The 142,605-nt window shown below is 45.6% G+C and overlaps 6 protein-coding genes and 1 long non-coding RNA gene across 11 annotated transcripts; 2 read left to right on the top strand and 5 right to left on the bottom strand.

The window, feature by feature from the left end:
* The first annotated feature begins 238 nt into the window (after nt 1–238).
* Nucleotides 239–16,757, top strand: EXOC3L1 (exocyst complex component 3 like 1). 3 transcript variants are annotated; one of them, XM_082229305.1, is made up of 13 exons: nt 239–407; nt 3,127–3,287; nt 4,635–4,854; nt 5,400–6,078; nt 6,729–6,846; nt 8,818–8,943; nt 9,081–9,181; nt 10,601–10,711; nt 10,828–10,972; nt 11,890–12,015; nt 12,637–12,792; nt 14,493–14,617; nt 15,193–16,757. In XM_082229305.1, exons 1-13 carry the CDS (start codon nt 365–367, stop codon nt 15,377–15,379), a joined length of 2,298 nt encoding a protein of 765 aa, XP_082085431.1. In that variant the 5' UTR covers nt 239–364; the 3' UTR covers nt 15,380–16,757. The 3 variants fall into 3 exon arrangements, with proteins under 3 accessions (XP_082085431.1, XP_082085433.1, XP_082085432.1); XM_082229307.1 differs by having other exon boundaries at nt 15,336–16,757; XM_082229306.1 differs by having other exon boundaries at nt 394–407; nt 3,030–3,287.
* A 7,758-nt stretch (nt 16,758–24,515) lies between these two features.
* On the bottom strand, nt 24,516–27,239 carry LOC309535871 (leukotriene B4 receptor 1-like). Its single transcript, XM_082229383.1, has one exon. It carries the CDS (start codon nt 27,227–27,229, stop codon nt 26,255–26,257), a length of 975 nt encoding a protein of 324 aa, XP_082085509.1. The 5' UTR covers nt 27,230–27,239; the 3' UTR covers nt 24,516–26,254.
* Nucleotides 27,240–27,809: 570 nt separating this feature from the next.
* LOC309535870 (leukotriene B4 receptor 1-like) lies at nt 27,810–29,086 on the bottom strand (the record flags this gene model as incomplete). The annotated part of the gene is made up of 1 exon (XM_082229382.1): nt 27,810–29,086. The coding sequence occupies exon 1, from the start codon at nt 28,806–28,808 to the stop codon at nt 27,810–27,812; it is 999 nt and encodes a 332-aa protein (XP_082085508.1). The 5' UTR covers nt 28,809–29,086.
* A 7,927-nt stretch (nt 29,087–37,013) lies between these two features.
* On the bottom strand, nt 37,014–71,313 carry PSKH1 (protein serine kinase H1). 2 transcript variants are annotated; one of them, XM_082229362.1, is made up of 3 exons: nt 71,201–71,313; nt 65,110–66,128; nt 37,014–38,487 (listed from the first exon to the last, which is right to left on the bottom strand). In XM_082229362.1, exons 2-3 carry the CDS (start codon nt 66,028–66,030, stop codon nt 38,170–38,172), a joined length of 1,239 nt encoding a protein of 412 aa, XP_082085488.1. In that variant the 5' UTR covers nt 66,031–66,128; nt 71,201–71,313; the 3' UTR covers nt 37,014–38,169. The 2 variants fall into 2 exon arrangements, with proteins under 2 accessions (XP_082085488.1, XP_082085489.1); XM_082229363.1 differs by lacking the exon at nt 71,201–71,313 and adding an exon at nt 70,722–71,073.
* Nucleotides 71,314–88,715: 17,402 nt separating this feature from the next.
* NRN1L (neuritin 1 like) lies at nt 88,716–103,035 on the bottom strand. The gene is made up of 3 exons (XM_082229410.1): nt 102,954–103,035; nt 92,053–92,224; nt 88,716–90,547 (listed from the first exon to the last, which is right to left on the bottom strand). The coding sequence occupies exons 1-3, from the start codon at nt 103,006–103,008 to the stop codon at nt 90,262–90,264; spliced, it is 513 nt and encodes a 170-aa protein (XP_082085536.1). The 5' UTR covers nt 103,009–103,035; the 3' UTR covers nt 88,716–90,261.
* Nucleotides 103,036–103,161: 126 nt separating this feature from the next.
* On the top strand, nt 103,162–107,962 carry LOC309535907. The gene is made up of 2 exons (XR_014221427.1): nt 103,162–103,316; nt 107,741–107,962. It is a non-coding gene; the product is annotated as an uncharacterized lncRNA (long non-coding RNA).
* A 735-nt stretch (nt 107,963–108,697) lies between these two features.
* Nucleotides 108,698–140,607, bottom strand: EDC4 (enhancer of mRNA decapping 4). 2 transcript variants are annotated; one of them, XM_082229281.1, is made up of 29 exons: nt 140,439–140,607; nt 135,423–135,579; nt 134,792–134,903; nt 133,696–133,795; nt 133,342–133,531; nt 132,406–132,553; nt 131,905–132,009; nt 130,417–130,526; nt 129,964–130,047; nt 128,458–128,553; nt 127,969–128,071; nt 127,401–127,581; nt 126,079–126,148; nt 125,347–125,438; nt 124,523–124,719; nt 123,746–123,834; nt 122,789–122,942; nt 121,476–121,939; nt 119,672–119,770; nt 119,035–119,187; nt 118,300–118,336; nt 117,271–117,451; nt 115,646–115,801; nt 115,009–115,124; nt 114,596–114,761; nt 112,974–113,160; nt 112,333–112,552; nt 110,000–110,163; nt 108,698–109,541 (listed from the first exon to the last, which is right to left on the bottom strand). In XM_082229281.1, the coding sequence occupies exons 1-29, from the start codon at nt 140,512–140,514 to the stop codon at nt 109,349–109,351; spliced, it is 4,200 nt and encodes a 1,399-aa protein (XP_082085407.1). In that variant the 5' UTR covers nt 140,515–140,607; the 3' UTR covers nt 108,698–109,348. The 2 variants fall into 2 exon arrangements, with proteins under 2 accessions (XP_082085407.1, XP_082085406.1); XM_082229280.1 differs by having other exon boundaries at nt 126,079–126,151; nt 140,439–140,606.
* Between the last annotated feature and the right edge of the window lie 1,998 nt (nt 140,608–142,605).

The following is a 142,605-nucleotide window of genomic DNA, read 5'->3' on the forward strand; positions in this document are numbered from 1 at the left end:
TGCCTGTCTGCACCTATCGCTGATCTCCCTGCCTTCTGCCTTACTAGTCCCAAACACCAGTTAGCTACCGCTGAAGGCAGAGGGACATTCAGGAATCCTGGTGACCACAACCCAGGCATGCATATATACAGTACCAGAGTTGTTCTGTGCTGCTTAATCTGCATTCCCTAAGAATTAAACTTTCGAGTGCATTTTCTGTTTCCTCCGCCCTCCTGTTCCTACATCCTGAGTGTATCTGCAGTGTTACAGAACAAGCCCCTGAGGAGCTGGAAGTAGTATCACTGACGGAAACTGCTATTGCTGGCTCTGCTTCCTCTGCTCAGCCCAGCCCTAAGCTCTGGACCTGTGCACTGCAGCTGAATCTATGGGCATGTCTGCAGAGGAGGACGATTCCACCAGATCCAAAGGTAACGGGAAATGCAGCTACAGGATCCCAGTGACCGTACCATTCAGTGGGGTGGGGTGAGGCATATGGGGCCCTTCCTAGATGGGCTTTGGGTAAAGCAAGTCTCCTAGCTGTGTTGATTTCTTTCTTTCTCCCTACTTGAGAAAGAACTCCCTGTTCTTGCAATTGATGAGGAAAAAAATACTGTACCTGACATCTCAGCACACGTACAATGAATGAGGTTATGATTTTAAAGTGCTTTCCTTAAGGAGGAAGGTGCCAGACAATTTTAGCCTAACCATCAGTATATGGGTTCCAGGCACCTTCCACTTTAAGAAAAGCACTTAAACTTTATCCACCTGGGCTGTGAGATGTCACAGATACTTTTTCCTAGATAATATTGCATTCCTAGATAATATTGCAGGAAGGGAGAGGTCTAAGAGAGAGACTTACATGTCATAGTAACTGTCCTTTTTGGAAATAAATGGGCTAGAAAAATCAGAGCCAGAGATTGGTTTGTCTGTCCTCACTGGGAGCAATACCATAGATGCTTTAAAACTTTACTGTGTGGTGCTCTGATAGAGGACACTTTTAAATAAAGGACTGGCCCCTGGCAGCCCTTCGAGTAGAGAAGTGTCCTCTGAAAAGTGTATGCTGCTATGTCGAGTGCTGTCTGTCTAGAGTCAACGTGGAGCAGTGGTTAGAGTGTCAGAGTAGGCTCTTGGGGGGCCAGCGTTCAAATCCCACTCAACCATGATGTTTACTGGGTAACCTTGGACCAATCACTGGCTCTCAGCCTAATCAACCTCACAGGGTTATTGTTGGCATTACATGTGGGGTGTGGAAGAACCATGTATGTCAGCTTGAGCTCCTTGGAGAAAAAGGTAGGATATAAACGAAATAAATAAAGTAGTGCAGGATTAGACAACATGGTGCCTCTAGATGTTGTTGGACTCCAACTCCCATCAGCCACAAGCCAGCATGGGCAATAGTCAAGGATAATAGGAGTTGTAGTCCAACAATATCTGGAGGGGACACAGTGGGCTACTTCTGGTCTGTAGGCCTCTTATCACAAGGTGAAGCCTGGTGTTACAACACCTTCATGCTTTGGATGGAGAGGAGTGGCAATCTTGGGTTTCTTTATATCAGCGTTCCAGACATTTTGGATTGCAACTCCCAGTGGAGCCACCCAGCACAACTAATGGGCAGTGTATTTCAAAACATCTGGAGGGCATCATATTGGGGAAGGTTGATCCTACATGGTACAGATTTTCCCAGTCATTTGAATTCACCCTTTATTTATTTCTTTAATGAGTTTCAAACCACTTCCAAACTAAAGTTTCCAAAGCAGTGTACAACAGAAATACGTGGTACCTCGGTTTAAGAACAGCCGTTTACGAACTATTTGGTTTACGAACTCCGCAAAACCAGAAGTAGTGTCCCGGTTTGCGAACTTTACCTCAGTCTAGGAACGGAAGCCAAATGGTAGAAGGGCACCGGCGGCAGGAGGCCTCATTAGGGAAAGCGCTTCAGTTTAAGAACGAGCTTCTGGAATAGATTAAGTTCATAAACCGAGGTACCACTGTATGTAACATTTAAAAAAGCAAATCTTAAATGTCTTAAATTACAAGATGCCATTAAAAAATGGCTGAGTCACTCCTGAGTATAAAACGGCTGAGTCACTCCTCAGGGTAAGTCCTCTTTGAAAGCTTTCAATAGCTGCCTAAAAGCCCAAGTGCTTGTCTAATTTCACCAGGGAGCAGATTCCATAGAGCTGAAGCCACAACAACACTCAAGTCCTGGGTTTTAGTTGACCTCATGCATACATCTGCAGCATGCAGAACTCTTAACAATGCCCCCCCCCCGAGGAACACAATTGCAGTGGAGGCTGGTTCATTAGGGCAAATGGGGCACTGCCCCACCAAGTTAGATCTCCCCGCAGCCACCTGCCAACTCCTTACTAATAACCAGTTCAAGGGGTGGCCCTGGCTATTGGAACTCGGGGAATTGCAGGACTGTGAGGGCAATAGAGCGTTCCTAACAACTCTCAGCACCCTTAACAAACTACAGCTCCCAGAATTTTTGGGGGGAAGCTGTGGCTGTTTATAGTGGAATAATCCATTTGCCTTTGCAAAATTTCCTATCTTCCAGCCTCCACTGCAAAGCTGCTGGATGATCCCTCAGGTAACCTGACCCCAAATTGTACAGGGCTTTGAATGCTAAAAGCAAAAGCTTGAACTAACTCTGGTAGCATGCTAGCAGCCTCATAATTGCCCTTATGCCTATTATAAATAGAACAGCTATTCTTTAGTAGAGGGAACAAAATAAAAAAAAATTCCTTCCAGTAGCACCTTGGAGACCAACTAAATTTGTTACTGGTATGAGCTTTCGTGTGCATGCACACTTCTTCAGATACAGTAGAGGGAATTAGTTATCAGACTCCAGACGCCCTTCTAACGCCCCCTCTCCTGCCTTGTCTCTTGTCTCTGAAGCCAGACGTCTGACAATACAAGTGTGCCTCCTTTCCCAGGTCATTGTGTCTCCAAGCCCCAGAAGCTTCCCCTCCACCAATATTCCACCTCTCCCCATAGGCTATCTAGATCGTGGGTAGGCGGTCACATCCTGTTTCCTTCCTGCATTCCAGGGAAGCAGCTGGGGATGGAAGAGCAATTCCTGTCTTGCAAAGACTTACAGCTGTATGTGTGGTTTTTCTTCTGCTCCCTCTTCCTTCTCTGTTTTAGACCAGGAATGGCCAGAAGTGGAGAAGGCTGAAAAATTAGCCAGAGGAGCTGCCTTAAAATGGGCATCTGGGGTCTTTTACCGACCTGACAAATTGGAGGGCCTTGAGGAGTATCGGATCCGAGAGATACAACGCAACAGTTCCATCCAATCCCGCATAAAGGTTGGTAGTTGCAGCGTTGGAACCAGTGCTGGCCGGTGCCCATTGGGATTGGGAGGGCGGAAGTCAGGGAACCCAACATGAAGTGGAGCCAAACGCCAATGACAAGCAGACACAACTGATTCTAGCTTTGTCTCCATCCTCCTCCCTGCTGAGTTCTGCAGTGGCCACACTGAGTAAGGAAGAGGAAGGGGACAGGCAATGCCACCTCCTGAACCCATTGTAAGTATGGAGGCAGGCAGTTGGGGGATGGGTGACAGCAGACTGAGGCTGGTGGGGCAGTGCCCCACTTGCCCTAATGTACCAGCCTCCACTGACTGTTCCCTGAACACCTGGGTTGGCTCTTCCAGCTTTTGGATGGCTATTGGATGGGTTCACCAGAAGGGTCATGTGACCAAAGGCAGCTGCACCTTCTCCCTACCCCTATCACTTGCGGCATGCTCAAAGCGGGCAAGGGCTGTTGTTGTTTATAAAAAAGAGAACCAGCAGAATCAGGGAGTTTCAGGGCTTGATGCTGAGTTATGGGCCTTGGCAAGTGCCCATCAGTAGCAATCCCAGATGCCAGGCCTTGGCTATGCCTAGGTTTATTTATAAACCACCCAATAACAAAGGTTCTAGGGACGCGGGTGGTGCTGTGGTCTAAACCACTGAGCCTCTTGGGCTTGCCGATCGTAAGGTCTGTGGTTTGAATTCCCACGACAGGATGAGCTCCTGTTGCTCTGTCCCAGGATAAAACTAGGCTAACACTAGCAGCCTTGAATAACCTTGGCAAAAAAGGATTTAAATCCAAAATCACCCAACACCAATGCCAGTGGGGTCCCAAAGGTCCAAGTTGAGAGGTGTGGCTTTATGACAACTGATATACTAATGATGCCTGGCACACCTACAGAGGCAAGTGATACCACATCCAGGACAACACAACAGAAAAGGCCCTATATTGGGTCATTGTCTGTTGGGCATTGCCCAAAACTTTATTTATCAGGTTGGCATATACAAGGAGAGCCACTCTTTCAAGTATTAATGCAGCTTGATCCTGAAATCTCACTGGTTTAAGCAGCCTTGATTATGAATTTAATAGAACAAGGGTTTGGAGATCCAGATATGAGCTTTTCACATAGGAAGCCGCATTATACTGAGTCAGAGCTAGCTAGCACAGTATTGTCTACACTGACTGGCAGCGGCTCTCCAGGTTTCAAGTAGGGCTCCATCCCAGCCTTAGTTGGAGATGCTGGGGATTGAATTTAGGACTTTCGGCATGGAAAGCAGATGTTTTATCACTGAGCCAAGACCCTTTGTCCTGCCTGTGAAGTCTCTGTGTCCTCTTTGCCACTTGATTCTCTCTGTCCCTAGTCAACTGTGCAGTCCTACCTAGAGGGCGTGAGCACAGGCCTGGAGCAGTTGCACTCAGCCACTGCAGATGTTCAACATGTGCGGCAAGCATTGAGAAACATATGCCAGTCCTTGGCATCCAGCACCGACTCTTTTCAGAGCCTGCAGCGACTACGGGAGGTGGCAGTGGAACATGCCCAGCTGGGTTCAGTTGCCCAGACATTGCCCCAACTTTTCTCAGGTGAGCCTCAGTTTGTACATGTGTCATTTATTATTATATCCCCTTGTAACCAGAGTGGGTTACAAAAACCACACTATTAGAATGAGTGCAATGAACAACTAAAATTATGAAATTAAACTGCAAAACAATCATATCAGAATAACAAAACACCAGCCCAGAGCACTCAGCCAAGGGCTTGGGTAAAGAGGCTATTCAAAACCTCAAATACCTAAATGCCATTGCATCCTGAAAACTGCATGCATGCAATTCCAAAATACATGGAACAACCTTCTAAATATCTGCAAGCAACGCGCCTACCTTTCAGCTGAGACATTTCCCTCTCTGGCTTGATCGTCTTGCAGCAGATAATCTTGTAGAGGAGCTGCATACTTTGTACAGCACCCCGTTCCCCCTCATCTGCCCAGCCACTGAGTGCCCTTGGACAGAGGGTTCCACACCCCTGCTCTAACCACTGCTCTAACCACACTGGATATCATTCCTCTTTCTTCCCCAGGTTATGCTTTTGAAGCCCTGAACTTCTTCTCCCTTTCTTCTTTCCCACACAGTACACAAACTCCTTTCTGAGACCTTTGACCTCCTGCAGAGTCACCACCTGCTGGAAGCCCACGCAGTATTCATGGACCTAGAGAGTTTACGGGACAACATCCTGTTCCAGCTGCATCACCACAACCTGCTCAGCTCCTCGCACCTGGCCAGTGTAGAGTCCTACTTCAGGGGCCTCCTGGAACTGAACGATTCCCTTGCCCAGCACCTGTGGCACATTGTGGCCCACAGCACAAGACTGGTGTCTGAGGACCCCTCCCTCTTTGTCTCCACGCTACGTATTATTGAGCGTGAGGAGAGCATTGATGCTGCCCTGCTGCTGAGATCTCAGCTTCCTTCTGGCTTCCTCCCGCCAGGGCGCCCCAAGTGCTGGAGGCAGAAGTTCTTCCAGGTTATACAGGACACCATAGTCGCTTCCCACTTCCAGGCCATGCCAAGCAATGCCCAAGGCCAGCACCTTGCTCAGCATTTGGCGTCCTTGCAGAACAGCATCCTGGCTGAACTGTGTGTTGTGAAAGACCTGATGGCCCAGTGCTGCCCACCTCACTACAATATCGTCGCAGCCTTTGCTGCCATGTATCATCAAGGCCTTGCCAAACACCTCCATCACATCCTCACTCGGGAGCTGGAGAAGCAGGAGGTCTTTACTCTTCTCCAGTGGGCACTCCATGTCTACCCAAGGTCAGTGCTCCTAATGGCAGGTGTTGGGGTTCATAGGAGAAGTGAGGGGTCATTATTATTTTTTAGAAAAAGAAGTGCTGGGGCTTACATTTGCCTACCGCCCATAACTCTGACTTGGAATCCCAAACACCATCCATCTGAAGCCCTCGTAGGCCACTTTAACAGTCATGGCTCCCCCCAAAGAATTCTGGGAACTGTCGTTTGTGAAAGGTCTACTGCAGTGGTGGCCAAACTTGGCCCTCCAGCGGTTTTTGGGCTACAACTCCCATAATCCCTAGCTAACAGGACCAGTGGTCAGGGATGATGGGAATTGTAGTCCCAAAACAGCTGGAGGGCCAAGTTTGGCCACCACTGGTCTACTGAGAACTCTCACCACAAAGTAGAGTTCCCAGGATGCTTTGGGGAAGCTGTGACTGTTAAAGTGGTAGGATAATGCTTTAAACAGGTGGGTGTTTATCCAATCATGTTCTCTGTTGTACCAGCAGGCAACTGTTGGGTGGAATTTGCAAAGAAGCAGATTTGGCAGTGGGCTGCATTTCCCTGTACAAGAATACTAGAAATACGCACATATAATCCTGCTTCAGGTGTACTGACAGTGGACAGTTGAACTTAGGTACCTTTTGCTCCTGACCCTTCTTGTTGTTCCACAGCTCAGAAATGATGACCCACCCAAGCCTTCTACCTGAAGTGGACATCACAGTCTTGGGTCCTCTGCTTCCTGTGGATACAGTAGACTATTTGGAGGAGACCTATGTGGGGAAAGTACAGGTGAGTCGTGGAGACCATGGGGAACAAAATGATCGTGGATACTGAAGCACTCATATATTTAGATTTGCTTGTTGGCCTAGAAACTTGGGTGCTGGAGAGTGTTAATGGGAAGTTCTCCAAATATTCAGGCAGAGATCTTTTCTCACCAGTGAATGTGGAAATATTCCATCTGAAAGTCTAGAGAGCTGCTGTGGGCTGGATGGACCACTACTGAGCTAGAGGAACCAATTGTTTAACTCGGTATCCAGCATATTCCTGTGAATAAGGGACAAATGGCATATTACTGGATACCATGCTATGCTATACACAAAGTTGTGTAAAGCGTCCTTGTCGTCTCCTCTTTCTGAAGAAAAGCACCTTCAGGAGATGCCCATTTTGAACAGATAGGGGGTAGATGAGGCAGTGGTGCTTCACCCTTTTCCCACCACCCATTTTCCTGGTCCAGATTGTCTCCCCAACTGATTTGGCCCTGCCCAGGGTTCCAAACTCAGGCAACCACACACTTTGGGACTCTGAGGGTCAAGAGGGCGATTTGGAGCAGATGGGGAAATGGCTGGTGAAGAAAGGGCTAAGCATTCCTCCTCCGTCTGCTACGTCTCTGTTCAAAATAGGTCTCTACCCCAAACTGCTTTTATTCAGAACAGCCTTCAGCCAAAACGTGTTACTTCTGTGCAGTTTGCCTCTTAAGCCCCTCTAGTCTTTGGAGTTTTCATCGGGCACTTCCAGATCACCTGTTTTTTGAGCATTCATCCTGATTTGTTTGCTGGGGAGCTTAGAAGGCGTTGGCTATTTAACAAACATTCATCCTGATTTGGGAGACAGCTTTGCTGCATGAGATCGAATCCCATCCAAAAATAGCACAGAAAGTGCTACCTTTCAGGGAAACAGGTTTGTTGTGCAAGACCTCCTAATCAACTATAATTGAGCAAACCTGAATCTGCTGGCCTGTGGCTGAATTCCACCTGAAAATAGTGACAGTCTGGAAGCATCCATTGTTTCACAGCAGTGGAGAGAAATAGGGATAGAAATAGGAGGTGGCAGGTTTTCAGGGAGACCAGAGGTGGAGGTAGAACACATACTGCAGGTCATATCCACACAGAGCTATATTTCCCAGCACCCTTAACAAACTGTAGCTCTCTGAATTCTTCGGGGGAAGCAATGTGCATTAAATGTACTGTGAATGTGTGGTGTGGATCTGAGCCGTATGTACTGTATGTCAGCTGCCCCACTAAAGAGATGTTTCTCATCCGCAGGAGAAAGGAGCTAGGCAAATGAATATGAACACTGCTGGGGTTGTGAGTGGCTTGTGTGCAGTGGAGGGTCCCTAAAGGTAAAGGTAAAGGGACACCTGACCATTAGCTTCAGTCGTGACCGACTCTGGGGTTGTGCGCTCATCTCACTTTATTGGCCGAGGGAGCTGGCGTTTGTCTGCAGACAGCTTCCGGGTTATGTGGCCAGCATGACTAAGCCGCTTCTGGCGAACCAGAGCAGTGCACGGAAATGCCATTTACCTTCCCGCCGGAGCGGTACCTATTTATCTAATTGCACTTGACATGCTTTTGAACTGCTAGGTTGGCAGAAGAGGGTCCCTGATCTTCACTTAAAAAGAGAATAGTTACTCAGGTCTGAGAGCCAAATTTGTCCACCCCACCCCGCCCAGGCCTCTCTATCTGGCTCTGGGAACTTTCCCCAGGCTATACCCATGAGTTCTTTTTCTTGGCTGGAATGTGTCGTTGAATTCAGAACATGCTTCCTGTTTGTCTGGATGGAAGATAGAGAGCTGCATGTGGAGAAATTAGCCCATATGCAAAGGTGACATTCACATTTGTTGCTCCGCCTGCTTTTGTCTCCAGCCACACCCACCATAGGCACATGGCCCTCAGAAGGTTGTCCAGACAAAAATGCGGCCCTCGAGGTGAATAAGGTTCCCCAACCTCTGTTGCCATAAACCATCTCTGCTTGTTCTTCTAGGCCAGCTTTGCTCAGTGGATGCAGAAGACGATGGAGATGGAGTTTAAAGAGTGGTTCAGTGAAGAGGAGCCTGAATCAGACTATCAAGGCTGCTTCCAGACCAGTCTTCCCATGATTGTCATGAAGGTCAGAGAAGAAGGCAATGCACTGCGGGGAAGCCTACCTGATTCCTATACAGCGTGTCCTATTGGCTGCGGAAGCAAAGCCATGTGTTTGATCCCTACTCATCCAATCACATTCCTCTCTTTCTTTGCCTGCCCCAGATGCTGGATGAAAATATCCGAGTGGCATCCCTCATCTCAGATACTCTGCAGCAGAAGTTGTGCAACATGGCCCTGGAGGAGCTTGAGGTCTTTCTGGGCAGGTCAGTTCTCTCTCCATGCTGCTGATGCAGAGTAGGGACTGAGAGGCAAGAAAAGGATGCTCATCACAGCACAGCTCAGTGGGGAAACCACCATAACTCAGCAGTAAATCACCTGCTTTGCATGCCAAAGGTCCCAAGTAGGGCATCTGCAGGTAGGACTGGGAGAGACTGCTGTCTTAAACCCTTGAGAATTGCTGCCCATCAGTGATGACAATACATTGATGGACCAATGATCTGACTCAGTATAAGGCAGCTTCCCATGTCCCTAACATTAATTCACCAGCAGTAGGACCTTCAGGCCCAGCCCAATGAGACATCTTGGGTTCTTACTTGAGTTTGGTTATCATTCCTGCTAAGGATCCCTGCTCCTTTCCCCTTTCTTTCACTGGAGACTGTGGAGGTTCATTTCCCTAATCCTGCTCCAACTGAGGCACCTTTTTCTTTACAGAAAACCTTTAGTGAGCTTGAAATGAGGTATGTTATTTCTGTGCCATAAGAACACACCTGAAGGATCAGACCAAAGGCCTGTCTAGTCCAGTATCTTGCTTCCCATACGTAGCTCTGTGGGAATCCTGCAAACAGGACATGAGTGCAATAGCTCTCTCTCTCCCTCTGCTCTTCCCCAGAAGAGGCATTACTTCCAGATCTGTCAATATTATGCAAAAAGAATTTAAGCCCATACCAGAAATGAAGGTGGATTAAAGCTCTCTGTTGACCTAGCACAACAAATCCAGTTTAAAACAAAATCCTTTTTGCAGTTAGGAAAGTGATAGAGGAATGCACTAAAAAGTGTAGGATGGGCAAGTGACTAATAGAAAGAGGTAAAATCAACTCGCAAGCAAATCCGGATGAATCCTCATTGTTGTATAATCACCCCACAAACAAATCAGAAAAAAAGCTCAGTAAAGACCAGATGTGGTCTAACCTCCTCATAAGCTCAGTAAACCAGTTGTCTGCCTCTGATCCTGGAGGCAGTATTTAACAATAGTGGTTAGTAGCCATTGTCCCTTCATGAATTTGTCTAATTCTTCTAAAGCCATCAGAGGGCGCTTCAAGATTACACATTCATTCATCCCAATCTGTAGTTTGTTAAAGACACATTTTCCTTACTGATCTATGATTCCTGTGAAGAGGCACTGACTGTTAAGCCATGCTGAAAATTGTAGCTCTGTGAGGGGAAAAACAGTTTCCTAACAACTCTCAGCACCCTTAACAAACTACAATTCTCAGGATTCTGTGGGAGAAACCGCTGTTAAAGTGGCAAAAGTGCTTTAAATGTATACCGAAGATGGGGCATAGGTCTGCTTATTCTTCATCATATGTGGAACTCTGCACTGTTTCACTCTCAAGACACATGGGATGGGGGGGGGTTGGCTACCGGTGTGCAAGATGCCATGACAACTGCTGTGCTCTCTGCAGCCTGTATGAAGACCTGGTGGGATTTGGCAAGGAGCATCAACGAGAACCTGCAACCTCCAAGTGCTATGTGCCTTACTTACTATCAACCCTCAACAACTGCCAGGCTCTCAGGTATTCCCAACTCCTGTGATTGATTCCTTCCACATGCCTGCTGTATCTGGGCTTCTCTTGCTAGCAGGCTACATGCAAGCCCGCTTCCCAGCTATTCCTCTTCCCTCCACTGGCAGCACCTCCATTGCAGCCTTGTGTGAAGGCAGATCAACATCCTCAGAGGCCAGCAAGATGATGTCATCAACCCTTCACGTTGCCCTGGAGAAAGCCCAGAAGAAGGCATGCCAGCTGCTGCTGGAGGAGATGCTGAAAGATCTGCAGGTACCCATTGTTATTAAGAAAGCCTATGGTAGAGGTGGGGACTCGCAGCCCTAGGGGCCAAATGTGGCCCTGCAGGCCTCTCTGTCTGGCCCTTGGAACTCTCCCAAGGCCATGTCCCTTGCTGACCCTGTTTCACACCCACACACAAGTTTTTCCCAGGCTAGAATATACCCCTGAACTTCAACAATGCTTCCTGCTTGCCTGGATGAAAGATAAGAGAGTGTTGTGTGAGATTGTGAAAACTAACCTACTGTGTGAAGGTAAAGTTAACATGCATTGCTCTGCCCACTTTTGCCTCTGGCCCTGCCCACCAGTGGCATGTGGCCCTCAAAAGCTTGCCCAGAAGGGAATGTGGCCCTCGGACTGAAAAAGGTTCCCCGCCTCTGAAACATAGTAAACGGATTAGAGATTCCCACTTACAACTGCCCTAATACCACCATGAGCACAAATAATGATGAATGCAGTTTTTTAAAAAGATGTCTGGAGGGGTCCTGAGTGCCTGTGCTTGCAAGCAAGCACAAAGAAGCTTGTGGAGCCCTAGTTTGCAGCAGCCAAGCTCCTGATGAGGGTGAATTGGTGGAAGCCAGGCTAACTATCAGCTCTGCCTTCACAACTATAGATATTCTGCTCAAAGGAGATACACCAGAGCTTGACCCTGCAAGAGGCAACCCAAAACATACTTCCTTGAGTGGGTCTTTTAAAGGCAACGTAACATGTAGTACTTGCAGAGGAGTTCTATGCCATTTTGTAGGTTTGCCTGTATTTTTTGTTGCTGTAAGCCACTCTGGACTTCCTTCTGGAAGGTGGTGTGTGTGTGTGTGTGTGTGTGTGAGAGAGAGAGAGAGAGAGAGAGAGAGAGAGAGAGAGAGAGAGAGACCTTTTTAAAACAACTTGGTACGTTCCTTGTTCTGTCCCAGTCTCCGTTTGCTCAGATGCCCTCCCGTCAATGGCTGTCTGGTGAACCCCAAGTGCTGAGCAGCATATGCGAGGTGGTAGAAAAGCACATGAAATTCTTCTGCAGAACTCACAGGCCAATCAGCACGGTAAGATCCCTCCATAGCTGGGGGCTGACAGCGGTGGGAAGATCTGTGCACTGCTGGTTGGCTAGCTTCAGGGAGGGTGGTCTACCATTTGAGTATTGCCTCTAGATTCTAGAAGTGGGGGATCTGCAGCCTGAGGTTTACATGTGGCCTTTGGGCTTTGGATTTCAAGTGGGTGAGGGGGGCCTGGCAAGAAAGGGGAGGGAGCCAAGACTGATGGAATGACAGAAAGCGAGGGTAAGCTCTTTGGAGACTTAGTAGAAAGAGAAAGAAAATGGGGTGGAAGAAAGAGACGGGGGGAGAGGGGAGAGAGAGAGAGAGAAAGAAAGAGAGAGTGTGTGTGTCAAAGGGAGGTCCTTCCCACTTTTTGCTCTGGCCATGCCCATTGCCAGCTTCAGCGCCACCCATCACCAGCAAGATGGGGACAAACCTAGAATTAGTTATCTCTGCCTGCCATTGGCTCTGGCTCCCCCTACTGTTGACCTCCCTGCCTTCTGCCCTACCAGGCCCAGTGGGCACCAGCCACCGCTGCAGGAAACACACACACTGCATTTCAGCCTTTTGTCTCAGTGCAGCTCCCATTAACTAGAATGACCATGGCAATTTCCCCCCCTTGATGTCCAGCACCTCCTGTCAGAGACTGAGCGCTTGGTCATGAGCCAGTACGTGAGGGCTCTCTTGCAGAAAAGGCTAGTCTGCCGGAACGCTGAGGAGAGAAGCCGGATGGCCAGGCAGATGGTGCAAGATGCCTCTCAGCTGACGGAGCTCTTTTGCAGCCTGGTGAGAGAAAGGAACAGCTAACAGCTATCATGTTTTGCCAAACACATTCCAAGGATGGGGCTGGCAGCTGCTGGTGATCACAGAGGAAAGGGAGATTGACTTTGCTCACCAAGCTGAATACAGAGTTGTGTGCGTGGCCAGCAAAGATCAAATATGCATCCATAGATCATTCTATTTCCAGATTGTGTCAGTTTTGCATGTGTTCATTCATAAGTTAGTTATTTCCTATTTCCACATCCACCAGCTATTTGTTTCATTTTAAACTGGGGGGAATTCACATTTTTTATATGCAGTTTAACCCGAAGTAATATTTTTGAGCCATGAACTATATTGCAAAATTTTAAGATATTCAACAACTGAAGGATAACTGCATTCTAGTTCCTGTATTAGTCTGGGAAGTAAGAATGGAATAAATTCACTTAAAATGTGAACTGAGCAAAATTTTCAACATCCCTAGCATCTAGTTGCATGACTTCCGGCTTCCAAAGAAACCTGTGCAGGTTTCTACTAGGGCCGAACTATTGGGAGATAATAATAATCAACTTTGATTGGATAGCAAGTCTGGCCGATAATACCAGCTAGAGTTGCTGCTTACTCCTGAGGTGTCTTTGCATTTCAGTACCCGCATGAAAATGTCACATCAGGCAATCATCCTTTTGGTCAGGAGGTGGCAAGCCAAGCCAGCTTGGTGCAGCAAGGTGGGTTGGGGTTGGGGAATACACAACTGTGCAGAACACCTGGTCATGAGGCTGGCTCTGCCAACAGCTGCTGGTTGTTACCTAGTTGAACTTCGTTCAAGGATGCTGTGGAAGGTAGTCTAGCAATGACTGGGCTGCTCTCTGCTTTAATGTCTATGGTACAGTATCAGGTAGGTAGCTATGTTGGCAGTAGAAATAAGAATAAAATAAAAATAAAAAATTGTCTAGTAGCACCTTAAAAGGTAAAGGTAAAGGTACCCCTGCCCGAGCGGGCCAGTCTTGACAGACTCTGGGGTTTGTGCGCCCATCTCACATCTATAGGCCGGGGGCCAGCGCTGTCCGGAGACACTTCCGGGTCACGTGGCCAGCGTGACAAAGCTGCATCTGGCGAGCCAGCGCAGCACACGGAACGCTGTTTACCTTCCCGCTGGTAAGCGGTCCCTATTTATCTACTTGCACCCGGGGGTGCTTTCGAACTGCTAGGTTGGCAGGCGCTGGGACCGAACGACGGGAGCGCACCCCGCCGCGGGGATTCGAACCACCGACCTTTCGATCGGCAAGCCCTAGGCGCTGAGGCTTTTACCCACAGCGCCACCTGCGTCCCATAGTAGCACCTTATAGACCAACTAAGTTTGTTCTGGTATAAGCTTTTGTGTGCAGGTATCTGAAGAAGTGAGTATGCACACAAAAGGTTATACCAGAACAAACTTAGTTGGTCTATAAGGTGCTACTAGACAATTTTTTATTTATTTTTATTATGGCACAGTATGATACGGTATTCTTTATCTATTGAACTTGTATACCATGTTATATTTATTTTAAAAAATCTCCAAGAGGTTTACCCATCTCAACAAAAATCAATGTATAAAAATGCAAAACCCACATGCAGTATAACTGCAACTGCTAACAGTAGTAATAGTAACTCATCTTGCAGCCTCCACATCGGTCCGTCCGCTCTGTCCTCCTGGTATGATATAGTTTGTCTCCTGCTTCCTTTCCCAGGGCCTGGAGGAGAATGAACAGACTCTCAGAGTGATTGCTGACCTGCAGGAGCTCGTCAGTCTCAAGGACCCCTCCATGCTGAGCCTGGAAGTACTGGGATTTGTGACAAAATATCCTGATATCAGGTAGGGCACTCAATGCAAATACACTTTCCCCTCTTCCAGCACTGCTTCCCCCAGCACTGGATTTGCATTTTGCCCCTAAACAGGAAGCACGGGAAATACAACACAGAGAGTATCATTGTTCTTTTCCAGCACTGTGAGAGCTGGAATTCCTTTGCTTGGAGATTTCAGGTCTTGGATCTGAGGCCTTAGGCATCCCTTCCATTCTCCAAATTCAAGGCCAAAAACATTTTCTGGCAGTCGCCCCAGCAATGATGCAAGGGTAATATATCTCCAACCTGCAGGCTAATCTTGGCCTGCCACGGGGTTCACGTTGGCCCACAAGGCCATTTCCACCAAAGCAATCTTCCTTCAGCACTGGCATCAGGTACCTTTCCTCCAGTGTACCTGAGAACAGCAGCCTAGCTAAGGGATTGGAGGGTAGGCCACATTGGAGAACATACAGCTCTGTTCTCCAACTCTCCACTCCATCTGCTTGTGGAGTGGCTGCCTCACTCTTTCTAAAGGTAGGGCCAGTCCTGGTTGGCAGCAGGAGGCCAGGGGAGAGGTAACACGTTTTGTGCCTGTTGTTTCACCAGCGAAGACCACGTTTCCATGCTCCTCCACTTGCGTGGCGACATCTCTAAAGAAATCCACAACAACGTGCTGGAGATCATGGTGCAGAATCCTCAAGTACTGCCTGAGAACTATCGCCCAGTTTTTAGCAACATTTTTGTTCCAGCTCCGGAGCCACCCTTCTGCCTTGGGAAGTCCAAATGTGCCTGATACATCCACAGATGCTGCTAGGCTGCTCATCTCTACATCTGCATTGCTGACTTTGCCAGGATGGTAGCTGGTGACCTCTGGCAAGATGGAACTTTAGGGGGGATTAAGCCTGTTGTTGATGTTGTTGTTGTTTTTTTTACATTCCAGTGATCCAAAACACATGGTGCCATTTTGTGGAGGCGGGGCAGTGGGAGCAGGGGCAGGGCTAAATTTAGTCAGTTTTGTGTGCTCTCTCCCAGATTCGCAGCCAGGCACAACCACATGCAGTCTCCTTATCATGTGTGAGGAACCTATGGCCCTCCAGATGTTGCTGAACTACAATTTCCATCATCCCTAGCCATTGGCCATGTTTGCTATGACAGTTGGGAGTTCAGCAGCATCTGCAGGGCCAAAGGCTCTCCACACCTGCTCTATATTCTATGCAAGATTATACACAGGAATGGTTGTCTATTATGCACCAGTTGCACTAGTTTTCTGTGGGTTGTGTGGTTTTGGGTGTTAATATATGCTCAGATCACATCCACGCCCAAACCCGCTTATGAATTCTACACAGTATATGAGTGCAACACTTGTGCAGACCAACTAGTACACTGAAGCCCGTATCTTGTAGCGTTTAGAAAAGATGAATATGATTGCCAAATGGCACCAAAGCCAGTTCCAGCCTGTACTCCCAAAAGAGCACTGCTTATTGCATTGTCATTACAAATTTTGCAGACAGGGTAATGTGCTATTATCCTAGAACTATGCAAATCATGGGGCACAATCATGGAGCACAAGAACAACATATTTATCAATTAATACTTAAGAATTGAATATGCTTGCTAGATAATGTTTTCTAGATAAATAGCATTCAGTTTTTCTTTTCTAATTTAAAGGCATGTAGCCCTTATGGGGAACACGGCACTTAGGGAAGACAGGCTTATCCTTTCTTTTTCTTCCCAGTGCAATGGGAACCAACCACTCCAGCATATCTTGGGCCCTAAACTCCTGGCCAATCAGGAACGGAAGAGATAAGCTGCTATCTCTTTGCATGTTAGGTTCGCTGTGGGAATTTCGGGGGGTGAGGGAGGGATTTGAATCAGTTCACATTTAAAGGTGAATCTACCTAATTCGCCCCTTCGCTATCAATATGGGAACCAAAACACAACCATTCATCAAAATTAGCACTTCTCTGAATCTTGCACTGCATTTCTCCAGCCAAGTAATGTGTCAAAAATGCATATACTGAGGTAAAGTGTGCATAAATAAATACATATGCTGGTGAAAATAACATACCAAAGTGCAATATATTAGCGGAAATTGCTTTGCAAAAATGTGTGTATTTGGCAAAACTTCATGCAAGAGAAATTCACACTAAAATGCTGGTGAATTTTCATGAGAACCTGGACAGCTGAACTTAAGCCTGGAATGCAAAACCGTGGAAAACCAAAATTAACAGATTCACCCATCTCTAGTCCCCTGCAAGGATAGAGATAGAGTCTTTCTTCAAATAGAAGATTGTTCTCTGTAAGGTAGTATACATGGTTACCCAACCCAACCCTGGTGTAAGGGCTGGTTGCATGGTGGGGTAAGTGTGGATGCAAAACAATTCATTTCAAAATCTGTTGAGTACGCATCTAGAAATCATTTCTGCTGTCCTTGCAGGGAAAAACAGAAGTTCTTTCCCCCACCACAAGCCACACATTTTCAAAACTACAACAGGAAGTGATGTTCTTTCCCCTCCCTTAACAGGTATAAAACATAAACTCACATTTCTTTTCTCAAAAACACACTTTCTCATGGGGCCTTTTTCAAGCAAAGGGTTTCATCAGCTACCTGCTCACAGCACCTGCTCTTCAGGGATTTACCACTACCAGATTCATGAGCAATAATAAGAAATAAAGGTTTGCCTCTGAGCATCTACAGAGTGCATTTCCCTTAACCCCAGCTAACCACAATTGCCTGCCATGTTCCATGTGCACCATGTGAACGGCACAGAACAATGCCACTCCAAAAACAATAGAATGCAGCAAAATGAAAGCCCCATCCTTGGTCGACCCCTTTCTCCTTTCACCACTGGTATATGACCAGTATGGTGAGGGCTCTGGAAACCAAATCCTCTAAGAAATGTTTGAAGGAGATAAGTGTGTTTAGATTGGAGAATAAAAGATGACAGGGTGACATGATAGTTGTCTTCAAATTCCTGAAGGGCTGTCAAGAAGAAAATAGAGCTGATGTGTTGCTTTAAGTTATAGTCACACCATCCATTTAAAGTTCCCATATACACACATGACTTCTCCCCCAAAAATTGGGGACCTGTAGTTTGTTAAGGGTCTCCTCACAACTCCCAGCACCCTTAAATAGTTCCCATGTGGGTGCTAAGGATTGTTAAGAGGCCTACTATTCCTGTCACAAAGCTACAATTCTCAGAGTTCCCTAAGAAAAAGTATTGTTCAACCACTGTGGAAACAGTAGCTCTGTGAGGAGAATAGGGCTCTCCTAACAACTTTCAGCAGCTTTAACAAATCACAGTTCCCAGGATTCTTTGGGGGATGACATGACTTTTAAAAAGTGGCATAATGCCACTTCAAATGTATTGCACATATGGTGCCTAAATCTGGAATTACAAATGCTACATTGCACCAGTAGTATCCTTAGCAGATTTATCATCCACAAATAACTTGGCAAAATTGGCCTTTTGTAGTCCCCCATGGAAGTGCCACATAGCACTTCAGAGAGCAGCTTAAAAAGGCTACGGTCCCTTGAATGTCTGTTATAAGCATACTGATTTCTAATAAAGCCTTTGGATTCTCTTTCTAGAAAACATCGCATATTCATATTGGAGACTTTTTCAACCAGAAATGTTTCTTATGTTATGTCATTTAATAACCTGTTATATTTTTAATAAGATTTTTTTTATCATACACAATACATAGTTTTATTTACACTGGATGGATGCAAAAGGAACAAACCCAAGTCCCAAAAGAGAAAAAAGAAAATGGTATAACTGTCTCAAGAAATGTGATTCAAATGATGTTATTTCTTCATATCCAGTGAGGATCATCTTCTTATGTTTTAATTCTTTTTCAATATATTGAAAGATATGTCTAGCTTTCAATAAGTTTACTGTTGACTTTTATCTCCTATGTTCCCTTAAAGTGAGTTAACATCTGTTTATGCATTCTTAGTATGATGTTGTTCAATTAAAAGTTCTGAGCGGATTAGATAGTGCAAGGTGGCTAACAAAAAAATTGATTTAAAGCTTGGTCTCTGGCTGACAAAGCCTGCTTTTGAGAGCACCTGTCCTCTGGAACATACCTGGCAGCAGAATAAATATCAAACTCTGGTCTGGAACTTCAGAAATAATCCTGCCAAAAAGTTATTCCCCCAAATGGGCTTGGTGGCAGTTGCCCCCTCATGACAACTACTGTTTTCTTCTTCCAGGAATGTAGCACTGCCAGGCTTAAGAGAAGTTATAAGAAAGAAAAGTTTGCCTCTGAACATGCACAGAGTTTACTTCACTGAATACCAAGCAACCACAAGCACTAGTTATTCCCACCTTCATTTTATATGCTGTATGCAAATGATGAGAGTTCATGCACAAGGCAATGCTGCTTCATGTTTCATCTTGGGTGACTTCATGCCTACATTCAACAGGAGTTTCCCCAGCTGGGATGTTCCACCTGCAAACATAATGCCACACAACAAAGACTGGGTCCATTTATTTTATTTCACGATATTTTAAAGGCACTTTTCTGGAGAAGCCTATTGAAAGCGGTTTATAACATTTAAAAGCCTCACAATGAGTGAACAATAAATAGACTATTTATAAGCAAGCCTGCAAGAAGCCACCCAGAGTGACTGGGGCAACCCAGGCTGAGGGGCGGGGTATTAACAACAACAACATCTTAGACCAGTGCTATCTCAAAGTGGTGGTCCACAGACTGGTGCCATCCATAAGCCATTGCTAGTCCATGCTGAACTCCACCACAGCCCAGATTGGGTGGGACACTTCAGAGATCAAATGTACTGATGCCTGGCACATTGGGTGGGCAGGAATTGCTGGATGACTACATCAGGTAGTTTAATAAGTCCTACTCTCAACAATAATACATCAAACCAACGTCATACCTGTAAGGCTAATATCAAAACAAGGGCTTTTAATATCTTATATTCATATTATCTTAGATATCTTATAAAATACAGTATTATATTATACCAGGTTCCATCCCCCACCCACCTGCTCTTTTAGTAGTAGTAATAATAATCAGTGCTTTTATTTTTAAAAAATGTTTAGGGGTACTCTCATTTTCCTACTCATATTGAAATACTGCCCTTTGATGAGGCCAAACTTAGATTCACAAAATGTTTAGGGGTATGCGTACCCCTGCGTGTGTCTCCCCTGAAAAAAGCACTGGTAATAATAATAATAATAATAATAATAATAATAATAATAATAATAATAATTTATTTATACCCCACCCATCTGGCTGGGTTTCCCCAGACACTCTGGGCGGCTCCCAACAGAATATTAAAAATACAATAAAACATCAAACATTAAAAACTTCCCTAAACAGATGTCTTCTAAAAGTCAGATAGTTGTTTGTTTCCTTAACATCTGATGGGAGGGCGTTTCACAGGGCAGGTGCCACTACCGAGAAGGCCCTCTGCCTTGTACTCTGTAACCTCACTTCTTGCAGGGAGGGAATCGCCAGAAGGCCCTCGGCACTGGACGTCAGTGTCCAGGCTGAATGATGGGAGTGGAGACGCTCCTTCAAGTATATTGGGCCAAGACAGTTTAGCTTCAGATATACCGTTGTCACTGGAAATGAATACCAGAACCGTTGGAAACTAGAGGCTTCCATTTTTCTGTTTAGCATCAGTAGGACTTTGACAAAAGGGCTGCTGCATTCACCTTCTGCCCTCGGTACCCAAGTGCCAAGCAGGAGGGAGTAAAGGAAAGACACCTCAGGCCTGCTAAGGCACATTGCTCTTAACAGATGCATATTCTGAGGAGGGCTGGAAGGGACTGGGACAAAATGAATATTTTACAGACTTTAATAAGAAGCAGGTAACAGACTGGGGGCAGGCAGGAGTGTTTATGGGCTGCAGTAGACAGGCGGAGTTTTCCACATGGGATAGTTGTGAGCAAACCAGAAATGTGGTTGCTATGGACATAGAAACTTGACAGGTCCAAGACAAGACCCTGAGGGAATCTTTCCCTGCTGCTACTACTCCTATTACCCCCAGAGCTGTTGAAATCCATGATCATGTGCTTACATGGATGAAACTCAGTTCAAACCAAGAAGTTTTTGTTATGAATCTGCCCTACCTCTTGGTGGTTGTAGTGTTAGCAGATGTTTCATCAGTGTCTTCATGCAGCTTGAAAAATAACTTGGCAAAACTGGTCCCCTGTAGCTCCCCACGGAAACTCTGTGCAGCAAAGGCATACAGGATGGGGTTGACAGTGCTGCTTAAAAAGGCTACAGCCCAGTGAATGTTTGAGATAACCTTATCGGCATGATCCAGAGTTTTTGCCACACCTGGGAAGGTGCTTTGCAGCAACAGTGCACAGACTGTGAGGAGACTGAAGATGTGGTAAGGGAGCCAGCACACAAAGAAGCCCCCAACCACAGCAATAATCAGCTTCTTGGTCTTCATCTTCTGATGGAATTTCAGAGTCCCAACCTTCCTTGCCACGCAGGAATAGCAGATGGCAATCACAGCAAAGGGGATCACAAAGCTGAACAAAGTCTCCACCACATTATCCACAATCTGCTGCCATTGGGCCTCATACACGTCATCTGAGCAATCTCCTTCCACATTCTGGCTCGATGTGAATATCAGAGTTGGAGATGCAAAGGCAACTGCTAACAACCAAACTGCCACTAATGTTATGTATACCACATGCGGTCTCTGCCACCTTTTGGAAGCAACTGGAAGAACCACCACAGCAAAGCGATGCAGGCTCATCAGGGTGATTAAAAAGATACTGGCGTACATAGTTAAATAGTTAAAGTACACAAGGAGCTTGCAAGAAGCCTCTCCCAAGTTCCAGCTGGTCGCAAAGTCATAAATCCAAAATGGCACTGTGAGCAATGCCATTAAGTCAGCCATGGCTAAGTTCAGGATGAGTGCAATGGTGAATGATCTCCGGGGAAACTTGGTTAGGATGATCCAGAGCACAAAGCTATTCCCAGGTATGCCAGTCAGGAAGCAAGCACTAAGAATCAGGTTTGGAAGCAAAGTGTGCTGCACCCACAAAGTGTCCATCCCTGTGTTGTTCAATCCAGTCTCTGTAGAACTATTGAGAGCCATTGTGGATCTCATTCGGGGATTAGCAGTTGCAAAGAGTGAGTGAGCACCATCTTATATAGAGGTTCATGGTAAATGCAGAGGAAATGGCCGTGGGTGATGCAGTAACACAGCTTCTCAAGAAATTCATGCAATCCATCATATCCTTCAGCTTTCACCTTCTGGCTCTATGTGAATATCAGAGTTGGAATGCAAAGACAATCACCACAAATCCTGAATTCTTATGATGTTGAACTTCACTTTCATACACAAATTCCCATGCCTATTAACCTAGTTATTTAAATAATGATTAGTTACTGCCTTTGATAGCTTTATCCTCTGCAAATCTATCTAATTTCCTTTTAAAGCCTTCCAAGCTAATGGCCATCACCACATTCAGTGGTAGTGAAATCAGACAAAAGGAAGTACTTCTTTCACACGTCACATAATTAAACTCTTCCTACACAAATCCAGAGTGGAGTTTCTAAGGCGGTTGGATGGCATCTTGTATGCCTCCTTCCGGCAACTCCTGCTGCCAACTTACTGATGCCAAATGTCTTGTCTTGCTTTCCTTTCCTCTATACCACATCAGTGGGGTCAAGAGCAGGGTGGTTCTTGTTGTCTGGGCAGCCCAGGACCTCCATACACACTGCCCAGGCTTGCATCCCATAGACTCCACTCCCAAAGACCCACTCCTCCATCTCTTGAAGACCAACTGGTCCTGGAAGGGATGAGTAAATATCCTGAGTTCCTATTACTTCATGCAAAGATCAGCATACTAATCATGTGTTACCAGCAAAGTTCAATTATCAATTCCTGTAAGAAAGCTTCAGACTCTGTACAATAAAATCTTATTCTAGGAGTAAATTCATGATTCAGAAACATACAGAAAGCCAGTCAGTCATTTCTAACTTGGGCTATGTCCCTTCAACTTCAAACTTGTCAGAGTAAACGAAATGATAAATAGGCAGGAACTTGCATGTAACAAACAATGGTTCGAAGTCATAATGGTATTACAACATTCACTTACTCATAGTTAACACTGAACAGTTTGTCATGTTCAGATGGCATGACAAGTCGAGAGCAGAAGCAATGGAGGAGGGAAGGGGGGAAAGAAACCACATAACCTCACTACTTTGTTCCTATAACTGTGGTTTAATGTTCCTAGAACATTAAACCACAGTTGAAGGTTCTGTTTGGCTGAGGCCACTCTCTTCTTACCTAACACAGATGAAGTGAGAGGGCCCTATTTAAGCAAACATGTGCTCAGGAACCAAAGCAACCTAATTTTACCCAGGTAGAGCTTAGAGTCATGCTCTCCTCATTGTCGGAAGGCTGCAACAGCCAGTCACATAAAGTTTGTTTCCAGTCTCTGAACTTGAGGCTATTTGCTTCATTTCCAGATATGTCTATAATGTTCTTAAAAAGCAAGTCTGCAGGAAATTTATTAGGTATTTTTATGTGCATTTCTCCCAATAAACAAACTTATATACAGTTGTGCCAAGTACCGGTATTTGCATTTTTGCAAGTTATTTTGTCCTAATAGAACACATTTTTGTATCTTGTTTTGACCAATATACACATTTTTGTATGCATTCTGGAGTTGCAAAATTGCATTGCAAAATATGGAGAAGTGTGACATCTGAAAGAGATCTGTTTTAGTTTGTATAGGTTTTAGAAGTGCAAATTTTGTAGGTTTGAATTATGAATTGAACTAATTTCTTCCCTGGGCTGACCCTGAGGTGAGGAAATGTCAAAAGTGTAAACACTTTGGTGACACTGGAAATTCCTTAACTCCTTGGTTCAGGATTTGCTGTGCAAATCCGAAACCTAGTTTTGTTTTATTTTCAGAAGGAGGGATAGGAAACAAAACAACTCATTCCAAATTGTTAACTACAAATATCATACACAACTGGAAGTCTTCCCTCATTCATTCACACACACAAACACACACACACACACACACACACACAAGGCAACCACCCTGATTCCATGTCTGAAAATGTAAGAGGAAATTATGCTCTTTCGCCAGCTTCAACAAAAACAGGAACTTGCATTTCCAAAAATTGCCACACAAACCACACTTCCTCACAGTGCCTTTTAGGGCCAAAGTGTTCCCTTAATTATCTCCATGCGGTCCCTTCTCTTCAGGGATTTAGCACTACCAGCCTCATGAAAAATGATAAGGAAAAGTGCCCCCAAGTGCAGCATGCACAGATAACAGCTTCCTTGAATAGGAGTTGTGGGGGTTTCAGGTATGGGGAAACAAAGCAGGTAAAGCACATTGGGTGAAGACATCCCATTTACTTTCTGGTGGGTACAGAAAGTACAAATGCAACTTGAAACACAGCGGGGGGGGGGGGGAATGCCCTTGCTGCACTTTAAGGCACTAATGTGTACATAGCCCTAATCTGGGGTAGCAAAGAAATGTCAGATCTTCAAGTATTTTAAGACGGCTAGTATGTCCCTGGTAGGTAGTGCTTTTCTTCTAAAAAAAAAAAAGTGCCAGTACTGTGTACCCTTGAGAACCTTCAGGGGGGGGGGAGCACTGCTGGTAGGTCTTTTCCATGCTAAATATACCACGTTCCTTCAACTTTTACTTAAACAACCTGTTTCCTGTCTCATGGATAATCTGCACTGCCCTCCTCTAAACCTATTCTGTTTTTTAAATAAATACTTCTTAAAGCATCCAAAACTAGACATAGTATTCCAGGTAGGGCCCAGCTAGTGCAAATTAAAGTGGAATTTACCTGAACATGGCATCATATCATCTCAGCTGCTATCATCATCATCATCATAATTTATATACCACCCTATACCCAGAGGTCTACCCAAGATGAGAAAATAAGTTGTCAGCCATTCCCATGTGTCATCATTGTTTATTTGTATGCTGTTTTTTCATCATAGATCATGCTCAAAGTAGCTTACAATTTCAAAAAGTTTACATAATTCACGAGCATTTACAAGACAGAACAACATGTAAATAGTTATATAGGCTAATGAAAACATCTCTTATTAATAAATATACAATAAGATGAAACAATCCACTGATAATTTTTAATGAGGACTAATAACACCCAAAATAATACATCTTCAAAATTAAATCTTGACCCTAGCAACAATCACCAAGCAATAATACCCCATCTTGAGCACTTTCGGCAGCAGCAGAAGCCGTTGATGCTCAGGGGTCACATAGTTAGTTAGTTATAAACTAGGTGTCTCATGCTGCCCTCCCTGTACCATGTATTTGTGTATCTATGTGACATATAGATAGATAGACACAAACTGCAAACATTTTAACACCAACCATTTAACTTCTGAATGATAACTTTATCATGCATTAGTTCCCATTCCATCCCCACCCCCTGCTGGGGCATTCAAATTCTTGTTGCAATCAACAATGATAAATTAGCACAATAACCAGAAAGTTGATGTTTGTCTTTTCACAGTTTGAAAATAAATTTTAAAAACTAAAAAAAAATATATGAATTAACTCAACATAAGTATTGTAAAAGTATTGCTGCTTATTGCTCTTGTTCAAAATACTTTCAAAGTTTGGGCTTTAGCAAAGGAATGCTGGGATAGTGGGATAGCCAAAACAGATTCCCACCAGACACAATAATATTTCAAGGTGATATCTCTGGTCAGCAATTTCAGTTCTGCAGCAATTTCTACAGGTAGAAGTTTGACTTGATTATTGTAAGCACTGGAAAACTTCGGGAAAGAACCTGCCACGAGCATCTTCTATCTTGGGTACCCAAGTAGCCAGCAGAACTAGGCATGGGGGATAAATTCAATTCATTCACATTTGAAGATGAACCTACCTAATTTGAATTTTTCTAAAAAGATACATGAAGTGAAACACAGCCATTTAAATCTGCACTTCTTCCAGTTTTGCAATGCAGTTCTCCAGCCACGTAATAGGTACAAAATGCAAGTGCTAGATGAAAATGTGCATATCATTGCTTATATTCATGAAAATAAAACACCAGTCTGCATTTATTGGTGAAAATAGCTTTGCAAAAATGTGTATATTAGGTTAAAATGCATACAAAACTGTAGTTACTAAGAGAAATCCATGCTAAAATGCTGATGAATATTCATGAGGACTTAAAAAAAATTAACTGATATGGAAATGTGAAGAACTGAACTTAAGATTGAAAAAATGGGAAAGTTGGAGAAACTGAAATTGATAGATTTGTCCATCCCTAAGAAGGACTGAGTAGAGGTAGCACATCTTAATGCAGCCAGGGCTCACGGTTCTTTCATGGAGATATTGTGAGGTGTCCTGCGCAAAGCAAAAATGTAAGCAGGTAATAGCCTGGATACAGGTAGGAAAGTTTTTTTGATAGAATAGACGTCAAGAGTTCTCCACATTCCAAAGTTGCTAATGAACCACAGATAAGGTTGTTGCTGCACACAAAAACTCTCTGGGTCTCCCTCAGATTGCCAGGTGCCACAACAGCATTGTGTTGGTCTCACATCCGTTATTTTACCCCAGCAACCTCTGAGGTTCTTCCTTTGTTTATTAATATATACAGAAAATGCTCGTATCAGAGGAGGAATATTTTAGTCTAAAGTTACCCCCTTACTCCCCTGGAGTTACAGAGCCTGCACTGAAGCAGTACCTTCTCTAGTAAGTTTCTGCTCTGTGTCTTCCTGCATTTTGGCAAATAACTTGGCAAAATTGGTCTCTCGTAGTCCCCCACGGAAGCTCCGGGCAGCAAAAGCGTAGAGGATGGGGTTCAGGCAGCTGCTTAAAAAGCATACAGACCCATGAAGGTTGTTTAGCGCTTCAGTTGTCTCTAGCAAGGCCTTTGCCTTCTCTGGTTGAGAATATTTCAGCAACAATGCAGAGATTATGACGAGATTTAAGATGTGGTAAGGCAGCCAGCACACAAAGAAGGCGCCCACCACAGCTGCAACCAGCTTCCCAGTTTTCATTTCCTTGCAGCGTCTCAGTGTCCGAATCCTTCTCATCATGCAGGAGTAGCAGATGGAGAGAATAGAAAACGGGATCACGAAGGCAAACAAGATCTCCAGAACATTGACTGCAAGGCGGTGCTCATCCGAGAAATACATGTCATCCGTACACTCTCCAACCTTGTTCTTGGTTGATGCAGATATCAAAGTTGGGCATGCAAAGACACCTGCCAGCAACCAAACTGCCAGCAACATCCTGCACACCACATGTGGCCTCCGCCACATTTGGGAGGCGAACGGAAAGACCACAACAGCAAAGCGGTGCAGGCTCATCAGGGTGATGAAGAAGATGCTGGCATACACAGTTAAATAGACGAGGTAGATGAGAAGTCTGCACATGACATTTCCAAAGACCCAGCTGTTGAGAAAATAGTAGATCCAGAATGGTGCTGTCAACATGACCATTAAGTCAGCCAAGGCCAAGTTCAAGATGACATTAATGGTGAAGGAGCGCTGGGGGAACTTGGTAAGAACCGTCCAGACCACAAGACCATTCCCAGGCATGCCAACCAGGAAGCAAGCCCCAAGGAAGAGGCTTGGAAGCAAGCTGGCCTTCACCCATGACACCTCTGTCACCGTGTTGTTCCCATACATTATTGTAATATTGGGGGGAGCCAATGCAGAGCTCAGCCTTTGCAAATAGGTGTCAGAAAATGAGTGAAACTACAACACCAGTGCAGAAAGGAAATGACTGGGGCTGATGCACATGATGTAGGTACATTACCACATTTTCTCAAAATGTTGGTAAAAGCCAAACATTGCTTTTGAAGGGGGGCTTCCCCTTTCTGTTCTTGTACTCAAACTAGGACTACTCAACTGGTTTGCAACATATGTTTATGCTAAGTACGGAAGCTCTGTCATTGCAACCTACATGCTCCCGGAATATGTTTACCTGGGTACAAGGAGGAAAGTTGCTTGGCTAGGATAGACATAAAGAGTTCTCCACATTAGAAAGTAGCTAATGAATCACAGATAAGGTTGTTGCTGCACACAAAAACTCTCTGGGTCTCCCTCAGATTGCCAGGTGCCACAATAGCATTGCCTTGGTCTTATATCCATTTATTTTACCCCAGCAACCTCTGAGGTTCTTCCTTTGTTTATTAATATATACAGAAAATGCTCATATCAGAGGAGGAATATTTTATTCTAAAGTTACTCCCTTACTCCCCTGGAGTTACAGAGCCTGCGCTGAAGCAGTAATGTCCTTAGTAGATTTCTCCTCCGTGTCTTCATGCATTTTGCCAAATAACTTGGCAAAATTGGTCTCTCGTAGTCCCCCACGGAAGCTCCGGGCAGCAAAAGCATAGAGGATGGGGTTCAGGCAGCTGCTTAAAAAAGCTACAGACCCATGAAGGTTTGTTAGAGCTTCAGCTGTCTCTAGCAAGGCCTTTGCCTTCTCCGGTTGAGAATATTTCAGCAACAATGCAGAGATTATGATGAGATTTAAGATGTGGTAAGGAAGACAGCACACAAAGAAGGCACCCACCACAGCTGCAACCAGCTTCCCAGTTTTCATTTCCTTGCAGCGTCTCAGTGTCCGAATCCTTCTCATCATGCAGGTGTAGCAGATGGAGAGAATAGAAAACGGGATCACGAAGGCAAATAAGGTCTCCAGAATGTTGACCACAAGGCGATGCTCATCTGAGAAATATATTTCATCCGTACACTCTCCAACCTTGTTCAGGCTTGATGCAGATATCAAAGTTGGGCATGCAAAGACACCTGCCAGCAACCAAACTGCCAGCAAAGTCCTGCACACCACATGTGGCCTCCGCCACATTTGGGAGGTGAACGGAAAGACCACAACAGCAAAGCGGTGCAGGCTCATCAGGGTGATGAAGAAGATGCTGGCATACACAGTTAAGTAGACGAGGTAGAGGAGAAGTCTGCACATGACATCTCCAAAGACCCAGCTGTTGAGAAAATAGTAGATCCAGAATGGTGCTGTCAACATGACCATTAAGTCAGCCAAGGCCATGTTAAAGATGAGCATAATGGTGAAGGAGCGCTGGGGGAACTTGGTAAGAACCGTCCAGACTACAAGACCATTCCCAGGCATGCCAACCAGGAAGCAAGCCCCGAGGAAGAGGCTTGGAAGCAAGCTGGCCTTCACCCATGACACCTCTGCCACCGCGTTGCTCAAGTGTGTGTCTGTGATGTTGAGAAAAGCCATCCTGTGCCTCCTGCAGAGCTCAGCCTTTGCAAATAGGTGTCAGAGAACGAGTGTAAGTAGAGCTCTAGTGCAAAGGGGAAATGACTGAAACTGATGCAGTTTGGACATAAATTACCACATTTTCAAAAATGGTAAGAACCCAACATTTCTTTTGAGGTGGCTTCCTCTTTTCTCTCTCTTTTGCTCAATCTAGGACTTCCCAACTGTTTTGCAATAGACAAATATGGAAAAACTCTGTTATTCCAAGTCACACGCCAACAGAGAATGCATGCCTATCACACTCAATTGCTAAAGTGTTGAGAAGGAACTACAGTATGCTTTGATGTCCTGGCCGTGGTCACACTGCACTATTACATGCAATGGCTTTTTTGGGTGAAAAGAGCTGCTTTGGAGTGACACCTTTGGCTACACCTTCACCTTACATTTAAAACAGTGATATATCACTTAACAGCCATGGCTCTCAGCAAAAACTCCTGGGAACTGTCATTTGTTAAGGGTACTGACTTGTTCGAAGAACCCTTTCTTTTCACTTAACTGCAGTCTTAAAAGTGTTTCAATAATCAATCTCTCTTCCCAGTGCTTGCAAACTCTCACCACTGGGACACGTGTGGAGCACAGAACACCATGTTTCTTCAGATAGTTCTATAGCTGAGCCATTAAGCACGGGAATTAAAAACCACACACCTAATTCTGAATGTTGTGTTTCCCATTCATAAAGAGACAGAAGGGGAGTGAAAGGCGGGATATCAAATCCAAACTCTTCTTCTTCTTCTTCTTCTTCTGAGAAATAGATACTGTTGGAGGCTTTGTGGGTCCTGGTGAGGAAGCGTTTTGGTCCAGCACCTGCACTTAACACAAGGCTAAATTGGGCCTTCTGCTATTATCAGCTCAAGGACACACAGAGGAGTGCAGCTGCCAATAAGCTGCTTAGTGCAGATGAGGAGCCCATATAGAATGAGGGGTACCAGGAGATCTGATGTTCCCTTGGGGCACGAACTGAAATGGCTTTCCTGTGGACAGCTGCTGCCTACCTAGACCTGCTTGGCACTATCTGTGGTGAGTAAGGCCAGTGTATCACCAAATCAGGTCTGTGCCACCTGTGGTTTTTGCTTCCTTCCTCTCCTTGGGTAGTGACTGATGGAGACAAGATAAGCAGCTGCAGTCAGGTCACAGTTGCAAGAGAAAGGTGCCTGAGGGAGCTTGTATTGGAGCAGAGCCAGTGGAATGGCCCTGCTTCCAGGGGTGCCAACATGAATAAAATGGAGGGGGGGAGTGGTGAGCCCCGCCCTACATAAGAGTGGATGGCACTCTTTGTGTTTTTCTTGTAGAATTCAGCAGGCAGGAGAATATGGACAAAGCCAGTGAGTTGTCTCTGCTTGCCATTAGCTCTGGCTCCACCTACGGTTGAGTCTTCCTGCTCTCCACCCTATCAGTCTGAATGGGCACCAGGCACCACTTTGCCTAACCTTTCCCTACCTGAGGTTGACTTGTTTCAGTAGCAAGTGGCTCAGCTGCCAATCTACAGCAGGTGGATCTACCCCTGGTGATAGTAAGCTAGTGCCAGCAATACTGGGGCAACCGTATCGCCACATCTATTATCTATATTCTGCAGGGACTGGCGCTTCCTCCTGCCAGGTAAGAGTGCTAACTCAAAGAGAGTCAGAGATACTAAGGAAGCACTATGCTGAAAGTGTCTTTCTCCAAAAGCATGTGTTAAGCATTTTTTTCAGATGAAGCACCCATCCATGTAGCTTAGCTTCTCACACAACACAGCACCTACAAAGATCCTAATTGCCTCCATGTGCAGATACGGAATACAACAGTCTGAACTCTGGTGGCATAGATTCACATGAAAATGTGATGAGGACACAATAAATCTTGGATGACAACATTTATTTTCTCAGGCATAACTTCTCACACTTTCAGTTTGTGGCTATGTATTGGAACTCAACTGAGGAGTGGTAAGCTCATGTGATTTCTGCTGGATTGAACCAAGGTTCCATTTTCAACAATGAGTTAGGTAGATGCCGCTGGGAAGCTGAACAATTTAATATATAATAATAGTAATAATAATAATAACTCTCCAGTCTTTCATTGCCAGTAAAAATACCTTTGAAATACACACCATGCAAACCACTTTGCTCCGGTCTCCATCCGGGGGGGGGGGCACATACAGTACTCCATCCTGTGCTCAGCAAGTAATTGATATCCCAAGAGAAATATCAAACAGATGCAGGTGGAAGAAAAGCAGAGGAAAGATTAGGAACGTTTGCTATCCTGAGAGGGCTCCCTTCATAAAGCATGCCTGAGCATCCACTAAAATGCACATAAAGGAACCAATATGAGGACATTGACAATGTATTCAATAAAGCAGTCACCACACCACATCCCCCAAATGAAATACACTGACCACTAAGTGACGATCAACACTTTACTGAATAAACAGAATACTTTTACAAATTTAAAAACAGACGGAATACACAAAATAAATAATTCTATACACTAATTTCAACATTACAGGTTAATTGCCATGTATCAAATCACACTCTAAAAAAGGAGAGATTCCATAGTGTAAAAAATAAAAGAGGCACCTAAGGCAAAAATCACAGACATGAATACTTGAGACAAAAAGTAAAATCTCACTGTCCCATTGAGAACAGGGAGAGAGAGATTAGGAACAATCTTTTTTGGCAACTTGAGTGTGATGAGCAGGGGGTGGGGGAGAACGTCTGAAAATTGAAAGCGAGTTCCTTAAGACCTGTAGTGGAGGACTTCCGAGAAGCACTGCAGGGTCAAAAGTGAACCATTCACAGGACAGGGGAGAAGATAAGGGCAGGTGGAGGCCAAGAGGTGGCGCGCCCCCAGTCCAAATGCCACAGCCAGAGACAGTGTGTCTTACACAGTGCAGTCCTGTGCATGTCTACTCAGAAATAAGTCCCACTGAGTTCAATGGTGCTGACTCCCAGGTAAGTGGCTATAGAACTGCAGCCTTGTTTATTTAAAACAGTGGTTTTCAAAGTGTACTCCAAGAACCCAGAGGTTCTTTGAATACTTATTAGTGAGAAAAATCAGTAGCGGCAAACAAGCTTTCCCAATAGGCAGCTTGCCCATCACTACCAATCTTTCCCAGCAATGCATAGCCAGTAGTAGATGTGTTGTGTTCTAAGGCATTCTACTTTAGTACAGGTCAAATGGCAACACCCAACAAGGCCTAACCAGCAGCCATTGCTCAGGGCATGCCCTACAAACCCCAGAATCCTCTGCAGTGTGCTGGGGTTCTCTGATGGGCAAGCAGGGAAGGGTTCCTTTGCAGACGAGTTGGGCTCGAATGCACACTGCAAGTGGAAAGCTTGAAATCCACAACTTTATAAACAACCTTTCATTACATGCCACAGAGGCAGACGAGCAAAGATGAAGCAGAAGAGAAGACCGAGTGATGGAAAAGAAGAGACAAATGGATTTTTCAACACAGGGGCTGCCCAACCAGAAAGCAGGGCACCTGGTTATTTCGGATAGCCACCCTCAATTAATGCACTTCACATTCTTTGCTATGTCTCTGTTAGTGGGGGAGAAATGCTACAGCTGAGATCCACAGAACAGTGTCAGGCTAGAAAGTGCCCAGTGGGAGAGTTTTTTATTTTATTGCTCCTCCCTTTGAACCGGAGGCCCTTGTGTCATAGCAGACTCCCAAGCTCAAAAACTGTCTGTAGCAGAGCATGGGGGAAAGGGGGAAACAGAAGTACGACAAACACAAACATGGAAGACTAGTTGATGTGCATTACTAATTGTGCAGTTCTTTGGATCTTGACTCAGGGCTGCAAATGAACCCTGGATTTCTGAGGGCACAGACTGATTGCTTTAGATAAGGCACTGGTTGGCAAATGCAGCATGAAAATTGCATAAGGCATGCAGAACAGGCAACTTTTCAAAAGGTATGGAAAATCTGCATAGGCAGAATGATACAACCAAGCCACCCTCCTTTCTTCCTTCCTTCCTCTCTCCACACACACCTTTTTCTAGTGCTCCCCGCGGGCATTTGCTACCGACAGATTTTTCAGAGGACCATCTCAGCTGTCTCATTCATATTTGGATTAAACAACATGGTTGACAAACACGTTTCACTCAACTGCAATGAAAACAATCCCATACTTTTGGTGTTAGTGTCAGAGAAGTATGCAGCCTCAGCCAGGGCATCCCAGGCCACTGCTTGGCCACCAAACCAGAGACTCATGTAATGGCAGGTTCAGCTGTCTGTCTGGTTAGCCGAGGGCCAAAATACACATTATGGCAGCTAAAAAGTGCCATGTTGCCTTCACTATCTCCCTCACATGCCATCACATCAGGGACTTCCCCACCAGACTTCTTTCCTTATAAGGTAGCAATTAGATGAGGACAAAGGACAGCTCATGCAGAAGTCTGTGCTTCAGTCACAGTATATTTCAGTAGCAGTGGCATCTGCACTCTAAGAAAGGGACCATATAACTCTTCAACAGATGAATAAAGTAATCAGCACATCAGAAATAAAGACCAAGGGAGCTTCCAGATGGGGGTTTAAAACTGCTCCACAGCATCAGAGAAGAAAGGAGGGTGTGGAATGGGGGGGGGAGACATTTATTCCTGCAGATTGTGCTACCTGTAGCAACTCTATTATTATTTCATAAAATTTATAAATCACTCAATTGTAGGGGGGGGAACCTCAAAGTGGCTGCATTACACATGTTGCTGTCTCCCCAACTTGGTATCAGCACAGGGTTGACATATCTTCCATCTGGCTTACCAGTTTCAGGCATGCTCCATGGCCAGGACCAGTGGGGTTTTTTTGGGGGGGGATGTAGGAGTATGCATACCCCTAAACATTTTGTGAATCTAACGGGAGAAGAAAATAAAAAAAATGAAAATTTTAGTTTCTTCTCTAGCACGGTGAATTGTCAGTTCTGTTGCTACCTCCGATGGCGGCCTCATTTCCTGTCATGGTGTTTCCTGAGTCTCAGACAGAATGAGAGTACCCCCAATCATTTTTTTTCAGAAAAAAAAGCACTGGCTAGGACCCAAAATGACCATGCAATGAATTATCGTGCGAACTTTGGGAGGCTCTCCTTTATGACTGAAGACCTCTGTGCTGGCTCAACAAGCTACTCCCCAAAATTCTTGGGGATAGTCTTCAATGCTGTACAAGGAGTGGAGGACACAGGAAAAGTTGAAGAGGGAGGGAACACCATCTGACATGCATGTGGAAATGGTTTTGTAAGCCTAAGGACCTCTTGAATCCCACTCATGTAGGAGCATACATGAGTCCAGAAAAAGAAAAGGAAAAAACTCCATTTGGAAGCATTCCAGTGCACCTCAAAACAGAAGCACCGCAGCTTAGAAGGACCAAGCCAAAAGGTTCCCTTGGAAGACCCAGCTCTTCCAGATTGTTACAGCTGGCCATCAGAGTTTGCTTAGTAAGGCTATGAGGGCAAGGAAGCCTCTATCCACTGTGAGTGTGGGCTTGGTCCCATAGGGAGTGGGGGACTTCAAAGAACTAGGCATTAATGATTGGGGCACTGCCTTTATAGCAACAGAAACTAACTTTCCCAAAATAAAAAAAATTCCTTCCAGTAGCACCTTAAAGACCAACTAAGTTAGTTCTTGGTATGAGCTTTCGTGTGCATGCACACTTCTTCAGATACCAAGTGTGCATGCACACGAAAGCTCATACCAAGAACTAACTTAGTTGGTCTTTAAGGTGCTACTGGAAGGAATTTTTTTTTATTTTGACTATGGCAGACCAACATGGCTACCTATCTGTAACTTTCCCAACACTAAGATGAGACATAGCAGATGCTAGCCTGTCCCCTTTCTGATTAAACTACCCCAAGGCCCTTTGTCCCAGCAGAATACACCTCCTTATCCCTGCTGGCTGGTGTTAAGGCACAATTACACTTCAAGGTACTATCCAAAGGGGCAAGGGGAATTTTGGAAACCAGTAGGAGGAAGTCATCATGAAGAATCTGCTGATACAGAAGGGGAACTCCTGTACACGGAGCACTTGGAAACCAGTAGGAGGAAGTAATCATGAAGAATCTCCAGGCTCATTTCAAATGGCACAACCCAGTTAGAAGCTGCCTCTTGTCCATGATACCCCTATCCCCATTCCCAGTTATGTCTCTGGGGTGAGTCCTCTCTTATCAACAAAAACGTAACATAATCTGAAGCTGGCATTCTCTGAAGTGGCAATCATTGACCTTATCCCATTCCACAGTGGATAGGTGGATTTTGCACCACTAGATCCGAGATGCTGTATGGGTTGGTTTGTTTTTTACACAGTATTGCTAAGTTCCAATATATTTACAATATTTACTGTTCCAACAGGGAGGGAAGGGGTGGTATAAGATAGAGACCAACGTCAACACCTAGAGACAATTCAGTACCCAAGTGTTGCCATCTTGTTGCTTTTTGTTTTTAAGCAAATGCACACAATGAATCCGGTTCACTGGCATGAACTCTGAGCAGAAGCAAAAGCATGGACTAGGAGTTCTGCAATCCAGGACGGAACAACAGGGAGGTCATGTTGTCATTTTCTTTTGACCTACAAACTTAATAATTCCTTAACACAGAAATTTCTCACTGCCAGGGCTGTTGAACATAGGCACCTCACATTTGGCAATTTCCCCATCACGTAACAGAAATAACTGTGGGGGAAGGTGTGAGTGAGTCTAAAGGAATAACCCTCTATGAAATTGGTGTCCTATCCAGAATAGACGACTGGAAGTAAAGAGACAAGGCAGAGACCTTTACCACTACCACCCATGCTGGGGTGTCTCCTGAAGCAGTCACATGCACACCACAAAAGTCAATGGAAAGACCAGTGTGCCACCAGTAGTGGGCAATACTCACTGGTGACACATAAATAGCAGGTGCATCTCCAACTGCAAAGTAACCTAAGTGAAACCACTGTATGAGATAAAGCCAAGCATCAATAGGAGCCTGGTTACTGACAGAGAGAGTATGTTGGACCACTAGATGTCACCCTGGGCTGAGAAACTGGTTCTGCATAATGTACCTCTAGAACTACTGCAGGAACACATGGACATGAATCAATCCCACTGTAGTGGATTAAAGCTTCTTAAGCACACAAGCTGTGTGTTACATTACTTTTCCTATGTAATGCTGATGTCTCAACAAGGTGAGGACAAGGCAGACTCACATCCTTACTAATGAGCGATTCAACATCACAGCTACTGTAGCACCATCACTCCCTCCCTCTCTGTCATGGGGAAATGCACACTTGGGAGCACCCAAGGGCTACCCCACTGCAATGGTATCACTCCCAGACACTTCGTACACCTTTACTCTTAACACCTCCACTGAGTCACTGTTCATTGGGACAGGAAGTGCCTTTGTAGACGTCAATAAAATTTAACTGCCCAAAATGATATGGCCACCTGCCTACCATGACTGACGCAATGTCCTTAAGCTGATGTCTGACAATGTATCCTGACACATTAACCAGCACAAGAGAGTTGCTCTCAGAAACAGGATGTGCCACCAGAGGCTGGAAGTAGCTGGTTTCTGTGAAACAGAGCAGCTGATGTGAGGGCACAATGCCAATCATGAACAGGACAGAGAAATATTGATTTAAGGTTGGAAACTCCAATAGCTGCCCTTTTTTCTTGACCTTATCTACTGGGGTGAATGAAAGGGCAGAATAACAAGACTTGCTCCTAGATCCCAAATAAATTTATCCCACCCCCAGGCCATCCTATTATTTCAGGACTCTGGTACCTCATTACATCATTTTGCTGCACTTTTAGATAAAAGTCTAACTGGAGACAGAAAATCCCTACAGAAACATGTTGTCTCTCTGCTCAGACTGGCTACTGACTCTGGCAATTTGCTGCTGTAATAAGCACCAAGCTTGCTGTCTAGATTTTTTTCATATTACTTAATTCAGGAGGCAGCTCTGGTGTGAGCACCTGATTTGCTCCCTGGCTCTTTATTTGCAGCACACTAAAACCAAGGGAAAGTGGGTTAATCCGGGGGGGGGGGCATGCAGCGTAGATTATCTTTGGGTCCCTTTAAGCTATGTGATTTTATGATTCTAAGCTGAATTGCCTGCACCCCAGTGTGCCAGCTGTAGAGGCAAGCACAGCAGTTGTTTGAACCCACTCAAGCCTTTAATGAGAGAAACAGGCTTTTGATGTCACCCCTGTGATGAGAGACCCCCCCCCCCGGTGTGTGTACAGGAGGTCAGAAGAGGGAAGAAAGCTGTCTGATGTCTCCTCAGTCACTTGCAATGTTGCAGTACTGAGTCACACATCTGAGCACTGATTGAGTCAGAATGATGACCGGGTTTCCTATAATTCATTCCAGCGTTAAGTGGAAAGATACAACAGAGAGCAAGATAAGGCTCAAAAAAAGTGGGAGGAAAAGCCATTCCCCAGCCAACAAAATGAGTGTAGTTAAGGCACAACCATTTCTCCGGCCTTCAACACACAGGACAGTGAGAGGAGCAGCACTAATTCTGATTTCCTCCAACAAGTATCAAAGGAGAATTTGGTCCCCATTTCACAGCTGTATGGATGGAAAGCAGCCATTTAAGTGTAAAACCAAGTGAAAACTGAAACTGTGAAAGTGCATAGCCCAAGATTCAAAGTTCCACACATGCACTGGGACTTATAGGCTCCCCTTCCCCCTCTCTTGGGTGCAGAAAACCCCCAACTGATGTCACAAAAACTTCTGGGGCAATGTCTGATGCAGTGCAAAAGGCTGCAGCCAGAAGAGGAACTCAGTAATCTCCTTCTGCACCTGTGGACCCATGGGGTTCCATGATCCTGATTTTAACCAACAGCCTAAGTCAGCAATAGCCAATGTGGTGCCTTTCAGTTATTGCTGGACTCCAACTCCCATAAGCCCCAGTCAGCATGGCCAGTCAACAGAGATGACGAGCTGTAGTACAACGCTTGGGTGGTACCATGTTAGCTACCCTGGCCTAAATCATCCCCTCCCAGACCCTGTAGCAACAGAGGCTGGCTAGATAAAACTTGGGAGTCAATAAATAGGAGTAGCAAAGATTCTTGGCTAGGGAAGGACTCTTCTGCGTGGCTCCAGTATTTCAGGCAACTAACTGTAGACTTTTTTTCCAGGGCTGGGCCAAGAAGCAGGATTTTCTAATCCCTTGACCCTACACAGGTGAGATGTGCTCCCAGGGGCAGCAGCATCCCTAAAGCTGCATCTCCCAAGGCAGGAAGATGGACATAGGAAGTTGGGCTTTGAGAGAAGAGGGCTGGAGCTTGGGGCCCCCTCACTTAGTGAACACAGTGCAGAACATGTCCCAATGACAAAGAAAGAACAAGCCAGGCAGCCTCCTGCTGAATTGTCAGCCATTGTACTGCTGCTGGTAGCGCAAGTTCAGCTCTCGCAGTTCCCGCTCCCGTACCCGCCGGGACTTATTGGATTTAGTGGAGCGGCTGGAGCGGGTGGACTGGGCTGACTTGGTGCTTTGGCAACGAGATGATGCCCTCTTGAGGAGGTTCTGAGATATGGAGCGGTGCAGGTTCTTCATGGAAGAAGAGGCAGCCATGCTGACCACCCAGGGGTGCTTTAAGGCTTGAAGAGCTGTCATCCGGTCACTAGGATCCACTGTGAGCAGACGGTCAATGAAATCCTTAGCAAGATTGGACACGCTGGGCCATGGCTGAAATGATAAAGAAACAGGGGGTGGGGAGAGAGGAAAGCATTAATTCTAATGTTGGTAACAAACAGACCATCCCACATTGGAGTAAGAGTGTCAATGTGCAAGCAGTCTTGTTTTAAATAAGTGTGCATTCCTACCACACTTGCTCTGGCAAGTGGAAGGAACCACATCACTTGCCTTGCCCTTGTTATTCCTTCACCCAGAGCAGTGTAAGAAGCCACAGATGCTGATGTACATTGGCAGGTACATGGCTGGAGACTAATGGATTTCAGGGCAGCAGAACTACAGGGGCAGCAAACGTATGATTAATGAGCAACCATACTGCTACATCTCTTAATTAAGTTTTGTGTGAAAAGTCAAAAGGCATTTAGTAATACTTGGGTTTTCAGTATTTGCACGCTGACAGAACTTCAGAAAAGTTCTAAACATGCTAAATCAATAGTGTCAGTGCTGCTACCAGGTCCCAGCTCACATAGGACCACGCCACACAGCGTCCACTTTAAAAGAGTCTTTATTGAGTTACAGGTTTCATTTCCGAACTGCAGCGTGCAGCTCTACACCTTCTGCTCTAGGTCGGCGAAGACCCGTCTGAGTCCCCGCCTCTTGCACACCAGCTTAATACCCTAGCCTTGCTCCACCTCCTTCGCCTCTCCCTACGTCTCTGGGTCCTTCTGCCCCCCTGGGCCTCCTCCCTTCTACTCTCCTCTGACGCTGACCCCCCTGATCCTTCTGCCTCCTTGCGGCGGGCTTTAGGACCTGGCTCACTCTCCGGGCTGCTTACTGCTCCAGCTTCCGCTGCATTTGAACTTGGCGCGCGCGCCCAACTCTCTACTTTCCTCTTAACCGTTGCCTCGCTCTCTGAGGAGGGCGTGACCACCCCTGACTCGTGCCCTCCCTCCTGCTGACAGCCTCCGGAACCCGATGCCTGGCTACCTTCCTCCCTGCTGCTCTCAGTCTTGAGCGTGGGTCCCGACTTCCAGCTGCTGCCGCCCTCAGTTATGAGCGTGGGTCCCGACTTCCAGCTGCTGCTCTCTGAATCTCCTCTGTTCCCTTCCTCCTGGGGTGTCCCCCCGGATCCCCCCCTTGCTCTGCTCACTGGGGCTCCCTTTTGGGAGTCCTCTGACTCACTGCTTAGGCTTGGAGATCTCGGGTCGTCATCATCACTCATTCTCCCTTCGGCTTCCTCCCCCTCGCTCTCTGTTTCCACCCTTCTCTGCGTCTCTGCTTCTGAACCCCTGACATCCATCCCCCCCTCGAAGCCCCCCCTTCCCCCCTCCCCGCTGTCAGGTGTGGGTGCTGGGCGCTCCATCATCATGGGAGGGAATGCTGGATACAGGTCGCTCCCCGTGGGTGGCCGCCAACTGAAGACCTCCGAGTCTTCCCCCTCGCGGTCGTCGACGTTGACTTGTTGCTCTTCCATCTCTGTACCGCCGTGCTCGAACCCGAGGTCCTCCCCGAACACGTCCATGTCAGTCTCTGCGTCGGTCGCTCGACCTGGCATCTCCAGCCACTTCCTGCGCCATCGCTCCTCTGGTCGATCGTCCCACCAATACGAGTTGCCTGATGCCGAACCTGCCGGTGAACCTTCTGGGGAACGGGTGCTCCGTGCGGGTTCCCCTTCTGAGTCGAATCCATGGAACGTGCTGGAAGAAAGTGTGGGTGTGAACAACCAGTCGTCGAAGAAGCTCGCTGGCATGGGTTTGTGTGGGAAGAGGGCATGAAACTCGTCCTTGAGCAGGGGTTCCTCCAAAGCGTAGTCTGGTACCCAGCTATTGGCGCTGGCCCGGGTGCCCTCTCTGGCTAAGAGGTATTCGACTCCCTCTTCCCCCCATCTGGAGTCCAAAATCTCCGTGACCTCGTTGATGTGGTCCTGGTGCTTCACCTCCCGCGTCTCCGTCCGTTCCCGGAGCGGACTTGGCGCCGTCCCTGGCTCCTGGAACCTGTGAGGTGCCTTGTAGGGAGTGAGCACCGACCTGTGGAACACCGGATGCATTCTGGAACCCTCCGGCAGCGCCAGTCGGAAGGCTACCGGGTTGATCTGCGCTTCGACTTGGTACGGACCGATCTGCTTGTGCCCCAACTTCTTCTTGGCAAGCGACCTGGTCGGCACTGCGTGGGCTGCCAACCAGACCCAGTCTCCCACTTGGATCACTTCGCCAACCCGCCTGTGCTTGTCAGCTTGCACCTTGTAGGCGTGCTTAGCTAGCTCCAGCTGCCGTCTGAGTTGATCGTGGACCGCCTGCAGCTCTGACGCGAACGCGTCCGCCGTCTGTGGTTCTCCTTCCCCCACTCTCTCCAGTCCCGGGAAGGTTCTGGGATTCCTCCCATTGTTGGCAAAGAACGGCGTCACTCCTGTGGACACGTGCTTCGTGTTGTTGTAAGCGAACTCGGCTAGCGGCAGGTAATCCACCCACGTCGCAGGCTGTTGATTGGCATAGCATCTCAGGTACTGCTGCATGATGGCATTGACCCTCTCTGCTTGCCCGTTGGTCTGCGGGTGTCTTGCTGATGCCAGATTGACCTTGACATTTAGAAAACCCATCAGCTTCTGCCAGAAAGACGAGATGAACTGGCGTCCGCGGTCGGACAGGATAGACCGTGGCAGGCCATGCACTTTGAACACGTGATCTATGAACAGTTTGGCGGTTTGTTCCGCCGTGGCCACCTTCGCACACGGAATGAAATGTGCCATCTTGGTGAACAAGTCCACCACCACTAGCACAGCTGTCTTGCCTCTCGAGTTGGGTAAATCCGTCACAAAGTCCAGGGCCACCCTCTCCCACGGTTCAAACGGTGTTTGCAGCGGTTCTAACAGTCCCGCCGGTGGTCTGTGTACCGGCTTGGCCCTCTGGCAGGTGTCGCACCTCGCGACGTAGTCCGCGACCTCTCCTCTCAGCCTGGACCACCAGAAGTCTCTCGCGACTAATTCCATCGTTTTCTCTGTGCCAAAGTGACCGGCCGTGGGTGCGTCGTGCAACTGTTGCAGTACCTTGGCGCGAAGGTCGTCTCCTGGTACATAGACAGCCCCTTTGCGTAGGAGCAAGCCGTCCCGCACCTGGAACTCGTCCGTGGTAGCCGTGCCTCTGAGCAGTTCCGCCATCTTGTCTTGCGCGAATGAGTCGTCCCGCAATGCACGTCGCACCGCATCCAGGTCTACTGTAGCTGAGGCACACGCCCACGCCGTCGGTGCGAAGATGTGCATGGCCGCCGCTGGCGTCACCTCTTCTAGGTATTGCGGTTTTCGGGACAGTGCATCCGCCATGATGTTGGTGTCGCCTGGGACGTACTCTATTCGGAAATTGAAGTCAGCAAAGAACTCCGCCCAACGTATCTGCCTCTGGTTCAGGAACTGAGCCGTGCGCCAGTGCTCCAGATTCTTGTGGTCCGTGCAGACCTGCACCGTGTGCTTGGCGCCGATTAGGAAGTGCCTCCACGCCTTGAAAGCTGCATGAATGGCCAGCAACTCCCTGTCCCAGATGGTGTAGTTCTGCTCCGACTTGCTGAGCTTTCTGGAGTAGAACGCTCCCGGCCGCCACACCCCCTGCGGGTCTCGCTGCATCAGGACAGCTCCCACGGCTCTGTCTGACGCGTCTGTCTCTACCCTCAACGGTTTACTGGGGTCGATATGCAGCAGTTGCTTCTCCGATGCGAAGAGATGCTTGAGCGCTTGAAAGGACTGTTCCGCCTGCTCCGTCCAGATGAATTTCTTTTTTTTGGAGCTGAGCGTGTCCGTAATTGCTGCCGTCTGCATCGCGAACCCCTTGATAAACTTGCGATAGAAGTTGGCGAAGCCGACAAACCGCTGGACCTCCTTCCGGTTGCGCGGGCTTTTCCAATCCAATACCGCACGAACCTTGGTGCTGTCCATGGCTATCCCCTTGTCCGACAACTTGTATCCCAGGAAATCCACCTCCGTCGTGTCGAACTGGCACTTCTCCAGCTTGGCGTACAGTCTATGTTGTTGCAACCTGCTGAGCACCTCCCTCACGTCTCGGTCGTGAGCTTGCTGCGAGTCAGAGAAAATCAGGATGTCATCCAGGAAGCAGACGCATGTCTTGTAGAGGAGTCCCTCCAACACGTGATGCATAAAAGCTTGAAAACAGTGAGAGCCATTTTGTAATCCAAAGGGCATAACTCTGTATTCGTAGGTGCCCAGCGGTGTGAACATGGCCGTCTTCCACTCATCGCCCTCCCGCATGCGGATGAGATTGTACGCCCCTCGCAGGTCCAACTTGGTGAACACGCGTCCCTTGCGCACTGTCGCGAGGAGGTCGTCAATCCTGGGCATGGGGTAGTCAGACGGTTTGGTCATCTGGTTCAAAAGGCGGTAGTCCACAACTAGTCTTTTTTGGGGCGTGTCTTTCTTTTTCACGAAGAAAACGGGACTGCCCCCCACTGCCTTGGACTCTCTGATGAAGCCACGCTCCAGATTATGCTCGATGAACTGTTTGAGTTCCTGCATTTCATCTTCAGACATGGAGTATAGCCGCCCCTTCGGCAGCGTCGCCCCCGGTAGGAGGTCAATCTTGCAGTCATATGGCCGGTGAGGGGGTAGCTTGTCCGCCTCCTTCTCGCAGAAGACCTCCAAAAAGCTCGCGTATTTGTGGGGGACCGCTTGCAACGTTCCCAACTGCAGTTGTGATTCCTCCTCCTCTCCCTCCCGTCGGGGCAGGATGCAGTGTTCTGCGCAATAAGAGGAGCCGAAGATCAGTTGTCTCTGGTACCAAGCCAGTGTCGGACTGTGCCTGTCCAGCCAACTCATGCCCAACACAATGGGCGTGTCCGACAGTTGGGTGACATTAAAACTGATGACTTCCCTGTGGTTGCCAAGGCGCATCACCATCGGTGGCGTCTGCTTCACCACCTGCCCCCCTAGCAACTCTCTGCCATCCACTGTGACGACTTGCAGGGGCAGAGTGGCAGGCAATAGCTGTATAGCGTGCTGCTCCACAAAGCTCTGCGCTATAAAGTCTGCGTTGCTTCCAGAATCCACAGAAAGCGGCACTTCGATAGTGACGCCGTCGGGTAGCTGGAGAGATGCTGTGAGCTGCACTACTGGTTTGGGTGGGAGGGGATCCGTGGGTTGCAAGATTGCTGGGGACTGCTTCACAGATGCGTCTGGCTGGGCCCCAGTGCCTCCGTCTCCAGCCAGACATCGTCGTTTCCCTGCTGTGGTTCTCCTTGCTGCGTTGCTGCAGTCACCATTGCTGAGGCTGCAGTGTGCTTGTGGAGCCTCCGGGGACACTCCTTCGCCAAATGGCCTGGATCCTCGCAGATGTAACACTTCCTGTTCCCTCTAGGAGGCTTCGCTTTCACTGCTGCCGGTGCTAGGGCTCTGGCTGCTGACTGAGCCCTTGCACCTCCAACCTCCATCGGTTCCCCTCCCCCTCCTGGCGGAGGTGTGGATTGCGCACGCGCTGCTTCCCTCGGAACGAAAGAGAAACTTCTCGCTGCTTCGCGCCCTCCACGTCCTTCATCTCTGCACCATGGACGTTCTTCCAGCCTCACCCCCACAGTCAGCGCCCTTTGGACCACCTCCTGCGTGCTTCGGGGCCTCTCCCCCCTTGCAATTTCACCCTTAACCGCTGAACTTAGACCCTCCCAGAAGAGGTCTCTGACAGGGGGCGAATCCCGATCCCATTCTAAAGCACTGACCAGCGCAAAAAATCGGGCGTGATACTGCCGGACGCTCGCCCTCCCTTGTTTTAGTCCATGAATCTCCCGTCTGGCAAGATCCACATCAATAGTAGACAAAAAACACGCATCCATCGCTTTGATAAAGGCATCTGCATTCTGAAGCGCCGGATCTTTATCCCTCCACAAATTGCGCAGCCAGGCTTTGGCATCCCCATGCAAATGGGACAATATGAACCCCACCTTCTCTTCCTCATCTCTAAAGTCTTTTGCCAGCAGTTGCAGTGCGCACATTACGTCTGCTCTAAAATTAGGGTACTGTTGCAAAGTCCCATCGAAGTGAGCCACAAGCCCTCCTGCTCTCCGTGCCAATCCCACGCCCTCCGGTCTGGGTCCCGGTTGCCCTTGCTTAACAAGCATTTCAAACCTGGCGTGTAGGTCTCTGTAGGCGGCTGTAGTCTCCTCCTCCCGTTTCTTGGAAGCCAATACCTCTGAGGACAACTGGTTCACTGCCTCTTGCAGCGCGGAGATCCTCTGTTCTTCCGTCATCTTGCTAACCTTTGTGAGCTCGCTTACAGACACCCCTCTTCCTCCCCTAGCGGCTTCTGCTCCCGCTGCGAGGTTTCAGGTTTCTGAAGCTTTGATGAGACGGGTCTTACTGTCAGTGCTGCTACCAGGTCCCAGCTCACATAGGACCACGCCACACAGCGTCCACTTTAAAAGAGTCTTTATTGAGTTACAGGTTTCATTTCCGAACTGCAGCGTGCAGCTCTACACCTTCTGCTCTAGGTCGGCGAAGACCCGTCTGAGTCCCCGCCTCTTGCACACCAGCTTAATACCCTAGCCTTGCTCCACCTCCTTCGCCTCTCCCTACGTCTCTGGGTCCTTCTGCCCCCCTGGGCCTCCTCCCTTCTACTCTCCTCTGACGCTGACCCCCCTGATCCTTCTGCCTCCTTGCGGCGGGCTTTAGGACCTGGCTCACTCTCCGGGCTGCTTACTGCTCCAGCTTCCGCTGCATTTGAACTTGGCGCGCGCGCCCAACTCTCTACTTTCCTCTTAACCGTTGCCTCGCTCTCTGAGGAGGGCGTGACCACCCCTGACTCGTGCCCTCCCTCCTGCTGACAGCCTCCGGAACCCGATGCCTGGCTACCTTCCTCCCTGCTGCTCTCAGTCTTGAGCGTGGGTCCCGACTTCCAGCTGCTGCCGCCCTCAGTTATGAGCGTGGGTCCCGACTTCCAGCTGCTGCTCTCTGAATCTCCTCTGTTCCCTTCCTCCTGGGGTGTCCCCCCGGATCCCCCCCTTGCTCTGCTCACTGGGGCTCCCTTTTGGGAGTCCTCTGACTCACTGCTTAGGCTTGGAGATCTCGGGTCGTCATCATCACTCATTCTCCCTTCGGCTTCCTCCCCCTCGCTCTCTGTTTCCACCCTTCTCTGCGTCTCTGCTTCTGAACCCCTGACAAATAGTTTTAAAAATCAGTTTTGGTGTGTGTGAACACTTTCACATGTATTAAGAATCTTGCTGGATTATCTCCCATTTCTCCTGGAATGGGTTTGCACTGTTTTCATTATGCTTTTTTAATTGTTTGTTTTATTGTATATTTTAATTATGGATGCTTCAATGTTATTGTGTATTTTGATTCTGATTTTATAGTTGCAAACCACTTAGAAGCCATTTTGGCATGCAAGCAGCATACACGGTAGATTAAAAAACAACAAAAACAACAGTAATAATAATATTATTTGATTCTCCATGCAATAAATCCTAGATACTATACAACAATACAGAATATACAGTATTTCTATAGGTTCACAAATTGGAGGATAATTTCCCCTTCGGTGCTGCTTACAGTTATTTATTTATTATTTAGCTTTCGTTCTCTTTTTGATACAGGAAGCAGGAAGTCTGGGGCACATGTGTGCTTTTAGGCAGATATAAATAAATACACACACATATATATACTTTAATGTGCTAGTGCACAGTGTATTGAAACCTCTAAAAATAAACTCCTACTAAAAAATTTAAGCAACTCTTGAATAAGGAACTAGGATCCCAAGTAGACAACTGGAAATAAATTACCACCTTCAGCCTCGACAGACGAGTCAGCATTACCAGTCCAGTTAAGTGGAGCTAAACAGAAACAAACTCCCAAACAAGAGGGAATTGGATTTCTTATGCTTTCAATTACTCCCACGCCATCAGAAATGGGGAGTACAGAGCACTAGTAATTAGAAATCTCTTCTGGTCAGCAAACACAAATCGGTTTATTGATCTGTTTATGCTGCTGCAGGTTTCACCTGCTGTACTGTATGTATCTTTGGCTTGATTTAATTAAGCTACCCTCCTGAAGAAAAAAGAAAGAAAAGAGTATATCCTGCTGAGGTTATAGCCAAGATGAGTTTACCAGCTTCTTTGTCAAGTTCCTGACAAAGTTGATCCATTTCACAGTACCACATCAGCAGGGTTGAACTTTGATGGAAGAACGACATCAATGGAAGCGGGGGGGGGGGGTAGGGGAGAAATCATTTTTACAGTGTAATCTTTCACTTCTCCCTTTCAGATTAATAGAAATTGAGCCTTAAAGTAACTTGCCCAAAGAGGGTCAAAGTATACATGATATTCACCACATCTTTGAACCCCTATGATTGGGATTCTCTGCCACTTAAAAAATAATAATAATCAAAACAGTAAATAGCAGATTCTGAGGGGTGTGTGAGGGATTTTCAACACAAAACAGTGATGGATAAAATGTTAAGGTAATCCTCCCCCAACCAAAGTCCCAACCTGGATCAAGACTCTTGCTGTTCTGCAAACCTTATGAGGAATGATTGAGGGTGCTGTTGGGTATGTTTAGACCGGAGTAGAGGAGACTGGGAGGAGATAAGACAGCCATTTTCAAATATCTTAAGGGCTGTCACAAAGAAGATAGTGCAAGCTTGTTTTCTGTTGCTCCAAAGGGTAGGCCCTCAATGGATTTAAATTACAAGCAAGGAGATTCCAACTAAACATTAGGAAGAACTTTCTGATGGTAAAAGTTGTTTGGCAAAGAGGCAGACTAGCTCGGAATGTGGTGGACTTCCTTTCATTGGAGGTTTTTAAGCAGAGGTTGGTTGGGCACTTTGCAGAGGGTTGGACTAGTTTACCCTTGGAAATCCCTCCAATTCTGTAATTACAGTATATGAAAAGAAAATCCCAAGCAGAGAATTCAAATAATATTTTTTTCCTTCCAAATTTCAAATGATCAACTAGGACATGTTATGCTTATAGAAGAAAGTCATATTTCAATATCATATATTCCAGAAACAAATAATGATACAGCATTAATGTAGCAAACAACGCAGGGCTACTGTGCGTTTCATCCACATTTTTTTTTATCACGCAGCAAGTAAAGGCCGCTTGTTGATGCAGAGAGAATGCAAGAATGTATATCTGGAGCTCCTGAACATTAAGTGTCTTCCTCCATCAGCCTGGAAAACACTACAGCATGAAAAGGGTTTAGCTGATCAAGGTGCCCATTACTGTGTTTGGTTTGTAACTTGTGGCCGCTTATGTGAGTCAACTGATATCACTCTTTACTATATATGTGTATGATAAGACACAAAGAGTGCTAGAAGAGAGCAGTTTGATAAAATTACAAACCATTCTTATACAGGATCAGTGGTTACTTTCCCAGCATGAACTTTCACTGAAATTATATTTGAAACCTGCTTCTACTTCTTAGAGGTCCAATATTGCTCTATTTGCAATCCTTGTTTTGCTGATTTCATTTAATATTCTAATTTTCTGAGATTGTTAATTTGGGATTTTCATCAGCCTGTTAATTTGGGATTTTCATCACAATTATAACAAATAAAGGCTTGACATATCTCACTTTGCATGTCATGAGTCTATCTCATATATTAGTTTCACATTTTAAGTTGAATTACTGAAATAAATGAATTTTTCCACGATATTCTAATTTTCCGAGTTTCACCTGTATTAATAAATCGGAGGAAGCATTTCCATGTAGCACAGTATTTCAGTAAATATTAACAGAAGGGACGAAATGGACCCCTTTTCTATGCTGCTGCTAGCCACTTGGTATTTATTTATTTTGTGCAAGTTAAGACAATTCTGGGAGTTAAGTAACAAGGCCGTATGACATGCTTTCTTATGCTCACCTTAAGAGCTAATCACGTGAGTCCTTCTTATAGGTAAACCAGTATTAAGGGAAGGACTATAGCTCAAATGGAAAGCATAAGCTTGGCATGCTGAAATTCTGAGATTCATCCCCTAACATCTCCAGGGAGAGCTGGGGAAAGACTCTTGCCTGAAACTACAAAGAGCTACTTGTTACTAGTCAGTCTAGCTCAAGGGTAGTCAACCTTTTTATACCTACTGCCCACTAATACATCTTTCTTGATGGCAAAATTTTCCTACCGCCCACCAGTGCTCAATGGAAGGAGCTTGTGCCATAGAACCCCCTACCGCTCACCTAGAATCCTGAAACGCCCACTAGTGGGCGGTAGGGACCAGGCTGACGATACAATACAATACATCTTTATTGTCATTGTCCCATAGAGAACAACGAAATTGAAAAATCTACATAAGACAACTCCTGGTCTAGCTGATACTGAGCTAGATGTACAGTTGTACCTTGTTTTGTGACCGGGATCTGTTACGGAGCCCCGGCCGCTAGCTGAAAAGGACGCAGGGCAAAGTGCCATGTCTGCGCACGCAAGCGGAGCGGTTTGTGCTTCTGCGCATGTGCAAAGAGCAATTTAACGCTTCTGCGCATGCGGCAAGCCCAGAAGTAACTTGTTCCGGTACTTCCGGGTTTGCCGTGGACGTTCACCGGAATGGACGCTAGACGAGGCGGACGTTCATGGAGGTTTTACTGTATCCTATGTTCCTATGACAGCTCAAAGCTGCCCTCATGTACATGTTTAGATGAGCACAAGGATTCTGCGTCTCTGCATTTCATTGAACAAAGCCAGTCTGTGTCTTCCTCCTGTATTTCCTTTCTCCTATAATACATTTTTATTTGGGGCCATACTCTTTATAAGTCCAACAGCAAGCTCCCCTGAGCTAGACTGAACTACAAGTTCTCTAGTTGCTGATAACTACTGAAGTAAGAACATAAGAAGAGCCTGCTGGATCAGACCAACAGGCCATCTAATTGGGCTCTCCAATTTCAGAGGCACCCTGCCTCTCATGCTCTGCTCTACAGCATTGTTGTGGTGCCCCCTCCAGCATGGTACCCAGTGTGGCTGCACCAGTATCGTTACCCTAAAACCGCCTCTGTTACAGTGGCCAATCAGATGCCAATGGGAAGCCTACATGAATGACCTCAGCACAAGAATATTCTCCCCTCCTGCAGTTTCCAGCAACTGGAATTCAGAAGCATACTGTCCCCCAACAAAGCCATTGTGGTTAGTAGCCATTGATAGCCTTATCCTCTGCATATTTGTCTAATCCTCTTTTGGAGCTATCCAAGTTGGTGGCCATCACTGCCTTCGTTGGAGTGAATCCCATAGTTTAATTGTATGCCGTTGTGAAACATGTCTATTTCCTTTGGCTCAGTATTAAAGGCTTTATTGTGCAACACCAAGTCTGTAGTGCAGACAGAACCACAGCCTAGTATAGAGTGAAAGCTTGTGAGGAAGGAAACTTTTATAATGCCACACTCTCTCGGATTTCTTGAGGAGGCAGTTCGATTCATCACTAAGCCCTGCTGTGAACTAAATGCTAGGGTTACTTTACTGGAAAGTGGATTAATCTTCCACAGTGAGACAAATGAGTTAATGTCTGTTGTAGCACAAGGGAGCTTTCTGGATAGCAAGAAGAAATACACTTCTAATCCTGCAATAAGCTTCCAAGGAGCTGGTCTTGCCACCAGAACTTTCTAATCTTGTTTTTAATCTTACATTAAGAAAGATTAAATAAAATCTGAACCACTCATCTAGCTTAAAAACATGGCCAAAGGTTCTTGGTCCATAAGGAGCTTTCAGCGCCAAGCAAGCAGTTACTCTCCATGCTTAAAAATAAATAAATCATAGAGGCCATTTCAATACATAGCTACTGTGCACGTGATGGGCTGACCAGAAACTTAATATAAGATAAATTAAAATCTGAACTTTACTCACAAAAAGAAAATTATCTAGAATGTTCATCTCAATCACAAATCAGAGCTAGGCATACTGCTGTCGGCCTTTTCAAAGTAGGTGACAAAATGGGCACTGCAAACTGTGCTGACATTTGCATTTTAGTGCAGTTTAGGGGTGTTAGTCCAAAACCCCAAGTCAAAAGAAATGGCCCACACTTCCTCATAAGCTCTTCTCATGGCAAGGGCAGACATCTGGAGGGGTATGTTTATTTTGATCTGAGATGAGGAGACCCATTAACGAGCTGGGGATCCAGGTGACTTCTGTCTGTGATGCACCTTAAAGGTTTCCAAGCAAAGAATTCAAAGAAGCAAAAATAAAAATAGAGCTACGGGATTCCCAATAAATTGCAGCAGGCAATTACTTCCTTCACCCTCTTGGACCAGCAGAAGCAAGAAAGCAAGCATTACTGCCATAGGAAGGGTGAGCAGCCACAATGAGACAGGACTGAGGGGGGCTCTCTGCAACTGGCTGTAGTGTAGCTGTTGGAATCCTTAGTTGCTGCTACAGACACCCAGAGCCTTGTTTAGAGGTTCCTGTGTGAACTAGGACAATATTTTCCCTGTAGCCAGCACTAATAGCAGGAGAAGCTTGAATACTTTATCCTTTATCTGGGCCTCTTAAGAGAAAAAAGTAGAAACTACCACTGCCCTTCTCTGACCCATCCCCATACTCAGAAGTATTGCTTGTTTTAATGTTCAGCTTAAAAATTCTTTCAGATGTAATCTGGGCTGGAAAGAATTATATCACAGTACACAGTGTTAGCCCCCAACAACAGTGACCTTAGGGCAGGCTTCCAAGGACATGCTTCTAATTCCTGAACAAGAAGGATAAAACTGGGATCAGGAGCTGATCGGCTAGATGAATCAGGACTGCCTGTGCAACAACAGGCATCTCCCAGCCTAAAAGAAGCACAACTCTATCATCTTGTGATGATGTGTGCTCTAGGCTTTCAACAGGAACAGCAATGTAGAGGTTTTTCCCTTCCACAATTGTAAGCCTTCCTCACCAAAACTGTGGGATCAGCTGTATACATAGCAAGATGAATAAGACATTGAGAAGAATTGCCAGTACTCCTTCCAATAGATTATTGTGCCATTGATATTGTGCCTACCAACATCTAACAGGAAAGTATGGGTACCTCGGAGTTCTTAAGTCAGACCAGGGTGTGTTGAGGCCCTGAACTGTACAGCCTCTAAAACAGGAATGGGGAACCTGTTTTCTGTTGAAAGTTGCATTCGCTTGGGGATAATCCGTCCAGGCACACATGGTAGAGCTGGGCTTTTTAATTTCTGCCACCCCTTCTTCTTCTCTCCTATAGGATCACTCTTGCCAGAGATCTGATCACTTCCAGAGAGCTTTTGAAATTAGGCCCACCCCTGCTCTTAGATGACACAACTCATGACAGATCTTAAGCAATGGGCACTTGACAGTATCGGGAGGGAGGAAAAAAGGATAAGAGCATGACAAACCCTTTAATAATCCACAGCACTCGAAGGATATGCGGCCATCTGGTGCCATCATCTCCTATAACCTAGTTTTCTCAAATGAAAATAGCCAACGTGGTCTCCCTTGCACAAACACCTTGTTAAAAAGAGGTCATTGGATAACATACAACAGACACACATCATCCTAAGAAACAGAGTCTTAAGACACAGGCATATACTATGCACAACTAAAGGCAGCCACATTTAAAACCAAGCACTAGGCAAGCTTAAATGCATCAACCCACTCAAGCAAGAAATACTTTTTCCTACACACCAGAGAAAAGAAGTTAATGAATCCTGAGAAACAGATTGCCAGGCAGTTGGTGGTAGTCAGCAAAAGCCTGAGCAAGCCAAGCAGTCAGAAACCCTGTAAAACACTGCTCAAATGAAAAAGTAAAGCTGCCGTAAACAATTGCTGCATCTTTGGTGGGTACCATCCTCAACAGGCACCACCCTTATTTTGTACTGTCTGGGTTACTTGCGTTTCTTAACAACACAGAAGTACAGAAACAGATGGCAGCCCTGTACTCTTGAAGGGCTGTAGATCAGTGGCAGAACACTGGCTTTGAGTGCCATAGGATTCAATACCCGATGTCTCCAGATAAGGCTGGGAAACTGAAACCCTGGAGAGCCTCTGCCAGCCAGCATTGACAAAACTGAGCTAGAAGGACCTATGGTTATACCAAACCCAAAAGCAGGTATAATTCTTGTCTAAGGTAGATCAAATTCAACACCAAGAAATACTGGATACTGCAATATGCATAGACTATGCAAATTTAGAAGATTTATAGAAGTTATTCAGCTAGTCATGGGGAAAGGCAAGAAGTTATGTAGGCCACAGAAACCCTGCTGACAGCAAATCATCTTCCATTTGCTCCCCACAATTTCTTTTGATAGTATACAGGCATTGCCAACACACTTTCAAACTTCTCTTTGCTACCTTGAGGGCTGGAAACAGGCATTTAAAGAAAAAGGGAGAGGAGATTCTCAGGATTCTAAGTCATGCAATCAAAATTTGTGGAGACACAAACGTACACCTCCCAGCCTAAGATGCTATAATAGACTCTCTGCTGCAAGAGTACCAGAGTGGCCCATTTCTCAAATCAGGGCAAGGATAACTAAATATAAATTTGCCAGAGACTGGACTGGCTCAGCCAAACTAAATGTTTGGTTTCTGAAGCGGTTATTAAGCAACACCAATATCATAAATAGTGAAAACAGCAATATAGCAAGGAATGGGATGGGGTGGGGAGTACAGAACCACAAGGGAAGAAGGGGAACAGAAACACTGGCCTTGGCTAGGTTGGCCCTAGCCCTAATGGGTTTATTCAGCTCACTGCCTACACATAGTCACTTGCTCTGCTATTAATAGTATTGCTCCCCTGGAGTAGCATCAGGTTGGTTCCACCACTGTGCCTGCACTGCATCAAAGCTCCCAATGCCTTGCCCCTCTCCCTCTCAGTAACTGGCAGTGACATGCAGTGTTGGGAAGCCAGGAGAGCAACATATCACTGCTAACAACTACTGCTCAATGGCACAGAGGGTTTCCCTGGTGCATGGTAAGGTCCCATCCTCCCACTGAAATTACATCTGGCTAATAAGACTCCTTTTTTGAAACCTAATTGTGACATTTGGACAATTTTAGAGGCCCTACAGTCGGGGAGGAAGAGTTGTGGCATGTGTGTGGTGCCCTCAAGCATTTTTCTGGTTTGCTAATGTGCCCACAGGCTCAAAGAGGTTGGCAAATCCAGGTCTACAGGAAGAGACTGGTGACTTGACACATCATGCAAAAATAGACCATGAAGGGCTCCAGATGCATCCACTGATGTTCCTTGATAAATGAACAATATAAAGGAAATTTTGTGCTGCCTTGTTTTAAGTGAGTACTGGCAAGCAGTTAAGCCATTATCAGATCTGGATGTCACTAGGAATGTCACTCCATATATCTCAGAAAGTTCAAAATGACAGACACGTAACCAGACAAATCTCTTGAATTGTACTCATCATGCAATCTCTACAAGATTTGAACCCCCTTTGGTCTAGGATAATACAGCTGTAAGTTAGTTTCCCAATCACTCTGGAAATCAATCTCCTGAAATATCTCAAAATAAAGGCTCCCCCAGGAGAGACGTTCCTCATGTGCAGCATGCCACAGTATGGGAACTCTGCAAGCTACAAGCCACTGGGCATGAATCTATATAGCTGGGCCGGCAAATCCAGTATCAGCAGGTGCTACAAACAGCTGACAGCGGGAAGCTTCCTCCCCATAACCAACTGTCTGAACAGCTTACCATTTAACCAATCAATGCTTGATTGGTTGCTTGAGCTGATTCTCAGGTTTTAGCGGAACCACACAATTCTTCCAGAAAAGAATTTAGGTCCAAACAAATAACTAATTGGGAAGCATGTTTGGGGACTCCAGACTGGCACTCTCCCAGAACTGCAGGAGGGAAAGGAGGAGAGGGACAGACAAAGCTACCAATTCTCAGAAAGACTGGACCACACAAGGGGTGGTGGGAATAAAGTAAACATAAACCAGAGCTTGGACAGAATGATAAGAGACATATTTGAGCAAGCAGGGTGGGAAGGTCTGCTTGGTTTTTGGAAAAGTTCAATAAACCTTCTTGTCTTTACAGTAACAGTTGCTCTTAGTTTGTGTTAAATGTAGTAAAATGTAGGTTCTCAACTTACAGTGCATATAGTTATGGCAGTTACAATAAATTATGATGAATGCTGGAGATTAAATAAGGTTTCAACTATAAAAGAGTTGAAAAATAAACTGATTGGGTTTGTTATGTCTATATCAATACAAAGACTAATAGATTTGTTGAAAATGGCTTTGCTTTTAGTAGCTTTCAGAAGAGTTGGATTTCTCCAGCTGGGATAGCTTGTCAGAACAAAAAAGTCTTCAGTTGTTTCTGGGAAGGGCAGATAATGGGCACCTGCCATATCTTGACAAGGAATGCTATTCCACAGAAAAGGAGCAGCCTTCATCTAGCCCACCACATTCTACTCATGTAAAAACACACTGATTCCTGGACCGTCCACAGGCCAGATTTAGAAGGCAATTGGGCTGCATCCAGCCCCTGGCCCTTAGGTTGCCTACCCTTACTCTAAAACTCCTAATGAATGCTCCCAATGGTTTAAAGTAGATGTTAAATAGCACCGGAGACATTATTATGTCCTGTGGCACCCTATAGCTCAAAATCCAAGGGGCTAAGGAGCACTCATCCAATGCTACCTTCTGGAACCAGCTGTGGAGATAAGATTGAAAGCATGGCGGAACAGTGCCCCTGAAGCCCATCTCCCAGGTGGATGCCATGATTGATGATATCAAAAGCTGAGGAGAGAAGAGGAGGAGTTTGGACTTGATATCTCGCCTTTCACTCCCCTTAAGGAGTCTCAAAGTGGCTAACAATCTCCTTTCCCTTCCTCGCCCCACAACAAACACTCTGTGGGGTGAGTGAGGCTGAGAGACTTCAGAGAAGTGTGACTAGCCCAAGGTCACCCAGCAGCTGCATGTGGAGGAGCGGGGAAGCAAACCTGGTTCACCAGATTATGAGTCCACCGCTCTTAACCACTACACCATGTTGGCTCCCAGAAATAGAAGGCACAGTTGCAACATTTTTCTGAGAATGTATAAATCTTTAGAAATTTTAATATTAATGTAACAACAGTTTTATACATGATTTTCTGAGGAGCAGAATATTTGTAATAATTTACAGATGTTGAGTCTTTTGGATACTTCCATCAGTTTATATTCATGACAAATGTATCAAGATAATCTATTGTATATTTACTTATTTATAAGATTTTGTGTATTTTATAAGATAAAAATATTGTATTAGAAAAGGAAGAAATTTTCCTTCTGCTGTAAATGGCAAGAAAAAGCCTCTAGGTCATCAAAGAATTGCATTGTATGTGTGGACTTAGTATGGCAGAAAGAACAGGCTCTTCTGCTGGCTCCATATGCAGCTGAATAGATTCACCATATTGCCTGGTGGGTTCAGTGGGTTCCCATTGTGACCCAAAAAAACATGCATTATTAGTTAAACTAGTTTGGTTTCTTTCTTTTTTCTTTTTAGTTTTCCAGGAATGTTTACTTGGGTTATTCACAAGGTTTTGCAATGCCCTGTGACCGGGGGGTGGGGGGGGTGGTGGTGGTGGAATTATTTGCATTATAGCCCAACTTTGATGTCCTCTACTTATACAACTTGCCAGTCAGTTGTGACGTATGGCCAACATATTTTGCTCTCTCTTTAAGCATGGGCAAATCAAGCCTGTGTCAAAAGGGACCCAAGCCCAAAATATTTTAACGGTCTGTTGAAACTATGTATTTATGATGTCAAGACGGTGAACAAATAAGTCTAAAAGGGATGCAACAACTGAGATAGCCTCTTTACTCTTCAGGGGATTCATGCTGCAGAAGAAGTCTTCACTCTATTCTGATGGGAGACTATCCCTCTCATTTTATTAAATGGACTGAGCACCTTCAGAAGGCAAATAAACTACAATGCGTACTGAGCATTCTGTCACATTTAAATCAGAGCTAGAAGCTTTGTGAGTGTGTGCATTTGTATGCCTGATTTGATATTCTCCACATTGTCCCAGTATTATTCAAGGAACTCACTTCCATCTCAAACAAGTGTTTGATGTGTGATTTTCAAACTATTTCACTTTACAGTGGTACCTCGGGCTACAGATTCTTCAGGTTACAGACTCCGCTAACCCAGAAATAGTACCTTGGGTTAAGAGCTTTGTTTCAGGATGAGAACAGAAATCGCACTAGCGGCACAGCGGCAGCAGGAGGCCCCATTAGCTAAAGTGGTGCTTCAGGTTAAGAACAGTTTCAGGTTAGGAACGGAACTCCAGAACGAATTAAGTGCTTAACCTGAGGTACCAATGTTTTTTGAGAAAAATACTCTCCTGGAGACTCAAAGAAGTTTATAATTAATGCACCATAATGGAAAGTGGACATTTTACAGAAAACAATACAGATGCTTAGTAATTCATAGAAACTGACAATGAGAAGTGTCAAATTCAGCTTGCAATACAGGTCTAAATATAGGTCCATTCTCCCCTTCCCCAAAGAAACATCTTTACTACAGGATATCTGGTTACTTCGAGCAGATTTGCACTCATCCTAGGTAACCAAGCAGGATGTTGGCATTGCTACATGAGTTCCTAATTCTGCAAAAGTTTCTACCACTGTTCCAGTTAGTTAGCCACACAGCTCAGCACAAAACCACGTCAACTACATCAGCACTGCAGATAGACAATATGATGCCCTTCAGATGTTGCTGGATCCCCAACTCCCATCAGCCCCAGCCAGCATGGCCAATGGTCAGCGATAACGGCAGTTGTAACCCAACAGTAACTGAAGGGCACCACGTTGGCTACCTCTGCCTGAGATGAACAGTTGCATTAAGGTCAGGTGTAGGAGATAAGAAAAAGAGGCAGAGCAAAAAAGGCTTCTGAGCCTCATCATAGAGTGTGCATTTGTCAGGCTGACCTCAACGTTCCACCTCAGGCATAGAGACAGCCTATTTCAGGCTCTTTTCAATGTTCCTCCGTCTTGGAAAAAAAAATGAAAGAAAGAAAGAGAGATGGGGGGAGAGAGAGACCAGAACACTCTGTCTCTTAAGTAGAGGCCCCTCAGGTCACATGCAGCCTTCACCCACACTCGCTCAATGCTCTCTTCATCTGGGACGCAAGAGCACATTCCTCTGTAAATGGATTTCTCTTCTCTTCCAGGAGACAGAACTCTCAGGTGCACTTAAAAACAGTTCCTCTTCTCAGTAAAAGCTGAATTTTCTAGCCTCTATTTATTCCAGTCAGAATTTTCATTGATTTGTTTGTTCATTCTTGTACATACGCACAATTTTAGGCCTCTGTGGGAAATATGTGCAACATTTAATGCATCTCACACATGGTGGGGGTGGTTCTAATAAGACCACTAGGAAGACAATCTTAAAAATCCAAAAGTTGCTTCCAAAGCACCATCCAAGGAGACAGCCAAATCTTCACATCCAGCCAAAAAAGCACAAAGTGGACCAAGGAAAGTGAAACACCTCTTTCAAAGGGCCCTCTAATTTGTGCTGTCTTTGAATGTATTTCATTCATCATGTTATGTTTGAAGCAGCCAGTGTGGCCAAGCATGGAAAACATCAGATTGAATTTTACCTTCCGAGCACCCTTTCTACAGGTAAGGAGGGAGTTGGAATGAATAATCCTTTGAAACAGGCATTCAGACCTTTCAAATTTCAAAAAGAAAATCAAATACTGTATATCAGTCAATGGAAAGAAAGAAACAACCTTACAGTCTCAGTTGGGTTAGTTTCCTGCTGGGAACATTATTCTGTAACTATTGCAGGAAAGTCAAATCCTCAGAAGAACTGTGCAGTCATTTATAGGGATGTATGGAGAAAAAGCATTAACCAAAAGACCTCCTGCTCCCTCGCTGTTACGATCAGCCACCTCTTGAATGCCCCTACTATCAAAGTGTGGTGGAAGTCTACCAAAGTCAGGACCGTTTTTGTAACAGTGCCAAATGTGATGGAGGGGGTCAAAGAAAAATCACTTTCAATTTTCTGGGCTCTTACTGGCATTGATAGTTCAATCCTACTCAAAAGAAAACGCAGTGGAGTTCAGTGGAGCTTATTGCCAGGTAAGTCAATACAGGATTGCAGCACTTTATTATTATGGCTATATTTTCTTGCTATATGCTATGAATATGCTGTAGTAAGCCATCCAGGGAGTTACGGATTGACAAGTGGGTACAAAAGTTAAAGTGGCAAACTGCCTGCCTAAAGTTGATGTTTAAAGTATAAATATTTTTAGCACCAAAATATCTGACTGCACGATATTTTATCTGTAAGCTGCCTTGAATCCCTGTCAGGGGAAAACAGGGTATGTATAAATAAATAAATAAAAGTGGTAATAATAATAATAATACCATAACATCATAAACACACATCCCTGCTAGTAAAGGCAAACCAAATTTCCATTGAGATCAATGCACATGCACTGAATTCCTGCTTGCTTTTAGATGAGACTTGGGAATGTTTAGTTTTCTTTTAGGGCTGTGCACAAGAACACAGGAAGCTGCCATACACTGATATACCAGCTCAATATTGCATGTGTGGACCAGATCGCCAGGGCTTCAGAAAGGGGTTTCTCCCAGTCCTACATGGAGATACTGGAAACTGAAACTGAGGCCTTCTGCATGCAAACCAGATGCTCTCCCACTGGCATCAGCAAAAACTGCCCCTTTATTTGCCCTGCTCCTCCTGCATCCCCACATGGCACACAGCCCTTACATGGTTGGGATACCAGTTCCCATGAGTAAACATGTTTTTGCATTGAGGAGTGGAGGAAAAATCACACATATTTACGATATCCCAATTTTATTTGGACTGTGTCCCGTGAAGCTGACTTGGTGAAGTCATAGCAAAAAGCTATGCTTGAGTGTCAAATGGGAAGAAGGCAGATGCTATGGTGTTAGGAGGAGCTTAAATACAAAGGCAGTCTTTGAATATTTATGTTATGTTCCTTTCCCTTACCCTTTTATAATTCTGTATGCCTCCATTTCACACTAACCCAAGCTAATGTCAACCAGAAACTGTTATGCACCACATCGTGTTCCAGGCTAAATATGCAACACGACCCTTCAAAGTGCATTGTGCGTCAAGGTGTTTAAGCCTCATCCCATCTGAAGGTGGTATTCATCAGAGAATAAAAGCTGGTGTGAGTCACAAAGCAAAAGGAAGGGGGGGTGACGTTGGTGGACCATTTACTCAAGCGAGTCAACAAATATCCATGACAATAGGTTTCAGCCACTCTTTCAAGACAGATAATGCAGCCTACACTTTTTAAATTATGATCAGGAAAGTTTACAAAGTATGTTTTCAGGATTCTTACTTTGCTTCCAGTAACTCTAGACATGTCCTCTAAAACATTCCCTGCAGATTCCACTGGGCTTCTTTAGTAAGTAAAAGTAGATCTTGAAGTAAAAGCCAAGGCAAAGAGGATTTGTAAATTTTTATCCTGCCTTCCTCCATGTTGCTCAGCATGGCATGTATGGTTCTCCCCTTCCCCTGTGAGGTAGGTTAGGCTGACAGACCGACTGGCCCACATTTACTCAGTGAACTGCACTGTCATAGTCCAACACTTTTAATCACTACACCACACTGGTTTTCTCCCCGACCCTTTATCTCCCCTCTTGTGGAATGCTCTCTGCAGGGAGCCTTGCCTGGCACCTTTGTTACTATCTTTAGGTGTCAGGCAAAAACATCCCTCTTCTCCTAAACAATCTAGGGTCTTTTAAACCATCGATGGCAGGCATTGCTTTATTTTCTTTTTATGGTATGTGTTTTTGTGTTTTTATAATGTAAACTGCCCTGTGATATTCAGATGAAGGGCAGTATAAAAATTTAATAATAATCTTTGTAATGCTCTTCAGATGTCAGCTAGGTTCAAAAGAAATACCATATTTTTCGCTCTATAAGACGCACCAGACCACAAGACGCACCTAGTTTTTGGAGGAGGAAAACAAGAAAAAAAATATTCTGAATCTCAGAAGCCAGAACAGCAAGAGGGATCGCTGCGCAGTGAAAGCAGCAATCCCTCTTGCTGTTCTGGCTTCTGTGATAGCTGCGCAGCCTGCATTCGCTCCATAAGACGCACACACATTTCCCCTTACTTTTTAGGAGGGAAAAAGTGAGTCTTATAGAGCAAAAAATGCAGTAGTAACTGACTGGCTCAAGGTGAGCTTCATGGCTCAGTGAGAATTTCAACTCCATTTTCCCCACTCCTAGCCTGACACTCTAACCACTACAATGTTCTGGATCTAAGACAACAAGCACAGAGACAGAGCAGCCAGGAAACACAAACAATATACGGAAGAATTTGAGAATGCAGCAGTTCAAGCGAAAGGCACCAAAGAATATGGGGGCAAGTAGAAATGAAGATACAAAAATGATGCAATTTATTTCAACGAACTTCCAAGTTGTTCTATGCAAAAATCATTTGCCGGAGTACCAGTCAACTCTTATGATGCCTTCTAGGAGGGGCTGCTGAAAGGCTGAGCCACTGAGGCCAGACTGACAGCATTTAAGATGCATGGCAGCATAGTTGGAGAAATTGGATAGAGATAACTTTTTCTCCCTCTCTCATAATGGAAGCTGAATGTTGTATGATTCAGCACAGGAAAGGCAATGTACTTCTTCACACTGGGCATAGTTCAACTATGGAATTCACTCCCACAATTATGTATTGGTGGCTATCAACTTTCATGGCTTTAAAACAAGATTAGATAATTTAATAAGTGACTATTGGCCATGATAGGTATGTTCTGTCTTCATTGTTGAAGGCTCTAAATACAGCTTGCTAGGTCACAAGTAGGGAGAGTGATGCTGCACTCATATCCTGCTTCTGGGATAATAGGACGCTAGACTAAATGAGCCTTTGGCCTTATCCAACAGGACTCTTTCCTCTGCTTATGACATGCAGCTAGTGGCTTCCATTATAGGTGAACATAATAGCAAAACAACTAACTGTTTGCCTGCCACTCTGTCAAACGTAGGCTCCATGCACTATTGCAAATATTACTCAGAGCTTGCCAGGACTGTAACTCTCTACAGCACTATACTGTCTGTTTCAAGACAAACGGTAGGAAGAGAGGGAATCATTCCAGATGATATGGATAGTGACCTGAGCTTGGGGAACAGGATGGCAGTGGTATGGGGAACTGTGGTGATGCAGGACATGGTAGCATTCAACTAGAAACAGAAACAGACTCTAGCCTGAGCATTGCCACTGTTGTGACCAAAGGACATCTTGATCTTGACTCAGCAGGGGCACAAACAGCAGCAAAGATTCTGCAGAGATAACCTCCTGCCCAAAAAGATGGAAAATCAAGGTGGAAGACATGGCTGATTGGAACCTTGAAGAGGAGGTTGTTGCAAGTCTTAGTACTTTAACATTGGCAAAGTGCTTTCAAGAAGAAGTAGGCATAACTCAGAGGTAGATCATTTGTTTTGCATGCTGAAGGGTCCCAGGTCCAATACCCAGCATCTCCAGGTCGAGCTGGGAACAAATCCTGCCTGAGACTGCCTGCCAATCATTGTGAACAATACTGAGTTAAACAACCACCTGACTTGGTATAAGGTCCTTGGTTCCATGTATATTTTCCAGTAATTTTTACAACAATCCTAAGCCTGCGTTTTTATCCCCCATACTGTAGATGGGAGAACCAGGGCCGTGAGAAAGTAACTTGCCTAAAGCAGCTTAATGAGTTCAAGGTAGAGGTGACATTTGAAGTTGGGACTTCCTGATTTATACATCAGCCTCTACACTACACCAGCTCCCAAGCACTAAGTTTCCCCACAGGCCAACAGCCTCCAGTACCTGTACTCCACATATTATGCCAAGTTGCAAATAGCTACTTCTCCCTTGAATTCCAACTTTTAAGTAGTTGGAAGCCTTCTAGTTTGTTAGCATCAAATCAGAAATGCAAAAGAGTGACAGGATACATTTCTGAAAAGCATGTGAACTCTCCTCTCTAATGGAAACACTAGAACAGTAGAACAAGTTTTCTGCTATGTTACCTGTAGGATTTTTGACAGTAAAACTAGCCCCTTCAGCTTATTTAGCAAAGCCCTGATAAAGCAAAGAAAGAGCAGCAGGGAGCAGGGTGGCAGGGGAGAACACAATTAGTTCCTGATGGATAGGCTGTACTGATCCAGCTTCGATAAGCATTGTAACCCTTACCCAGGGAGCTAACATCATCAAAAGGGCTTGCCAAGTCACTTATCCCCAGACTGCCTTAAACGCCATGCCGTTGCCATCAACTCTATACCATCAGGAGCCAGAGAATGATAATTAGAGCAGTTGAGGTCAGCAGGACCTAAATGAGCTATTAAGGTATAGCTTTCCCATCAATTGCCTACTAGCCTCTTGAAAACAGACACTGCTCCAGGAAAGGAACCCAAATTGAAAGCTCTCTTCATTTCTCATCAAGAAAATGGAAATACTTCACAAGTCAGCCTGAATATCAGCTTTCACATCTCTCTCTCTCAATAGGACTCCACAATCTCAGTTCAGCATTTGAGGCAAGCCTTGTCTTGGAAAGTACACCTTTTCTTTTGGGGATAGGAAGAGAAGGAAAAACATCTAACCTTTTTTGGATTCTTCTATGATGCAAGTTCTCTGCCTGTGAAATTCTATGAGAGCCTATGTTAGCAGACACTCTCCTCCCTGGTTCAAAAGCACATTTCTTATGCTTTAGCCCAGAGGGTCACTGCAGGCGAATCTATAACTCTATGATCGGATCTCCACAGACATGCCTCTTGGGAGTGCCACTGTCAGATAAAAGTGTGTTCATTTCACAGAGTTAAAGCTAAAAAAGGGGGGTAGGGGCCTTTCTGTAGCAGCCTTTTTCTCCTGCATTCTCAATCTTACACTCAGTTTGCCACAGCTGCATCCAGTGCAGTTTTAAAGGATTTCTGTGTAATAAAAGTTCTCTTAATTTGTTTTTGGAAGGCCAGTGATAAAACAAGCTTATGGCTGATTTCTTCCCATTACACCAGAAAAGATAAGAAGAAGAAAACTGATTCTCCAAGATTTATCAGGTTAGCAGAAGAATGGTTTCTGCTTCTTCAAGACACCAATTATTGGGGGGTGGGGGTTGTTGGAGCTTGGGAGCCTACCACCCGCTATCAGCTCTTTGACCTACTTCTCCATTGATTATCACTCATTCCTAAACACTGTGAAACATGTTGCTTAAATCAGTGCCAGGACATAGCAGCTGTCAGATTCATTCACAATTCACAAATAGGGAAACTAGTTGGATCATCTGGATTCACTGGCTGTGGTCTACAGGAAGCAAAACAGGCATGGCAAAATAACCACCAACAACAACAACTACTACTACTACTACTCTACAGAATATAAATGGGGTGCCTACTTACTGTAGGTTACCTACTTGCTTGTGAAATCTGACTGCCTGACACAACCCAGTCACAAACATACAGAAGCTACAAGTCAAATCAAAGAGTGACCAACTGCACATTATTTGGAAGACTTATCAAAACCTGCACAGCCATGAAAATTGCCTCAATGTTTTCAAAAGCAACTTATATCCTGATTTAGCATCTAGAACATTACACCCCAAATAATATAAAAAGGACTCTTCATCCATTACTGAAATGTCATCACAGCCTGAGAACTAGCAAGTACCTTGTTTGTTTTTCAGTGAGTTATTTTACTGTCACTTCTCAACCCCCGACTGAAAAATTGCTCTCTTACACATATAAAACATTTGGCTCAGTTCTTGCTGAGATGCCACTAGGGGCAATAGTTGAATTATTTCTATTTCTGAGTGTAACTTATTGAAGGAAGTATAGAACTTATCTCCACATTCATATATTCTTCTTCCTATAACCATAAGACACACAATGAAGCAGACCAAAGCAGTACAATGACAGATTTAATTGATACATGCCAGCACCCCCTAGAAATAGCCTCTAAAGCATTGCCTCTCCAGAGAATGTGTGCCTCTCCAAATATTACTAAACAGCAGCTCCCATTCGCCCTGGCCATTGGCCATGCTAGCCAGAGCTGATGCAAGCTGGTGTCCAACAACTTCTGGAGGGTCCACTGGTCTTTTGAACAGCACCAGACAAGACTCAGAAGTTAGATTTAGCTCCATCTTTCCTGAGGACAGGCAGACTCCTAGAGGGAAATGGCTTTTCAACTCATCCCATCTGAAGCTGTTGTAAAGACTTGGCAGAGCTCCCATGCATTCTTCTATCTTCCAGAGGAGTGAGGCCTCCCAAACTGCTTAAAAGCCAACCATTCCAATGCTAAAATGTTAAATAATGTTAATTTATGTAAGAAAAATAAGAATTTTTGTATTAGTTTAATACTTCTTTTACATTTTTCTTCTTTGCAAAACATTTTGAGAGGGTTTATTTTTTTCTTTAGAGGAAATGCAATACATCTCCAAAAAATGGATAAATGACTCTCAATTCCATTTCTGAAAAAGCCTGGCCTTACCACCTCCCATTAGCAGGGGCAGATATTCCCACTGCTTGGAAATCACTTGTTACTTTTGCTTTCACCCAGACAACCTCATTGTTGTTGTTTCTTGTAAGACATTTTGTGCAAAAGGGGGCCTAATTTCTGAAACAAAAAAACATACACTATATATTCTGAAAGCAGTAGCTTTTAAAGGACCAGGGTTGCAGTAGGCTTCAAGATTTAAGGATGAGGGTGTTTCCTGTAGAGACCAGAGATTTCAGACCATCACAGAATACACTGGCACAACAGGCACTCCCTTGCTGGAACCTTGACACACTCACCTCCCCTGAGTAACTGTACTTTCCTTTCAGAATTTGCCGATACAAGCGGGTGCGGTTGTCATCTTCAAAAGGCATCGTCCCACTTAGTAGGATGTATGAGATCACACCCAGTGCCCACATGTCTACTGAGTTTGTGTAGGGCTTTCTGACCAAGATCTCTGGGGCAATATACTCTGGTGTCCCACAGGTAGTCTTCATTAAGCAGTCGTCTCCCTTCTTTCGAGCACTCGCCAGCCCAAAGTCTGTGATCATTATTTTAGAATCCATGCCTGGGTGGTAATAGAGCAAGTTCTCTGGCTTTAAGTCCCTGTGAGTTATGCCCAATGTATGTAAGTATTTAACTCCATCCAACACCATTTGCAGCACGCGGGTAGCATCCCTTTCCGTGAAGGAACCTTTGGCAATGATTCGGTCAAACAACTCCCCTCCAGTGGCCAATTCCATCACCATGTAGACACGCTCCTGAGTCTCAAACACTTCAATGAGCTGGATGATATTGGTGTGCCGAACACGACGCAACACACACAGCTCTGACTCACACACTTCCCTTCCTTCACGGTACTTAGTCTCTATTAACTTGATTGCATATGGCTGCTTGGTAGCCTTGTGCTCCACCCGTACTACACGACTAAAGCTGCCTCGGCCAATCAGGGCTTTGATATCATACTTGGCTGTCACTCTGGGATCAAATTTTGCACGGTACTTTGCCACTCTGTTCTTGCGAGGCTCTGCCTGTTCCACATGTGGGTCAGTGTGACGAGGAGGAGAAGGGATAGCAGATTTGATGGCATCTCCATCACCCTTGATGAAGTGCTTATATATGTCAGTTTTATAACCAGTATATGGCTCCACCTTTTTAACGAGATCCAAATGAACATCCTTGGGAGGCTCAGGAAGTACTTTGCTAGTCCCACAGCCCATCACTGAATGGTACTAATCATCCATCAAGGTGTTCTCCCAGAGCAACACCAGAGCAAGCATGTCTGGAACAATTCCAATCTCCATGACATCCCAGGAAGCTGGAGCGGAAAGAGAGAGAGAGAGAGAGAGAGAGAGATATGAGCATACTATATTTATTCAATAAATGCCCCCTTCCTTTCTGCACATAAGCTTAATTCAGGTTTTAGTGCAATATTTGAATTCTTAAACCACAGTTTGTGATCACCAACAAATCAGAATCAATAACTACAGTTTGAAGTAGATTTTCAAACCATGGCACCCATTAGAATGCAACTTCCACCATCCCTGGAGTTGATGGGAATTGTAGTCCAAAAGATCTGGAAGACACCAGCTTGGAGGAAGACTGACACAAACCATACCTCTGTGTGATGTCTGAGTTGAACCATATTAATAACCTCAATTCTTTCTCCTGCTTATTCAATCACTTGGAAATTATCTCTACTATGACTCAGGAGACTTGGCTTCCCAGAAAATATAATTAGGAAGGGGGAGTGTAAGTGTGCTTTAAACCACAGCTCTGTCATGAAACCAAAGGAAGAAATGCCACAACATCAGTACTTCCACTGATAAGCCAAGACTCGGACATTCTTAGTTCTGTACTAACTCCATCAAGTTAAAAATAAAATGATCCAACAATTCTGAGCATCTCAAGATAACTTTTAGTACATATACAGTTCAAACTGTTTCAATATATCAACCCAAGCCCTCCCAAAACCAGTTGGCTAGAGCTTCCTTAATACAATCTCCAGTAGAGGAAAACCTGTAAGTTAATTAATTGAATCCAAAAATGTGCAGAGATATTGTGAGAAAGGGAGAAAGTCACCAGAATCACTTCACAGGTATGAAGTGCTCACATTTCATGAGCATCTGCACCCAAATTATAGGTTACCTATGAAGCTGAAGACAGGAAATTGATGCTGGAACAGCGAATGTTTTCTGCAAAAAGAATATGGGAATGCAATGGAGTCTAGCAGCTGTATAACTAGAAGGCATTAAGGCTTCTAGCTTAGCATAGTTACTAAAAGTACATTTCACAGAAGTCAAGAGATTTCCAAGTGAATTCAGTATTTGTCTATTTGTCTGGCTGATCAGCATATTGACCTACAGTTTGGTTTGGCACCTTCTTTTCTCTATTGTTCCTTCTAGCAGCTGGAGCTAGGGTTGCAGATGCTGAATGCTGAAACTGTTGACTCTCAAACAATACTATCAACATTATCATACAGACTACACAGGTACAAAATTCCATTACAAGCTTTAGCATTTTCTGCTGCTGGGCTAATATTAAATTGCCAAATAACCTTCCTTATCAGGGTTTTAAAATATTTCAGATTCCTAGGAATTAAGCATCAAATGTTTCAAACAGAATAATAAATTCTTAGGTGCCAGAATTACATTTTACCAGTCTCATCATTTTTTCAGACAGATCTTTGAATTGGCTCGCTTTTTGGAAAATGAGGACCTTCCATTCATTTTATCAAAAGAGAAAAGCACCCCTATATCCCAACACACCACAGAAGGTTGCTTGATTTTACAGTGTTTGAAGATTATTATTATTTTTTTAAAAAATGCTGGACAGGAGTTTGGTAAGTTGCCTAAATTATGTCACTTTCTCAGTCTGAGTTTTCCCATTCTGGTCCACGAGAGAGGAAAAGATGTCTAAACTCAAGCTACTCAATGGAAAGTACTAGAAAGCTGCTGGATCTTCTCAAACATCTTTTGCCATTGTATATTTTACCTTTCCTCAAACGTACATGAAACCTGAGCAACCGTAAGAGAATCCCATCTACTAAGAGCAGCTAAACAACAGAATTTTAAAGGCATGTCAGAAAGAAATGCAGCATTCCACTTTTGAAAAAACAAAAAGCTTAAGGAAGTCAGTGTTCAAAGGTTAACATTTAATCTAAAAATCTCTTTAAAGCTAAACCTAAACCTCCATTCACAGGACGGGAATGATCTTAAGGCTCAAGAAGTAGAAGGGGAAGCCAACTGCAGAGTAGAGGACATTCCACCCTCTGCTGATGGCTTACCACATGTCTTTGTCAATTTAAAGCACCTGTAACAAACATCAATCATGAACAATTGGCATTCAAAAGTATCAGGAAAATTATCCAAAGTGTGGCATTACTCAGTGTGTTAGAAGCATGCCTTTCAAAATAATCTTTAATAAATGATGAGCACATTTTCTTCACACTGCAAAGTCAAAGCAACTAACCTTCCCTAATTTAATGCCCTCCAGACATTTTGTACTCCAGCTCCAACAACTCCAGTCAATGTGGACAATGGTCTGGGAGGACAGGAGTTGCAATCCAAATTATCAGGTGGCCACCAGCTTGGGAAAGGCTGGTGTACATACACATACAAACACACACACTTTTCTTCCTCATGAATGCTGTGAGAAAAGTTAGCACCTCAAGTTTTTCTGTTTTCATCTTCAAGGTACCTGTCATCATATTTAATTTTTATTCCTCCTTCAAATGTCTTTTTAAAAAATCTACGATATTATAAAAAAAGATTTATTGTGCAAACCCTTCACAGACTGTAATAGAATTTCAACAAGAAAATGTTTTGAGAACTGTACTTTCAGAAGAGTTCAGATGTACTTCCTTCCAATCCTACACAAATCTCAAGGGTGGAAGCGGGGGGAAACAATGCTCGTCAGTGCAATCAGATATTGTCCCAGAACCTACCAAGGAAGTAAAATATTTCTCAATATTCGCCTAGAAGGCCGTTATAAGGAAGTGATTGGAATGCAAACAGAATAGCCTGGTCTTCATCTGGAGTTGATGCCTCTCCTATTAAAACTATCAAGGCATTGAGAGATATTGCAGTAGCTGCACCATTAGCCACCATCTCTCATATCTAAAGTCAACCTTGCTACTGCAGGCAGGAATGAAGGTAGGTAACAGACTGGTAGAGTAACAATTGCATCCTCTTAGTAAATCAGAGCTTTGAAAGGGGCAGTCACCATCTTGGGGTGGGGGAACTAGCAATACTACACTTATTTTGTTAATTTATTAATCACCTTCCATATGTACCCCAAGGTAATTTACAAAAACAACAACACCCTACTTAAAATAGCTTTTAAAATAGCACAAACGATGAAAACTATAGGTGTTTATTCTGTAGTGTTACTAAAACTAAGGCAGATACCCTTTCACCCAGTTGGAAATGCCTGTCAAAACAAAATGGTCTGCAGTCGATCACAGAAAAATGAAATAATAGGCACTTTTCATATCTCAACAGGAATGCTGTTCCACAGAAGAGGAACATCCATGCTGAAAGCCCAGCTTTAAGCTATTATGGAGTAGGCTTCTGATATTCTACTGACTTCAAGGAGAAAACTAGTGGGTATATAAGCAAAAAGGTTGTCTCCCTAGTAAGCTGATTGAAGCAGTGGTTCTTTCTGTAAAGAGGTCCTGTGGTTTTAAAACTGTATAACATCACTCACAGACCCTGGATCAATTTCACTCAAATTCCATGGAAACCAGGCTTTGTCCAGGCCTCTCTTACTTCTTCAAGTGAAGGTAATTCTTGTGCGTCAGCACTTATTACAAAAGCCAATCATGCATAATTTTAAGGTTTAAAGATCAGGTGTACAATTACTTTACCAGTGCAACTTTACTATACCGTAACCATGCAGATAACACCCTTCATATTTATTCAGCACATGTGCATCCCAAATCTTGCTTGCCACAGGACAGTCTAAGAGATGACCACTGCCCTGCTCCTCTGAGAGAGACTATTTTTGAAAGGGCGGTTTACAAGAGTACCACAGGAGTCAGGTGTTGACCATGTGTACCATGAAATTTTAGCATGTTTCAAACTGCTATGAGAACACAAGAAAATGAAGTGCCCATTAAAACCCTTGTTCTCTGTAAACAGTCTTAACAAGTTTTATTCCACGGCACACATTTTTAAAGCTTTCGAGACAAGATTAGACAAGGAGTGATCATGTAGGAAGAAAACTTCAGTCACAAGTAACAAGCTGTTTTTCACCCTTGTTTTTCTGTTTTATACATTGACAACCTATTCTTCCTCTTGCATGTTGAAGAAAACCGATGTGCACCCACACAACACTGAAGCCTATACTTAATCCTCCTCCACCTTTTTTTCTACAAGCATAAACAGGGCAGCAATTCTGTATACGATGCATGTATGGAAGCTCACTTGATTTCCTGTGAGGGCCAGATATGTTAAGAAACAGTAGCAAGCCATATTTACTCCCATTCATTCTCTCTCACTGCACTCAAGAGTTTTCAGGTAACAGTCAACCAGAGCTAAATTCTACCAGCATCAAGCTATAGAAGTGAATAATACTCCCAAATTACTTAATGGCAGACCAATCAGAGAGGAACCAAAACTCCAGCACATGCTTTGCAGGAAGGTGATCCAAGATGGAGTACTTGAAATCTTCAGGTAAAAGGATCAGGGAGCAGGTGATTTGAAAGACCTATGCCTCACATCCTGAAGAACTGCTACAAGCGATGGAGAACATGTGTGCTTACGCATGCTGTAGGGCAACTCCCATCATCTCCGACCATTGGCTAAGCTGGTTGTGGGTGATGAACTGGGAGCTCAAAACAGTTAAGAGGACACTAGGTTGGGAAATGCTGGAGTAGCCAATGCTGGACTAAACGGACAAATGGTCTTACCTGGCACAACGCAGCTTCCTTTATTTAAGAGATAAACAATTCCCTTTCCTTGACCTTATGGTGACACCAACTTAACGAGACTAAGCACAGTCAGCACCAAAGCATCTTCCTTCTTTGCTTACTCGAATTCTAAGGACAGGCGCTGCCCTGCTAGAGCTTTGAGGCTGACGGGGGAAAGAGCTACGAATGCCAAAGAGGAGCAGCCTGAAGTGCTACTTTGGGCAAACGGAAGGACTACAGAGGCTCACTGCGAAAGCCCTCAAGCTCCGCGCCAGGCCGGGGCGGGGGGGACGGACCTGCAAAGCAGGCCTCGGATACAGCACGAGCAAGGGAGAAATGCAGGCCCCTCTATGGTCTGGTGCGCCCAAGACACCCCCCCCCCCCGCCGAGTCAAGGCCCCGCCAAGACCACGCCGAATAGCAAGAAGACCATGTCGAGCTCAGTGCCTTCTGCGGCCAAGTCGCCCCACACCGACTCACCTCAGCCCGCGGCGGGGTGGGCGCCGGGTCCAGCCCAAGCCCAAATGGGGGGTTATGGCCTGGCGCTCGCGTCATTGCGTCATCAGTGAGCGCTCGGGATAACAACACACATGGCGCGCGGCCGCTTTCCCCGGCTGTGATTGGCGGAGGCGAGTCGTGGGCCGCGCTTAACGCAGAGGGGCGGGAGCGGGGGAAAGAGGTGGCCGTGGTTGTCACAGAAACCGAAGCGAGGCCAGGAAGGAAGGAAGCGGGTGCCAAGAGCGGAGCTGGAGCCCTTTACAGGCCCGTGCGGGCTGCCTTTGAGAACAGGAGGCGGCGACTGGCGCGCCCCTTGGTCTCTCTCCCCTCACGGTTGTTTTCTTCTCTGTTTTTGCTTGCCTTCATACGAATACATTGTACACATGCGCCTCTTTTAATATGCGCTTGTTTGCTTAATGCGTTTTAAAAATCTCGTCTCACCAAACCGTGACAGTTACAAAAAACAACAACACCAACCATCACCGTTTAAGTTCTTTGAGGTTTATATTCGAGGCTTACAGCAAACGCAGGGCACGTAAATTATAAGAACGACACAAAACCCCTCCATATTCCGTGACTTTTTGGAAATACTTGCATTTTTTCCAAGCTGGGTGTGTTAGAATTACCAACCAGCAAAAAAGACCAGCAACTGAGACGTCCCTTGCCACATCTGGAGGTCCGAGCAATGAGGAATAATGAATAGCAGTAAGAGAACAAAAACACAGTCGAATCGAGACAATTTGCTCCCCACCAAATCAAGGCACCTATAGCAGAAATTCTAAGCACTTCTTCTGCCCTTCCGTGGCACTAAAAATACAGTAATAATAAATCCAATAACTATTTACTGCCCTTCCATGCCACCCAAAACTAACCGCCTCTGCCTAAAAAATGCTAAATAAAGCATATCCACACTCATCAAAATAAGTACAGCTTAAAGGCTGCGATCCTATACAGGTTTACCTGAGTGTAGATCCTATTGACTGAAGCTGTATATCTGAATAGATGTGTATAGGATTGTGCAGAAAAATGACAGAAAGCTCCCTGACAACTCAACATGGGATGCAGCAGTTGGTTTTATTTAAGCGGGCTCTTAGGGATTTTTTCATGTGTTGCCTACTGCTGCATTTTTGCTTTAGCTTGTAAATTTAGTTGCACACCCATCTAAATTTCTTATTTACCATCTAGCCTGACAAAGAGTTGAAAACAGCCAGTTGTACTAGATGACCCTCTTAGTCCCTTCCAACACTACAATTCTATGATTCTATTTGATGATAAAATTATTTCCCTAATATGGATTTTGGTGTTACAGTGTAATCTCACCTTTTGGCAGTATTGCTCTTCTTTTCTAGAGTTTCTGTCAGCAAGCTATGCCCTCTTGTATGAGAGCATAAAGAGTTCAAGCAGAGTAATCAATTTCCCATAACCCCCAGTTTTCTGGTTTCCTCCTTCCATTAACACTCAACATTCTTTGGTACGATCCTCACTCAGCTGGTTTTTGTGGGTTCCCCTTTAATGTTTTGTACTTCGGATTCCCCAGAGGATGCTCATACCACTCCATCTTATTTTCTAATGCCCTTGTTTTAGCTCAATCTCTGTCGGCACTTACCACCTGAGTTTCCTATTAGAAAGAACAATAAATAATAAATAGAATCCATTGCCGTAATCCAGATCCTAGCATGGCAAAGAAGTCAGGGTTCACCATGGAGTCTTCTGTGACAACTAATAAATACATGAGAATGGATAAGAAAGAAACATACTAGACTGCTTCTTGAGTGGCCGGTTCTAGGACTATTAACTCACTGAAGTTTGTTCCCAGAGTTACTATCCTCTTATTGCTCAAAATTGGTACAGTTTATTTTAATGGGGCTACTTTAGTATAAGAGGATTGTGGCTTTATGTCTGGATTAACACATTCTCTTCCAATTTAACAAAGCTGAAAGTGGAACGGCATGGGACAATATTTAAATCAGAGATGAGGTTAACTGAAAGCTTGGATGCACAAGCAATAAAGTTTGCTCCAACTGCATTTGCCTTTTGCAATAATAATATCTGTTTATTTCCCTTCTGACACATGATATCCTACAAGGGTAGCATGTCCTCTCTCCTTTCAAGGAATGCAGGATTCTTCATTGTTCAAAGGCAAAGAGAGAGAAACCATGTGCAGCAGCTGGGCCTTGGAGGCAAGCGCCTACTTCAACAGATGCTTGAAAGTGCCAGTCAGGGCTGGCAGCAGCAGTATTATTTACATATTACTTTATTGATTAAATTGTTATACTGTCCTTCATCTGAAGATCACAGGGCTATTTACAAAAATTGTTGGGCACCTCTTGTGACCAATACCCCTGCAAAGGGACCCCTGCCATTCCCTGGAGACTGCTGGTCTTGCTCCTCATCCTCACTGCTGTCAATGCCTGTGTTCACTTGTCATTTCTAGCATGCAAACAATCAGAAGAGTGAGGTGATACAGCAACATCCTCTGCCTGTTTTATTCTCTCTCTCTCTCTCTCTTTATCTGAATGGTTGCATGGATTGAAGAGAAAAGCAAACAAGTTTGCAGATGTGCATTGCAGAATAGGAGTGCTAAGGTTGAGGCCTGCTGAGAGCACCTGACTGACCCGCAAAACTGGAGCCGGCTGCACTACATTTATCAAATTAATTGCAGTAAATGAGACTGAGTCACATGCATTCAATAAGCCCAAAGATGGAGATGGGTCCGGACTACCTAGGAAGTTTGTGCTCAATTTGTCTGTTGTCATATGTGAGAGCTGCTCACTGTTTGTGCCAACTGAACCAACCTAAAAATCACAATACAGGTCAAAAGAAATTGTGTCAAATCAATCAACAAACTCCAGGTCAGCAGCTCTACTAGCCTTGAAAACATTCAGGGTTTTTGTGTGTGCTTAGTATAAAGTCTTTAAATTTAGAAAAAGACCACCTCAGAGACAGGAATGTTCACTCTGGTTTCTATGAATTGTCATTTCTAAGACCCAATTAGTATTCATTAATTCTTTTGCAGAAATACCATCCTGTTTGTCCTTTGGAAATTGTAAACAGACGCTGACATCATGTTGTGTGATGTGGAGACAAGAGTTGGCCCCACTCCTGGATTAAGCCTCTACTTGACTCAAAAGCAAGCTTCTCTCATCTGTACTCCCCGATTCTTTGGATACTTCTCTTAACAAAAACACTTGTTTTCTTGTGGAAAAAATTGTCTATTGTGTGATATCAGTAGAAAAATAATCCTGTCTGCAAACACCATTCTTTTGAAAACAAATACAATCCAGTTCATTATCCCATTGATACTAGGTCAATACTAAATATTGTGTGATAATATTTCTGTGTGCTGCAGAGATATTTTGTTGTCTACATTTATTAAATGGTTAGTTATAAAAAACTTTATGTCAAACAAATAGTGTTTGGGTATTTTTCAGTTTTTGAAAACTCTCATTTGGAAAATCAGTTCCCTCCCCCTGTTCAGATCTATTATTGGGACTCAGGTCACTTCAAGACAAACTGCTTATTGAGCATTCATCCTGATTTATTCGCACAAAGTTTGCAGGGAGGTTAAAAGCTGCTGTGTCAAGCAAATGTTACCCCAAGATTCCCAGGGCATTTTCCCATCACTTTCCTTGTCACAAAAAGTCAAATTATGGGAGTGAATTCATTATGCAAGAGCTCCAAATCAGTTTTAGTTATGTGACCTGAATTTACCAATATGTGAATGAATCCCACCCGAAAATAGCAAAACTCTGGAAGTGCTCAAAGTCTACTACTTAGTCACAAACTATTATTCCAGGGAATCCCAAGGTAAGGGGAACGAATGACTGTTGCCCAGTGAGCATGCTTTTTAGAATTCCTGAGTAACACCACATATGAAGCTGCTAGTATTCTGTGTTTTAACTACTGACATAATACAAATGGAGCTGCTTTCCCTCACCAGAACTTAGTTCTCTGCCAGTAATAAGGGCAGGCTACATGAGGCATCTGATTTTTCCAGATGCCTGGGGCAAGGAGAACATGTGGCAAAAAGGTGCCCTTCTCAGAGTGCAAAAAAGGCCACTATCAGTATCTGCAAATCTGGATGGAGGCCAAAAGGAATGGATTCATGTTCAGTTAATTCTATTTAAATCCAGCTTCACACTGAATGGGGGCAGGGGTCTTCTAGAACTGAGCGAGCTTGGTAACAGCTTGAGGAAATAACAGCTTGATCCCTTGCAGAGTTAGGTGCACCGAAGCACGTTAAAATCAAAAGCTTGAGTGGTGTGCCTACATTGAGTTAGGATCAGACCTGCAACCAGAACTTCTGTGTGAGGAAAGATGACTCTAGATCAGCTGTGGCCTCTCACCAATCTGCACCCTACTGCTTGCTGTTATGTTTTATATAAAACCTCCATGCACATGATACATGGGAACTGCAGTTTGCCCCTCATAGAACTATTGCCAGCAGCCTTAACAAACTATAGTTCCCAGGATTCACATGCACATGGATGTACACAAATGTACATTCACACAGTTTCTCTCCTAAAAACAAAATAGGAATCCTATTTTACCAGGGACTAGTATTCAAAAGTAAGGGATGCGGGTGGCGCTGTGGGTTAAACCACAGAGCCTAGGACTTGCCAATCAGAAGGTCGGCAGTTCAAATCCCCGTGATGGGGTGAGCTCCCATTGCTTGGTCCCTGCTCCTGCCAACCTAGCAGTTCGAAAGCACATCAAAGTGCAAGTAGATAAATAGGTACCGCTCCGGTGGGAAGGTAAACGGCGTTTCCGTGCGCTGCTCTGGTTCGCCAGAAGCGGCTTAGTCATGCTGGCCACATGACCCGGAAGCTGTACGCCGGCTCCCTCGGCCAATAAAGCGAGATGAGCGCCGCAACCCCAGAGTCGGTCACGACTGGACCTAATGGGCAGGGGTCCCTTTACCTTTACCTTTAGTATTCAAAAGTAGGAACTACCCCTGCTATAAAGAGATATATGAATCACATGGAAAACTACCGCTTCCTGGAGGTTTTCCTGGATTACGACTTGCTTAAATCATATGACATGATGGAGGGAAGTACATCTGGTTTTGAAAAAAGTTAGTTATTTACCAAACTGAAATGCCAGAAACTATGATGATGATGATGGGACCTATGGCGGTGTAACCATAACATCCCATTTCTTTTTCTCCCCAGTGTCCTGAGAAAGAAGGCTCTTTTTTCTCGTTGAGGTAACACATCCAGGGACATTGCAGGAAACTAATTGCAGGAAGTCCTAGCCCTTGGAGAATGAATTACCTGGTAACCATTAGCAGGACAAAACAGAGTAAGGCTCTCCTTGGCTCAAGGGATTTGTAAAGATTCAAATATTGCTTAAGATGGTGTTGGCCAAGCAGTGATTCCACCTTGTAACAACACCTGCTCAGATCTTGGACTCTTTGTGCAAGACCTCTGTGTTGTTGTTGTTTAAAAGAAAAAAAAACTGTGATGTATGTACTACAGTTTCACAGAGTTCATTGAGTTGGTTGTTAAACCACACTAGGAATTGTAGCCCTGTGAGAATGGAAGTCTCCTAACAGCTCTCAGCACCCTTAACAAACTACAGTTCCCATGATTCTTTGGGGGAAGTCATGACCGTTTAAAGTGGTATAATAGTGCTTTAATTGTATGGTATGGATGTGGCCCCAGTATGCTAAAGTGAGAGAGGATTTAATGTTTCACATAGAGAACCATACCGCTCTGAGCCAACTCTGACTTTTGGTCAAGCTATCCTCTCGGTGCAGGCCCTGTAAGGATCATCAATATTCCAGCATGATCTTAAGAGGGCACTGTCATAGGCATGGTCTTGGCCCCCACAGCTCTACTCCACGTGTGCCCACTGCTGTCACACAGCTGCCCAGAATAGTCTCACCATCTGGTGCCCGGCTTCTCAACAATGGCTGCAGCGCAGCATCTTCCCCCCACCCCCGCTTCACAATTACAAAGAGTGAATTTAAACATCATCTCCTTTTAACTCTCCCTTCTTTTATCCTTTTCCCCCACCCGCCTGTTCCTCCCAATTCGGGGAGGTTTGTCCCTTAGCAGAGAGAGAGAGAGAGAGAGAGAGAGAGAGAGAGAGAGAGAGAGAGAAAGGAAGGAAGAGGAGGAGGATAATGTCTGCAAAGCATTTAATCTTCTGGCCATAGAACAGCAGAGAGCAAATTAGGATTGACTCCAATTAATTTGCCTTGATGGGCAAAATCTGGAGCGCAGCCATTTCTAGGAATTAAGAACAAAGGCAGGGAGGGTAAAGTAGGTCGCTGGAGAGTTTTGTAATGGACAAGAGGGGTGCGCTGTGCCCATTTCCCTTGACGAAGGAATCAATCACCCACCAGTTCAAACTAGCTTTCAAATAGCTGTACAAATTGCAGGCTGAGTCTCACCTGCAACTGGGAGACAAGAGAATGCATTCAAGAGTCTCTGTTGGGTGGATTCATTTGCATGCGCACACAGGTAACAAATGATGGCTGAGAATGGAAGCTAAATCCAGGCTGGGAATTTCCTAAGCTTGATCCTCTGTCTATATTGCTTTTGCTGCCCTCTTAGCCCAGTTGCCTCCACCATGTTCTCTTTCACCCCCTGATGGTGTCTCTAGAAGGGTAATTTCAGATGGAGGATGTCCTCACTATACCTTTAAAGCACATTTGAAATGCATTCTTTCCCTCAAAGAATTATGGGCGCTGAAGCTTACCCCTCACAGAATTACAGTTCCCAGCAACCCTTAACACGGTACAATGCCCAGAATTCTTTGAGGGAAACAATGTGTTCAAAGTGTGCTTTAAAAATATACCATGCACACAGTCTAAGTGTCAGAAGAAAAGGAGAGAGTGGGAGAATAGTATTTCCCACAAGCCACAAGGTGGCTGTTCAAACATGTGCTAGACCACATAGTTGACTGGGCAATATGAGGATTACTGTGAGTGGCACAGGCCAAAGCAAACAGGCTTGAGCACAAAACCCTGCTTGAGCCCCACAACACCCTCGCCCTGAAGTTTCCTCCTGTGCTAATTCTGCTAGTCCGTGTGAACTATTCTGTCCTGGCTACAGGTGGGACAGGGCATGAGAGGTGGCTAAGACTGGCAATAGTCCAGAGGTGGGCAGACTTCAGATTTGGCAGGTCTACTTTAAGATCAAGGGCAAATGGGTGGTTTTCATGCTTTTAGTTAAGGATGGAGAACTTGCAGCTTGAATTTGTGTCTGATAGCAGAAAGGCCGTAGCTCAGTGGCAGAGCACATGCTTCCACAGGAGAAGACCAAAGGTCTGTCAGCCAGAGTATTATGAGCCTAGAAGTTTTTTTTCCAGTATCATAACTGAATTGAGCTCACAAGATTGTAGTCATTGTGCCCGCTAACTTACATTTATTATGTAACTAACTTACATTTATGAATGTTAATGTGTCTACTCTAACTAAAAGTTGGCTACAAAACACGGTCCTTTTACACAGCAGTCTGTTCCTGGTTACTCACACACCTTTTAATTTCAACCACCTAATTTAAGTGGGAAAAGTCATTTTGTTGAGAACAATTTTGTTAGCAGCAACTGAGACTCAGAAACCCTTGCTGTAGTCCAGTTGCAAATCACCCAGAGATCTACAAGCAAAAGCTGATGTACCTTCTGCCCACCTCTGGAATAGCCAGTCCAGCAACAGGTAGGGCTCAAATCACAGGACCTTGGACAGCTCCAAGCCAGAAACTTGCTCCTTCGAGGCCTTTGACTTTATTTATTTATTTATTGTTTAAAAATCATATACCCTTCCCAATGCATCTAAATTGCTTATAACAATTAAAAATGAAGCAATCCCATGAACACAATAAAACAAGAGCATATAAATAGAAACAGACTCAGCAGATAGGAACATTATAAAAATGAGGATCATCCTTAAAATGATCATCTGCCCACCAAAATAAAGGGCATTTATTTATTTATTTATTTGATTAATTTATGGATTGCACTTCATCCAGTTACAGGGTGGTTCACAAGACAATAATATAATGTAATATTTAAATTGTACATAAAATGTTAAATGAAACCCAGAGTTTACAACTTTTCATATTGACTCAGGATCTTAATTCTGGCAGAATTCAAGGACTCTCCTGGTTTGCTGCCTAGCCTCTTAGGCTTAATTCTCTCTCGCTGTGCCTGGACTGTACCATGGCTCACGGAAGAGAGGGGGATCCTGTGTCTGAAGGCTCATCCAGACCAAAAAAAAAAATGGAGTCTGAATTGATGGTGGCTGATCAGAAATGAGCTTGTAGTGGATAGCACAATGAAGACATTAGCCCAGCTATATAAAAAAAGAAATCATGAGGACAGGAATTGAAAACAAAACTGCCAATATCCTAATGCAATGCTGTTATACAAATCTATGATACAACTGCACTTGGAATATTCTGTGTTGTTCTGGTCTCCTCACCTGAGAAAAGATGTTGCAGAGCTAGAAAGGGGCAAGTAAGAATGATCAAGGAGTAACTTCCCTGTGAGGAAAGGTTGCAGCGTCTGAACCCATTTAGAGAAAAAGCGAGGAAGAGGCAAAACAATAGAGGTGTATAAAATAATGCGTGGCATGGGGAAAGTGGGCAGCGGAGTTTTCCTTCCTCTCTCGCAACCCTTGAAATTGTGGACATGCAATGAAGCTGAATGCTGAAGTACTCAGGGCAGTTGAAAGAAAATGCTTCTTCTCACAGTGCAAAGTTACATTGTGGAACTCACTCCCACAGGGGGCAGTGATGGGCACCAGCTTGGATGGCTTTAAAAGAGGATTCGGAGGCAAATGGTATCAATGGCTGCTGGACATGATGGTCACACTCGGTTTCCAAGGTTCTATGCTTCTGATCACCATTTGTGGGAAACCACAGGAGGGAGAGTGCTCTTGGGCTTGGGTTCTGCTTGTGGGCTTCTCCTAGGCACCTGTGACCACAGGATGTTGGACTAAATGGACCGTTGGCTTGATCCAGCATGCTCTTCTCCAGTTCTTCTGCATGCTAGTGAAGTAATAATGAGTTGTTTTCAGAAGCTCCAGAGAGCTGAACCTGAACCAAGGGGTTCAAATGACAAGAAAGGATATTTTGACTGAACATGAGGAAGAACTTTATTGACATCTCAGAAGACACTTACAAAACGCCCTTTTACCCTATCAGGGATGTTGTCATCATGGCTGGACTTTGGGGCAAGAAGCCCAGGGCCCCGTTCAGTAGAATGAGCAGGAGGACCCCTCACCACAAACATAGCAGGGGCGGCTTACTACATTTTGAAGTGATAAAATACACATTACCATCTAAACAGCAGCCTCCCATCAACCCATGTAAGATCATATACAGTAGTTCAAAGTCTAAAATTGTATAACTGCTACACTGTGGATAGAGTAGTGGATCTCCTACAGATTGGACTAGATGCAGTGATGGATGGTCCATAAGGATAAATGGGGCATTGCGCCCCCCAACTTCGGTTTGCTCCCACTTGCCTGTTTTCTTAGTTACATCTTGTCTAGGGGTGACACTGGATGTCAGATTCCTCAGCCGAGAAGAGGATGGTGGAAGTACTTGGCTCTGTCTGTCACTGTCTCTGGTGCCACCGACTGATGGGCCCTGTCTTCTGCCTCTCCAATCTCAATGGGCACCAGTCACTACTGACTAGATGACAGTTGAGGTGCTTCCCAAATCTACAATTAAGGCTGCGATCCTATACGTACTTAGCTGGGAGCAAGACCCACTGAACAAAGAAGTATGTAATTTAGAGTATTAGTACACACATAGGGCTGGACTGTTATCAGAGTCACACTTCCATGTGCCTGAGCTGCCCTTTCACAGCAAGTTTCTAATACTGATAGTTTGGTTAGCTGCTGCTTGCTTGCCTGCTTGTTATCTGAATGTTGGAGAGAACCTTGTATCTGTTCCATCTTGCTGCCTTTATGGATTCCCAACTTTTTCCTTCAGAAGTGTAGTTGGTATTTAGTGCACCAGGCACATATTTCTTTGTATTGTTCAATCAAGCACCATCTAGGGGCAGAATGCATTGTCCACACCCAGCCGCAGCCTCTTCCCAGCACAGTCCCTCTTACCTCCTACGCAGTGCATTCTCACTACGTCAATATAAAATCAAACCCAAATGAAATAAAACAAGAACAGCTAATGTGAGAGGGCTCTTGGTTCACCTATGAATAGTGACTGATGGGGATGCAGAGAGTGCAGCCAAACAGGTCGAAGAACAAGCAGCAGAGAGTACAGTTTGTGTAGGTTGTCACAGCTCCAAAAGAAAATTTGGTTTGTCTATTATAGGCAAAAACAGGGTCAGCTAATTGGTCTGTAGCAGTAGTTCAGCTCCTGGGATTTTGGATCCCAGTCTAATAATAAAAACAACTATAATAAATGTAAAACACTTTTCTGTTTACATGCTCAAAGTGTTACCAGTATAGTCCAGAAATTTATCAGAACAAAATTCAGGCACCTGAGAAAGTCACCAGTGTTTCCTAGGGCCTGTGTAGCATTAGAAACCTACACCTGCTATATCAAGATCAATAATATTTTCTGTTTTCCGATCAGAGAAAAAAGGTTTTTGACACAAAATGCATACCTGTCAGTTTTGGATACAGGTATAATTTTCTGATAACCAAGTCTTTAATTCCACCCAGCATCATAAACATACCTGCCAGCTTTGTAATGCAGCAGTATACAGTTGTAACTTCCAGAGACATGTTAGGCTGTTGCATCAAAAAGTAACACATTTATTAAGGCATAAGCTAAACCTTTCTTCAATACCGAGGACAGGATAATATCTTCCATTGCACCTGAGGGCAGGAGGCTAATTTAGGAGGGCCAGGACAGACTGTGTGGCATGCACAGCTCTGTCCTCCGTCAGAGGGTAATGGCTGGGAGGCTCAGAGGGATGCTATTGCTGTCTCCCCAGCATCTGCCACCTGAAGAAGTCACCCCATTCTGCCTAGTGTTAGGGCTGGCTCTGGCATATAGAAAGATTTTTTTAAAAAATCCAGCAAAACTACATAAATGTTTGACTATGAATAAACTGGTGGTTAATTCATGTTAAGTGATCTAGAGTGTGCCCTGGATAAGTGATTCATCTAGTAACTACTCAGGCTGAGCTGGGTATCCTCTGTTGTTCACACATACTATCAGCCTGGCTTATCCTCTTAGCTGAATCCTGCAGATATCCAGCACTAATTCACCCTTAAACACAGGCTTGTTGAAATTCTAAATGAAGAATAGGCAGATTATCTGCCCTGCTGGCTGCTTTTAAATGCTGTGGGACCTTGCAGAGGACTGCTGAATGTGCACATTTACAAAGGGCAGCCCTTTTCCTGTCCTACCCCCTGGCTATGCACAGGGCAGTTAAAAAATTTGTTGGTCAAATTGCTTTATTTTGATTTTGACCTTTCTCCCTGCTCGACAGATTTCATCACACCAATTGTGGATTTTAGATCAGTAGGACTTTGTGTGCTCCCTCCCCTGACCAAAAAAGACAGTTTAAAACTAAAAGTAAAAGCTTAGGATATACATTTGATCCTGGCTGCAAAGGGAAGACTCTTAAAATAACCAGATCATCTTGTTATTGCTATGTATCTCCTGGTCTCTGCACTTGGTTTCTTTACATCTCAGTGCCTTGTATGCCACTTGGGAAAAGATGGGTGCAAGGCAGTGGAATGTGGAAGAAGAAAAAGAATCAAGCACCGCAATCAAAAGTTGCTTTCACCCTCTAATGTGGTCTAGCATGATTGTGATACCAAGACAATGTCCCTGTTTGTCTGGGCATATAGTAATAATAATAATAATAATAATAATAATAATAATAATTTATTATTTATACCCCGCCCATCTGGCTGGGCCTCCCCAGCCACTCTGGGCGGCTTCCATAAAAACCAAAAATACAATAAAATCACACGTTAAAAACTTCCCTGAACAGGGCTGCCTTAAGATGTCTCCTGAATGTCAGGTAGTTGTTTATCGCCTTGACATCTGCTGGAAGGGTGTTCCACAGGGCGGGCGCCACTACCGAGAAGGCCCTCTGCCTGGTTCCCTGTAGCTTTGCTTCTCGCAGTGAGGGAACCGCCAGAAGGCCCTCGGCGCTGGACCTCAGCGTCCGGGCAGACTGATGGGGGTGGAGACGCTCCTTCAGGTATACTGGACCGAGGCCGTTTAGGGCTTTAAAGGTCAGCACCAACACTTTGAATTGTGCTCGGAAACGTACTGGGAGCCAATGCAGGTCTTTCAAGACCGGTGTTATATGGTCTCGGCGGCCGCTCCCAGTCACCAGTCTAGCTGCCGCATTCTGGATTAGTTGTAGTTTCCGAGTCACCTTCAAAGGTAGCCCCACGTAGAGTGCATTGCAGTAGTCCAAGCGGGAGATAACCAGAGCATGCACCACTCTGGCGAGACAGTCCGCAGGCAGATAGGGTCTCAGCCTACGTACCAGATGGAGCTGGTAAACAGCTGCCCTGGACACAGATTTGACCTGTGCCTCCATGGACAGCTGTGAGTCCAAAATGACTCCCAGGCTGCGCACCTGGTCCTTCAGGGGCACAGTTACCCCATTCAGGACCAGGGAATCCTCCACACCTGCCCGCCTCCTGTCCCCCAAAAACAGTACTTCTGTCTTGTCAGGATTCAACCTCAATCTGTTAGCCGCCATCCATCCTCCAACCGCCTCCAGACACTCACACAGGACCTTCACCGCCTTCACTGGTTCTGATTTAAAAGAGAGGTAGAGCTGGGTATCATCCGCATACTGATGAACACCCAGCCCAAACCTCCTGATGATCTCTCCCAGCGGCCGCATGTAGATGTTGAAAAGCATGGGGGAGAGGACAGAACCCTGAGGCACCCCACAAGTGAGAGCCCAGGGGTCTGAACACTCATCCCCCACCACCACTTTCTGAACACGGCCTAGGAGGAAGGAGCGGAACCACTGTATAACAGTGCCCCCAGCTCCCAGCCCCCCAAGACGGTCCAGAAGGATGCTATGGTCGATGGTATCGAACGCCGCTGAGAGATCCAGCAGAACTAGGAAACAGCTCTCACCTTTGTCCCTAGCCCGCCGGAGATCATCAACCAGTGCGACCAAGGCAGTTTCAGTCCCATGATGAGGCCTGAATCCCGACTGGAAGGGATCCAAATGGTCCGCTTCTTCCAGGCGTGCCTGGAGTTGTTCGGCAACCGCTCGCTCAATCACCTTGCCCAAGAATGGAAGATTTGAGACTGGGCGATAATTGGCCATCGTGGCCGCATCTAAAGATGGTTTTTTAAGAAGCGGTTTAATAACCGCCTCTTTCAGCGGGTCTGGGAAGGCTCCCTCACGGAGGGAAGCATTCACCACCCCACGAAGCCCATCGCCCAGTCCTTCCCGGCTAGCTTTTATAAGCCAGGATGGGCAAGGATCCAGGAGACAGGTGGTTGGTTTCACTCGTCCAAGCAGCCTGTCCACATCCTCGGAGGTAACAGATTGGAATTGATCCCACTCAACTTGACTAGACAGAACTCTTGCACTCTCCCGCCCCGGCCCTGCTCCCACGGTGGAGTCTACTTCTTCCCGAATCTGAGCGATTTTATCTGCAAAGAACTTTGCGAAATCATTGCAGGAGAACATGTGGCCCATACTGGGCCCCGATGTTGCAGGTGGTTCCGCTAAATTGTGAACCACCTGAAAAAGTCTCCTGCTGCTGTTTTCTGCAGATGCAATAGAGGCGGTGAAGAAATTCTTCTTCGCCGTCGCTATCGCCACTTGGTAGGCTCGACGTTGAGCTCTAACCTGTGTCCGGTCAGATTCGGAATGAGTTATCCGCCACCGGCGCTCTAGCCGTCTCAACGATTGTTTCATTGCCCTCAGATCCGTGGAAAACCACGGGGCTGTCCGGGCTCCATGCAATCGGAGAGGGCGCTTCGGAGCCAAACAGTCAATAGCCCTGGTTAACTCCACATTCCAGCGGGCCACCAGGGAATCAGCTGAAAGGCCATCAACATGGGATAAAGCATCCCCTACCACTCTCTGGAAACCATTTGGATCCATTAAGTGGCGGGGGCGGACCATCCGAATTGGTCCCACCTCCCTGCAGAGGGGATGGGTCGCAGAGAAGTCCAGTTGCACCAGGAAGTGATCTGACCATGGCACTTCTTTCGTTTCGCTTTTACTTAGTGTCAGATCACCAACATCCATAGAGGTAAACACCAGGTCCAAGGCATGTCCACGGCTATGGGTTGGGCCAGACTTATTCAGGGACAGCCCCATGGAGGCCATGCTTTCCACAAAGTCCCGAGCGGCCCCTTGTAAGGTCGTGTCGGCATGGATGTTAAAATCCCCCAGGACGACCAAGCTAGGTGTCTCCAGGAGAACATCCGCCACGACCTGAAGCAGCTCGGGCAGGGAATCCTTAGCGCAGCGGGGAGGTCGGTACACCAAAAGGAATCCTGTACTGCCCCTATTGCCCAACTTCCAGAACATATAGCAACATAGCAGCCTATGCCTGGACCTTAAGGATGGTTGCAGAGGTCCTGCTCATACAATCAAAGTCATATGAGGCACAAGTGATAAGTTTTTTTCAGTGGTAGCCCCACATTTGTGGTACTTCATCCTGTATGGCTCCTCTTTCTCTCTGATTTTAAGAGAGCGCTGCTATATCAGGTCTCAGTCCCATCTAGTTCAGCACTCTGTTCTCTCAGTGGCCAACCAGCTGCCCATGAGCCTTAAAGGCCTTTTTATTTAGATTTAAATAAGTTAGACCTGATATCTAGATCCACTTAAAGATGTTGTGCTGGGTTTTAAATTGTTGCTGGTTTGTTTGATAATCTTTTTCCTAGATTGCTGCACTGAACCAGGGTGTGTTTTATGCTTCTAGATTCCCATTTGCCGGAGTCCTGTTCTGGACATGGAACAGATGGGGTAAGGGGAACTGGCAATTTGCCTTCCCATTTCCATTGGAATACTCAAACATCCCTAGCAGGAGATGGGGAGAGCTGCTATCTGAGATCCTGGACAGCTACTGTCAGTCAGACTAAACAATACAGACTAAATGGATGAATAGTCTGCTCAGGTATAAAGCAGCCTCCAGGATCTAGTTTGCATCAAAGGACCTGGAGAAATTGCTGCAGGATTTAAGTAGAGTGTGGAATTTCAAGTGGGATACCTGATGAAGGGACATAGGAGATTAGAAGAAGACACTTTACCCGCCTTAGCTCATTTTTCCATTCAGTGAGATATAGCCTGGTGAACAGAGCATCTTTCCTCCCCTGCTTGTCCCAGTGCACACCTGCTGCTATATTAGGCCTTAACAGGGAAGAGACCGTTTCTCCCTGAAGCGTGCCAGCACAGAGCGTGGAATGGAAATAAGCAGGGGGCCTTTGGGGGCAGAGGCTCTCTGGAGGCACCAGACTCTTGTTTGTGCCTTTCAGAAAATGCTGAGCTCATTGCCCCAGAGACAGCAGCTCGCAAGCCCAGATTTCTGTCATGTTCAGGTACTAGAAGCACAGGCTAATGAAAGCCAAAGATTTAGGGCTGCTTTGTACAGGCCAACAACCACCCCCAGGTCACTCCCCACCTATCCCTGAGTACCAGGTAAAGGTAAAGGACCCCTGGACAGCTAAGTCCAGTTGAATTGGACTATAGGGAACGGTGCTCATCTCCGCTTTCAGGCCAAAGGAACCAGCATTTGTCTGCAGACAGTTTTTCCAGGTCATGTGGCCAGCATGACTAAACCGCTTCTGGCACACGGAACACCTTGACAAGTGTTGGGGCACAGCACTGCACTGGCACACTCCTGCTACAACTCAGCAACCACTGCAGCTCTTAAAAACCTTCAACCAACATTGTGGAAAGCACAGGGATTTAGCTTTGGAGCCTTGACGTTATGCAACCCATTTATCCAGCACAATATAGGAGCCCTGCTGGATCAGGCCAAAGGCCCATCTTGTCCTGCGTCCTGTTCTTGCATTGACCAATCTGATGCCTCTGGGAAACCTTAAAAAGCAGGACAAAATGCAACAGCACTTTCCTCACTTGTGAATCTCCAGCCACTGACAGTCACAGGCACCTTGCCTCCGACAGTGGAGGTAAAACACAGTCATCACAGCTAGTAGCCGATAGCCATTGACATTAATATGCCTAATCCTTTTTAAAAGTAACCCACACCAATTACATTGGTGGCCAACGTTGCTTCCTGCAGGAGCCATTTCCAGTTTAACTATGTGCTGTTACTGTCTTTTGTCTGCCTTAATCTTCAGCTTCATCTGATGCCCATAAGTTCTAGCGTTATGGGAGAGGGAGAAAAACTTGCCTCTATTCACTGCCATGCATACCTTTCTCCTCTTCTGTCATGGGCTACTGGACTTTATTTCAGGGCACAGTCCTGTATCTGAAATGCAGGAACCAAGTAGTGGAAGCGTCTGACGTGGACTGAAGTTTCCTCCCTCATTCTAACCATAACGTTTAACTTCTGTTTCCCACCTCCTCAACATAGCCCAAGCATCTTTAGGTATCATCAACAGAGGAAAGGCCCAGGGGGGTAAAACAGCAACAATTTCCTGTGCAGAATCTGTGCCTCAAGTGATTAAAGTAGTTTAGAGGATCTGGCCTGAGCAGAAGCTGACTGTCCAATCCAGCTAGGATTTGGCCCATTCAAGAAAAATAACAAAAGAACGAGACATTTGAAAACTGAATAACGAGCAAGATCTGTGCCATAGTGGCGGATGTTTGCCCCAAGGTTGGAAGCAGCCATTGTACCTGCATGCCCTGGGCATGCGGCAAATGTGCAGAGGGTGCCAGGAGATGTCTCAGAACTGCAGCCACGCTATGGAAGGGCTTAATTGGGCTAGAAACAGAGGTGGGTGTCGAGGGCTCAGGAGAGGCTTTAAGCAAAAAGGCAGATTAATTACATTATGGGCAAGCAGCGCTGGGAACACAGAGCTGAAATCCAAGCAAAGCCGTTAATACCCTTAATGGGGGGAAACATGTGCCAGTTAGCACACCCTCTCTCCTCCTCTCCCACTCTCCCCATCCAACACCAGAATGCATATATCCAGTGTCCTATAGCTGCAGACACACCACAGAGTTAAAGCACACACCTGTCTCCAACAACCCTGGGCACTGGAGTTTGTTAAAGGGCGCTGGGAATTGCAGGTAAACTGTGAAGGGTATACTACGGTTCCCAGGATCCTTGGGAAGAAGCCGCATACTTTATAAAGGACTGGCACGCAGAAGCAAGATTGCTACTAGCATGTATAAAGAGGATGGTGTGCCTGAACAATAAAAACTTTTGGAGGTTTGATACCCTTGTAACAAAAATGTATTTTTTAAAAAATGCCAAGGAAGACAGCTCTCACTCCAGGAGGCATGGGATCCGCTTATGTTGCAGTTCTCTGAGCCCTAAACGCTGAATTCTTCCAGGTTAAGTGTGATCTGGATCACAAGACACGACAGGCAGAAAGGCTCCCGGCAGCAGCAGCCTGCAGGAACGGCAAAAGCCACCACACAGGACAAGGCAAGAGAAATGTAAAAGTGCCTTTTAATATAAATATATAGATACATTTGAACAGCTGACACCAGCAAAAAGGGAGGCCCAGGACTTCCATTGCTTACACATTTTTTCATTCCACGTCTTGGCCAACAGATACCTGTGTGCTGGGAACAGAGGGGATCTCTGAACTGAGACTGGACTGCACAGGCAAGGCAGCCCTGGACACCCCCTTTAGGAAAGTGCTACCTCCAAAAAGCCCATCTCCACAAGGAAAAGAATAGTGCAGAAGTATATTCAGGATATGACCTTGTGAATGGTAAGAGCATATACCACCCCTTCCCCATCCTGGTGCCCTCTGGCTGTTTTGGACCACAACTCCCATCAGGGCTGATGGCATCATCACCCCTAAACATCCGGAGAGCATCAGATTGAGGAAGGCTGCCACAGACCCCCTCTCACTGGCAAAATAGTTGGTGGAGGGTGCTCCGTTTATCACCAGGTCCAAACCAGCTCCCCTGCCAGCTGATCCTGGTGGGTGGAAAGCATGTCTGGAAGGGCACTGGGCTGGGAAATGACTTACCCATGGGGAAATGCTGTACTTTGGAGGCTTAAGATGTCAAAAACCCTGCAGAGAAGTAGACAGCAGATGAAACTTAAGTGACTGCTGTTATCCAATGCAAAGGGTAACCTGGAGGGCTTGGACTTCTAGGGCAGAGAATTATATAATTGCCAGATAAATATACTGCAGCACCCACCTGCAGCCAGTATAGATCCCTAAGGTGTCCCAGCTCACAGGCGACAGCTGTGCTCCCACTCGATCAGGTACACAGAGTGCTGCAGGACGGGGGAAGGCTAGGACAAGAGTGCTGATGTCATGTCACATCCACACACACTACCTTTGGCACTCTTGGGGACACTAGTCACTCAGCAAGGATGCTGTAAGCAGCTGGATGTACTGATGCCTTTCTTACTGGAATAAGGAAGCAGGGAGGCGGTGGCTTTGAGATATTACCCCTAGGCAGAGTTTCTTGGGTGGTACAGGATGGGGAAGGACCCAGATTCCATTAGAGGGTGAACATCTGTTTTGCATGCACAAGGTCCCAGGTTCCATCCTCAGCATCTCCAGTGAGGGCTGAGGGAGACTTCCTAGCAGAAACCCCGGAGAGCTGCTGCCAGTCAGTGTGGGCAATAATGAGCTAGATGGACCAATAGTACAAGGCAGCTTCCTATGTTCCTAGCATGAGGCTGGGGAGCAATGGAGACGGACACAAGGGGCAGTGTAGGCAGGAGGACAGGGCACTAGAGCTGCCGCAAAGTGCCGGCTGGTAAAAGTAGGGCACACGGGGACAGGAAGAGCACCATTAGCCCAACCCAGCCTCTTTGAGCAGGGCAAGACACAAGGCAGGCAAGCCCATGGCATCCTGCCTCTTCCACCCAGCGGGCCTTGTGCCCCCATCATCAGGACACGCGGAGCACCGCTGCCGACTGCCAGGCCTGCCCTGGCAGGCAGCGGTGCTGGGCCACTGGTCTGCACTGTGGTGGACAGGAGGGAGGGAGGCCTCCCACTGCTCCCTGGCTAGGCAAAGGGCACCAAAGCCAAGAGAGCCACAAGAGTCAGGCTGCCCACAAAGCTGGGCCGAGGCAGCCAGGCTTCCCCCCGCAAGGTCTCCTTGTTGGTCTCATCCATATCCGAAGCCCTCCCACTGCCGGCCAGCTGGGCCCGTGAGCTGCAGAGGTCGTGAAGGTTGCCTTGGAACTGGATCTTCCGGGACTCCTGCCGAAGCGACTCCCAGATTTTCGCTGCCTCCTCGGGGCACCTGGACAGAACCTGGGTGGCACAGGTGTGGAAGTCGTCCCAGGACCTGCAAGAAGAGGAATCTGCATGAGGAGCAAGCAAGGCACCCCAGAGAAGCAGAAGCAGCAGCAGCAGCAGAGGAGCTTCAGCTAGGCCTGAGGTGGGGAAGCGGTGGGCCTCCGGGTGTGGCTGGGACTCCAACCCCAATCAGCACCAGCCAGAATGGTAGCCTTTGCCAACCTGATGGACTCCAGCTGTTCTGGATGACAACTCTCATCAGCCCAGCCTAGCTGTTGCGCACCTGGTTGGCTTAACCACATAGCTGATGGCTGCAGACCTGCCCCTATGACTATAGTCGCTCTGCAGCAATCTTTCAGAACCACTGAGAGTCTGTGTGGGGCTAAGACTGAGAGGAGCCAGGTTCAAACCCCACTGAGCCATGATGTTGATTGGGTGGTCCTGCTTGCGTATCTCCAATGGGCATCTAGCTGGCTACTGTAGGAACAGGATGCTGAACTAGATGGGTCTTTGGTCTGATCCAGCAGGGGGCTTCTCATGTTCTTATCCTAAATCAGTCCCATTCTCTTAGCCCAATATAGCTCAGAGGGTTGTTCTGAGAATAAAATGGGGTAGGCAGGGAACGTAAGGGGACTTTGTCCGGTGCTATGAACGCTTTGGAGGAAGAGCAAGGCAAAGATGTAAGAACATAAGAAGAGCCATAATGGATCAAAGCAAAGGCCTACCTGGTCCAGCAGGCAACCAGATGCCTATGAGAAGCCCACAAGCAGGGCAAGAGGGCAACAGTTGTCTCCTGCTGCTGTTTCCCAGTAACTGGTATTCTTCCTCAGAGGTGCTATATACAGTGGTGCCCCGCAAGACGAATGCCTCGCAAGACGGAAAACCCGCTAGACGAAAGGGTTTTCCGTTTTTCAATGCGCTTCGCAGGACAAATTTCCCTATGGGCTTGCTTCGCAAGACGAAAATGTCTTGCGAGTCTTGAGATTTTTTTTCCGCTTCCCCCTCCCTTTTTCTAAGCCGCTAAGCCTTTAATAGCCTTTTAGCAGCTAAGCCGCTAAGCCGCTAAGCCTTTAATAGCCGCTAAACCGCTAATAGCGCTAATCCGCTAATAGGGTTGCTTCGCAAGATGAAAAAACCGCTAGATGAAGATACTCGCGGAACGGATTAATTTCGTCTTGCGAGGCACCACTGTACCCACCACCATAGCCTAGCTGTGATATCAAGTGGCTGCAGTGTGGCATCCAGCCTCAGAGAGCTACAATTCCCAGAGTGGCTTAACAATCCATCCCTCTTCCCAGGGAACTCTGGGAATTGTAGCTCTGAGAGGAGAACAGAGGGGCTCCTATCAGCTCTCAGCACCCTTAGCAAACTACCGTTCCCAGGATTCTTTGCAGGGTGGGGTGGGAACCATGACTCTTAAAGGCGCCATGATACAGCTTTAAATGAATTGTGTAGATGTGGCCATAGTATTATGTTCTATAAGGCAGCTGTCTGCCGTGACCCACTATGGGCATTCTTATCTACAGATATTTGGGAGAAGGATCCTGTACTCACTTGCAGATGATGTCCAGCTCCTGCTGCTCCTGGATGCTATCATCATCCGGCTGCTGCTCCTGCTGTGCACTTTGAGCCATGCTGTCCCCAAGGCTGATGAGGCACTCAGCAAAACCTTTGTAGATGGTGTTACACTTACTGCCGGCCACACTCACCGGCTCCTCGGACAGAACTGTAGAGGGAAACAAGCAACACTCAGCTTGTATCATCTCCAACACAGAGGGGCAACCTGTGTCCCCAAGGGTCGCGTGCGGCTCGTACTTCGGTTCATGTGGCCTTCAGCATAGCCTGAAGCCACCTTGTTCCATCTCATCAGGCTTCCTCCCTTTCTTGCTATGCATTTCCTCCTTATTTTTTTCTGGCTTTTAAAAACATTTCCCGATATTTCTATGTACTTTTGGAACAATTGGGAAGGGTGGCATGTTCCTTAGTACAAAATAATTAGATTCTGCCCCTCAGTTTCACTGGTTTTCCCCCCAAACTGTGAGAAAACAAATTTGCAGACTTTAGTCACGTTAAGTGTGCACATCTGTGCATTTTACATATAACACTAAAGTGAGAGAGGAGTTCTTGTAATAAGAATAAGAAAATGCTAAAGACTACCTGTTAAAACAAGGATAGGTTAACTTTACAATATAGTCAGCAAATGCTCATCTTAGAAAACCTCCTAAATATGGAAAGTCTGAAAAACAGGCAAATCTAATTAAATTGGTCTGGTCAAATTGATTCAAAGCCAGATGACAAATCAGCTTTAAAAACCTTCTTTAAATCACTAGACAGACCTCATAGTGCACCCATACTGGTTTAAAATATATATAGGTGCCAGTACCAGCAGTCACAGTAATTCTGACATTGCTGCCGTCGGGACCTCTTGTTAAGATGCTAGTCTGATGGCACCCACACAGACACCCTCCATTAAAGCTGACTTGGACCAGTCTTGGCTGGGAGACACTTACCTACTCAAGGCTGACAGAGAAAACACAGTAAGATGTCCGCAAAGTAGAAAAATGATTAATATTTTAAGTGAGCTGGCCTAGTTCAGTCTGATCAAAACACATCCTTAGGCTGCCTCACTCCTCTGAACACACCAGCAGGAAAAGGAACAGCCAGAAGATTTGAACAGCAAAGCTGACGAAGATGGGATTCCCCTCGGAACTGGCAGGGGAGCCCCCAAGAAGCTGATTAGCAAACTCTGAAACTGCTCTCATCTCTGATGACCTCTGGCCTAGGCAGATGTAATGGGAACAGGCTGAATCAGGTCCAGAATGACAAAGGCTTCCAGTCCCCATCTGCACTATACATTTTTAAAGTGGTGCTTCAGGTTAAGAACAGTTTCAGGTTAAGAACCGACCTCCAGAACGAATTAAGTACTTAACCCGAGGTACCACTGTATTTGCAATAACAAAGAACTGGGATCTAGTGCCCTGCATACATTCTTGCCCTCCTGCCATTACCGCTATGTCACCAGTAGTGCAACAACTACAGGCACATCTCAGCCAAACAGCAGCCAGGCATCTTCCCATGCTGCCCAATGGGACCAAGCACAGGGATGTAGGTGAAGAGCATATTTTGGACAAAAAGCAATTCACATGCAACGTTATATCACTTGTACAGAGTGATGGAAACCTCAAGGGCTAGTAACCCATGTCTTCGTTTTAAATGCAAGATGCTCATGTCATGATTCTTAAAAGATGCTGCTGTAAGAATTCAAACTTCCCCAGATTGCACATTAGAAGATAAAAAGAGACTGCTGGATCAGAACAACAGCTCATCTCCCAGTGGCCAACCAGATGCCTATGAAAAGCCTAAAAGCATAACCTGAGTGCACTAGTGCTCTCCCCACTAAGGGGGACATTGCCACGATGGCTATCGCTGCATGCAGATGATAGGGTATTTGCCACGCACGTTTACTGTTGAGTAACCTTGCAAGAAGCTGTGCAACAACCTTTGCTGGTCACCCAGGGCAACCCGCCAATTCAGGATGGGAAGTCTGTCACACCCGCAGGTGGCAAGCCATATGTCAGCTTGAGCCCATAGTCCCACCATGAGATTAGCATTAATCAAATGAAAGTCACATTGCAACTCAAGGACTCTAATTATTTATTTAAAGATGTTTTAACCTCTACGTCCATGAGGTTGGCACAGAGCTACCAGTGTCACTCCAGATTTTTAGGGTCCCTTGGGCAAGATACTCTCTGTGAGCCCATCACTTTGCTGCTGTCAATTCTGTCATTTGCCTGCCCATACTCTTGCCCAGAAAGAGAGAGCAAAGCAAGGAGGAGGAGAGAAGGTGGAACAGAGGAGTCCGAACCCAAATGGTTGTAGAGGAAGTCACTGGTGGAGCGCGGAAGATGACAAATAGCAAACTTTTAAAGTTTCTGTTCCATGGTCTCACCCAGATTCGGAGGCGCTGATACATCTCCTTGCCAACTGTGCAAGGGACCAGCTACATGCGCACTGATATAGCTCCCTGACAAGGGCTCAAGGGAGCCTAGGTATATCTCTGCCCATCCCTACTCTAGGGATTAGTCAAATGTGGGATAAGCAGCCTCATATAACTAACATTTTTAAGTCTAATTAATGCATGAAGGGGTTAAGACCACAGAGTAAGCTGTCCTGCCAGGCTTAACTCATCTTGGGAGGGACAATCAAGACTTTGTTCCTCTTCAGTCTACTGGATGAACTCAGCATGTGAAGAGGCCAAGATGGTTGTTCCAGATTAGCTGCATGGCTCTCACAAGCCATTCTTGGGTTCCTATACCAATAATTTATGAACTTCCACCATCTTGGAACTAAACTAAGTCTTACTGCCTGTGCAACTTTTCTGACTGATGTATGGAAAAAGCACATGAACCTGACCTTTGAAGAGTGTAAGTAAACCAATTTTAAACTTACCAAATGTGTACCAAATGTGTCTTTTCCTATGCTGGGTGAAGAGGGAAATTTTGGAACTCAGAAAGGCATATTTAAAAGGTCTAACAACCTATACTTCCATGTTTTACTTTGCTGCATATTTTGTGATTTTAAATCTCTGCTGGGGTTCTTTGATCAAAAAGTACTTGCCCCAAACTCGGATCTTGGCATCCAGTGATTCTTCTTTATACTGCCCCTTGAGCCTTCATAATACGGCTGATGATCATGATGATTATAAATGGTAACACCTAGTTTTAGCCTGTTTTGTGGCTGTGTTGATAGGAAGTGCAGAGATCTAAATTCTAATCCTGCTTTCTCTCCCCCTCCACCTCCCAACCTTTGCATGAAGCTTGTAACTTAAAAAAAAAGGTGGGGGGGAGAGGGAGTTCAGACATATACTGTGAATGCAGAAGGTCTCAAGTTCAATCTAAGCATCTTTAGCTCAAAGCCTTTTAGGTAACAGAACTACCTTCTGCTTCTAAAGCATGTGGTTTGCCACTGAGTTATGACTCATTGGCTAGAAGGCTCAGTGGCCTCACGGTAGAAGGCAGTGCCACAAGCTACTTTTACTGTTCTTCTCTGTGAAGAACTGAAAGCCTAAATATTCCAGTGCCCATAATATTCAAAGCAATAAAATAATTATTTGGAACCCACAGATGCGCAGTGACCTGAAGCAAGTAGAGGCTGCTGCTTTAGGCAGCAGGTTTTGGATGCCACTTGGGGGGGGGTGTGAGGAGAAATCTGATTTGTGGCCGAGTCTGCTGTGACATTCTCTCAATTGAGCCACATACAGACAAACAGGAGCTGAGTAAGGGCACAGTTGTGGATGAATGCACAGGTCCCATTTAAACCAATGATGGTTGTACAGGGGAACATCTAAGAAGGTTGTGGCCCATGTTAATTAAAGAAAGAGAGTGGGGCTTGTCATGGGATTATTCATGTTGGGTATCAAAATATCTGATGCTGGCTCTTTTGGGATCTCTTGTGAAACTCAAGTAACATGCCAACACTTATCTGTATCAAGTTGCTACTGAAACTATGTGGACTGAGTTTTCTGCTTTCCAAGCAACGAAAAGGACGACTGACTTTGGGACTTAGGCTAAAATCCTACACCCATATACTTGGGTATAAGCCCCATAGGATTAACTTTTGAGTATAGGCCTGCACTGTTATTTACTTAGCAATCCACTGTCAATATCTCATTGAAATGAATGAAGCTAGGCTGTGTCCATTAGCTATAATTAATAGCCTATTGAAACCTATTTCTAGCACCAGGATTCTGTAATGGAAAATTTCAAGCAAAGTCTAGAATCAACCAAAAGGATGGTAAACAGGATAAAACATAAAAATAAAAAGCAACAGAAGCATATTTAAACACATAACACAGATGGGCATAAATGCATAATGGATTTCCAGTTACAGAACTTGGGATTCTGGTTGAAATTTAGTACAGGATTATTATGCTTGATCCTGCAAGCATCTGGGGGTGGGAAGGAGACTCATTTGACACAATTTAAACCTTTTGCACCAAATCTGGTAGCCAAATTTCAGTGACTGAAATTCAGTAATAAAACTAGCTAATTCATGCTTCTCACTCTAAATCAGGAAGAGGTTCAATATGAGAAATAATATGTTCTGTGTCATGTACTTTGATATTTTTTGTAGTTTTTAAGTTTTTTTCATTATTATTATTATTAAGGAATTTTATTTTGTAATTTTGGTTGTCTGTATTTATATGTATTTGTTTAAAGCAAAATAAAAGTATTTAAAAAAATATATATGTAAGGAGCTGAACTTGGTGCTACAAGTATAGGTCGCAAATGTAAACACACTGCTCCAACCCCTAGTGGGGAGGAGGGGGTTGGAGATTAAAGAAAATGAACTCCCTCCTAACCATTAGCATCTAAAGAAAAGTTTGCTGTGGGGTGGGAGATGCCATCCATAGAACATTCTGTGGGCATACAAATACACAACAGGAATTTAGAACTATTCCAAATCCAGCCAAAGAAGGCACTTTACATGAAAGAATACTCCATGTTTCCATACCCAAATGTTCTGGTACTTAATGGCTGAATTCTGCCATTTAACTTCCCAGAACATTGTGTTTTATCCAATAATTTCCCCAAATGTGTATTTCAATTAGGATAAGCGGCTGCAGCTTCCTGAAGCCACAAAAATTTCTACCAAACACTTTCTGAAGAAATCTTTTTAAAACAAATTGCATCTTTCATATGCTTCACATCAATGAGAACTTCTACTTCAGCAATCATTCATCCATAATAAATGCCCTGAATTTTTCTAGCGAGGACCTGGCTCTTCTCAACTGACACCAGGGATGGGCCTTCCAGAGATTATTGAGAATGCACCTCCTGCAAGACCCAGCGAGCTAGCATGATGATGGGAGTGGTGCAATATATAGAGGGCCACTGGTTGTCCACCCCTGTCTCAGAATCACAGGGTCAGAAGGCCTGTACAGTCAACACTGATGAATAAATATTCCATCTCTCTCTCTCTGTCTCTCTAAAACACACACACACCCCACAAACAATGTCAGCTTGTAGAATGGGGAGTCTGTGGCCCTCCAGGCACTGTTGGATTCCAATTCCCATTAACCCCAGTGGGCAGAGTCCAACAACATCTGGAGAGCCACAGGCTCCCTATCCCCTGTTTCAAAACTTCTTGGTATAGTGCAGTGCATGAGTATCTTCTTCTATATGGGCTTACCGTCTATGGACCATGCACTGACTTCTAGGGTGTCTGTCTGCACAGCAAATCCCAAAGATGATGGTTCCTTAGCATTGTACCACATTAATTGTCTATGGAAAGGAAGGATGAGCTTGAAGTGTGTGTTACCTTTGTGGTCTGAAGCATATGGATAGCAGAGAAAGAGATGGGACCCCTCTGTGGGCAACAGGAAAAAGAGAAAGCTGTACAAATTCCCCCCTTAAAATATAGGTCCCTCTCCAATCAAGAGACAGGCACAGAAAGGGGGCTAGAAAAATCGTAAATAGCCAAAGGTGGACGAAGACAATTGTTGCTGAGATTGCATTCATGTCTGCTTCTTTCTTTGTTGCCACCAATTTATTAATACCAGTTCCTGAGCAACACTTGGAAGAAAAGTCCCTTATTAGATATCTCAGAGGCTGCTGACTCTATAAAGGGCTGAGAGAGCTCCTTCATGGCTTGTCCAGATCTTATTAGGTGGAATAATGAAAGAAAAGACGACCCAGTGGCCCCATAATTGAATAGATAGATACTTCATGCTCACGAGCATAATATTAAAATGTCTTTTTAAAAAAGGGAGGATGGAACTACAGAATACTACTTCTCTAACACACACACACAATTATGGCATAGCTACAGCACAGACTTGACACTGATTTAATTGTCATTTCCTCTCCTGATTTTTAACTTCTGGGAGGAGAGAGGCTAGGTATCTCAACCTGGGAATTTTCTGTGCTCTCACCAAAACTACAGTTCCCAGGATTTTTCGGAGGGAACCATGACATTTAAAACTGGTGTACAACACACCAGTGTACACCACAGTGTACATTTAAATCTGGTGTACACACACACACTTACAGAGAGAGAGAGATTTGAGGTGTAGATAGAGGTGGACAGATCTGTCAATTTTTTGTTTCTCTTATTTTCTCCCTTTTTCCTAATCTTAAATTCAACTCTCCGTACTTCGGCATCAGTTTGTGAATTTTGTTTAAGCCCTCATGAAAAGTCACCAGTATTTTAGTGCACATTATCCTGATTTGTTTATACAATTTCCCCTAGAAACACATTTTTGAAAGCAATTTTCCCATTTGTATTCGTTTTTCACTTGTTTATACATTTTATGCACATTTTACTCTAGAATATAGAGTTCTGTGGACACTACTTGGCCAGAGGGCTGCATCACAAAAATTGGAGAAGTACAATTTTAGAAGGATGGCTATGTTGCAGTTCGCGTATTATTTCAGAAAGTGTGAATTAAGTAGATTCACGTAAAATGCCAAGCAAATTTCTCCCCCTTCCAATGTGTACTACTACTACTACTACTACTACTACTACTACTTTATTATTTGTACCCTGCCCATCTGACTGGGTTGCCCCAGCCACTCTGGGTGGCTTACACATAATAAAACATTAAACCTTAAAAAGCTTCCCTATACAGATGTTTCCTAAATGTTATATAATTACTCATCTCCTTAACATCTGATGGGAGGGCATTCCACAGGGTGGGCGCCACTACCAAGAAGGCCCTCTTCCTGGTTCCCTGTAACCTCACTTCTCACAGTGTGGAAACTGCCAGAAGGCCCTCGGTACTGGATCTCAGTGTCCGGGCTGAACGATGGGGGTGGAGACGCTCCTTCGGATATACTGGGCCGAGGCTGTTTAGGGCTTTAAAGGTCAGCACCACCAACACTTTGAATTGTGCTTGGAAACGTACTGGGAGCCAATGTAGGTCTTTCAGAACCTGTGTTATGTGTTATATGCCCACATATTAACCAACTGGAACAAGGTGAGTCAACAAATCACAGATTTGTAAAGCTTCCTAATTACTTCATTGCCTGTTGGTCACTGGGAACATTACCCTGATGATGGAGAGGGGGCAGAACAAGAGTGTACTCAGCCTCAAATGTCAGCTGCACTGCAAATCCTCATTCCTTCTTGTCCTTTCCAAACTGATACTGCCACACCCCAGGCTGGGCAAAAACCAGAGAGTGCCACTATGGCAGGGCCATAAAACAGATTGACAGCACAACCCTAGGCATATACACTCAGAAGCAAGTACTGTTGAACTCAGGTAAATGCCTACAGGATCACAGCCTAAGAGGATAACCAAAACAAGGTGTGAAATATTCCATGAATAGTTATGCCAACTTTTGCCAACTATTTCTGATTATCACAAATAACCAACTGCAACAGATGTTCTGGAGATGATCTTGCAATTTATGCTTGAATGTGAGGGATCACAGCTCAGGGGCATATCACATGCTTTGCATGCTGAAGGCCTGACATTCAATCTCTTAGCAGATCTCCAGGTAAAAGGGTCAGGTAGAACAGACAACCAGCCTGGGATCCTGAAGATCAGCTACCAGAATACACAACAAAGCAGCTAGATTAACAGACTTGAAGCCAGGAGATCTGGGTTCAAACCTTTTCTCAGTCATGAAGTCTCCTGGGTGATGTTGAACTAGCCACACTCTCAGTTTAGCCCACTTCACAGGGTTGTTGTGATGATAAAATTGGAAGAAAGGGTGGAACAAAAATAATACATCATAATATGGCAACTTCCTGTATTCCTAGTATTCATGCTAGGCTAGAGGAACAAACAAAGGATTGTAATTAACTAACTTTTGCTCAGGGTAGATGCACTGAAACAAACAGTCCTACATCAGTAATGTTCATTAATTTTAACAGGTCTAGACGGGTGGAATGCAACATACTTTGCAATACAATCAGAAGCAACAATTGCTGGAATTGTTGCCTCCCCCCCCCCATCCACAGATACATCACTGCAACTGAGGGCACATTGGGGTCACTGATCGTCTTTTCAGCGTCAGGAAATAACTCTATGCCAGTTATGCCAAGCTCAACTGAAACGCCACGATTCAAGCCACAATGAAAACTCCATCCGTCTGAAAAGACGTTGCCAAGCTGAGCTAAAGACAGCTCCAACTCCACCGGTAAACCCCCAGGGGATCCATTCTGGGCAATTGCATGGCAATGTGGTGCCCTCTTGCTCCAGATTCCAGATTAACAAGGACACCCTGCTTCTCTCTCTCTCTCTCACACACACACACACTCATTAAAAGAGCTGCCACAACAAACCTGTTAGTCTTTTAAGGGGCCATTAGACTTTCTGTTATGCTTGCTGTAGCAGACTGGCACAGCTACCACCCCCACCCCAGAACAAATTTAAAATACCAGTCCACCCATAGGAAGGCATTTGAAAAGGGGGGGGGGAGGAAAAAGGAAATGAATTCAACCCCTTTTTCTCCACCTTGATCATGCCAAAAAACGTGCGGGGGGGGGGAGAGAATGCTTTCAACATGTGAAGCAATCTGTTAGAAATATTGGATTGTACCCAAGCAAGTTATACTCCTAGTAGACACATTGAGATTGATGGACCTAAGTCATGTCAGTTAATTCCAGTAAGTCTACTCTGCGTAGGGGTAACACTGGATACAACCCACAATGTAGGATTCCACATCCTTTGTTTGCCAACGTGATGGAGGATGCAGCTGTGCCAAACTTCTCCAACCTGCTGCTCCCCCAGATGTTCATTGGATTCCAACTCCCACCTGCCCCTACATGCCGCATGGTCAGAGATGATGGGAGTTGTAGTCCAACAACATCTGAAAGGCACTGGGTTGGAGAAGGCTGATCCATACCACCAGAAAACGGACTGGTTGTTGGAGACCGTGGTGCTGAAGAAAAGGCACCCGGGAGAGGGCTTCCTTCCATACCAGCGCGCAGGGTTTCTAAGGAGCCGAAGGGTTTCTAAGGTGTCCCCTGCTGGCCTGGCAACGCACCCGGGGTTTGAGGGGAGGATCGGGACGCTGGTCTCCGGTGTTCACACACTTAGGAGAAGGCGCGCACGGCGCCTCCATTCACAACATGCAGACCGCAGACAGGAAGCAGGGAGATCCTCCCGGCGCGGAGCCCTGGGCGAGGGGAGGGAGAGAGCCAGTCTAAAGCGCTCCGAGCTTTGCAGGGCAGGACTTGGAGGCCGATGTTCTGGGTCCTATTTAGCAGGATGAGCTGAGGGTCCCTTACATCCTTAAGGGGCCCTTAAGCCCCTTAAATGGGGCTTACATCCTTAAGTAATGCACTTTTGCCATTAGATCACAAAAATAGATGCACCGGCGCGCGGCTGCAGAACCAAGCAGCAGCATCTTCACGAACACTTGGCACAGAATTGTAGAGTTGGAAGGGACTCCAAGGGTCATCCAGTCCAACCCCCTGCGATGCAGGAATCTCAACAAAACCATACAACCATCCCATCTCTGCTTACAAACCCCCGAGGAAGGAGAGTCTGTCGCCTCTCATGGGAGTCTGCTCCACTGTCAAACAGCTCATACTCTCAGGAAGTTCTTCCTGATGTTCAGTCGGGATTCCCTTTCTTGTAACTTGAATCCATTGCTTTGAGTCCTAGCCTCCGGAGCAGCAGAAAACAAGCTTGCTCCATCCTCCCTGTGGCAGCCCTTTAAATATTTGAAAATGGCTATCATATTTCCTCTCTGTCTCCTCTTCTCCAGGCTAAACATACCCAACTCCCTCAACCGTTCCTCATAAGGCTTGGTTTCCAGGCCCATTATCATCTTGGTCACCCTCCCTTGCACATGTTCCAGCTTGTCAATCTTCTTAAATTGTGGTGTCCAGAACTGAACACAGTATTCCAGGTGTGGACTGACCAAGGCAGAATAGAGCGGTCCTATGACTTCCCTTGTTCGGGACACTAGACTTCTGCTGATACAGCCTAGAATAGCATTAGCCTTTTCTGCTGCTGCATCACACTGGGGACTCATGCTCAGCTTGTGGTCTACTAAGACCCCTAGTTCCTTTCCGCATGTCCTACTGGCAATCCAGGTGCCCCCCGCCTTATAACTGTGTAACTGGTTCTTCCTGGCTAAGTGTAGAACCTGACATTTGTCCCTATGGAAAATCATGTTGCTCGTTTTGGCCCCGTTCTTTCATCGCGAGCATCACACACACACGTGCAGCCCAAGCCGATCCGCGCCCCCTGAGACACAAGCCCCGCTCCCGAGCTACCAAGCAGGCGCAGCGAGGCTCGCGGTCTTCCTTTGCTCGAAAGACTTTGCACGCCTCTCTCCTGTCCCCTTTGCACGCTCCTCCAAGCGCCGGGCTGTCCTCTCCCCCAACCCCTTACACTGCTGGCAGCCTGCACACTCCAGTCCCTCGCCTTGCCTCTTGCACTCCCGTTGCACACTCGCCGCCCTGCTTAGACACGAGCGCACATCTCGGATACTCACCCAGGTGCAGCGGGAGCAACAGCGCCAAGGACCCCAGCAGCGCCCCGCAGCCCATGGTGGTGCCGGCGCCCAGTTCCAGCGGCATCAGATCAGTGCGGAGCCAGGCGGGAGAGCAAGAAGCCGAGCGGCGCCAGGCGCCTCCCCTCTCGGCCCCGCCCCCGCGCCCCGCCCCTCGGATCCGGCCCGCGGAGCTTCGCCTCGCGGCCTCTAGGAGCGGGCCGAGGTGGAACTGCTCCGCGCACCCGCCTTTTGCCCAGCGCCCTGTTGGTCTGCTGCCGCGCGCGCGGAGACCTGGAGCAAACTATTCTCAAAAGGCACAGGATCCGTACAAGTTCCTGGGGTCGTCGTCCTGCACTGCAGCTCGTAAGGAACTGAAGTTTTTTCTCTCTCTCTCTTGCCTCGTCTTAACGTCTCTAGCCCCGCCGGATCCGCAGTGCGGTGGCTGCCCGGGCGGCAAGCTTGTAAAAAGTTGCTCTTTCCTCAACCCTCGAAGCGGCTGGCCGCAGATGGAGGGGAGAAAGAGGAGGAGGAGGCGGCGGCGGCGGCAACGACAACTAGGGCGCTGGCGTTGCTTAGATCAGGGAGCAGCAAATAGCCCGACGACCTAGCACCACCAAAATCACGGCCAAATCCAGCCAACTTATTTTAACACTTGGAGCAGAAAACCCTGCAAGCACCTCTCCCCTTCTTGGCCATAAAAACCGTTTTAGGTTCTACTCCGAGTAGACCTGTTGAAATTAATGGGTCTGAATTGTTGTTGTTTAGTCGTTTAGTCGTGTCCGACTCTTCGTGACCCCATGGACCAGAGCACGCCAGGCACTTCTGTCCTCCACTGCCTCCCGCAGTTTGATCAAACTCATGCTAGTAGCTTCAAGAACACCATCCAACCATCTCATTCTCTGTCGTCCCCTTCTCCTTGTGCCCTCCATCTTTCCCAACATCAGGGTCTTTTCCAGGGAGTCCTCTCTTCTCATGAGGTGGCCAAAGTATTGGAGCCTCAGCTTCACGATCTGTCCTTCCAGTGAGCACTCAGGGCTGATTTCCTTCAGAATGGAGAGGTTTGATCTTCTTGCAGTCCATGGGACTCTCAAGAGTCTCCTCCAGCACCATAATTCAAAAGCATCAATTCTTCGGCGATCAGCCTTCTTTATGGTCCAGCTCTCACTTCCATACATCACTACTGGGAAAACCATGGCTTTTACTATACGGACCTTTGTTGGCAAGGTGATGTCTCTGCTTTTTAAGATCTTGTCTAGGTTTGCCATCGCCTTTCTCCCAAGGAGCAGGCGTCTTTTAATTTCGTGACTGCTGTCACCATCTGCACTGATCATGGAGCCCAAGAAAGTAAAATCTCTCACTGCCTCCATTTCTTCCCCATCTATTTGCCAGGAGGTGATGGGCCCAGTGGCCATGATCTTCGTTTTTTTGATGTTGAGCTTCAGACCATATTTTGCGCTCTCCTCTTTCACCCTCATTAAAAGGTTCTTTAATTCCTCTTCACTTTCTGCCATCAAGGTTGTGTCATCTGCATATCTGAGGTTGTTGATATTTCTTCCGGCAATCTTAATTCCGGCTTGGGATTCATCCAGCCCAGCCTTTCGCATGATGAATTCTGCATATAGGGGTCTGAATTAGTCGTGTCTATTAACCTCAATGTATTCCTCTGAGTAGAACTTAGTTGGTTACAATATTAATAACAAATAAAATAGCTAACAATTAGTTGCCTAGGCAGCCACCCTACACAGTAGGGTTAGTCGGATTTAGGCAGGGGGACTGACAAGTGCAGAGGAAGGCAGGGAGACAATAGGTTGCCTTCAATGTAGCGCTAAGGCCATGGAGTTCCATCAGCACAAGGATTTTCCGTGCAGATTGGAACCTCTTTCCCCACCACCACCCCCAGCGTGCCCCCCAATCTATTTTTGGGTATCCTCCCAACCCTCCAGAGCAGGATATAGTTGGGAGGGAACTTGGGGGAGGAGAGAGGGAATTCCCATTGCTCTAGCAGGAATCACTGTGCTGGCTCCTGCTAGTGCAATAAGTTACATGAACTTGGCCTAAACAGTATGTGAAACCAGAGCCAATGACAACCAGAGCCACATGATCTGTGCAAAAATGTGCCCACGTGTCCACTCCTAGTCCATAGACCACAAGTGAGACCTTGAGGTCATAGTAAATAGCTCAATGAAGATGTTGCCCCAGCTTGTGGCAGTCATGAAAAATGCAGATTTCATACTAGGCATCCTTAGGAAATAAAACTGATGCCATTATATGAATCTATGGTGCAACAACATTTGGAATACAGTATACAGTGCTGGTCACCTCACATCTAAAGGGATAGTATAGAGTTCGAATACAGTGGTGCCCCGCAAGACGAATGCCTCGCAAGACGAAAAACTCGCTAGACGAAAAGGGTTTTTCGGTTTTGCGTTGCTTCGCTAGACGAATTTCCCTATGGGCTTGCTTCGCAAGACGAAAACATCTTGCGCTTTTTTCTTAAAGCCGCTTGAAGAGGCGCAGTTGCGACGGACCGTGCTTCGCAAGACGAAAAACATTGCAAGACGAAAAGACTCGCGGAACGAATTCTTTTCGTCTTGCGAGGCACCACTGTAGCTGCAGCTGCAGCAATGCTTCTGAATACCAGTTGCTTGAAACCACAGGAGGGTAGAGTGCTCTTGGGTTCAAATCCTGCTTGCTTGGTTCCCAGAGGCAACTATTCAACCACTGGTCCAGCAGACTCTTCCTTGTTCTTAGGCAGAGCCAACTCATCCTAGTTTTGTCTACACCTGTTTCCCTACTGTCTTATCCAATGGCAACACTGAGATTGAGGGAGAGGAAGCTGACCGTGAGTGCCGCCCCATGGACCGGAGGATGCAAGTGAGCAGGCAGGCAGGCAAGTGTGGGCTGGAAGAGGGCAGCTTGCAGTTGATGGGACTTGCCTCAATAAGGAAGACGGATGCATGAGAGAATTGCCCTTCTTTGCTAGCCTGCACCCCACTTGCTATCAGATCTGAGCAAGCCGGCCAGCCTCTGAGAGGCAGGCATCTCAGCCCTTCCCCACCCCCAGCCCTGGCACAGAAGCCAGCTGGGAAAGGGATATTTCCCTTCAGAATATACTTTAATCCCTAAAGCCCTCATTCCCAACTGCTATCTGGCTTCAGCCTCTTCACACACACACACACAAACACACACACACAATTGTTTTTATTGTTAAATCACTTCAAGATGTTTTAGGAATGAGTCATAAATGTAATGGAAGTGGTATTGAAATGGGAGGTTAAATGGTCTTTTACAATGAGGGATTTTTATATATAAAAAACCCAGGCCTGTTATTCAGGAACAACTCCTTGTGAAGACTGGAGACCTGGGCATGGGTGGGTTGCATTTACGTCAAGTATCTCATTTGTTGTCAAACCCTCAGATCCGTGCCCAGACTCCCTGGCTTCTTACACAAGTTCAGAGGGTATTATATTGAATAGGGTTTATTCCGGGAAAGGATTGGCTGCTGAACTTTATGCAGAATTATTTAATGTTATTTTGGGCCCAAGGACAGGATTGGAAACTATTTCGTAGACAAATTTGAAAGCTAGATTAGAGGGGGGGAAATCAGGTTGGAGAAGCCAGTAATATCTATATTGGCAAATATTAGGAAAACCTAAATATTTAACATAGATGATATAGGACCCCCAGTTCAGATCTCAATAATATGAAATCTTGTTTGACACTGCTGACTGATTAGTATTCTACAACCTTTAAATGTGTTCGTGGGAGGCGGTTATTGCTTTGTTGTTTAGGTTTTAACTATTTATTTGTGCTTTTATTCTGTGTGATCTTTTAGATATAATATATAAATCTAATAAATTAAACATATACACATGCATGTAAATAACTTGTAAATTTTTACTAGTTGCTGTGCATTTATCTATTGTACAAAAATGGAAAATGTTACAGGAGTCAGATGTGATGCTCTGGTATAAAAACAAATGGAATAATCCTATATATGAGATTACATACTATCTTAAGGCCTTACAAGGATTGGCTTAACTTTCAGGATGTATAGTGGAATTTTATTGCGTATGTAAACATGCATCATCTACATCAACAGCTCCCAAGAGTTTGTTTTGAACTTTGGAATTACTGATCTATTGGGTTTATATGATGACTTCTAGGTTTTCCCAGGTTGCAGAGGAAACCATAAGAAACTCATAGCAAGTATTGCTTCAGAGTACACTGCATGTGCGCAGGTGGAAAAGCAGACTTGCAAAGTGGTCCCAAGCACATTTTAGACAGTGGTAGGAAGAACAAGGAAAAAAGCATGCTCCAGCATTCAAACAGCGCCATGTGTTCTGGTGAAAGTAAAACCCTCTCCACAGCAGCTTTCTTGTTCTACTTGTGATTAAAAAAAAATGTATCCCAGGGATGTTGGATGCTGCAACATCTGCCTTAGCCCACAAAAAGCTTGATGCCCTGGCAACAGGGATAATCTCATTGGTTTGTCACAGCTATAAAGCCTGTTAAATGGCTTTCTTGCTTCTTGGGTTGGGAGCAACTGGGGGCTCTAGAGAGTCACAAAAAAGGGGAGATGCATTGAACTAATGAAATACTGAGGAAGGAGCCAACAGCTGGTGACCTGCAGTTGTTTAATTTTGGGGGTGCAGTTGAATTAATTAAATTTCAGCCATTGACACTGAGCATCCCCTCTCAGTCTGGGTCATCTGTATCCTGCTTGATGTTCCAGTGTCAGCAAAAGTGTACATTACATACATTCTAGCTGTGATTTTTTGTATCAGGTTTGTGTCCGTAAAGAACAACACTGACAAGGATAGAGACGGATTTAAAAGGAGGGCTGGGGTAAGAAGACTGCTGAAGGTTTACTCCAGGAAAATGCATGTCAGATGTCACAGAGGCTCCCCACCGTGGGACTGATAGCAATGTAATGAGGGATGCCATGAGGAAGAGGCAACAGGAATAGCTAAGGCTGTGACTAAATAAACATGGCATGATGAAGCTTCTCTTTGAATGACTTGTACATTCAACAGGGTTCATGGAGACTGTGATAACTGGGAGAGGGGGAGGAAATGCCCCTTCAACAAGCAGTCTTGCTAAAAAAAAAAAAAAAGCCTTTCCAATTTACCTGCTATCACTCTGGTTTGGCAGCTTCAGGCATAACAAGGGAGTCAGAATCCTCCCTGAGGATGGGTGATGGTGGGGATTAAATCTCTCAGCCAAAGGGTCACATTTCTTCAAAGCTAACCTTCCAGGGGCTGCTTGCCAATACGTACATTTGTTCATACATATCAATGCCCCACTAATTCTCTTTTACACATGCACACTCACACCCAGTAGCAACGATCAAACTTGGAGACTATCCCCTAAGGAGAGGCAATTAGGCTTCAAGTCCCCACCCTGGATTTGAGAACAGCCTCTCGGACAATGAAATTTATTTTCCAAGACTACTTGGGGAGGATTTTGGCAGAGGCACAGCACACAGAGAGGGTTAACCCTTACCTACCTAAAGGCAACCCCGCAAGGTTCCTTCCCAAAGCAATTAGGCTTGAAAACAGCTTCCTATTGGCTCAAAGGCTGCTTTCAGGCCTAATTGCAGCATGCAGGGGGGAGGGGGGGAGGAGTGCTGTAGGCCATATCGGGTCAGTGGCCTCAAAGTTTCTTACCCATCAGTTGCACTGTGACCAGTGCTGACTAAGAGAGTGAGCTCCTCCACCAGGCCCAGAACGAAACAGAAGCAGTTTTTTTTCCTCCAAAAAAGTCATTTATTGAACTTGTTAAACATTATTCAAAAATGAAAGATTAAGAGTCTAGATAAAAAGGAAAAAAGTGGTGTAAAAGCAAAATAATAATAATGATGAAAGGAGTTGTCTAACTCATGAACATGCTCCACCACACAAAGAACCAACGCTGCTTCCTAGGACGGGTGGGCTTCATGAACTTTTCATCCCTCACCCACAAGCCGCGCAGGTGGAGGCAATACTTCACTATGGCTGCTGTGACTCACAACCCGCTGGCACCTTTGACCTCCGACTACCTTGGCAGGGTACTCCTGAAACAAAAGGGCAAGGCTTGCCAAGCTCTGCCAAACCCCTCAAATTCTTGGGGAGGGGCTCCAAGCTAGAAAATAGGAGGAAGATGGGATTAGTGTCTGCGCATCTAACTGGTACAGTACAAAGAGAGGCAGGTGGTGGGTAGGGCCATGGTCTGCTCACACAGAAAAGAACTGGATTATACGGGGCTAACACAGCTGGGGCTCAGACCCTTCTATCCATCCCACACATCTGTAGCGCGGACGTATTTTCCCAGCAAGAGCATTAGAAGAAGAAAAGAAAAAGCCACATTTGGTTAGCAATGATGGACGCCCTTGTGGAGAGGCTGCTGGAGCCTTGTTAGGACATGCTGGGTGTGGCCAGGCCTTGAAGCATGATCATGAGTCGGCGGGCCGGCTTGCTCAGGCTGTTGTGAGGCTCTGCCTGCAGGAACTGGAAGAGCTTCTGCCGCACTTGGTTCATCACAGAGCCCATATGGTCGCGGGTGATGGGGTCGCTGTGGTCTAGATGCATCACTGCCTCCTCCAGGTAACTGCAAAGGAGAGAGAGAGAGAGAGAGAGAGCACAGCACGGTTGTGATCCTGAATGCAAAACTGCAGGCATGTGTATACAATGACATTCCATGAATGTATAAGGAATGGGCAGAATTGAGCTCCCCGAGTTTCTCAGTTTTATGTGCGAAGAAAGCAAGTTTCCAGACCTTATGGATGCAAAGATGCACTTGAAGGTATGTGTACAACTAAACTCAGAAATAAGAAATAGCTGAATAAGATGTCTAGCAGGTGCAGCTGGGCCTTTAGTGTCCCGCACGGCCAGCAAAAACAGACTTGTACAAAGTAAGATAAATAACGCAAGTTTTTCCCAGATGCAGGAATTTTGTCTGCATTTTAAAGGGCGGAACATACAGGGCCCTGGTGTAGGAAGCACTTGCCACTTCCCTGTGGAAGGAAAGGATGCATCTACCGTTAGGCACCACTGGGCGATACTCACTTCAGTTTCAGTTCTGTCCGAGCTCCCAAATCTGAGGAGAGCTGCTGAATGAGAGACAAGAGGACAGGCTGGGACAGTGGGCAAGGATGCTGCCCAAACACTTGCTGAGGGTCAACTGTCTCACAGACGTAGAGGACTAGGTTCAAATCAGCTGCAGTGAGAGCCTGTAGAAAGAGGAGAGTGCCCTGGTTAGAAATCTACATTTCTAGAGAAGCTCAATAAGGCTGAATAAGGCTTTGAGCACAATAGTGCAGTACTCTTGGCCGTTCTCTCCACCTGTCTGTCTCCACTTTGCTAGGACACTGGGAGAAGAGAGCTTCTGTTTCTAAGTGCATGTGACCATCCCATACCCATGGCCCATGGTCTTGTGAGGATAGCCAGGGATTAAAGCAGAATTGGAGCAATGGAAGGATTTTAGGACCAGAGCATAACAAAAGCTGCACACAGTCCACCAGCACAGACTTGAACTCACACCTTGTAAGAAAGTAAGAGCAGCCAGGTACTTCCAGGTAGCCTACAAAGCCAAGGCATGAAGGCAATACCTGACTTTTTGCCCCCAGGTACAATCAGGCCCCCCACACCTCCCCACTTGGCCAGCCAGGCTGTTTTGGTTAAGCCATGACTACCTGTTCTACATACGATGTCAGGTGTGGGGCAGGTAAAGATGCAGCTGAGCCAAAGTGCAATTGTAGGTACTGCCAATTGGTGGCACCTGCAAAGCTGTATGTGAAGCCCAGTGTGTGGCACTTGGCAAGTGCTGACCATCAGCTGCTGCTGCTGTTGGGGCTTCCCTGCACTGAACTACAGATAGCAGATCACAGTGTCATTGTGGCAGGTGGGCAACTCCACGTACCTATCAAACTTGGGTCGGGGGAGATAAGGATCTGATTTACCAACCAGATCTAGTTTCCCACCCCTTGGTGCTGGGAGTAACATCAACAGGCTGGGCTTTTCCACTTGCCTTGCCCCACACCTTTCACCATGGAGCCTGCTAAAGTCTGCCGCCTTGCAGACACTGCTGGAAGGGGTGTTTGGTAGAGAAAAAGCAGCCAACATAAAAACTGTGAGCATATGTGAGGCTTGAAAGAGAAGCAGCAATATTAACCTCCCCAGATGAGGGCTGGGGAAAAGACAAAGATAGACCCAGATGAGAGCTGGAAGAAAGACTTCCTTTAAGTGAAAGGTGTGGCTGCCAACTAGTGTGTGTAGGATGGAGAACAGATATCTATTTGGACTTATACATAGTGTATTTTTATTTCTTGGTCCAGGTTCATTTTTTCTCATGTTTAGTGTTAAGCAGATATGTTAGGTAAATTTATTTGCACTGCTTTACATTAAGTTGTTATGAATTGACTGTTGTTTTTATTATGTATTTAGACACTGACACTGCCGTTATTTGCCACTATGATTTTTGTTTTAATGTTCTTCATACATTGCTGAAAGCAGCTTTGGATACCATCTTGTGGAAAAGCAGGACACAAACAAATGAGTGACTGATGTTAAATAGCCTGCTATTGCTGTTGGCACACATACCACCATCCAACTGTGTGCATGTATATATAGCGGCCAATTTAGGATTACACTTTGTGCAACTGATGAAGTGGAGTCTGGTCCACTAAAACATATGGTGTCATAAATGTGTTAGGTCTCTAAAAAGGTGCCACAAGCCTCTGCTGTATTTGCTGCGATGGATTAACACAGCAATCCGTCTGAATACTGCCAGTCAGTTTCACTGGGAGATCCCAAGTTCTACTATAATGAGAGAAGAATAAAAAATATCTCTATCCACTTTCTCCACACCATACCCTATCTTATAAACCTCACAGACTTAAAAACACTGATGGAAAACAACCCTTTCCTCAAACTTGAGTGGAAGTATGAAAGAGACAGCAAAAGTTAATCCATGCTAAACTGCCTTGAACACACAACATATAGATTGGTTATATATGCACCAGCAGGGCTACGCAGTCACGCTTAAATGATACACTTTGAACTATAAGACAGCTGCTCTGGGCGCCCCCTGCTGGTTCTAAGGCAGACCACCAGCTGCCCCTTCGTGACTCCCAGAAAGATGCCTCCAAAAAGGATGGGGAGCCTGTGACCCATCAGAAGCTGTTGGGACTACAACTCCCAGCATCCCAGCCCACTGACTACCTGGTCGGGGCTGATGGGAGTTGGAGTCCAGCAACACCTGGGTTTCTTCTCTTTAAAAACCTCACGGTTCTCTCTCTACTGAGCTTTGTGCCTGCTTCCTTGAGGATGTGGCCATCTGGGTCCTTCAGAGAGCAGTTGCGTAGCCAGTGTGTTGCCTCTATGGTTGGAGAGATGCATACCTGCTGGAAGGCTTGATTCAGGTGCCCCTGCTGCAACAGCTGTAACACGTGAGCCTGCTGGGACTGGAAGTCGAGGTGAGTGGCAGGGATCGGAGTGCCTGCAGCAGAGCGCATGGCCTGCATGATGCTGGAGGTGACAGCAGCCTGCTGCTCCTTCATGGCCATGCTCACCTCCCCTTTGATCACCCGCTGGACTTGGGCCAGGATGGACTCCTGCATGCTGGAGAGAAGAGAAAAAAGGGAACTTGGAGGGGCTGTGTAGATCCAGTGGGGCATTGGTGGGGGGACAGAAGTGGGAAGATTGCAGGAGCAAGAGACTGGTTGTACATAATTCCAGATAACATTCCCATTTCGTTCTCTGAACATTGTGCCCATTCCCAAGACAGAGCAGAGAAGACCCTGGACGTAGGGAAGCTTCCAATACTGATATTGCCCAGCTGGTAGAAAACTGCACTGCTTATGACAAGTGTGGCAGGGCAGGGGAATTTCAAAGGGTGTGTGTGCCCTGTTTTCTCATATGTGAAGGATCAGATGAGTCAGTTTCATGCAGATCTCAGGACCCACTGCTATTAATCTGGTGCAAGACTCTCTGTTTTGCCCTTCTTTCTATGAGAGATGCCCCCATCTGCTCTGCCACTCACTTGCCCACGATGACGTGAAGCTGATGCTGCACCTCGGAGTGCATGCTGGCCGTAATGGTGGCTGCCAGCTGATCAGTTGTGCTCTGGAAGTTGTTGACCAGCTGCCGGAGCTGGCTCACCACAGAGTCCCGGGCATCCTGCTCTCGCGCTTTCTTACTCTTCATGTGGGTCTCCAGCTGCTGAATATCTACAAGAGAAGATTTACAATTACTCAAAAGCCAGCTGGCTACCATTGGAGTCCATTCCCACGGCCTCTGGCCTCTCTCCCACATCACCCTCAAATCCAACTCCCCTTCACGTTCCCAAAGCCTTCATACTGTCAACTCTGCAGCAAGGCACAAAAAAACACACAGGAGTTTTGTCTAATGCAGGGGTGGGCCTCACCTGTGGCCCTCTGGGTGTTGCTGGACTATGAACCCCATCATTATGTTTTTATATGTGCTGGAAGCTGCCCAGAGTGGCTGCAGAAACCCAGCCAGATGGGTGGGGTATAAATAATAAAATCATCATCATCCCTGGCCATTGGATGTTATAGGCCAATGATGGGAGTTATAGTCCAGTAACATCTGAAGGGATGCAGGTTCCCACCCCTGATCAAAGGCACCTTTTTTATTTCTGCTGAGGAACAGGGGTTTTCTGAATGCACAATGTGAAAATGCTCGAGAGGGATTTGGGCCATTGCCTAAACTGCTGGTTGTGTTTATCCAATGGCAACCACAAGACTGTTTACCAGGAGCATTGCCCCATTCTCAAAGGTTCTGGGCAGTAAGAAAGGAGAAAGCATCTCACTAACAATTCCATTTGAACCCCATTCAAGAACCTTAAAGATTTAACAAGTATTAGGTATCCTGACCTACCAGCTAAGCCCTGACTCCTAAAAGCTGACTTGAAGAGGAAGACCTTCTCAAGGGATGCTCAGGCATATTTTTCAAATGGAAAGGGCACTAGTGTCTTGAAGCAACCACTGAGAATGCCTCCTGGTTCACCCTTTTTGTCTTAAAAGGTACTGCTAAGAAGGCACTTGTAGTTTAGGAGAACGAGAAGGGATCTCGTGGAGCCAGCAGGTTCCAAAATATACTGCTATTCAAGTCAAGGAGGGGCTTCATCAGTCAAACTCTGAACCATGAATTGTACCCTAAAATCAACAGGAAAATAGTCTGTAGGACTGGAGTGATGTGCCACTCCTGTGTTCTGCACCAGCTGCTGAGGCCTGAGCTTGACAAAAGGTGTTGCAGCTTTATCACCTTAAGAGCAGTCCCAGCTAGCAGCCATCACTGGACTATAAGTCTACATAGGCCAAAATTCTGTTCCCACACTACTTAGCTGCTGCAAGGAAGCCGACATGCTGGAGAAAGAGGTATGAGTCTTTCTACATAGCCTTCTGGTAGCCTCCAAGCATGAGATGTTCCATTTAACCATAGTGGCTGGTAGCCTTAAGAAACACTCCCCTCAGACTCATGAAAGAGAAGCTTATCAAGGCTATTGGATATGATGATGGCTTTTCAAAAGGGCATTCCTGCTTTCTGGAGCCTCTTTTTTGCCCCACAGTTCTGTAAACTAGTGTTTCCCACGGCTGACAGTATACAAAGCTGAAAAGGAGAGAAGCAGAGAGTGGGGCATACATTCTTGTGTGCCTTGCTTGAAGGTGTCATTGATCTGCTGGAACATTGATTGACAGCTCTTCTCAAAAGCAGGAAGCACCACACTCTGGAATGCCTCCCTGTATGCCGACTGCATGGGGCCCTGCAAGGCATCAGCAGCCGCCCGGGCAATGGCATCTGTAAGGTTCTGCAATCAAAACACAATCACAGCTCAGTTTACTGAGGTTTCTGGTCTAAAAAGGTGTCACAGACATCAAAAATATGAGCCGATGTCTGGCCTAGCACATCAACACCTTGAAAAGGCGCTAGGAGGCAGCAGTGTTGCAGCTAACTGGGCAGCCTGACCAGAACTCGCTACCCCAGCACCACAAACCACCTTCCCTCCCTGTCAAACTGGCAGGGATCTGCTCCCAGCAGCCAACCCCACCCATTACCTTTGATTTCACCAGTTTGGTGACGTTCTCCTTCAGTGTCCCCTCAATGGCTGTAAGCTTGGTGGCAATGGTGTTATTCAGCTGCCCAGTGATGGGATCCAAAGTCTTGGAAACACCTTGTTAGCAGAGAGACAGCAAAACAAAAGTCATGCCCCCATTTTATCTCTCTTAAATAAATGAAGAAATATATGAGGACCTTGGGAGAGGTCCATGCATGGACCATCCCTTGAAACAATGGCATCAACCCTTCCTGCTTTGTTAACTCTCCAGGGAGAAAGAAACTGGAATGGGTTGCTTATCTGCAGCAGAGAAAACTCTCGGGCTCTGCTCTCAGCAAATCCTGGGAACCCAGATCTTCACTGGGCTGGCTGCATTGCCTTTCCTGTTTTTCTCTTCAAAATCCAAACCCCATGCCAGAAAGCTTTCTGGACACCACAGGATAACCACTTACTGTCGCCTTTGTCAGCTTGGTGCCCTACAGATGGACCAACATTCCATCAGTCCCAGCCAGCACTGATGGGAGTTGTAGTCTAAAGCATCGGGGGGGGGGGCAGGATGGAGAAGGCTGCTCTACTTCCGAAGAAGCACCTCCTTTGTTCTTTTGCAAATTGATCAGAATCCAAGATGGGGGACTTACACGGGGGCACCGTCTTTTTCATCTCCTCGCGGATGGTCCTTTCCAGCCGGTTGCAGGCAGCCGTGGAGAGGGACTGGGAAAGCTGCTGGGACAGATGCTCCTGCAGTTGCCCACTGCGCTGCTGTCCCTCAGCTAAGGCCTGGTCCAGCCTCCGCTCTGAAACCGCAGGAGTTAAGGAAAGCAAAGGGAGAGACCATGGCTCTGTGCTAGGGGACATGCATGGCATACGAATGGTCTCTGCCACCTCCGGCTACAAAGGAAGATGCAGCAGATGCTGGGAGAGACCTCGGCCCTCAACTCTGTGGACAGCCGCTGCTGAGCTAGATGATCAACAGCCTGACCTAGCATGGGGCAGCTTCCTCCCAAACCGTCAGGTGGGATCCTCATTCCTCATATCTTACCAGCACCGCTGCCACCAACACCAGCAAAAAATAAATGAAAAAAATGTTTTTATATACACCTATCTGCATATATTGCCTTTGGAGTATAAACCCTACTTCACAGGGCTTTTGCAAGGAAAAAAATAGAAGAGTGCTTGGAAGAAAGGCAGGATACAAATGTAAGAACATAAGAAGAGCTCTGCTGGATCAAGCCAAAAGCCCATCTAAGTCCAGCTTCCTGCTCTCACAGTGGCCAACCAGAAGCTTATAGCAAGCTGGACCTGAATGTTTTTCATTAAAAAAACTTTTTATAATGAAGGTTAACAGTATATATTTAGTTTTATTTTCTGCAAGTGGTATTTCACGCCTTTTCTTTCAGGACTGGAACTTAAGGGGCTCTTCTCACAGAAGGGGACCCAAGCACTAAGGAAGTTGTTTAGCCTTACCTACAAAGAGGGAGAAGGCAGAAATAACCATTCCTGGATAACCTCCGCCACTGAAGGAAGAGAGGAAACTATGGAATAAATTCTATGGACAAATATAACAAAAGTCTTAAAAGGTGTGCACGATCAACACATTATATTGCACTCATTGTTCCAATGCATTCTAAAATTAATCATGATTTAATATTAAGAATATCACACATTTTCTTTGTTAGACTGGTATGGGTTTTTGTTTGCTGGATATTTTCTCCTCTGTCACTCTTTTTATTTCAGGGGCGGGGAAGCCTTGTCAGCCCAAGAGCCACATTTCCTTGGCAGCCATCTCCTGGGGGCCAAATGTTGGTGGTGGGTGTGGCCAGAGAGAAAAAAAGTGGGTGGAGCAATGGATACAACTCCTGCCTTTGGACAGCAGGCAACATTCCAGCCTTGCAAAAGAGGTTTTACACACACACATCCCCTGCCCCCAATTTCTCCGCTGTTCACCCAGAGAAGCAGGAGGCCAGTGTCTTTATTCCAGCTAAGCAAAAGCATCCAAAAGCATGGAGTAGGACTGATGAGAGGCATGGCTTGGGAATGGGGTTCCCCACTCCGGGACAGAGTAATGGCTAAACTAGACACAATAAAATTTAATGGACATTTCCCTTCACTCCAGAAGGCAGTCAGCTATATTTAAACATTTGGTTTTAAAAAAGGATCAGGGATTCCAACAGAAACTGGCCACAGTCCTCATAAGCGCTCAGCTTTGAATGGGACAAACCCATGACAGAGAAGGGCCCAGAAGGCACTTTTCTGGGAAGGATACGCTCCTGCTCTTGCTGGGAATCCACCACTCGCTCAATGTGGCCCATGAGGGAGCTCTGCACAGCATCCAGGTGGTCAGTGAGCCTCTGCATGAGTTCCATCTGGTTCTGTCTCAGTTCAACAATCTCCCTCTGCTGGGTCCTCAGAAGAGACAACAGCTCATCCTGGTACTCAGGAGCAACCTATTGGAAGAGGAGGCAGGGGAAATGTAAGCACTCCAAGCACTCTCAGGGGATCCTCTCTGTGTTACATGGGAGGCAGCAACATAAAGAGTTCAACCCAATGATAGGGAGCCACTTCAGAGAAGGCCAACAAAGCAAATTTAGCAAATCTCAAGGTGCAGAAAGTCCCAGGCTCAGATGAGTATCCTAGTGGAGGAATATGGTAACATAATCCTTCATTTTTGGATTCCCAAAAGGAATTTAGACAATGGATGAGGACAATCTATAACAGCTGTAATTGACTTGGTGTACCCCAAAACATCTGGATGGCACTAGGTTGGCGATGGGTGAACTATATATAAAAAAGCAGTGGCCAGAGTCTTAGCAAAAGGCGTCAGACCAGAACATAATAATGTTAAAAAGGGGCATAAGACATGGGGGTGTCCATTTACCCACTTCTCCACCTTTTAAAAATTGAGTCTTTGAACCCTAAATCTGTACAATTCCATAGGAGGAAGAGATGCAGGGCATCCCCCATGGCAGGAATGTGGAACTGGTACGCCTTGTCCTGATTTCATGTGGGGAGTGAGGGGAGCATGGAGAGAGAGAGAGAGAAAAGAGAGCTGAAATGAACAGAGCTATAGAAGGAAGGGAAGCTCAGGGCAAGAAGTGAGTTGGAATCTCTGGCAAAAGTGACTTTTCCCTCTCCCTGCAGCCTGCTAGACTAGGAAGAAGAGGGTTGAGGACGGAGAGAGAGAAGAGTCCTATTTTTGATCCCTGACACAAGAAAAAGTTCCCCACCCCACCTTTTGGGAAGGAAGAACTGAAAGCTTTGCTGTATATGGAATTTCTAAAAGAAAAATACTCACCTGCTGATCAAAGGCTCTTGGGGACTGTTGCACATCCCTGAAAATGAAGGGAAGATGTTAATGCGACGACTGCGTGAATTGCACATCACAAGCACTGCATGCATAACCAGGGGGATTATACCAGAAATGTGGCCTGCTACAAATGTCCTGATTGCTTCAAAAAAAATAAAGCGTGTCTTTTCTGACTTGGAAATGGCTCTGCTACAGGGTGGTGATCTCTACACACCCCCACACCCACACGCCAATTGAAAAGTACAGAGAGCTGAATGAAGACTTAAGAACAAATTTTCTACACTTCTGCTCATCTCCTCCTCCCTAATGACCAAGAGGAGGAACAAACACAGGATTCATTTCTCATTTCACCAGTTCCGGGCTCGCTGATACGTGCAAAACAGGGATCATGGTTTAAAATTAATTCCAATCAGCTTCAAAAGAAGCCGCCTTCAAGCCATCCGTGGGTTATGAAGCTGGCTTGTTTTGCGAACTAGGTTTTACTTTAAACCCTGATTCCTGGTTTGTATGTAATGACAAGCCAGGAATCAGGGAAGAAGCACAGAATCCTGATTTATTCCTCCTCCTGGCTGAGGAGGAGCAGAAGAGGGGAAAGCTAGAGCCTATGGCTTCACAGGTTCACAGAGGCTTGGTCACTTAATACAAGCCCTACCACCGTTTCCAGCCTTATAAGGAGGCTCCACTTTGCCGTCATTCCCAACCTTCCAAGCAGCATATGCTCACCCATCATCTTTCTTCCCCTTCCTCTTTAGCTTTGGAGATGCTCGAGGCGACACTTTGGCTTTCCAGTCCTTCACAGGCAGGCGCTGTGCAGCTGCTTTGGCACTAAATCCACCAGATGTAGAAGCCAAGCTTGCAACTTCATCATCATGGTCACTGCAGAGGAAAGCCAGTCCTGATGAGTACTTGCCCCAACACAGCAGTCTTAAGGCAGACCTTGTGGTCAGCAACAGAAAAGGGGCAGACGCCACCTAAGTGGAACTGGGGTAATGCGCCAATTGACGCTGCCACAAACTTCTACAAGAAAGCTGCCTCTAGTTTCAAAATTTAACAAAGATAGCTCCGCTCTTATCTAAGGGACCCAGCTTTGTACCATCATGATTAGCTGGCCTGTGGCACTAGTGTCACAGGCAGAAGGAGCCTGAGGTATTGCACATGCCAGTATGCTTGCATCTGCTACATCCAAAATCCTAGTTATGAGCAGCCAGTTGTTGCATGCAGAAGATCAGAGGGCAGCATGTGTCCTCAGTGAGCAAAACAAGGTGAATATTCAACTGATTCACTGTGCCCAGAAACATCCACTGAGCACATCAGAAAACTGCAAAGGGGAAAAGAGAGGGGGATTGGCACCTGCCAATACCTTTGTTCAGCGCTGGCATCCTGGCTGTCATGCTGCAGGAGGTGGTAGCTGTGCCTGTGGTAGGAGCTCTTGTGTTTCTCTTCCACTTCATTCCTGGGGCTAAGGGCAGGGGAGACCGGGGAAGAGAAGGAAACAATTCCATCACACTGAATTTATTCTGCCTCATTTTATTTATCTAACTTTCTTATATGCCCCTTTATGTTAGACAGACTTCAAAGTGAGCTCCCATAGAAATATACACCTATAGTAAGAAAGGGTTGTACAGTGGTACCTCGCAAGACGAATGCATCGCAAGACGAAAAATGCGCAAGACGAAAGAGCTTTCCGTTTTTTGAGTCGTTCCGCAAGACAAATTTCCCTATGGGCTTGCTTCGCAAGACGAAACGTCTTGCGAGTTCTTGTGAGTTTGTTTCCTTTTTCTTAAAGCCGCTAAGCCGTTAATAGCCGCTAAGCCGCTAATAGCCGTGCTTCGCAAGACGAAAAAACCGCAAGACAAAGAGACTTGCGGAACGGATTAATTTCGTCTTGCGAGGCACCACTGTATAAGTACTCAGAGGAGACCCACTGAAATCCATGGGCTTATGTTAGTTATGTCCATCTACTCTGAGCAGAACTAACATTGGCTAGAAATCAAAACAAACTAAGTATCATACCATTCAAAGTACACAAAATAATTCTTAGCAGTTTTCATGCCACTCAACAACGGAACAAGAAAGAGGGCTGAATTGGAGAAAACAGAGTCGGCTCCAAAGACTTTTATAATAAGCAAACGGGTCTGGCAAAACCCATTAACGTTGTGGCAATCCATGCTTATGAGTGGAGGACGTTCCATAGCTGGGGTGCCACCACATATAAGGCCCTCTTCCAGGCCCCTGCATAATGAGCAGCACTCACAGGGAGGACCACTAGTAGCACCCCTACTGCTGCTTCAGGGCTCGAGACAGTTGGTATAGTGGGGTACTCTGGCAAGAACTGAAGTCTCAGATCTCATCCATGCAAAGGATGGGAGCTGAGCACTCAGGTGCAGAGTAAGTGCTGAAGCTTTCATTTCTGTGCGAAACACCCAGAGCAAGTATGATTTTCCTTCAGGCTGGCCTGTGTGCTCAAACCAAACATAGCCATTAAAAGAAAGGGCCAAACAGTAGAGCTGGGGTTAGGCAGCAATTGAGTCAATGGAGACTTATTATCTCTTATTTTATTTATAGCCTCCAAGGCAAGGCACATCACTCTCCTCCTCCTCCATTTTAGCCCTACAACCTTCTGAATTAGGTTAAGCAGAGAGATAATAAGGCCACCCAGTGAGCCTCATGGCCAAGAAGGGATTTGAACCTGGGTCTCTACAACCTTAGCTTGACAATCTAATAAATACTATGCAACACTAGACATGACTGCAATAGGTGAAGTGGAAGAGCACAGGCTTTGCATGCAGAAATCCCCAGGTTCAATTCCATTTTAAAAGAATCATGTGACAGGGCTGGCATAGGCCTCTCTATCCCTGACATTCCTGGAGAGCCACTGTCACCACTGCCTACTCAATGGGCCAGATGGACAAAGAGGCTGACCTGGAATAAGGCAGCTGCTGATCTTCCAGTGTAGAAAGGAGATGGGAGTTCAAGACAACATGTGATGGCCCATATCAGCAGTAGGGAACTTGTGACCCTGGACATCATCTTGCTGGACTACAACTCCCAACATCCAAAGCCATTGGCTGTGCTGGCTGTGGATGATGGAAAGAGGACTCCAAAAACATCTGGAGGCCCAAGATTGGTGCGTCCCCAAAAGAAAGGAAGGAGATAGCAGGTACCTGTCTGCCATGCTGTTCCTGGTCTCCCTGGTGATGTCAGGGGCAGCTGGCCACGGTTGGCTCACGCCAGCGTCAGAAGCCACGTTTTCCTGAGGTAAGGCCGCCTCCAGCAGCGAAGGCGCAGTCAGCATGTCCACTTCATTGGGGGCCATGTCCAAGGAGTGATGGCTGTGCTCCGAGCTGTGACGATTCCGCGGGGAGAGCAAGTGCAAGGCTGATGCTGCGGAAGCCATACTGTCCGCATGATGGTTGGAATCCAGGATCTCTGTGGGGAGCCCAGGGGGGCCGCCTCCAAAGCTGCGCTGCAGGGTCTCAGAGGCAATCTCTGGGATGTCCTGAGACATGGCGGTAGAGGCAGAGGAAATGACGTCTGGGGAGCGCTCACGAGTAGGCGAAGACTGGGGCACCACCAGAGGCTCCACTTCCTGCCGCTCTAGCGCAAGAGGGGCATTCCCTGGGGAAACCTTGACCAGAGAAGGGAACAAGTTAACCTTTTCCCTTTCATTCTCCACACTATCTAGGAAGTTTACTTAGATGCCCAATTGTCTTGACAACCTTCCTTCCTAATCCCATTTTTTCTTTCTTACATTTTAAGTATATATAGACTGCTTTTTGGAAGATGCCCCCAAAGCAGTGTACAATTAACACAGCAAATCGAAAACATGATGATGATTTGTACATAGTGAGGAAACAGATTAAAAGTTTTGCAGTATTTACTGATCATTTTATTACTTTGTTTTTAGTAGGCCTTTCCCTTATAGAGATTAGGGCAGCATATATGATTACCCCAGTTTTATCCTCACAACATGAGATAAGCCACAATTCTATGATTCTAGGTGGCACAGGAAACTAAGGACTGAAAAGAGGTCATGGGGAATACCTGTATATCTGTAACACACAACTTGATACAACTATATGTCTTGGGGCAGCTTACATAAGCAAAGATATTTTTCTACATGCAATGACCACGTTGGGGCACCCCCTTTTCCTATTTATGGGGAAGAACGCATGCGTTGAACTCAGTATGGCAGAAATCAGACAGTATACCCGAGATCAGTGCACTCTAGTGCAGGCGTGAGGAACCTTTGGGCCTTAAGATGCTGGCTGGACTCCAACTCCCATCAGCCCTAGCCAGCATGGCCAACGGTTAAGGTTGATGGGAGTTGTAGTCAGTAACATCTAGTGAGGGGGACTGGTTCCCCACCCACTGCTCCAGTGGCTTTGGGCACCCATACCACATGCACACAGTGTGGACGATGACACAGTCAGGGAGAAAGGTAAATCTTTGCACGCTCATAGAAAATCCACCTTACCGGGATGGGGGCCTTTGGGGTCAGTTTGTCAGGAAGGCCAGGGAGGAGGACCGAATGACTTCGAGGGCTTGTCTGCAGACTTCCACTGCTGCCGCTTAGGGTAAGGCTACTATCCAGCTGCATCTTTGGGCTCAGAGACACTTCTTCAGCTGGCCTGCGGCGGGGAAAAGGCAAATTTGTCCATAGAGGTTACAAAAGAGAGTGGTCTTGCAAACCCCAATTAAAAATCAGCCCAGGGAGAAGGGTTCCGACAACAGCATGCTTAAGGAACTGTGCCATTGACTTTACTGTCCTATGGGACTGTCACCCAAGCAACGCTCTCATAAAGAAGACCTCCTTGGGGGACACTGTATGGGAGAAGCTGAAACAATGAATGCTAAAAAGCTAGAAGGGGACCTACAAGAGGTGGTCATCCATTCCCTCAAGTAATTCAGAGATGTGGTGAGAAGCTAGTGGGAGAGCAGTGACTGCAGTCTTACTTGTCTCACTATCTGTTAGTACATGAGAAATCTGAAGCCTGATGGCCCCTCGTGGTTCTTGCCTGGTAAACAATGCTGAACTGGCCTCTGTGCTCTTCTATATCCTACAGCTATATTCCAAGGAACAGGGGTTCCTCCCCTGTCCTGCAAGTCTAGGACCCTCCACTATCTGCCTACAAGGTCACTTCATTACCAGCCTCTGCTATCTATTCCAATTATATGAAGCAAAACCTACAAATCTCAGGAAATGTTCTGGGGAATTGAGCTGAAGAACAAAGGGGATGCCTCTCCTTGGGAATAGGGATAGCGCATTTGACAGCTGCAACTCTGAAGATGACAGAAGCGCCGCCTTAAAAAAAGGTCCCTGAGATATCCATGTGAGCCATTTCATTTTCATGCCTGATTCTGAAGGGAGTCTCCTTGCCCTTGAAAGTACTCAGTGGGTAGCACTGGGAAGGAGTCCTTGCCTAGGGCTTACCTGGGAATGGAGGGGTCACTGATGGAAGAAGTGCTCATGGTTGTGACAGCTGTGAGGGAACTAATGCTGCTTCCAGGTGACACCGTGACCTGGCACAGAAAATTCAATGGTGTTAGAAAACTCTGCCAGCAAGCATTTTAATTGAATACATACACAGTATTGTCTGCTAGTAAACACTCCTCGTGTACTACATTATATACATATATTTATATATATGGAGTAAATTACCGGTAACTCTGCACCACCCAAAAACTATTTTGCCATTATAAGAAGCACCATACTTCTCCTTACGTCTGCTTACAATTCTGATTTTCTTAAAGATTGCTTTTAACTTTTACTGACATTTTTAATGTATATTTTATATTCTTTTAAACAGCTCAGAGGTTTTACTTACAATTAAGTGGTATACAAAGTGGTATACAAATTGGGTCAAATAGTTAATTCCAATTAGTGCTTAGAACAGATTTGAATAACTGCTGGCTTAGAAACATATACAAGGAACAGTGGAAATTGCTTCTCTGTTCTTTGTTGTCCTGAGCACCATCTAATCCAGATTTCCCCAACATGGTGCTCTCTAGATATTTTGGATGACAACTCTCATCAGCCCCGGCCAGTAGAGCCAGTAGTCTAGAAGTCCCATCATTCCAAGCAACATCTGGAGGGCCACAGGTTCTCCACCCTTGCTATAAGCAATCCCAAGTCTTTTACGTTATAATATCCAAATTGAAGGCAGCAAAGGAATTTGCTCCCATCTGAAACACACTCTAAGGAGGTTACCTGCTGCAGAGATGTGCTGGGAGTCATGAATGCATCTGGAGTCATGAGCTTGGGTTTTGTGTCATTGGAAGGGGAGAGGAAATCCACGGGAACAGATAGCTCTGAAATGCGGCGCAAGTCAGGCTGTGAGCCATGCACGGATCCCTTCTCTGATCCAAGCCCTTCTGCGCCCAGGTCAGCAAGGTGATCTGGGAATGCTTCAAAACACACCAGACAGTTTAAAAGCAACTTGTACAGAGAGAGAAAACAGACATTTAAAACCACACAGCCTCCTTCGACCAGCCACTCAGTTAAATTAATATTAACACACACAGGTTGGGGAGGGGTGGGGGTACAGATTGCAAGACAAACCAAAATCCCTTGCTATTCTCAGAGACTCGGCAGCAAAAGTCAGGGTCAGTCAAGATTTTGTCCAGAGGCAGAGAAACCTAGGCTACGCAAAGGTGCCTTATACCAGATCAGACTCTTTGTTCATATAGCCCAGTATGAACTACTCTGCCTGGCAGCAACTGAAAATGTCAGGGACTAAAACTAGTTATAAATAAATGTAATAAACAAGCCAGTACATCTTCTGATGTACTCTACCACTGAATTAAGGTCCCTTTCCTGAAATGAAGTACCACAATTGACAAAAGGATTGCCCACAGTCCAAAAATAACCCAGCAACTACAACAGACTTGGGATCCAGAATTCTCAAGCACTAGCAAGAATTTCCATTGTCAGCTTTGAGACATAGCAAACTTTCAAATTAGGGTACCTTGATATCAGATGGAATACTCAAATTAACAAGGAAACACAAACATTTTTTAGAACAGAGGACTCACCAAAATCCTCATGGGAGCCATGGGGAGGAATTGGAGCAGCTGTGTCTGGACTATGGAGAGGCTGGAATCTGATCTGCACATCCTGAAGGGCCCTGCAACATCCAGATAGATTGTTTTGGTTTACAAACTTGGCCTCGATAGGCAAACACCATGCTAAACAAGCAATGTTGCTTTGTGCAAAAGAAAACCAGTAGCAGACAGAGATTCTATTAAAACAGTGTACTCCGCTGTCACTTCTCATTTGCATCTGACACTTGTAGCTTGTTTGCTAAAGCTTCATGCACAGGTGCAATTGGGTCCCCACTGCTCCCCTGCACACGCATGCCTTGTGATCCTGCAATCCACAACATCCCCCATTAAAGAGATGTTCATAATCCCAACAACAAAATGTTTGCATTATCTGCACCTAATATTTGCATTGCATTCCAAGTGCAGAATGAGGGTTTATTTGGTACATAACTGGAATTATTTTGGTGAGAACCACTTGCATTATGATGTAACCCTTTGGTCACAAAGCCCAGGACTGCTGTTTTGGGAGCAGCAAGCAAAAGTTATCTCTGTTTGGAGGAAATGCATGAAAGATCACTCCAGGGCAGTTAAGAGGCAGTTAGTTACCTATGGTACCATCCCATCTTGTGGGTTGGCAAAAACTGAGCCTGTATTAAGTCAGTAAAGTCTTGTGACAAAATTAAAAGGCAGGCCTGGAGAACAGCTGTCCTACAAAATACTCACTTGGTGTGGACACAAAAGAGTTTGATAAGCACCCCCGCTGCTGATTCTACCGCTCCAGTACCTTGAGTACCTTCTAGGAAGAAGAAAAAAATGGATGAAATTTTATTTTTCTTTATAACAATATATATATACTGCTTGGTTGTAATAAAACTTCTAAGTGGTTTACAAGACATATTAAAATAATCAGTAAAAACAGAAACATTTTAAAATATTTTTAAAAAACATGTTTTCTTCCTGTTTAGCAGGTAAAGCCTCCTTGCTCACCTTCTGAGTAAAGTAGGATAAGGCTGCTCACAGTGTAAGAAAATGCTCAGGATGGCTGCTCTAGCACAAAAGTACAAGCCTTACCTGCTCTCAGGCAGAAGGAGCCAAGGGGGTATGTACCATTCTAACACTCAACACTTGAGAAGAAAGACTATGACAGAATTCCAGTATCCCACAAAACCATGGTTCGTGCTAACAGCAGTTTTAAAACAAACCATGGTGTGCTCCAAAGATACAATGAAACCATCATTTATACTGTGTGTTTTCTCGCCTACTTCCCGTGGAATCCCTGGGGTGCTGTCCCTTAAATGCTCTGCTTTGGCCTATTGCAAAAAACTGACAGTCATTAACAGTCATCAACAGGTTTACCATACCCACTGAGTCAATCACCCATCTCCTACTACCCTCCTGAGAAAAACCCCACCCCACCCTCCCACCATATATAAAGGTCTGGTGACTTCTGTTTCAGTGTATCTGAAGAAGTGTGCGTGCACACGAAAGCTTATACCAAGAACAAACTTAGTTGGTCTCCAAGGTGCTACTGGACAATTTTTTATTTTTTTAAATATATTTCGACTGCATCAGACCAACACGGCTACCTACCTGAATCTAGCATCATCTGTTGTTTGCTTCTGTTTTGGCATCTTTGCCTTACACTGTTGATATATTGGCATCAGATTAACAGCCGAAACCAAAGCAGTGGGCAAACTGTTAGCTAGGTGGCCACCGGGAACCCAAACTGAGAGCCACTCAAGTACTTCTGTTTCCATCCAATCAGGCATGGCAGACTCCCAAACCAACAATTCAGACTTCAGTCCAAATGGCAGGTTTCAAGTCAGCTTCAAACTATGGGTTTCACATTATAGTTTGTGGGCCAATGACCAATCATGATTTACAGGTTTGGACACCATGACAAACCAGTTAAACTTTGTAAACCATGGTTTTGTGTGACTAGAGAGGCAGAGCTTGCATAGCATTTGGAGAATCAAGCTAGCTACCAGAGAGACAGTCATCTTTCTCTTCCTTACTTTTGATGAGACACATCTTTTATCACTCACCTGCACTAAGGCCATCGGTCTCCTCTTCTGCTGGCAGGACCTCTGTGTGTCTCAGCCGGCAGCGGCTGACCACCTGGATGCCAAAACTCAGGACTGGATGGGTCAGCAGAAACTCTGAGATGGAGCTGAAATAAGCTTTGCCCTCCTCCTGGTTCTGCACAAGTTCCATCACATACAAGACCTAAGAGGAAAGCATCAGGTAGATGCTCTGTAGTAACATAAGCAATAAGGGGCTCTTGTACCAGGAAGGACACAAGTACACCTGCACCTTGGGCCATGGAACAGGCTAGGCACAATGGGAGAAGCCAACACACCGCCTCTCCGCAAACCCAGCATGAAAGTTGGTCAGCAGCACTGAACTAATTCTGGATTCACAGACTTTTCTGAAAACAAGAACTTTTAAAAGTTTACACCCACTAAAAGGAACCGAATGCTTTGCTTAATCAAACAGCTGCTCCTAGCCCCAAACATCTCTTTTATGTTAACAACAGACCCCACACTCCCAAGCCTAGCAGTATTGCAGGTGCCTTTTCCTCTTGCACCCAACCTCTCAACAGAACTTGCCTACCTTTCTCTGCACATCACTCAAAATCAGGTATTCAGCTGAGAGATCCAGGCAGGCCTTCAGACTAGGAAGGACACTCATGGAGCTGAATATATCCGGAGAAAACCTAAAAATGACACAGTGAAAACAGTTTCCCTCAGACGTCTACTAATAATCTTTCTCTTTAGCGACATGTTGTGTGCATTGCTGAAACCTGCCTTCTTAGGTACATAGAGAGCTGCCTTATACAGAATCAGACCACTGGTCCATCTAGTTCAGCAGGGTCTACTCCGACTCTCCAGAATTTCAACCAGAAGCATTCCCCAATCCTACCTAGAAACACCAGGGACGGAATCTTGGAACTTCTACATGCAAGACAGATGCTCTAACACAGAGCTAAATCGCTGGCAGGGGAACGAAGACTGTTAGTTGCCCTTCTCGGTTATCCTTCCACACATACACATTCATTACGGGCTCCTACCGTGCACAACTGATGACTAGGGCAATACTTACCGGACAGTCTGTAGGCAGGTCCATGATACAGTGCACCACATCTTCAGCTCTCGATTCTGTTCTGCTCCTGTGATGAGAAACCTCCAGAAGGGAACTCTGCAGAAATGAAAGGATGGATGAGAAGGAACGAGTGATGACTAGAAACGGCCATTTCGCTTGCTCCATAGCTTTATTAATTTGTTTGCTTTCACATTATTCCGGCCATGTGAGTGGGGAGTCGGGATGTGGCGAGATGTTAGCTGTGCTCTGTCACGTTCCCAACAGGCCATCTCTCCAAGTCCTCCACACATTCAGGCTCCACTTTTGCCATGGGATGCCTCCTCTATCTATGTAGGCTTCCTGTGCCATACAGAACTCTCAACACGCAGGGACCTAAATCATGTGGGGTGCCTATAGAAGTAGAAAAGGCTCCCCACTTCAAGACCTCAGCCAAAACCCATAGAAGTCAAGATAGCTACGAGCCCTCAGGAACATAATGAAGGTGGTGGGGCCAATGAGCACACCCCTACTTTCCTTCTCCAATTGTGTAGAGGGGTGAAAGTCTGAACAGAAAGCCTCTGAAAATTCTTAACTGGCAGATTTTCTCTCATTCAAGTTGATGCCTCTCCTCAAAAACAACTAGATACCAGACTCTCTTAACTGGCTGGTTCTCTTTGCTGAAACCAAAGCATTACAAGATTGTGGTACAGAGACTGGACCTACTGGACATGTAAATTGTACTCATGTGTGCATAGGGAATCCAGAAGCACACCATCAGCTGCTAGGAGCATTCACCCATTCTCCTGTGGGTCTGCTCCCCTGTCTTTTAACTTCTTGCAAGGAGGGGGAAGGAAGAGGAAAGAGGGGTTGTTCTTTCTGCGCGGCACATGGGTAGAACTGGCACTCAGCATCTGCTCCTCATTCCATGCTATTCTTGGGAATGAGGGGCAGGTAGGTAAGTATATCAACATTTTCTGGCACAGCAGCAGTGCTAAGTCATATTATGCCACACTCTGCTCTTACTGCAAACACAGGGGGAGTTCGTTTTCCAGTAACTTGTTCCCTATAATTTACACAATCTTAAAAAGAGTACAGAACTCAGGAACCTTAATAAAGCTTAAGGATCAACAGGCAGCCAGAACTGATGCCAAATTTGAAGCCAGAGACTAGATTCCCAGTTCATGGCAGGCTCATAGACACTCCCGCCACAAGTGTTTAAGAAATGAGGGTAACACTACAAGGCATGCCTATGTTGCATCCCACAATGCTTCTGAAATAATATTTAAGTTAAATTTACAGACATAAAGGCTCCTCCCTTGCCAGCACTTACACCTGGAGGAATAGAGGAACTAGACTAGAAAGTTGTAAATGACTGATCTGTAGGGTCCTGTTACTTTATTATAGCAATGAATCTTTGTGGGGTAAATACAGAGCAAATGTATTTATTTTTCCATACAGTCCTGCTTCCCACCGGAAATGGGACATCCTTAGCAAAAAAAACAAAACAAAAACAGAATCATGTCTTACTCTGGATCTTGTTTTTTATGGTTGTCACAGAACAGCAAGCAGGAGAGAGGTCTCCCATCATGAGGCTTCCATTCATGCAGGCACCTAGGTAGGAAATCAAAGAAATGATGACTGCAAAGAAATCATAACTGCAGGTGTGAAATGGCTCCTTTAGGCAGCAATTTGCTCTCAAGAATCCAAACATTATTTACATGTGGACAGTCAGACAATAGAGCACAAGAACTTTAATAAAGCTTGGAGGTCAGATGCTTTGGACTACAATTTCAGTCAGTATGGTCAGTATGGGAAAGAGGATGATGTGAGTTGCAACCCAAAATATCTGGAGAGCACCAGGAATATTGTTGTAGAACAACTAAGTCATGCCAAATTAAGACTATATTTGGAGCAAGGGACTGGGCATGTAAGTAGGCTTGAGGCACACCAAATCAAGAGACACTGAGTTTCTGAAGTTACCTTGGTTCATCCTGTCCTTCTATGTAAATCTGCCAGAATTTGACAAAGCCATCATGACTTGCGGTAGCCAAGACAGTTCCATCTGGGGAAAGGGCTCCCTCACTCAGACGCTAGACAGAGACAGGGGGGGGGGGGGAATCAGCTTTCACTCAGCAATACAACTTCAATGAAATACAAAGCAATGACCTGGTTTGCACCCAATGCTAAGATGTGGTTTATTTAGCTTAAATGTGCTTGCTTGTATGCCGGAACCCAACCTGGTCAACTGTGGTTTGTTTGTGGCCAAGAAACCAGAATACTGTATGTAATCATGGTTTAAAACTGGCTTATGAATCGTGGCTTGCAATAACCATGGCTTCTTATTACACCTGAACTTAATCCTGGTTTGTTTTGGTACCCCACCCCAGACCATGACCCAGCTACAGATGCACAAGTGTTTAGAAAATGCAACCAATGTAAGGTGAAATAAGCTGTGGTCACTTTGCTCATCTGTCATCCTGGTTTGTTCAACAAAGCAAAGTTATGAGTTAGTGTTACATGTGAAAAAAACCAACATGGTTGTGATATACATGCGAATCACATTAATAACCTGATGTTTCTTTCCTTCTTTCTTTTTATAAAGTGAATGCTTATCAACTTTTATATCAGCAGCAGCACATATTGCCAATTTGAGCCAAAGTACTTTCGATTTCCCGGGTGTTCAGTATGTTAAGTTGATAAAAAATTAAGACATTTGGGGGAATATATGTTACAGTACTTTTTCATTCTGTATTCTCCAGGTGACAGCCTCCATCACCATCTTGTGCTCAGCTGCCATCAATGCACTGACTCCCTCTGGCTCTGACTATTTTAACTTCTCCCACTACCTCATGCATCTTTGGATCAGTGAAGTGTCAAGCACCTTTCCATTCACAGCAGGACTCTTACCCAGTCATGCTCTCAAACATCACGCTGTGCCCTCTCACCTCACTTCCCATTTTAAAGAGGCTTCTTTTGTCCCCAGTGCTGTTAAAGCAAGACATAAAGCTGTGCCATACAAAGAGCCCCCTTAAGAAGAGGCTGGAAGTTTTCCACCCATACCCTTAACAAGAGTGCTTTGAGGAGGAGGGAAAAACTGTCACAAAACCACACAATGGAAAGGTGAAAAAGATGCCATTTTTACTTGTCCAGTCATAAAGGCCTGTTCTTTGCCATATGGGAAAAGCAGGAACTCAGCAACAGTCTAATAAGCCCCAGCAAACATGTCTATGATCAGGGATGATAGGAGTAGTAGTTCAGCAAAATCTGCAGAGCCAAAGGTCCTCTGCTTCTGGTCTAATAGCTCACACACTCAGACCCTTTTGCCATTGATCCCATAAACCAAGTGGATAAAGCCACAGGCCTCTTCAGAATATTGAAAACTGTTGGATTAAGGAATTAAACATACGTAACAGATGGCTCAGCTCTGTAACGGGAGACAGACACCAATGACAGCAGCAGAACTCTTACCGTGCTGTGACCTTTTACCACAATAAAGCCTTCTTTGATGCTGGTCACTTCCACTGGCCATGAATTATGATTGGCTCGGATTATATCAAGATCCCAAACCTCTGCCTGCAAAACAAAGAGAAGAAGGAAGCACATCAACTGCATACTGAAGCTCTGCCAGGAGTGAATATAAAAGTCACCTGCCATTCCAGTTACCACCTCGCTCTGCATTCACTATCTTCCCATGAACTCTGCACCATCTCCTGTGTTTATTCCTCACAAGTACCACACCCAAAAATAGCACAACACAACCACACTTGCCAGACTTACTTAAATAAAAGCAGAGGCTGACTTGATAAACTTGTACCAGTTTACATGCTGTGAGGTGCTTTGTGCATGGATGTATAAGAACCTGGAAAATTGACCTAACCATGGGGCACATCTTTATAATTCCTTATCTACAACTTATTAGTACCTCAATACAAACAACCACCTTACAAAAGAAAAAAAATCAAAACTTACCCTATCCTCATGTAAGAGTGCCAGGGTCTGACTGCCTTCCTCACAGCTCTCCTCGTTCTCATCTGGGATGAAGGGACACCATATGATCCTCCGGGAACTGTTCAGAGGAGTCCCATCAGGTCGCTTGATGTTTACCAGGATCTCCTCTCTGATCACAAAGTTAAGGAACAGCTACAAATCACTTTCCTTTGTAGTATCAACTGCTTTGTGATTTATCCCAGATGTAGTAGAAACAAACACAGAGCCTGGCATAGTCGGCTTTGGGAAGGCAGTGTGAGGGCTGAGTGGGGGGTGGGGGCATCAGGTGTTGGTCTCACTCCACCCACTATGCAACAATGCAGTGTGTGGCCCGCAGGATCCGTTTTGAAGTACTTTGCGGCCCACTTGGTATGAAAAGTTGGGCCGCCCTCTGCTAGGTAGTAAACTAGGATTAAACCACAGCTTCCTGGTTTGGATGTAATGAGTAACTGTGATTTAAGCACAACAATAATAATAACAGTAATAATTTATTATTCTCATCTTAATGAGCTATAGTTTATTAAGCTACAATTGTTACTGCCGAAGGGGTCCTTTGACTCACAATACAAGGAGTCAGAGTCTTGTTTCCTGAGTGGATAACTTGCAAGAAGAAAATATGTATAATGCCTGGATGCTGGCTGGCAGAAATAAATACTAGTACATAAATACTAGTACATCTCTTTAAGGCAAGGATGGGGAAACTTTGGCCTTCCAGATTTTCTCAGTTGTCAACACCCATCAGCCCCAGGCACCATGGTCAGTGGCTAAGAATGACAATATCCGGAAGGTCACAGGTTCCCTGCCTAAGATACAGAAATAAACAGTGCCCACTTCCTATCTTGTAGTTACAAAGTTGCCTCAGTATCTAACAACACTGCAGCTATTTCCTACGAAGGACAGTACTGAGAGATAAGATACTGGATTTTTCCATTCTCCATGGCCAGGCGCCAGACAAAGAGGTTGCCAGCTTCATCCAGGCAAGCGAGCTGGTTGGAGTTGAGGTGAGCAAAAGCCAGGTCTGCCACTCCACCTGTGAAGCCCTTCAGCAGGGTTCGTTCTGCCGTGCTAACGCTCAGGACCCGAACCATTGCAGAGCCATTGCTGGCACCTGTCAAAGAACAGCAACAAGAATATGACAGTTAAGATGGCTTAGGCAATGCCAGTGCACTCTCTACAGCTGTGGGGAAATCAAGGGGACCTCAGCCCAACACAAGGCCGCTGCAAGAAACCTAGCCTAGCCAAAAGAACCAAGTTGATGGAGAGATGCCTCACCTCTAATGGCATATGCCAGGTAGGCATTTGACACAGCAATCAGGTTACCATAGTAATATTTCTGCTCCCAGTCATACCTGGCCACTGGCTGGATTTTTACCTGGAGGGCAAAAAGAAAAACAAAGACCAGCTGAAGTGTGGAAATAAATTCAACATTTGCCAAAATAGGGACAAGGCATCCATCGCTGAACATAAAACTGTAATATCATCTATATATGCTGAGGAGAGAGGAAACAGCCAACACCTAGTTCAGGAGTCCCCAATCCTGTTCCCTTCTTCAGCAGATGCTGGGGACTGAACTGGAGACCTTCTGCATGGAAAGTATGTGCTCTATGTGGCACTATGTCAACGAGTCTTTAGGGACCTTTGGGCTCTTACACCATAATCCTTCTTCCCAGGTACCACAATTCCCACTGCCCTCTCTGGTTTGCAGAAACTGTTTCAGATGAAATTGCAAGCTACAGTTTGTCATAAACCAGGAGAAGGCAGGGAGGGAATCATGGCATGTGAAAAGAAGGTGAATGGAAAGGAACTCAGGGATGTGGGAATTCTTAAGGACTTTTTCATATATCAACAAGTGGTTAAAGGCTACAACTGAACCAGCCCAAGACAGCAGTTTGAAGCTAGTGCCTCAATCCCCAACCTCACACAACCATTTTCTTGTGAACAAAGGCTTCCCATGGCACTTGGTTTCCCCAGGCCTATCACCACTGAACGTTAGGGGGAATGCTAATAAGCACAGAAAACAGGCTATTCCAAGGCTGAGGCATGAATGCCTGCTTTTAAAAAAAGTCTAGGAGAAGCACCACAATACTCAATCCACCCATCCATCTTATTATGCTCTTCAGCCTCATTCACCAGCAATCCAGGCACTGACTCCTTAAATCAGGGATGAGGAACCAGGTCTCCAGATGTTGGACTCCATCTCCCATCAGCTCCATTCAGCATGGCCAATGGTAAGAGATGGTGAGAGTTGTAGTCCCATGACATCTGGAAGATCTCAGGTTCCCCATCCCTGCTTTACACGCTTGAAAAGATGGCAAGTGCTGCCCCAACTGGTTTTGTACATTGTCCAGATGAATCTTTCCCCTTTTACCTTGTTGCTCCCTCTAGCTTTACTGGTGATGCTAGAGTCACTGCTGGCTACTATCTCAACATCTTTAGCGGTTATCACCATACAGGTAGAGCTATCATCTCCAGAGAGGCAGCTAAAAGAAAAGGAGAAGAAGTAGTCAAAACAAAAGGCCTCAAGGACAAACAGCTTTTGTTACGGAGAGCTAGGGAAAAGTTAGGGATAAGACTACTGAAGGCCCCCAATTAAAACAAACATGCCTGTTACTATGAAGTAGCAATTTTACCACTTGTCTTTCCTGCTGCAAATGATCTTGCATGGACAAATGAGTGTTTTACTGGAAGCAACACAAGACAGAAAACAATGCAAACCACAAGTTGCAAACCTCAATCCCAGTCACTGTCAATGAAGCCTCCATCACTGTACAAAATGTATCCCCATTAAGCTATGTATGAATGTAGTCCCTCAACTGTGGAGACAACACACCATCTTAAATTTGAGTCTCTCTGGAACAGAAACTACAAACAATGTTGCACAACTGTAAAGCAGTAATCAAGAAAGCTGGAAGCCCAGTCTTTGTAGGAGCAATTACTGAGCTGAAATTTTTCAGCAGACCCATGACAAGCTCTCCACTTTCTCCCACCAAGATACCTACATGACTTGCTTCTCCTGAAGTGCTCCCAGAGAAACTGCTTGGGGTACTGACTTCGTCAAGGAAGCTCCATCTCCAGATGCTATGGGATCTGGCACCAGCAAACCATTCAGGTCTCCATTGTATGAAGTGGATGATCTCTGGTTTTCGTTGACTGAACCTAAATTGGAGGGGGGGGGACAGAGCCAATGTTCACATTTATGCAGCCATTTAAAGGGTCATGAAAGTTTCTGAACCATACAGTCTCCCTTTGATGGTCCCCTGTCCCAGATGAAAAGAACATAACATGGGAGAGTAGTTTCATTCAAAAGAAATGCCAAACTCTCTCTCTTTCTACTGAAATAGGAAACAAGAAGCCCATCAAGATAGTAATGTTCTAGAGAAGATATGAAAAACATTCTGTCCAAGGACAGAAAATCTGAATCGGTGGTTCTCCTCTACGATAAAAAGGCAAGTGTTTTGCTCAAGGAAAGACAGCTTGAGGATATAACGCAAATCTTGGCCTGACTGCACTGGCCGCCGATTAGTTTCTGGGCCCAATTCAAAGTGGTGGTTTTGACCTATAAAGCTTTAAACAGCTCAGGACCACAATACCTCAAGGACTGCCTCCCCATATGAGCCGATAATCATCATCTGCAATCATCATCTGAGGCCTTTCTTTGTGTGCCTCCTTCGTGAAAGGTCCAGAGCAGGGGTTAGCAAACTTTTTCAGCAGGGGGGCAGTCCACTGTCCATCACACCTTGTGGGGGGGCTGGACTATATATATATATATATATATTTAAATGAACAAATTCCTATGCCCAGCAAATAACCCAGAGCTGCATTTTACTCATGTAAAAACATGCTGATTTCCTGACTGTCCGTGAGCCAGATCCGGCCCCCGGGCCTTACTTTGCCTACCCATGGTCCAGAGTGTGCCAACACAGGAAGGGGATATTTCTGCAGTGGCTCCCTGTTGGTGGAATGCTCTCTCCAGGAAGACTTGCCTGGAGCCTGTGTTACATATCTTTAGGCACCCGGCAAAAATATATCCCTCTTCTCCCAGGCCTTTGGCTAATTAAACAAACTATTGCCTTTTAATCTGTGTGTTGGGGTTTGTTTTTTGGTATTGTTAGTATACTACATATTTTTGTGATTTTGTATTGTAAACCACCCTATGATCCTTGGATGAAGGGTGGTATAGAATTATTAATTATTATCATTAATCAATAAATGCATGATGGATGATGACATAACTACACACAAAGACTATTTTAGAATAGTCTTTGTGTGTAGTTTTAGAATCGCTATGAAAGCTCAATGGAGAGGTAGTTCCTCTAACCACTCTAGTTCAGTGAGAAGCCTCCATACTATGAGAATAGAGGAGAATGGAAGGGTGGGCAGGGAAAATGAAAACTGTGGCCTCCTTCTCTTCTGGTTTCCAAGTTTGGAAGTCATAACTGAGAAGGCTTGCCTTCTAGCTGTGCCTATCCTAATGAGCCGTAAGCATGGAGCCAGCAACACCACTTGATGACTAGGCTTCAACTGGGGAGGATTGTGTGGGGAAAGGTGGTCCCCAAACTCTTGATGAGGCTATATGATTTTGCCAGGACGCTTAAAAATCTCTGGATAACTGCAATTCCAGATGCTGACTTCTGTTTTTTCCTGAAGGCTAGAATAGACCTGGGAAGGGAGTTAGAAACAAACAGGCCGCGGAATTAGAGAAAAGACAAAAAACAACTTTTTAAGGCAGGTTTACCAGTAGCAAAACAGGACATATGGGACAGAACCTATTTCTACTGTTTCATGTGCTGTCAGAAGTTGGGGCTCAGCAATCCTGCTGGGTAGATGTTAGAAGGTCAAAATCAATGGCTTCAGCCATCTTGAGCCAGGGGATTATTGTGAAGAATCCAAAAACCCAGGGTCAGAGAAGTCAGCTGATGATCCTAGGTAAAATTCCTACCCAGTCCCCTTAACTGATGGCTAATGCTAGTTTCATACTAGAGTGCAGCATGGCTCAATGCCATAAAGTAACACCCGTGAGAAGAGGAAAGGTGGGTGGGTGGCATGTAGGCAGAGCACACAATGGTTAGTTCTGTACAGACAGTGAATGGACCACAGGGGGAAAGTTCCCTCTCTGCCCTCCTCAGGCCAAGTCCCCCCCCCCTTGCCAAGCCATAATCTTGAGGAAAGGCAGAGCTGGCCGTTGTCAGCTGCCTGCCTCACATACGATGTAAGTTCCACCCAACCAGAACCTTGTATGGCCTTGTATGAAAATGTACATGCCTATGGTCATAAGCTCAGGGGCAGAGCACATGCTTCGCATGTGAATGGTCCCAGGTTCAATTCCTTGCATCTTCAGGTAGGGCTGGGAAAGATTCTCAATTGAGGATCCTGCCTGAAGTCTGACTGGAAAGCAGCTGCCAATTTGGGTAGACTCAAAACTGAGTGAGATGGATCAATGCTCTGGCTTGGTAATAAGCAGTGAACAGCAGTGAACGATGTCTATATATTCCTATGCTGATCAGTGAATCACACAGAATACTAAGAACCAACTTTCGCTTTCATTTCACTTAGTTTCACATGGTTTCTTGTGGTTACAGGGACAGCTGAATAACAAAGATAACGCCTACTGGAGGAATCAAAATCCAGAGCAAGCTCAAGGAAAGGAAAGTAATAGTAGCAAAGGCATTTCCTATTTTCCACTAGAATAAAGAAATTGCCTACTGCAAATTGAGTTAATATCCATATCATTGCCCTCTACCCCCAGTAATTCTGCAATCAATCCACACTCTGCCCTGGGATATGTCAGTGATCTGAACATAGTAAGTCCTTCCTACAAATAATTAAGAGATTGGTGAATACTTTACAGCAGAGCCTTTGCTCAAAAGCTGAATATACATGCAGCACAGTAGGAACTAAACACCACCATTTAGCCCAACAGAGCTGGGTGAGGTTATGGCAGGAAATGTCAACAGGCACAGTACGCTGCTCACATGAAATGGTTACTGCTGCAAGCACCATGGAAACAGTATCTCACAAAAGACAAAAAGGGAGGGATCTGGCTGGCACAGGAGAAGTTCAGACAAAAATATAGGATGCATCCTGCACCTAAGTATACTGTATTAGTATTATAATATGTGCAGATAGGTATATCTTATTCATACTAGCCATTCAGCTGTTTTTACACCAATGGAGAAAGACAACATTGCCCCCATACACCAATGTTCTTGTTCATGACTTATGAGGCTAATGCAGTTTCCAAGGCAGAAATGTTGTGATTTCCTCCTCAAATAACGTACAGCACAGCATGCTAATTAGACACACTTTACTAAAGCAACAGGTGCATTCCAAACTATCCTTTTAAAGACAAACCTCTCCCATACTCTGCACTGCAGATATTTCCAAATTTATGAAGATTCCACAACTAGAAAGCTACTCACTCAACTTTGTCCATCACTTCATCCGCACATCATTCTTACCACAATACTAGCCAGGTAGACCACCTATCGGTGGGGAGATAGTGTCTCAGCAAGGGCACTATTTGATTTGGCTGCCTTGTCATGTCCAGCACTGGATACATCCTGGAGCACTGCCCAGACCTCCCTCTGGATAGGTAAGGAAGCTGCTCAGGCATGACTCTGGCATGAGCCACAGTCTTAACCCTACCTTCATCTTTGCCTTGTCTGGATTCAATCTCAAGTGTTTTGTTTATATCATCCACTTGCCTGTGGCCTCCTCACACTGTTCAGATCTGAGGCAGCCATTGCTGGAAACTTACGTAATGAACTAGAAACCTGGGTGTCACCTTCTTGTTAATTATGTCCAACTCCAAAGCCCTGATAATATTTCCCAGCACCTTCATGTAGTTGTTGAGAAACACAACTTGTGGAGTACCACAACTCACTGTGCCCCCTCCAAAAAAAATTCTGAATGCAGCTGGGTAGAAAAAAAACAAGACATAGGAGTGGGAGACCAGGCATACCAGATATATGTTCAGTATACAAAAATGTTATGATCTACAGCAGGAGTGGCTAACTCCTCATTTGGTAAGTCAGATAAGGCCACCATTTTTTTCAGGCCCTACAAGATCCTACCAAGTCGTAAAATAGGGTTTAGATCTGACAACACTATTGCTCACTCCTCCTTCCAACTTGAGAAATGTAGCAAAAGCAACTACTAATACAGAGAATTGCAACCGGAATATGACTACAAAAACAAAGAAACCAAAGAACGTACATTAAGGAAAGGTCAAGTCATCCAGTATTTGTTAAAGAGCCATAGAATAACAGTACTGAATCGCTAGTTGTTCATTCTCAGCGCCAGCTTGAGCGGCCTGGCCAACCACACCTTGCCTAGAGTGCCTTCACAAGCATCTGCAGATATATGACACCAGACTCTGGGCTGCAGGCTTAAGCTGCAGGGGGAAATGGCCTTTGAAAAAACAAGCAGTCAAAGTCAAACCAAGTGCCTGCTCCATTAAAGAAGGGGGCGGGGCAGAAGCAGAACATGAAGGGGGTGGGGTAGAAAGAGGCAGCCACGTTTGAAAGAAAGCTGAGCACCACACTCCACCAAAAAGAGCAGAAAGTACTGATGCAGGAGCCACAGTTGCAGAGGACCTTTTTAGTCAGATGGGACTTTTTGGCCCCAAACGGGAAGCCCCATCCTTGAGTTCTATTTACTCAGAAGTAGGTCTCCACTGTGCTCAAGGAGGCTCACTTCCAAACAAGTAGACGCAGGATTGCAACCCCCTACCGTACCCCGGCACAACCAGACAACAAATCCCATCATGCTCCGTTGGGTTTACTCCCAAATAAGCGTGTATATAGGATGGCGACCCCCTGGGCTCTTCTCCCGCCCGTCGCCTCCCGCTCTCCTGCCAGCGCCGTTGGCGCCTTCTCGCTCACGCGGGATGGGCTGAGCAAAGGGGAGCACCGCCGCCCGAGACCACGACCCTCATTTCAGCCGCTCACTCCCCAAAGGAGCTGCTTCCAAGGAACCCCCGCCTTCTTTTTAGGGTCCCGGCCCGAGAGCCTCACCGCTCGGCCGATCCAGCTTGAGGATGTCTCGGAGATGCTGGGTCGCGTCCTCGATATCGATGCTCGCGGAGGCCATTGGGCCCCGCCAAGTCCGCCAGCAGCACCACAGCTACCGCGGCTTCCACCGCCCGGGCAGGCCAAACCCCGCTTCTCCGCCCCCACTTCCGCTTCCGGTCCGGTCATTGCTTTCCTTCCCCCAGGCAAATGGTATCCAGACGTCCGGGTTCCGCCTCTCCCAGCAAAGAATAAATACAGATAGTGTACGAGGCAGGCAGAAGCGCGCAGCAAGGAGAACGAGGGCCGGGAAGAGGGGCCCCCTCGCACGTACAACCTGTGGCCTTTTAAACCGTGGGTAGCTGGGGGGTATTGTTTTTATATGTTCATTTATTATGTATGTTTGTATTTTTACTTTGGCCACCTCATGAGAAGACTCCCTGGAAAAGACCCTGATGTTGGGAAAGATGGAGGGCACAAGGAGAAGGTGACGACAGAGGACGAGATGGTTGGACAGTGTTCTCGAAGCTACCAGCATGAGTTTGACCAAACTGCGGGAGGCAGTGGAAGACAGGAGTGCCTGGCGTGCTCTGGTCCATGGGGTCACGAAGAGTGAGACACGACTAAACAATAACAACATTATGTATGTTTGTATTTTTATATTGTAAACCGCACTGTGATCCTCGGATAAAGGGCAGTATAGAATTTAAATAAACATAATAAATAAATAAAATTAGTCTGGGGTTCATTTTGGGCCCTAAAAAATAAAGATACATAGAGAAAGGCGGAACAGTTCTCTGCAGCAGGAGAGGCTACAGCTTGAGCTGCAGACATACATATCCTGGACGTTAAGCCCCAAATGAATACACAACGTCACTTCCAAGTAGCATGTTAGGTGGTGCTGCCAAATTATTATTTTTTAGCAGAATTTATACACTGCTTAACCTTAAAAACCACAGAGCTGTGTGTGTGTGTGTGTGTATGTAGGATCGCCCCAATGAGTGTCACTATGTTTGGGTCACAAAGTCCCAATGAATGTAATATTTGAGTGGAGTAGACCTGATGTGTTGACTCCAAAACCCCCAAACCATATGAAATAAAGATGGACGACACCACTTGCGGAAGCAAGTTGAGAGGCAGTGTCACCTAAGATACAAAGGGATTTTGCATTGCAATATCGTAGGATGCGCTTCTTACGATTCAGCGGTTTTTTAGTCCCCACTGTTTAGTTTTTTCTCTCTCTCTTAACTCACGCATATCCGTTTGTGTAGTGCGTGCGTACACACAGACAGACATGCTAGTCTAGAATAATCTGGCCATTCAACAGTTTTCCAGTTATGCAAAATCCTTATCAGAGAAAGAAGCACGTTGAAAATACTTACCGAGACAGGAAGATGATTTGCATACAAATGCAGGCATTTTCAGTCATTTCAAGCATATTAGGTCTGTTCCTTAAAAACACCCTGCATGTCAAGCAGACAAAGCTGTAGGGACAGCTTCTGTACCATAATTTTCAGCACTGCCTTTGTCTGTTGACTTTGGCCTGTTACACAGAACCTCTGTCAATTTAAAAATACACCAACCCTATTAATATAGAGAATAGCCTGTAGCATACAGAAAATGAAATACTGTCAGCAGCTGCTGTACATAAGTAACTTGTCCACTGTTCTTGATAAATTACTTGAATTTTTTTAACTTTATGGAATTAGAAGTAATTTCACCATCCCTCTCACTTCCTTAGTTTTGCATTAACATGTGCAATAACCTGTTAAACCCCTCCCCCAACCCACAAGACATATTAAGGCAAGTTCTGCACAAAGCAGTGAAAATAATCTCTTTTATATTTCCCAACATTGTTGTTTTAAGGTTCCATATCAGGCTTGTTTGACCTAGAACATCTGCTTTGCATGCATTAGACCTTAGGATCAATCCTTTGCATATTTAGGTAAAAGGCTCTTGGGTAGTAAAACCTGGAAAACCTCCTATCCCAGCCTGGAAGAATTGCTGCCAATCAGAATAGAGGCAATGCTAGAAGCTTCTTATCCACATACTAAATTATTCTGTCAAGAACAGCAACTTTCCTTTATCCCTACCCACCTCTACAAGGAAAATTACACTAGATTTCTAAATGGAAAAGCTTTCCCGGGATACCAAGCCTAGAAATGCACTAGTG

The sequence above is a fragment of the Podarcis vaucheri genome, assembly GCF_965113315.1.
Source record: "Podarcis vaucheri genome assembly, chromosome: 7".
Lineage (NCBI taxonomy): Eukaryota > Metazoa > Chordata > Lepidosauria > Squamata > Lacertidae > Podarcis > Podarcis vaucheri.

Excerpts from the sequence above, each read along its gene's own strand:
- LOC309535871 (XM_082229383.1), bottom strand. The coding sequence starts at position 27,229 with ATGTATGGGAACAACACGGTGACAGAGGTGTCATGGGTGAAGGCCAGC.
- EXOC3L1 (XM_082229305.1), top strand. The coding sequence starts at position 365 with ATGGGCATGTCTGCAGAGGAGGACGATTCCACCAGATCCAAAG. Across the intron at positions 10,973-11,889 it reads AGATGCTGAAAGATCTGCAG|TCTCCGTTTGCTCAGATGCC; the intron begins GTACCCATTGTT and ends GTTCTGTCCCAG. Across the intron at positions 12,016-12,636 it reads CTCACAGGCCAATCAGCACG|CACCTCCTGTCAGAGACTGA; the intron begins GTAAGATCCCTC and ends CTTGATGTCCAG.
- EDC4 (XM_082229280.1), bottom strand. The coding sequence starts at position 140,514 with ATGGCCTCCGCGAGCATCGATATCGAGGACGCGACCCAGCATCTCCGA. Across the intron at positions 122,943-123,745 it reads AGTGACCCCTCCATTCCCAG|GCCAGCTGAAGAAGTGTCTC; the intron begins GTAAGCCCTAGG and ends TCCCCGCCGCAG. Across the intron at positions 115,125-115,645 it reads GAAAAAGACGGTGCCCCCGT|GTGTTTCCAAGACTTTGGAT; the intron begins GTAAGTCCCCCA and ends TCTGCTAACAAG.
- PSKH1 (XM_082229362.1), bottom strand. The coding sequence starts at position 66,030 with ATGGGCTGTGGGACTAGCAAAGTACTTCCTGAGCCTCCCAAGGATGTT. Across the intron at positions 38,488-65,109 it reads AGTACAGTTACTCAGGGGAG|CCATGGCCCAGCGTGTCCAA; the intron begins GTGAGTGTGTCA and ends TTATCATTTCAG.
- NRN1L (XM_082229410.1), bottom strand. The coding sequence starts at position 103,008 with ATGGGCTGCGGGGCGCTGCTGGGGTCCTTGGCGCTGTTGCTCCCGCTG. Across the intron at positions 92,225-102,953 it reads GTTGCTCCCGCTGCACCTGG|TTCTGTCCGAGGAGCCGGTG; the intron begins GTGAGTATCCGA and ends TTCCCTCTACAG. Across the intron at positions 90,548-92,052 it reads GAGCTGGACATCATCTGCAA|GTCCTGGGACGACTTCCACA; the intron begins GTGAGTACAGGA and ends CTCTTCTTGCAG.